This window comes from Schistocerca gregaria, chromosome 1 (assembly GCF_023897955.1).
Source record: "Schistocerca gregaria isolate iqSchGreg1 chromosome 1, iqSchGreg1.2, whole genome shotgun sequence".
Taxonomy (NCBI): domain Eukaryota; kingdom Metazoa; phylum Arthropoda; class Insecta; order Orthoptera; family Acrididae; genus Schistocerca; species Schistocerca gregaria.
In genome coordinates, this window is record NC_064920.1 from 1,182,997,819 (window position 1) to 1,183,141,997 (window position 144,179).

At 42.0% G+C, this 144,179-nt stretch overlaps 1 protein-coding gene across 1 annotated transcript; it reads right to left on the reverse strand.

Annotated features, from left to right (window-relative positions):
* Positions 1-30,405: 30,405 nt before the first annotated feature.
* LOC126316969 (juvenile hormone esterase-like) lies at positions 30,406-113,235 on the reverse strand. The gene is made up of 11 exons (XM_049993037.1): positions 113,153-113,235; positions 93,423-93,560; positions 83,920-84,051; positions 78,541-78,691; positions 69,742-69,927; positions 66,442-66,617; positions 63,141-63,306; positions 59,843-60,018; positions 47,889-48,018; positions 35,506-35,638; positions 30,406-31,254 (listed from the first exon to the last, which is right to left on the reverse strand). The coding sequence occupies exons 1-11, from the start codon at positions 113,198-113,200 to the stop codon at positions 31,092-31,094; spliced, it is 1,599 nt and encodes a 532-aa protein (XP_049848994.1). The 5' UTR covers positions 113,201-113,235; the 3' UTR covers positions 30,406-31,091.
* Between the last annotated feature and the right edge of the window lie 30,944 nt (positions 113,236-144,179).

Sequence of the window (144,179 nt, forward strand, 5' to 3'; positions counted from 1 at the left end):
ATTTGGCACCGACTTCAATGTGAGGTGCCTTTAATAGGTTCCACAACGAAACATTGTCTCGAAATTTGGTAGAAAATCCGAAGAAATTTTGGTCATATGTAAAGTACTGAAGTGGCAAGACGCAGTCAATACCTTCGCTGCGCAGTGCCGATGGTACTGTTACCGACGACTGTGCCGCTAAAGCGGAGTTATTCAACGCAGTTTTCTGAAATTCCTTCACCAGGGAAGACGAATGGAATTTTCCAGAATTTGAAACACGACATCTGCTAGCATGAGTTTCTTAGAAGTAGATACCTTAGGGGTTGCGAAACAACTCAAATAGCTTGATACGGGCAAGTCTTCAGGTCCAGATTGTATACCGATTAGGTTCCTTTCAGATTACGCTGATACTATAGCTGCCTACTTAGCACTCATATACAACCGCTCGCTCACCGATAGATCTGTACCTACAGACTGGAAAATTGCGCAGGTCGCACCAGTGTTCAAGAAGGGTAGTAGGAGTAATCCATTAAACTACAGACCTATATCATTGACGTCAGTTTGCAGTAGGGTTTTAGAGCATATACTGTATTCAAACATTATGAATCACCTCGAAGGGAACGATCTATTGACACGTAATCAGCATGGCTTCAGAAAACATCGCTCTTGTACAATGCAGCTAGCTCTTTATTCGCACGAAGTAACGGCCGCTATCGACAGGGGATCTCAAGTTGATTCCGTATTTCTAGATTTCCGGAAAGCTTTTGACACCGTTCCTCACAAGCGACTTCTAATCAAGCTGCGGACCTATGGGGTATCGTCTCAGTTGTGCGACTGGATTCGTGATTTCCTTTCAGGAAGATCGCAGTTCGTAGTAATAGACGGCAAATCATCGAGTAAAACTGAAGTGATATCAGGTGTTCCCCAGGGAAGCATCCTGGGACCTCTGCTGTTCCTGATCTATATAAATGACCAGGGTGACAACCTGAGCAGTTCTCTTAGATTGTTCGCAGATGATGCTGTAATTTACCGTCTAGTAAGGTCATCCGAAGACCAGTATCAGTTGCAAAGCGATTTAGAAAAGATTGCTGTATGGTGTGGTAGGTGGCAGTTGATGCTAAATAAAGAAAAGTGTGAGATGATCCACATGAGTTCCAAAAGAAATCCGTTGGAATTCGATTACTCGATAAATAGTACAATTCTCAAGGCTCTCAATTCAACTAAGTACCTGGGTGTTAAAATTACGAACAACTTCAGTTGGAAGGACCACATAGATAATATTGTGGGGAAGGTGAGCCAAAGGTTGCGTTTCATTGGCAGGACACTTAGAAGATGCAACAAGTCCACTAAAGAGACAGCTTATACTACACTCGTTCGTCCTCTGTTAGAATATTGCTGCGCGGTGTGGGATCCTTACCAGGTGAGATTGACGGAGGACATCGAAAGGGTGCAAAAAAAAGGGCAGCTCGCTTTGTATTATCACCTAATAGGGGAGAGAGTGTGGCAGATATGATACACGAGTTGGGATGGTAGTCATTACAGCAAAGACGTTTTTCGTCGCGGCGAGACCTTTTTACGAAATTTCAGTCACCAACTTTCTCTTCCGAATGCGAAAATATTTTGTTGAGCCCAACCTACATAGGTAGGAATGATCATCAAAATAAAATAAGAGAAATCAGAGCTCGAACAGAAAGGTTTAGGTGTTCGTTTTTCCCTCACGCTGTTTGGGAGTGGAATAGTAGAGAGATAGTATGATTGTGGTTCGATGAACCCTCTGCCAAGCTCTTAAATGTGAATTGCAGAGTAGTGATGTAGATGATTACTCTGCTATTCACAATAATGTGCCTGGCAGAGGGTTCAATGAACGACCTTCATGCTCTCTACCGTTCCACTCTCGAACGGCACACGGGAAAAACGAGCACTTAATTTTTTCCATGCAAGCCCTGGTTTCTCTTATTTTATTGTGATGATAATTTCTCCCTATGTAAGTGGGTGCCAACAGAATGTTTTCGCAATCGGAGGAGAAAGCTGGTAATTGACATTTCATGAGAAGATCCCATTGCAACGCCTTTGTTTTAATGATTGCCACTCCAATTCACGTATCATGTCTGTGACACTATCTCCCATATTTCGCAATAGTACAAAATGAGCTGCCCTGCTTTGTACTTTTTCGATGTCATGTGTCAGTCCCACCTGATGCGGATCCCACACCGCACAGCAATACTTCGGAATAGGGCGGACAACCGTAGTGTAAGCACTCTCTTTGGTAGACCTGTTGCACCTTCTAAGTCTTCTGCCAATGAATTGCAGTCTTTGGTTTGCTCTACCCACAATATTATCTATGTGAACATTCCAATTTAGGTTATTTTTAATTGTAATCCCTAAGTATTTAGCTGGATTTACAGTCGTCAGATTTGTGTGACTTATCGCGTAATCAAAATTTAGCTGATTTCTTTTAGTAATCATGTGAATAACTTTTACTTTTCTTTATTCAGGGTCAACTGCCACTTTCTGCACCATGCAGATATCTTATCTAAATCCTTTTTGCACGTCATTTTGATCATCTGATGACTTTACAAGAAGGTAAATGAGAGCATCATCTGCAAACAATCTAAGATGGCTACTCAGATTGTCTCCTGTGCCATTAATATAGATCAGGAACAATAGAGGACCTGTAACACTTCCTTGGTGAACACCGGATACTGCTTCTGTTTTACTCGATGACTTTCAGTCTATTACTATGAACTGTGACCTTTCTGACAGGAAATCACAAATCCTGTCGCAGAACTGAGGCGATACTCCATGGGTACACAGTTTGATTAGAAGACGCTTGTGAGGAACGTTGTAAAAAGCCTTCCGAAAATCTAAAAATATGGAATCAATTTGACATCTCCCATCGATAGCACTTATTACTTCATGAGAATAAAGAGCTAGCTGGTTTCACAAGAACGATATTTTCTGAATTCGTGCTGACTATATGTAAATAAATCGTTTTCTTTGAGGTACTTCATAATGTTCGAATACAGTATAAGTTCTAAAACCCTAATGCAAATCGACGTTAGTGACATAGATTGTAAATTTAAACTCTGGGGAGTGTTTTCCAGCGGTATCTGTCTCCAACCTTGTGTTCAAATGGATGTAGCCTGCAGTAGTTATCCAGAACTGAAAACGCTCGCACAGGGCAGGCTAGTGTGGATAGCTGCATCAAACCAGGCTTCACATTGGTGGTGGTGGTGGTGGTGGTGGTGGTGGTGGTGGTGGTGGTGATGATGACGATGATGATGACAATGATGATGGTGGACGGTCAACATAAAATCAATGTTAAACACTTATGTCATTCATCCTACAAATTTTTTTGAACATTTGGAGCAAGGATCTGTAAACTGTGGTTTGAAATGCAACAAATAGATTTAACTGAAAATAACTTTTCATGATACAGGCATTAAATATTTTATTTTTTCAGCAGTAATTAGTAAACTCAGGAAAATGTCACGCATCTAGCAGTTGTGCACTGGAAATTTATTACTATACTCAAAAAAACCACAGCTTCTTTGAAAGTACAGAATTTCTACTAATATTTCTAGATACCTGTAACAAGTGTACTGAAGACAGTGCATGGCAATTCTGCTTTGACCAGTGACGTAATCATCAACTTCTTTTATTTTTATTTATTTATTTGTTTTTGAGAATGTGGAGAGACTGCTCTGTAACATAGCCCTAGGTCTGCATTAAGTTGCAAGTTGGCAAAGGTGATGAAGGGCCACAATAATCTCCTGCCCCCTTCCATTGTTTATTCAGTAGCTATATAGTATAATTTTATTTATATCAAATGAAGACATCTATTACCCTGCTGTGGTCTGATAGTTTCAAGCTTTTAATAACAAGAAAATTCCCTGACACAATCCCTAAAGGCCTGCAGGGCCCTGATAGTTTCATAGTTATAATACCTGTGATGGTACTACATCAAACACCATACTGGTGGATGGCATACTTAGTCAAAGCTGATTGGTTATACTGCATATTTCAATACTTTCATAATTCAGAATTGAAGATTAATAGTGTACAAGTGCCTTAGAACAGCAATAAAAGCTTCCTGTATTTAATTACTGTTGTTAACGTAATTAACACAATCAGTTCATGATAGAATCACACAAATTTTAATCTGTTTACATCTTTGTGGACTCTCCTATCAAGGAATATTCGAAACTTGGTGTTTGAGTGGATGATTTCCTTCTTTCCTACTGGTGTTATACCAGTTCCATTCTAGTCTGCAAAGCTTTCTTTTTGAAGGCCTTCATTACCTCCAGCTAATGCACTCTTGGCCTGCATTGCAGAGAGTTGAAAAAGCTCAAGTGGAAGCTTCTTTGAAATGGCCTTGAAGGAGTTTTTCAACAATAAATGTTTTATAGTATTATGGAATTCCTTTCAGAAGTGTAGAATATCAACAATATTAGCAAGCACGCCTCATGGACACATTACCACTACCATGACCACTATCACCAGCAGTTCCGATATTGGTCAGAGCAGCTGGTGGTTTCGACCATGTGGGCATGAGGTGGGCTTGTAAGAGTTGTGTCTGTCTGTAACTCAACATATCATCTTTATGATGAGTAGCAATTTACCCATCTCCTAATATTATTGACATTCCAACCTGAAGTTTCCAGTACCAACAACCAAGTTATATGATGTTTGTTTACTGTTTGTAGTTGTTCTCACGGATTTATGACAGAAAGTGTAAAGTAAGTTCACAATCCAAAATTAATCCTGTATTTATCTACTAAGAAAAAATAAATAAACAAATTTTTCACCCTCCTTGAGCTGTAAGCTTCCCCAGAGTTACAGTACTCCCTTTTTCAAGAAATATGGTTGATAACCAGTTATTGGAAGAAACAGTTAGTTCTGCATCAATAACCAACAGTTATGAATATACAAATTATAAGAGGTACTCAAAAAGAAATGAGCCAGAGACATAATTACAGAAACCTGTACCTGTATGTTAGAAGTATTGACCCTGGCTGTTGAGACACTTGTCCCACTGTGACACAAGGCGGTGAATGGCTGTCTCATAAAATTCCCGAAGCTGCAATGTGAACCAATTGCGCACGTACAGCCGAACATCGTCAACCACAGGAGTGCAGGAAAGGCTATGCTGATGTTCTTCTTTAACCAAGATGGCCCCCTTCAGATTCACTTCCTGCAGCATGGAACAACAGTGAATGCCCTGTGTTACTCGCAAACCTTGACCACTCTTCGCCAAGCGATCAAATCAAAACGACCAGGCAATCTCACCCATTGGGTCCTTCTGCTCCACGACAATGCAAAGCCTCATAATGGCCAACACAGTCGCAGGACTCATGCAGAAATTCAAATGGGAGGTTCTCGGCCACCCTCCATATAGTCCGGACTTCTCTCCCTGAGATTACGCCATTTTTTGGTCCCGTTAAAAAGGATCTGAGGGGCAAACAATGACCCTTGGACGATGAGATCCAGCTGTATGAGCAGAACTGGTTCACATCGTAGCCCCCGGAATTTCATGAGACAGCCATTCACAGTCTTGTGTCACAGTGGGACAAGTGTCTCAACAGCCAGGTCAATACATCTAACATACAGGTACTCGTATCTGTAATTATGCCTCTGGCTTGTTTCTTTTTGAATGCCCCTTACGTATGGGATAAGAACTGACATAATTTACCGGGATGGAGAAGAAAATATATTTAAAATCAAATAGTGAAAAAGTCATCCTCCTGACTGATATAAGTTTAAGCTGTGAATAGATATTGCTTGTGTCCCTTAAATGCTATACAGAGAGGAGTAACGGTGCATGAGCGTGCACACACACACACACACACACACACACACACACACACACACGTAAACACATTGGGTATCATCATTCTGTTTGTGGCCTATTCTTGGAACAGGACATGTAAACATATTGTGTATAATCGTTCTGTTTGTGGCTTATTCATGGAATAGAAGGGACGACCATACCCCACCAAAAGGGTAGCTGTAAAAATATAGTAACAAAATAGAAAAAAGTATACAATGTAAACAGTTCTACACATGAATGGATAGTTCGATGTAGAAAGAGGGCTCTCATGTCAGATTCTGTGGGCTTCACAACTAATCAAAATATCGAATGCTTTAGTTTTGGAACCTAAAAGAAGAAATAATAATAATAAACATGAAGTGGATTAAAATTTAAGTTTCAGTCTCCCTCACAAAAATAAACTGGAGCTGCCAAGAACATACAATTTGTGTTACAAACCACTGTAAATCAGAATCTTTCACTGCCGTTGACAACGTATTGTAGAATAAGCTTCCTTAATAATTTCAGGTATTAATATTATCAAGTTACAGTTGCACTTAAATTATTATCATTAACCTATAGAATTTATGTACAAATTAACTATCTTATATGAAGCTATTATGTCAATATTGTCTGTATCATAGAGCTCTTTCATATTGTGAAACAGTTTTTTCTCAGCCAGTCATACAATTTTGTATGGAATTTTTTGAATGGCAGGCATTGAACAGTGAGAGGCAGCTTGTTAAAAATTTTGAGGCCATTTGCCTTATGGGAGTTCTCTGTTAGAGCTAGCCTGTGCCTTAGAATGTCAATGTTTGCCTTATTTCTGATATGTCTGTGTATTGTTTCCCTTAAAACACATTTCTTAATGCTTCTCTTGACAAATAATGCAGGCTCACATATGTACAGGTTCACCACTGTTAGTAGCTTAAGCCTGGTAAAAAGAGGACGACAGTGCTCTTTATGACCAGCCTTGCATAATATGCAGACTACTTTTTTTTGGACTTTTGAAATGTTGTTGATACGAGGCGAATGTCCCAATATGAGAAGGCCATATGGGGTGCGTGACTGAAAGAGTAAAAAATACGCTATGCAGAGATAATTATTAATGACCATGCCTCTCAGTTTCCATATGAGCTAGGACGCTCGTGAGATTTTTTCACAAACTCGATTGATATGTTCTTCCCAACTGAGTTTGGCATCAATATGTATTCCTAAATGTTTGACATATTTATATTCTATCTCCTTAGTACCATACGCTCTTGAGTTTTGTCTGGATTACAGACAAGTTTCTGGCTGCAAACCAGTTCAATGCAGTCAAGAATTTCTTGCGAGATCTTATTAATCCTTGCAATGTCATGATGTGAAGATAAACAAACTGACGTAACTACTGTGTAAAATCAACAAACAAAATTCAAAATTTAAGATACTAATTTTCTTGACACTGCTGTATGATGAAAACATCAACGTATTAGCAAGCCAACTTCAAACTATAGCATTTGGTACCGAGCATCAGCTTTGAATTATGACATAACAAAGTTATTGTGTGTAATGTTCCAAAAGTGTGGTGTATTTGAAAGTCAGCATCTGTGAAGATCGCACTGCACTGAAGGTGCATTGATAGATGGGGCACTTTCCTGAGCTAAATTTCGAAGTCTGGTAAGCTTCTGGGTATACAGTTATTTGTAAAATGTATTTTCAAATCATTCTACTGCTTGCAATGTGATCGGCTTGGTTAAATTTAATAGCAGAACACTCTATGAAGAAAAACAGGAGATGTAAGTATAGGAGGCACATAAGGAGACTTGTCATGCTGTGAGTGAAATATAGGAATATGCATTTGGGAAGGTGAAGTATGGGATCAGAAGAGAAGTCTACTTCGTTGCCTGGAGTTGTGGTTTCACGGAAGGGTTTTACTTCATTATTAGAACTAAGTAGGTACTTGACGAGTTAACAGAATATTTTGAGGGGGGGTTCTATCATAGTTTCTGATTCATTCCAACACACAGGAATATGAGGAAAAGAGTTCTAGTAGTTAATCACAAAGTACAGTTTAAAAATTATGGGACAGGGACTTACATTGACAATAAAGCAGGCTGTTAAATCTGTTTTAGGGAAGGGAGGGGAGACAAGCTTCTCCTTACACTATCGTTTGGATGGGAGTTGAGTACTGTTAGTGGAAGCATTTGCCTGAGACACTTAGTTTTCCCCAGTAGTTTATAAAGCTTGGGGTAAAGACGTGTGTGTGTGTGTGTGTGTGTGTGTGTGTGTGTGTGTGTGTGTGTGTGTGTGTGTGTGAATTTTTATTAGGAACACCGTTTCATTTTTCATTAGGAATTTGGGGTGGTGGTTTGTAGTGGCTGAAGGCAGCAGTTTTTGTTAGTGATGGTAGGGAAACAGCAGAAAATTTTTTATTTAAGTATTTTCTGATGGTTAGGCCTGCAAATTATTTAAATATGAGGATTTCTGTATGTTTCCATTGACTTATTTTATACTTTTCTAAAACTATAGTTACTGGATTGAGGGAGGAAAGATGAAATTGGTTTTTAGTGTGTGGGAGGAAGGAAACACGACAGTTAAGGGAGGTTTGTTGGGGGATGGGGTGGAGTAGGTATTTTATTAGATTATATTTATTTTTTGTGTTGTTAGCTATTGAAAGATGTTTACATTTTGTTTTGTTTCCAGAAGTTTTGACCTTTTTTTGGTAATGATGTTTATTCTAGGATTTTTATTGTTTCTGATTGTGATTTATGAATGTATCATTAAATGTTCTGTGGGTATTTGAAGTTCAGTTTAGCTACACAGGTCAAGTGACAGTATCAATACCAGTGTTATTTTGGAACATGTGTACACTGCGTTCGTTGCTAACATTATAATTTCAAGGTTTGTGGGCATCGTGTGGTACGGTCACGATAAACACCAAGTATTGCTGTATTTCGGCATTTTTAGGAGGTCCAGTTTAATTAAATTTATCAGTTTTCCATCAAGATCAGTGAATTTCAGTGGCTCGTTCATACCCAACATCTCTAATTTCTGTAGTGATCCATTAGCTGCATTATATATTTTTTATAATCTATAACAAATAAAATACCTTCCAGATATGGGATCATTTTATGACTTTTTTTCATGATTGATTTCTGGAATTATCTTCAGATACACCCTGCACACAAGAAAAATTTTCCAAAAATTACATCAATGCATATAGAATATAACAGCAATTCTTGTGAAGCATAAATTACAAGATCTGGAGCCTACCGTACATAAGATCAAGTTAAGGTTCTTATACTTAGGTCAGAACACACACAATTATTGTTACTCATAGCCCACATCAAATATTAAGCCAATGACATTTTCTGTATCTTGAATGTTAATACCATTGCATATTTTTTGCAGTCATTTTATAACTGAATTAAAATCGGTTATGGTGGGAGTGTGTATCCACACTACACAATCAATAAACATTTATGGTCATGAGCGAATGAACAAGCGTGACTGGACCCAGAGATATAATGAAAGACTATTTTATGCCTCACAGTCTATACAGCCAAAGCACGAATTCAGGTTAACATTTATCTCTAAGAGTGTCTTATGAAAAAATTCACCCAGGTTCAATATAGAAGTGTGTTGTCAACACCATCAACTAATGTTTATTGTTTCTGGATTGTGGTTACAAACTTCCACTATGACTGGTTTTAATTCAACTGTACAGTGGTTATCAATAATATGTAACAGCATTCACTTTCCAGAGACAGAAAATATCACTGAGTTAATAGCTCATGTGGGCTATGAGTAATTGTGATCCTGCATATATTCTGAGTTGACTATGAGAGCTTACAATCTGATCTTATGTATAGTATGACATCATGTAACATATACTTTATGAAAAATGTTGTTAACTTGTGTGTGCATTCATGTAACTTTTGTTACATGCACAAGTGCATCTGGGGATGGGAATGGAATCCTCAAAGTTGCTCACATAATAAAAGTTATAAAACCATATCACAGCAGGAGGCTGTTTTGTTTATAATTGCTGTTCATGTGTGTATCCACTATGATGGATAGTCAAGATAGTTTTTTGGCTATTTAAAGTATTTTCATGTATAGAAATCTGTGGTACCATACTTGTAAATATCTTATGTTTGCCACTTCTAATTTATGTGAGTTGATTATAACTGCTAATTTGATGATGGTGAATGGCAAATCTGACAACCAGTACTGAGCAATTTGGTACTAATTTGTCATGCTGACTGTAAAAAGACAAATTATTCTCTAATAAACCACCAATACCATGTGTATGATTAAAGATTAGATTAGCTTCAGTTTTAGTTTCCAAAAAATGAGATGATCCGGGTGGGATCGGACAGCTCGGTCGACCCATTTTTACTATTTTGTGGTATGAAATTTGTAGCGAGAAACTGATCAGTTGCATAGCACGTAGTGTTTCTTATATCGAAAGATGATAATTTGGTCATAAGTCAGCAACTAGTATACCAAAATCACAATCATTTTTCATTTCGCCAATTTAAAAGACCCATGGCTGCGAGACACTGATAAGCAGAGATACAAAAACTGCGCTCAACGGTGAGGTTATCAACGCTGCAGTAAAAAGACCTTACAAAGCCGCAGTAAACTTATGACATCTGCGTAATTTATCACACTGCGATGTGCAAATAAACATTTCCGTGAAAGACGTAATTTTTCATTAACTTCCATTTATTGTTCCTGCAGCAAGGCAATCGACTGACAGCAAATGATTGTACAGTGTTGAAAAAAAGGGACGACTACCACAGAATAAGCTTCTACGCAAACAATACTATATGCCTTACTAAGATTCCACAAGCTCAAACATAGCGAAATATGTGTAAACTAGGTCTAGCCTAACAGTCGCTGTTTAAGCGAGTGTAATAATTTGACGAATATGTTTGTAGGCCCAGTATTATGAATATACCATAATACTAGTAGTTTATTATTTCGCACTGTATTTCTTACTATTGTAGTTTTACGTTTAACAACTAAACTATACACAAGACACGCATAGTTAGCTGTCATTATTGCACAACTAACCATTTCCAATGCTTGATGATCCCAGTATCAGTTTTAGATACTTTCTTTCAACATTCAACTTCTCATTAACAATGTTTACTCATAACTCAAAACAACGTCATTACTACAGAGTACTCTGTTCTGTTGTCATGCGCGACTGAAATGTCTAGAGACTTTGGTACCCGCTCCACAAGTGTTACAACGTCTGAGACAATTCAAAGAATCGCAAGCAGCTGGATAATGCAGGTTAAGTGGCATAACAATACAGCTACACTCACTGAAGCATTTTGATGAATATTTTCGTGGTTCACTAGACTGTAAAAATACCCAAAAACGTACTATACAACATTATATCAATTCGACGATACAGTTTACTGGCTTGTTGGTATTGCTACCGATAAAACAATAGACCAGCCATCTAATTAGGGATGGGCTAAACTCGATTTTCCGATGTCAGTGATTTCTGCGAATGCTATTTTTGGGTAATTGCGATCCTTAACTGCGATATGTTGCAGTCAAGAATAGCAGTTAACGAATTCACAACTTGTATCCCTCCACTATTTGTGCGACTTCTGCGATTTTGCTACTTCTGCGATTTTTGCGACTTACGCGATTTCTGTGACTTCTGCTATTTATTCGCTTTACGAGATTTATCACCCTAGATGGTACACTGTCATTAGGCGCAAGTAAGAAATGAACTGTGTCAATGCAACCGAGAAATATGGTCTCCCTGTATAGGTGAGCACCTAATGTATCGATTCAGTAACCCAACTGACAAAAAAAAATACCAAATGATATTATTAATATTTCCAACGATTCTTCTTCAGTTGTTATATGATATACGAAAGATTCGCTTGCTCACAGACAAAATCTCATCTCAACAAAACAGTCAGTACTAAGTATGTTTTTCTTGTGTTCTTCCTTTGGCTTTAATTTTATAGTAATGAAACAAGTGTGAAAATATTAATAGTGTGATGTTGAAAACCGTAACACAGATACCACACAGTACAATAGGAGTTCATGTTTATAACACGGATTCTAACCGCAGTATTACGTTCACGAGTATCTGAACCACATTGTCAGTCACTCGACATAGCAGTAATTCAAAATATGAATGACAGCAGAGCCAGAGATTTTGCCGCAGCGTCTTAACACCGTCTTTGTCACAAGTAATGTTAGTTTCTAAGTTTGTGAATGAAGACAGGGGCATCGGTTACGCAAAGTGTGAAACATCCCACCACTCCAGTGTTTTCATTACCAGAAGTATTAGCTGTTGTATAATGTGAATTATATTGCTAGTAATTAGTAGCTGTATAAATGTTTAATAATTCTCGTGATTTTCCAGACACGGTTCCCGCTTCGATTACTGACTGCTCTATGTACCTATTCTCATGTAGAAGAGATATGTGAATTATATAATGTGAATTATATAATGAATTATATAATGAATTATATAATGTGAATAATGTGAATTATATAATGTGAATTATATTGCTAGTAATTAGTAGCCGTATGAATGTTTAATAATTCTCGTGATTTTGCAGACACAGTTCCCACTTCGATTTCTCACTGCTCTATGTACCTATTCTCATGTAGAAGAGATAATCGTGAAGATGCAAAATGGTACTTGAAGAAATCGAATTGTAAAAGAGCTGTCATTGATGTTGTTGTTGTGGTCTTCAGTCCAGAGACTGGTTTGATGCAGCTCTCCATGCTACTCTATCTCGTGCAAGCTTCTTCATCCCCCAGTACCTACTGCAACCTACATCCTGCTGAATCTGCTTAGTGTAGTCATCTCTTGGTCTCCCTCTACGATTTTTACCCTCCACGCTGCCCTCTGATACTAAATTGGTGATCCCTTGGTGCCTCAGAACATGCCCTACCAACCGATCCTTTCTTCTTGTCAAGTTGTGCCACAAACTTCTCTTCTCCCCAATCCTATTCAATACTTCCTCATTAGTTATGTGATCTAAACATCTAATCTTCAGCATTCTTCTGTAGCACCACATTTCGAAAGCTTCTATTCTCTTCTTGTCCAAACTATTTATTGTCCATGTTTCACTTCCATACATGGCTGCACTCCATACAAATACTTTCAGAAATGACTTCCTGACACTTAAATCTATACTCGATATTAACAAATTTCTCTTCTACAGAAACGCTTTCCTTGCCATTGCCAGTCTACATTTTATATCCTCTCTACTTCGACCATTATCAGTTGATAACATAACTGAAGTGATTATGTGATTTGAAAGTGATGATAAATTAATGTGAACCACACTGTGAGTGAATAATGAAAATTCCATTTTGACCTTGCATCCTGTACCCCGAAATTTTCTTCTGCTAGAGCGTGATACCGATCCGTCCACCCCTCCAACCATGAATGCTGGTTGTAATGGCAGACTGACCTGTAGCGTAGCCCAAAGTCTAGGTTACATTGGAATGTTATGTGTTTTAAGGTTGACGACGTGTAAGTGAAAACAGTGGAAAGCAGTGATATTACAATTACAACTTAGGAATTGTACTAATGCAATATTTGAAAATACAAATAAAAGTTGAACTGCATATTGTACTGCTGGAAGAAAATTACTATTATATATTAAGTCTTCACGGTTGTCAGCCGAGTAGCACCGACGTCTCATAGCAACGTCTGAAGATGATGGAGACGCATTTCATCCAAACGTTGCTACGAGACGATGATGCTACTTGGCTGACAACCTGTGAAGACTTCATATATGAAATTCGCAGATATAGCCTGCACTTGAATATAATTTTAGTATTGTGAATACAGTTAAAAATTTGGTAAAAGTTATGTATTAGACACAAGGATTGCTATTTTAGTAGTTTATGAACAATACATGCTTGTAATAAGTATCAAAATACTCATCGGAGTCTTATCCATTACCTGTCTTTGAAATTACCCTTCAGTTTTATCTTTGATGATGAAGAGTGTATTTAAATACGTCACGAAAATTCCAGGCTACGTCATAGGTAGATCTATTAGCACAACCTTTATTCGGCCTTCACATTCGCCAATTCTCAACTGAGTGTAAAATTTTTCTCAGAGCAAATTAGTTTGTTGGTTCATTTTTTCGACCACAAGCATATAATACGTCCATATCGTGAGACACGAGGTTCTTAGAACGAAGTACGGATGTAGGACAACAGATGGCATACCGCATGTGACGTTATCTGCGCTTTTTTGTTGCTACTTGCGAATTCTTCTTCTCACAGAAGTCGCAGTTAAACATGGCAATGAATGTTAACTGCGCTGTTTAGTTGCTACTTGCCACTAAAATCGCAGCTACAGAACAGGTTCACAGGAAGAAGTACGAAATTCCTCAAACAGGTGGCACATGGCGTTAAACGTTGAAGGCTACTTGCGACACCTAGTTGTGACTGAAATAGCAGCTAGATTCTGAAGAGTCACTGATTTATAACATACGCGATTTATTGCTCAGCCGTACACCTTTTTATTGTTTATAGGCTCCTCACCATTCACCTGGCGCCCCCAAAACCAGATTTCGGAAACCGATTTCCCGTGTTCATGTAAACACTTCAAAATCGATTCTGGAAATCCGCTCCCGGTAGCTGATTTTCCAATTCCGCAATTAATTTTCATTACCAACCGGTTTTGAGGCATGCTCGGGCTTTCAGGTTTCGTCTTGTTTCTACAAATTTTCGGCTAATATGGATGGAGTGGCTTTTGTACAATGAAGTATATTCATTAGACTGAAGCTATTTACATCTCATCTAATAGAAGAGAAATGGCGATTGTGCTGACTAAATCACAAACTGTAACCGTTGTTTTCCAGGCGCCATATTTAACTGGGCTAGCTAATCCGCTTCCGGCCTTAGCATGTAAACGCGACAGCAAAAAATGGCTTCCGTAACTCGTTTTCACCTTCTGGAAGATATGTCGCATGTAAAGCTAGCGAATGAGTAGAAAAATCTCTCGTGTGAGCATTGTGTGCATCTAGTGTTACCCATCGAGTTCATAGAAAACTCCGAGCTCCCACCCACAGGATGAGCTCCCTGCTTTATAGCGAACTTAAGCACCCCAGCACCACGGCCACACACTGAGCCGCGGGTGTCTATGGTATGCATAGCGAAATAGCTCACTGCGACAACGATTTTACCCAGTGGCACCCTCGCCCACTGCAACCTGTTTGGCTCCATTCCTTCGTTTTGGACCAGCCACGACACGGCTGCTCAGGCAAACTTGGCTGCCAACACCAGCCAAACACCACATTACGCTGCTTTACGATGGCCTCGTTAATCTAAAGCCTCTCCACAGTTTTTGTGCTCTGTACTTTGCACTGCTGTACTGGGTGGAGAGGGGTATGAGGGGTGGTGGTTCTTGGGGGCGACTATCGACAGTGAACTGAACAACTTCGACTGCAGAATCGAAGATATTCGGGTTCATTATGGTTTTTAGCTTCATTGTGTTGCTACGCTCATGCTCATTGTAGTGCTTTTGTGAGAAAAATAAATAACTGTGTTACATAGGCTAGTTGAGTTTTGCATCTACCATCACTGAGTTTAGCACAGGAAATCCATACACATATTTGTTGCGTTTTTACGATTTGTTTGTTCATAATAACAATTGTGAATCATTGTTCTTACAGGCACAAAGAGAAATACGTGAAAGGAAAAAAACTGTGTGTTGCACGAGTACTTTCACATATTGTGTTATTTGGTTGCATTTTGAGTAAAAGTATTAAATCTCTTATTACATGTGCAATATGTGCAGGAATGTTAAACAAAGTCTTTGGACATCTGCTGCAGTAATTTCCGATAGCCATTTTCATGTTGGTCTTCACACATCTAAATGCTGACACTGAAGAGCTAAGATAAATCTTTGTAACAGACAGGTGTATTACAAATTCAACTATTTTCTATCCCCCCCTCCCCTCCTCTCTCTCACTTTGTTTGTGTGTGTTCTGTTCCTGGAGAATGAAATATATATATATATATATATATATATATATATATATATATATATATATATATATATATATATTATATGCATAGTAGGCTCTATAATTATTCAGCTCTTTGATGCTTTCCACGTTTTATTATATATAGAATGTTCTGAATGTCTACATCAGAGTGCTAACAGTTGGCGAAACTATGTGCTAGCCTGAAAAAAAGATAAAAAATACACATCAAAATTGAGGAAAGCAAAGAAGATGCAGTATGTATCATCGCCATGTGTGGCAAATTCGATGTTTTTCGAGATACTTTCAAAGGCATAGGCTTACTATGAATTCGTTTTGCAATGGCATCAGAGAAAAATATATTTGAACAGACTAGGTCACATGGTACGCTAATCGTATGAAATTCGGAAATTAGTGAGGCACACCCACAAATCAAACATTATGGACATCTTAACTGTGATGCATGTCGCAAAAAACCGAAATGCCCATTCACTCTGCAGTTCAAAGTTAAGAGCTTAGCTTATTCCAGGTATAAAATGAAAATTTTTTTTGATATCTAGAAAACGCCTATACCAAATCTGTGGCACCTATGAAGGGAATCTGTCCGCAGTTCTGTCCACAATCCACAGACAATGGCATTTTGTGCAGGTCAAATCAAGGACATAGCCGGTCTGGGGGGGGGGGGTGTCCAGACCGTCCTACTACCTAAATGAAATTACACATGACCTGGTTGCCATATAATGAAACTGAAAGATATTTCGATTTTAAACCATATCATGAGAAACCACTACCAAGTCAACAAGATCAACTTAAGCGAAGACCAACTACTGTACATTGTTGACCCTACTTGAATTCAGTTGTTGTTTTACTGATCAGTTCCGTTTTTACTTGCAGTAGAATTTAATTTAAGTGCTGCCATTTATTGCTTATGTATGTTTGCTGTTGTGATAGATAAGAGGAAAACCGATTATCGTAATGGTAAGTTAAAACTATGTATGCACTATTAAATAGCCTTAACACCTATCTATAGCAGTTTAATGACAGCACTGGAGTCGTGATTTCAAGGGTGGTAGAACTTTGGGGTTGCAATATTTCAGTATTTCATTAGGCAGTGGAGATGTGAACATTATTAAAAATAGCATAAATGTAAAATCAATGCATAAAAATACACTTCGATTTAAGGACATGATTTATTATGCTGTGATACCAATATGCTGCTGTACTCGGTCGTTTTTTTTTTTTTTTGCAATAGGCTTATTTCGGCATGATTGCCATAGTAAGGTTATATCAGGTGGTCTTGATGTCCATATGATATCGCTGCCTTAGTTGCTATCACTATCGTATAAGTTTGCTCCTTTGATTTTGGTGGAGCGATATTTGCTAAACTGTAGCTGGAGCAGTTATTTCTTATATTTTACAGTTATGAAACTTTATTTCAGAAGGATGTTACCTGACAGTTGTATTGACACTGCAACACACTTGGATTTGCGTTGATCAACAAAAATATTGCCCAGATGGCTATGGTTGGATTTCTTTAAACTATTTGCTCAAAATTCTCTCATTAGTAGCCCAAATGGCAAAATATTTCCCAATTTGGTCATCTGGGCGGTACTCAGTTACGAAAACTGGTTCCCAAAGGGAACGATGGAGAGCAGTTTGTGGTTAGCAGAAGGGTGTATTTGATTCGTTTGTAAAGGATTTTTTTCAGGGAGTTGTTTGAACTTCTCTCATCCCACTGCGCTCTGTATAATAAAATGACTGAAACTTTTTAAAGTGTTCTGTGATTATCTTCAAACTGTAATGTTTTTAAGTTGTAGAAACTTTTGTAACAGCGCTGCATTTATTCTGATTTGAAGAATAGTTATTTATTTCTAGAGTAGACGGTAGTTAATTCTAATGTTGGTCTGTGTAGGATTTCGACAATATGCGGAGTTCAGGGAAATGTACATTGGCAGGCGGCTAGCGATCGTCATTTTGTATTATGTATCTGTGCATAAAAATTGCTCACTTGTGTAACATAGAATAGAAATATATCTGGAGAGAGCATTGGGTTCTGCACAGGTTCTTGACAATAATCAGGAATTGTCACGTTATCTCAGGATACTGTCGTTTGTTCTAAACTTACAATATTACACATATTTGTTGCGTTTTCACCATTTCTTTATTCATAATAGCAATATGAATTAGTATGTTGCTACAGACACAATGAGAAATGTATGGAAAGAAAAAAGTTTGTGTTATGAATACTTCGACACACAGTGCTGTTCTTCTTACATTTTGTAAAATGTTTTAAATATGTAATTATGCATAAGGCGTGTGTCATTTATTGTCACTGACACACATGAAAAGGCTATTTAAATCTGCAGCTCGAAAAATAGCCTTTTCATTTAACAGTGGTGAACCCCAGAAAAGATGCAGAAGTTAAGGCTTCTATCCCCATTATAAGTTTCTGCTAGCTCACACCAGTGTGTTTTGTGGCCAGTTCATATGTTTTAAACAGAAATATATTTTCCATTTGGTGCTACCAACATGATGAAACAGTTTACCATCTTATTAGAAAGCAAAATTTAAGTGAAATATTCCACTCTTGGTCGAATAGGATATTTTGCAAAATAGAAAAGGAAAAAGGAATGTATGTGTGAATGTGTGTGTGTTTGTGTGTGAGTGTTTGTGTGCAAGAGAGAGAGAGAGAGAGAGAGAGAACTTTTTAGGATATAGAAAGTTGGAACAAGAAGCTAAGTATATGTTAATAGGACTGTGAAATGATGATATGTGAAGTATACAAAAGTTGGAAATTATGGTATGTCGCACTGAGTGAAATTTCAGCATTCATTTTGTGCAAGAGTGTGATACATAACTATTCCTTTGTTTATTTTTGTAACAACATAGGCATCCCCAAACATAGATTGTACATTCTGCTTGGAAGGAAGTCAATAATAAATAAGACTTAGTGTGAATCAAAATAAGGGAACAAAAATCGGACACACACACACACACACACACACACACACACACACACACAGTGTAGCCAAACTACAAAAGCGGTTTCTTTGTTGAATTTTACTTTCAATTTATTATCTTTAGAATTTGATGAACAACATAAAATATTGTTACATGTGTATCTCCCATTCCCATTTCTCTTGATGCTGTTAAATGGTGCATCACTGAAGAGCTAAAGTAAATGTTGCACGAACAACAGGATTATAAGTCCATGCAATATACTGTGTGTGAAAGGTGGGATTTTTTTTGGGGGGGGGGGGGGCAGTGAGAGGAGAGTGTGATGTTGTCATATGTATTTGTAATGTATGGGATGCAAATGGCTTGTAGTGTGTAACCAGCGATAGGAATTTTTATTCACTTCTTACTGAGTCTGCAATGTAGTGGGAAGCAAATGAACTAAATATATACATGAAAGTGTTACCAGTAAACGTGTGCTGGCATGCAAGAAAGAGAAAAGTAAATTCATGGAAACCGGGAAAAATCGATTTTAGTAGGTCTGTACAATCCCTAATAAGAGACATTTGGTGGCTTTTGGACACATTCAAAGGCACTAGCTTTCCATCAAGTAATTTTGCCGTAATATCACAGCAAAAATTTATTACATCTGTGTTGGTAATATGATCAAATGAAATGCAGTACCGAAAAATCATCTATGCCAATCCCACAGCATCTGTAAAGAGATTCTATCTGTACTAGTGATGTAATAAAATTCTAAATATAAATGGCGTTAAACAGGGAACTCTACAGTGTTCTGAGATCGCCTGACCAGGCTGGCAATGTCTTTTGACAACAGAAAATCTGATCTGTGCATCCGAATGCTCACTCCAGGGATATTTCTACTCTGTGTTGTGGAACAGTGACATGTCATGTCTTCAAGGTTTACTACAAGAATGATGCTCTACTCTGAAATGTCTTATTCATAAATTCTTGGAACAGTGAGTCCAACCATCACAGCTCTAAGGTATTTGCAGATAAACGTCATACATATGTGACACATTGTAGAGAAGTTTATTAGCATCAAAGACTGTACAACCATGTTATCACAGATAACTGCTAACTCATTTATGAGGTCGCGTAGATTAGAAGTGTAGTTGTAATCAGTGTTGTGAGTCAGTATCAAGGTTTCAAAATTGTAACTTGCAGTATTTGTATATTATGCTTTATTTTTCATATAAACAGACTGACTCTTACTGGCTGGTCAATGTGACAGACCCTCATGAGGAGGATCCAAGTTCAATTCCCAGTGCTGCCTGGGATTTTTCTGTGGTGGGAGGATTGAACTGCAGTGCACTCAGCCTCTAATTGAGGAGCGATCTCAGTGAGGCATAGCGCCTCCAAGCTCGGAATACCGACTATAGCAGGGAGTGGGGATTCTGACCCCATGCTCCTCTATATGACACACAATGATGCATGACTGAGGATGAACAGACAGTCGGTCAACTATCACAAGGTTTTTAGCGCCTTTTGGTGGGATTCCTTTTCCTTTGTAAATAAATTTGGTTGCCATAGTTTCAAGCTGATTGCTGAAATAATCGCTTAAAAAGAAGTTCTTGATCACCCAAGGAAACTGACGAATTTTAATGAAACATTAGATACTTCAGTAAAATTTGAGACTGATCCAAGGAAGTTGGGATGTTTTTATGTGCTCAGGGAATTCTAACTTGGTTTCTTATCAGTAATAGGAGAAAGACAGCTGTTGTCAAAAGAGACTTAAGCCCATTTAACTTTATAAGTTACTCGACCCAACATTAAGAGTCTTCTGTTCTGCAACAGTGAACCTCTCATTAGAAGACTCAGCTGTAATTTGTTAGCAATGAGGCAATACATTATACTAGCATTTTAATTCGTTTGACAGTAAAGTGAAGTTATCATACTGCCAAATAAAGAAATATTTAATTATGGTCCTGGCAATATATATATATATATATATATATATATATATATATATATATATATATATATATATATATATATATATATATATAATGCAATGGCGGATTTAAAAAGTTTGTGCACTTAGGCACACCATATTATATGCACCCCCCAAAATAAAGCATGTTTTAAATAATCACTTCACAACTGCCATTTTGGGTGGGAGTGCTGTGAGCTGTTTCCATACTCCGCTATACGTTCTTCTGAAGGACGTGTCAGCAGTCTAGTTGTGCTCAATTAAAATCTAATATGGTTCCTGAACTGTACTTGGTGTTTTGCAGTGGATAAAACCAACTTAAAACTGTGTTGTGTTAACACATTCTTCTGTCGAAAGACAACAGAAATGAACACAAGGAAAATAACTTTTCTTTTATGACCTAAAAATTCAGCAGAGCATGTTGTACATTCACTTTTAATATGTTCTTTTACACAAAACCTTTGAAAATTTAAATAAAAAGTTGTCTTCGATCTAAAAATTGAAGCAAATGTGTCATACATTAGAATTTAACACATACTTTTACAGAGATGTGTTCAAAATTAAAATTAAACTGTCATTTTACGATCTAATAACGTCAATGTGCAGTAGATTAAAAAACACATTCAGTATTAATACGTGAGTCTGTAGGAAAGTGTAAGAAATAAAAATGAAAGAGAGATTTTGTTCCATGAATTAATAACTGAATACAGATGAACAAGCACAGAACTGGATTTGCTATAACATAATTTTACAGACTAGTGTGGAAAAATCATTTTTTTATAATCTAATAGTTAACATGTAAAGCATTGTGGTCTGTGTAACTAGATGCTGCATAATAAGTGCACACAATACCTTTAATCCATGTATGGGCAAAAGTTTTGTACTGCAGCTACTGCTCTCCACATAGCTCTTTCTAAGGGCATTAGCAAAGCTTTTAGATATTTATCAGTACAGCTCAACTACATTATTTATTATAACTTTTTCATCTGAGCATACTCTCTGATAACGTATATTTCAGTGATAACTATGCATTTCAACAGATGCCAAGAATACACATCAGTTGTAATTTACTACAGTATCCGTATGATTTGAGTGTACAGCGCCGAGTGATCTGGGTCATTCAGGTATTGTTTAGTACTGTCGAGAGCCTTCAGCCACATGTGCACATGGACGATGTTTAGTTCCGCGTTCTGCCATCGACAATTGTAAAATAAACAGGTGATATGTAGTAAACAACCTCACCACTCACCAAAGTTTTCATCTGTCTTTGATGGCAGAAAACTGGTTGGTCATATCTTCATAGTTCAGACGGTTATCAGTTAGGAGGTTGCCTTTGATGTGAAGAATGGAATAGGCATTCAATCTCTCACCAGACAACATAGAACATAGGTACGATTTCAGTCTTTTAAGAGACAAACACGAGCGTTCTACTGACAAATTTGGAGTGCCATACATAGAAATATTCTAAGAGCAATGTCAACATCCGGAAACACGAACTGTAACCTTTCTTTTCGTAAAAATTTCCTCATTTCGACTAGTGTGTCACTAATCTCAGAAGATTTCAAAAGTTCCGCGAAATGTACGCAATCACCAAGGAAGGAAGGTTCCAAATCTGTCATCTGACTCTTGGATTTTTGCTGCACAATCAGCAACATCGTCAGGTGAACTGTTCTTAAGGTTACTGCAAACTGTGAAGGAATCGAGCAGTGTTCCATAGCTTTCTTTCGTCCTCACTAATTCGGCGCACAAGCCGTCAAGTACTGGGAGATATGTTTCGACTCTAAATTTTTCGCTTCCAGTCAGAAAAATTTCTTCAGAGTCCGCTTCTTTGTCATCATGAAGTTAGAATTTTCGTGATCTTTTATAGGTGCATTCATAGTCTATATCAGTCATTATCTCCATGGATTTATTTTTGTAATGGTCGAACCTGCCACGAATAGGTGTAATAAATCCTACAAGTGATTCATATTATTCATTCGCTATTTTAGTATCAATATTTACACTTTGAAATTTCAGATTTACACTATTAAATCTGTGGGGTATGCCCTTCCAGACTGTAATCATGAATACAGTTTCTAGTCTGCTGAGTTGATTCAATAAAGATGAAGCCTCATTTCTCACATGTGGTTTTTGAAACCCATTATTGGCAATATGTGCGAAGACATTGATAATGCCCTTGCAGTTTTCACATAGACTTAGATACGATTGCTCTCTTGCTGACCACACACCGTCAGGTGGCTTGCGGAATATGGATGTAGATGTAGATGCAGATGTAGACCACCATATTTTTCATGAACTTTTTGCCAATTTGTTTCCTGGTTTCATGAAAGAAAGACGTTTATCCCAGCACTGTGTAGAAGCAGAAAAATAATAATAAGGATTTGCACTACACTGAAAATGAACATGCTTCCTGAAAACAGCTTCAGCACTAGTGCCAACTAAATTCGAAGAATGTGGTGCACAAGGCACATAATGCACTTCCGGATTTTGTTCTTTAATGCATGCCTGAAAACCAGTGTAGGTTCCTGACATATTGCTTGTGTTGTCATATGACTGGCCTCTACAGTCAGTAATATAAGTGGAATTTGTAGACAGGACTTTTATTATGGCCTCAGCTAAGTTTTCGGACTTGTGTCCCAGGTTTAGTAAAAACATAGGGAAATGTTCAACAGGTCCACTATTCTCGTTCACATATCTTAATATAAAAGGTAATTGATCAATATGCGAAATGTCTGCAGTAGAATCTACTTTGTAGAGAAATATTTGGCCTCATTTATTTCACTTATGATAATTCTTTCTATTCGTTCAGAAAGGAGCTCTCTTATTTCACCATAGATTTTTGAAGAAAGGTAACTTGTATGTCCCTGCACTGGATTTCCATATCGTTCAATGGGCTCTGAGAAAAAGGGATCAGACTCGGCTATAAGTTCAAGAGACATCATAAATTGACCATTATGTAATGAAGTCCATGACTTGTTAGCTTCTTCACTACTGCAAACACCCTTTTCAACAAACTGCGCCAGTACATTTTTTCTGTCTCAACATATGACTTTAAATGTTTATCTACTGTTCCAAATGCCTTTTTTCTTATTACAAGTGATAACTCAGCATTTATGTGTTCAAGTGAATTCTCTTTATGAGATAAAATATTAGAAATATTTTTCCAACCTGCAATACCATTCGAAGCAATAGTGGCCTTATGTCCAAACAATTTACATGGTACACAAAAAACAGCATGGATGCTACAGGAGTATACTAGGAAATCACGCAAAGTTGATTCACCATTTAAAGGTTTACGGTAAAATACATTTTTGTTCAAAGGCCTGCTTTGATCCCTTATTGATCTTCTTGAATTAGAAGAGTCACTGTTAAAATTTTGATTAATGCTGCATTGTAAGAGAATGTCGATTGTTGATTCATTGATGCACCATTCTGCAGGATCATCACTAACGAGGTTATTTCTTTTTGTAATGTCTGACTTGACGCTTAGTTGTTCGAGAAACTCGAAATCGGGAAAAATTTGCTTTTCTTCATTTTTAACATTTGTTTCATCTGTACTTACTTCTTTTTACAACAGCTACAGTGCCAGAAATATCATCCATACTACTTGAATCCAAAGTCGAACGAGCAACATTTTATGGAAGAATTGATCTAGTCTGCCAAGCATTTTTAGAGCATTGGCTTTCCTTAGATAATTTTCAAAGTGCTGCCCCAATTAATTTTGCACATTCGCTTTTTCCACTGTTATTCATGTTAAGACACTTACAAAATTGTCAACCAACCGTCAAAACACAAAGAAAAATTGTTAAAAGAAAGAAATAAAGATGGTATCCAGTTCCAATTGTACTACACCGTAACTGAGCACAAAGCTTTTTGCTTTAAACACGGTACACGAGCACAAAGATTTTTCCATTAAACATGGAGCAATGAACTGACCAACTCGGATTATTCAATGTAACTGTTCTATGAAAGAACGACAATGCAGAATAATTTAATTTCAGTGTCACCACTTTTCCTGTTGTCAATGAACAATTAAAGCACACCTGCTGGCTGGAATTCGTCTTGTAAAGAAAGTGAGACAGTCCCTTTTTTGGCTTCTGTTTCCCACGTCGCTGGAATTTTAGCTGGGACACAAATATCTTCTGAATATTCTTGACACTGTATTTGTAATTTCTTGCAGTGAGGTGTGCTGGATCGACTCTTATCTCACTTATTATTTTAGCACTTTAGCAGTTTCTGTGGGCACAGAACACAGACTACAATGTTTAGTAGTCTTCTTGGCAGTTATGTGGTGTATTAAGATGGTATCTAGTCTTTCTGCCCGAAAGAACAGATACGATCGGTGACCATGCCGCTCGTTAGAATGAAATTACAATGAAATGAACACCCTTAGCTGCTTACAGGCGTTGACATACGTCAACGGGGACAGACGAAAATGTGTGCCCCGACCAGGACTCGAACACAGGATCTCCTGCTTACATGGCAGACGCTGTATCCATCTGAGCCACTGAGGACACAGAGGATATCGTAACTGCAGTGATTTATCTCTGGCACGCCTCCCGCGAAACCCACAGCCTCAACGTATTGTCCCGCACTACATTCGTAGTGCCCCCGCCCATTATACTGTACTCGCGGCGCGTTGCCGAATCCCGTAAGAGTCCAGGCACTGTTTGTGCATTCGCACAGAAGAAGAAGATGGTCAAGTGGCCGGTGAGCCTTAACTATACATATATTAAGATGATATCTGTTCTTTTGGACAAGTATATCAACGCCTGTAAGCAGCTAAGGGTGTTCATTTCATTATAAGTTATGTGGTGTGTTGTTATTTGTGTGAACACTGCTGTTATATCTACACTCAAATGCACCTTTTGTGCCAATATAAAAAAATAACCTTTCCTCGAAGAAAAAATGCCTAGTTAAGAAATTTAATATAAAATTTGCAATGCCATGTACTATTTGATTGCACAGAGTGGGAACTTTGATATTGTACAGGGTGCAGCACTGTAAATGAGACAAACGAAAGTTGGTTTCTTCTTTTTTTTCGCCAAAAAAGTAAATAAATAAAATTTTTAAACTGTTGTGAAGCGTATTTCACACATTATTAGATAGTCTGCCTATAGTGTGTTCTTTTCATATAAACTAGTGTTTAAAAATGTAAAACATTACAGTGTCAACATATTTTGTTAAACGGCTGTTATTAAATTGACTTGCTACTTTCTCGTGATTTTTTACAGAAATTTAAACAGAGTCAGGTTTTAATACTGAGGCCCACACATGTTACAGTATGTAAAGAAACTGCTGATTAGTTTATCACAGCTTTTCAGGGGTCCCGGTATTTTCACAGAGAAAATATGGTAGGGTTAAGTAGAAGCCGAGAACTTTCTTGGAGTAATAGTGTGTGTGTGTGTGTGTGTGTGTGTGTGTGTGTGTGTGTGTGTGTGTGTCTGTGTGAGAGAGGGAGAAAGAGAGAGAGAGAGAGAGAGAGAGAGAGAGAGAGAGAGAGAGAGAGAGAGAGAGAAGAGAATTGACAAAACATGTAGTTCTTTTTTCGGTAAGCTTTTCTTGCTTAATTTTCTAGACCAAATGCTATTTGTATCATGGGTGCCCAGAAACAAATTATGCACATAGACTTAAAAATAAATGAATGGGTTTTAAAATAAATGAATAACATATGAAAAATATGAGCCTTTTAAGATCCTCTTTAACAAATCAGACACCTACTTCGATAAAGTCCTAGCTACGTCCATGCACGAGATATGGATAGGGATTGCATTGTTGCCAGTTCCAAGCAATGGTTGCGGTAAGCGTATACACCTGCTCTGCGCTTGATGAAAGCTTTTATACCACAAATAATGTCTCTTGCATGGTTGTGCATAAATTATCGCTTACCACCACCATTAACAGTTACAAGTCACAACAAATGGAATATGTTGTTGTTGTGGTCTTCAATCCTGAGACTGGTTTGATGCAGCTCTGAACTGATAGTTCGGTAATTTTCACACCTGTCAACACCTGCTTTCTTTGGGTTTGGAATTATTCTTCTTGAAGTCTGAGGGTATTTCGCCTGTCTCATACATCTTGCTCACCAGATGGTAGAGTTTTGTCAGGACTGGCTCTCCCAAGGCCGTCAGTAGTTCCAATGGAAGGTTGTCTACTACTTTCGACTCAGATCATTCAGTTCTCTGTCAAACTCTTCACGCAGTATCGTATCTCCCATTTCATCTTCATCTACATCCTCTTCCATTTCCATAATATTGTTCTCAAGTACGTCGCCCTTGTATAGACCCTCTATATACTCCTTCCACCTTTCTCCTTTCCCTTCTTTGCTTAGAACTGGGTTTCCACCTGAGTTCTTGATGTCCAAACAAGTGGTTCTCTTATCTCCAAAGGTCTCTTTAATTTTCCTGTATGCACTATCTACCTTACCCCTAGTGAGATAAGCCTCTACATCCTTACATTTGTCCTCTAGCCATGGCTGCTTAGCCATTTTGCACTTCCTGTCGATCTCATTTTTGAGACGTCTGTATTCCTTTTTGCCTGCTTCTTTACTGCATTTTTATATTTTCTCCTTTCATCAATTAAATTCAATATTTCTTCTGTTACCCAAGATTCCTACTAGCCCTCGTCTTTTTACCTACTTGATCCTCTGCTGCCATCACTACTTCATGCCTCAAAGCTACCCATTCTTCTTCCACCGTATTTCTTTCCCCCATTCCTGTCAATTGCTCCCTTATGCTCTCCCTGAAACTCTGTACAACCTCTGGTTCTTTCAGCTTATCCAGATCCCATGTCCTTAAATTCCCACCTTTTTGCAGTTTCTTCAGTTTTAATCTACAGTTCATAACCAATAGATTGTGGTCAGAGTCCACATCTGTCCCTAGAAATGTTTGACAATTTAAAATTTGATTCCTAAATCTCTGTCTTACCATTATATAATTTATCTGAAACCTGTCAGTATCTCCAGGCTTCTTCCATGTATAGAACCTTCTTTTATGATTCTTGAACCAAGTGTTAGCTACGATTAAGTTGTGCTCTGTGCAAAATTCTACCAGTCGGCTTCCTCTTTCATTTCTTTGCCCCAGTCCATATTCACCTACCACGTTTCCTTCTCTCCCTTTTCCTACTACCGAATTCCAGTCACCCAGTCCATATTCACCTACCACGTTTCCTTCTCTCCCTTTTCCTACTAGCGAATTCCAGTCACCCATGACTGTTAAATTTTCGTCACCCTTCACTATCTGAATAATTTCTTTTATTTCATCATACATTTCTTCAATTTCTTCGTCATCTGCAGAGCTAGTTGGCATATAAACTTGTACTACTGTAGTAGGTGTGGGCTTCGTATCTATCTTGGCCACAATAATGTGTTCACTATGCTGTTTGTAGTAGCTTACCCACATTACTATTTTCCTATTCATTATTAAACCTACTCCTGCATTACCCCTATTTGATTTTGTGTTTATAACCCTGTAGTCACCTGACCAAAAGTCTTGTTCCTCCTGCCACAGAACTTCACTAATTCCCACTATATCTAACTTTAACCTATCTATTTCCCTTTTTAAATTTTCTAACTTACCTGCCCGATTAAGGGATCTGACATTCCACGCTCCGATTCGTAGACCGCCAGTTTTCTTTCTCCTGATAACGACATCGTCTTGAGTAGTTCCCCGCCCGGAGATCCGAATGGGGGACTATTTTACCTCCGGAATATTTTACCCAAGAGGACGACATCATCATTTAAGCATACAGTAAAGCTGCATGCCCTCAGGATAAATTACGGCCGTAGTTTCCCCTTGCTTTCAGCCGTTCGCAGTACCAGCACAGCAAGGGCGTTTTGGTTATTGTTACTAGGCCAGATCAGTCAATCATCCAGACTGTTGCCCCTGCAACTACTGAAAAGTCTGCTGCCCCTCTTCAGGAACCACACGTTTGTCTGGCCTCTCAACAGATACCCCTCCGTTGTCGTTGCACCTACGGTATGGCTATCTGTATCGCTGAGGCACGCAAGCCTCCCCACCAACGGCAAGGTCCATGGTTCATTTGGCGAGGCAAATGGAATAAAAATTCCATAAATAATTCGCTACGATCTCGTTTTATGCTCACATTGGTTACGACATTTACAGCAGAGCGCTGAAAACACTATTGAACGCTCATTGGCTGTCGGAGAATACGTTACGGAGATGCACAAAACAAGTCTAAAGTCGACCGCCATCATTCATGACTCCAACTATAACAACGTAAATGACATTCAGAATCTACAGGACATATTACGGACAAACCTACAGCATCACATGACCAGGCTGGCTGTGTATCTTGACAACCCAAAATCTATTCTTCGCATCTGAATGCTCATTCCAGGGAGATTTCTACTTTATGCTTCCAATCAAAAATTTGCAGTATGCCTGGCACTCGGCTGACATTCCAAAATTCAAAAATTTAGGAATGTGGCGTTAAGCATTTGTCGCAGATAAATGTCTGTGACAAGCAAGACTGAAACTTCCTCGCAGAATAAAACTGTGTGGTGGACTGAGTCTCGAACTTGGTATCTTTGCCTTTCGCAGGCAAGTGCTCTACCAACGAGCTACCCAAACACGGCTCACGTCTCGTCCTCACAGCTTTACTTGCGCCAGTATCTCGTCTCGTACTTTCCAAACTTCACAGAAGCTCTACTGCGAAACTTGCAGAACTAACACTCCTGAAAGAAAGGATGTTGCGGAGACATGGCTTTGCCACAGCCTGGATGCTGTTTCCAAATGAAATTTTCACTCTGCAGCAGAGTGCACGGTGGCACGAAACTTCCTGGCAGAGCAGGAGAGCTCCTGTTGAGTTTGTAAGGTAGGAGCGGTGGTATTGGCGGAAGTAAAGCTGTGAGGATTGGTGATGAGTCGGGTTTGTGCAGCTCAGTTGGTAGAGCACATGCCTGGGATAGGCAAAAGGTCCTGAATTCGAGTCTCGGTCCATCACACAGTTTTAATCTGCCGGGAAGTTTCATATCAGTGCGCACTCTGATGCAGAGTGAAAAATTTCTTTCTGGCGACAAACAACACTATAAATATGATTGGCGCTCGTTTCATTCGCAGCTGTTTTAATCTGTGCTCTTAGGTTCCTACTTAATCACACCCCCAAAAATCGTAACACGTTCCGAATAAACAGGAAAGTACTGGTCGACAAACGAGACTATAAAATAGGATTTCTCCTCGTTTTACTCATAGTAATTTTTAAAGCTGTAGTCTTAGGGGACAGTCTAACCACATTATCGGAAATCGAGATATATTCGAAAATAATCAGCCAAATATTTGTGACAGGCGATGATGTATGTATCATTGCTGCTCATTCTACTCACAACAATTTAAACTGTGCTCTTAGATTTCTGCCTAACCACATAGTGACATATGTGGAAAAAAGGTCAAATACATGTGACAAGCAGGAATATATCATTGCTGATTGTTTCACTCACAGCAATTTCCTCCTACGTTTTTTAATCATAGTGAACTCACAAAATGGAAGGAACTTATTTCTGAACTGGAAGGAACTTATTTATGAAGTGTAAGGAACTTATTACTGATAGATCAAGCTCCTACATATGAACAATATCGAATATTGCAGAACATACCTGTGTTACATGATTGAGAATATGTTATAGTACACAGATGAAAAAAAAAAACGTTCTCCAGCCAAGTTACAAAATTACTTCCTTATGCACTACAACATTACTTTTAACCACATTTAAAAAAATATATATTTATTCAGCAATAGGTATCACAAAGGTTTTGCTCTGGTTTTGAAGTACAACATGTAAATAATGTGTATAAATGGCAAAAACATTTCCACTTGTTGTTCAGGATTTCTTGCTTTTCGTTCTGCAAGTGTTGTTCCAGGTTATATATAGACTCTCCTCCCTCGTTGAAGATGTAGTTTAGAAAGTAATGTATGAACCTTGTGGGTGTTCTTGTCTTGGGTGCTGGAAAAGCTTTAAAGTCCATATACACAATTTTCTCGCTACATATTTTGTCAACAGTGGTTGATAACAAACTTGTTGATTTAAATTTTTTCCATATCTGGAGACTTGCAATTCTGGAGCAACCTACTATTGAATGTATGGCAGTGTCAACCGTTCCACAGTACTGGCAATAAGTATGCTTAGTTCATATAGAAAAAAAGAACAGTTTTCCATACATTGATCATTTCTGAATGAGGAAAAGTTTGAATGAGGATGCAATGGCAGCAAGAATTCGTTATAAGAAGTGTTTAATAAAACATTAAAAGTTTTAAAACTTTCGAGCATTTACTGAGACATCACAATATGTGCTACTGCATATCACAGAAAGATATCTAAAAAGTTTATGAAATGTTGTGTCTGCAGCCAGCGACCGTCCACGATGATGAGATTATATCGTTTGATCATCATGCATCAGTAATATGGTGGGATGACCGAGTGTACGAAGTTCATCCTCTCGGCATTCCTGTTCTGTTCAAGTGTTATGTTGACATCGATGTTTAAGTAATATGCAGTAGATTCATTGAAGCGTGGCCAACCTCCTTCTATGACAGGGTCCTCATCTGGCGTAGGATTCCTGTAACGAAATTTTTCTTTATTGAAGCTGGAGTGAAGTTAGTCTAATGCCAATAAACATTTTTAAAAGTGCTGTACATAGACAAAACAATGATGAGTTATGATACTTATAATGCAATATATCCATCAAATGTTTCCTAATTTTCATCATTCTTCTGTTTAAAAGAAAAAGACTTCTCCTCTTGGTCCATGGTATTTACCAGTCTGACTGGGAAGGAATGTCCTAACGAATCAGTAAACCTCACAGAGACCTTGTGATAACCCCTTTTAATGTAGCGACTACTGGACTAAATTGGCATAACATTAAAGCCTTCATTTGCGTTTGCAGAATTAAGACGCATGGTTTCCCCTAAAATATAGGGTGGTGGTGATTATTCCTAGAGCCATGAAATACAGCAGTCGACTTCGAGAGACTGAAAACATGTGACTAAGCCAAAGGAACACAGTCCTTGTATAGTGCAGGTGGTGGTCTTGGTAGCTTAAGACGTAGTACAAACGGGCCTAGTGAAGAAAAAGGCCCTGTTATACTTGCCGTAATCAGTTCTTAGATGAATAAAGTGTTTTCTTGCAGTATAGATTAGTTGCACCAATGTTTCTGGAAAGGCAATAGATGCGAGCATTTATGGAAATTTCTTTGGTGACCTTCTGCGCTTCCTGTTGCAGCTCATACGAAAAGAAAAATCGATAGTCCAACAGAATAATCTGCTCAATAATAAGAAAGGAAGGACAATATTTGTTGTTGAGAATAATTGAGAAATTCCGAATAACAACAAGATCACGACGATAGTGTGATATTACTTTTCTTCCTCGATGATCTCTGGTAGTGAGATGGTTTCAGCTGAGTCAAAGCAGCATACAGTTGTCGCTACACATAGCAGAAGAAGACCTGGTTATCCCACAAATTTAGTTATATCGCAGCTAATTTCAGAGTATTTCACATATAATGGAGCCACTGTGTTCTTTTACTAGTATTGGTCTCGAGTACGTGCTACACAAGTACTCACAGAAGGAACCTATGAAACATAGATACAGCACTTGCGACTGTCCTCCAGATAAAGGGATGGCAGCAGCACAGCAGTTCATTGGGTATCTACAAGCACGATCAAATGAAATCGACACAGATGAAAAAAAGCAAATTAAATTCAGTGCCTTGATGGAGAAAGTCTGCAGTTGCCTACGGCACCATGATAGTGCCTAGGCGTTCGCCTCATCATCTGAAGCCAATCAATGGCCATAAATGTCTTTCTTCACAGCTCCAAAAATATCTAAATCGCATGGGCAGGGATCGTCACCGTATAAAGCATGTGTAAGGGCTTTCCAACAAAACTCCTGCAGAGTAGACGAAACAACAGGTATGGCAATTCTGGGAAAGTCACGATGACGTTTTTCTTTAACTGTAAGGACTTTTCCCACAGTTTATAAATAATTTCATTGCAATTCCTAGCTCCACACCTTTATTCCCAGAAATCCCATCCTCAAATTAAGGTGTTTATGATATTAGTAGACTTGTTTAAATGGGAAACGATCTTTTTGCTTGGCTAGTCTGGTTCTTACATCCTCCTCCTAGCTTTCTCCATCATGCAGTATTGTATTTACAAGGCAGCAGAATTCCTTCACATCGTGCACTGTGTGGTCCCTAATATTGATTTTAAATTTATCGCTTATCTTACTATCGCTCCTCGCCTTTACCATAATCTTTCTTTGGTTTACTCTCACTCCATGTTTTCATTTCAGTAGATTATTAATAGCATTATTCTGTTAGTCCTAATTATTTCTCACACTCATTGAGGATAGCAAATCCATCAGTGAATTTCATCATTGATGTTCTTTCAACTTGAAGTTTAATCGTATTCTGAAATGGAATGAAATGTCGTGTGGCGAGCTTCTCCCATTGGGTAGACCAGTTGCCTGGTGCATGTCTTTTTTATGTGATGCCACTTTGGCGACCTGCGGGTCGAAATCCTGTTCTTAAACACCTCTTTGATTTCCGTTATTGCTTCTTTGATATACAGGTTGCAGGATAAAAACCTGATGAGAGCCCTGCATCCTTGCCTTACACCCTAAGTTAGTTGCATGTTCCATGGACCAACTGAACGATTCGTTTATTGATATGATGTGGAACGAGTCAGTTTACAGGATAGATATACATAATAAGCGTTAAAATTAACGAACAAATTATCATTTTATTCCTACTCATGCAACTACTCTTAGAAATGAAGATTGTTTTACTGCCTGCCAGTTTTTAAGTAAAAATTCGACAATGGATCCGAAGACGCTTCCAAGAGAAATGATTTTAAATTTGATTTAAAAATTCCTTCGCTAACTGTCAAACATTTTATGTTTTTGGGCAAATGATAAGGAATAGGAGGGGACCTAATATTGAACCCTGTGGGTCTCATTTTGTGATTTTTATCTCAGTTTCTAAAATTTACTGCTTTTGTGACATTTCTGTATTATTTATCAAAACCTGTTATATTCCATTTGTCAAGTATGATTCAAACCAGCTGTGTGTAAAGCCATCAGTACCGCAAACCAGTATGCATGGTTTCCTCTTAGAGGGTTTTACTGTTCCTCATAAGTGATGCCCTAGGGCCCTCTCCTGCCACAATAGTTGATAATGTTGTGTCTGATTCAATGCTATTGATGACACATCTTATAAGAGATGTGATGCAGCATTGTACACAATGATTCTGTATTCGAATCAAGAGCTTACTTACAGAAAGTCAAATGGCAATAGGCGGTGGGCATCAAGGTAGTATCTGGAGACCTATCTCTGCTGACGACGATCACAGCATTCAATGGTTGCAACAGTGCTCTGTTATTTGTCTGAGACAGGGTCGTTTCAGGAAGTAGGAAATCATGAAACACGTATCCAGAATGTTCAGACACCAGACATGGAGGAAAATGTGGTTAACACTGTGTTAGGCGACCGCCATGTCGGTACCAGGCAGTTAGCCAAACAGTACAGGGTAAACCAGTAGACCATGTGGAACATTCTCCATGACAATTGTTACTACCTTTATTACTTATAGCTTGTGCAGGGCTTACTAGCGACAGACTTTCCACACCATGAGCAATTTTGTTACTGGTTTCTTCACCAGGTAACCACGATTCTAGGATTTGTGTCGCCCACCCTATGAGGCCACCTTTACACGGAGTGATATCTTCAACTTCCATAATACTCGTCCGTGGGATAGCATGTAGAACCCATATGATACAGTGACAGCGAACCATCAGCATTGGTACAGGCAGAATGTGTGGACGTGGATAATTGGCCTCCGTATTTTGGGATCAGTCTTCGTTCCATGTCGCCTAAGAGGCCGGAGCTAGGGACGTTTCTTGCTGGGTGACTTTGCCTCTCCTGTTGAAGAAAGCGCCACTAATGATTCGAAGGGTTATGTGGCTGCTACATGATGGTGTTCCAGCCCACTTCGCCATTAACATCTGGACACATCTTAACCGTGTCTTCGCTTGTCGATGAATCAGACAAGAGGGTCCAGTTGCACGTCCTTCTCATTCACCGATCTCAACCAGTGCGATTTCTGGTTATAGGGCCATCTCAAAAGTATCGTATATGCAGAGCTCATTCCAGAGGTGGAGGCACTGGAGCAGCATATTCACACCCCCTTTGACACTTTTCGGATGCAGCCTGGCCGATGTGAAGGTGTGAGACAGAAAATGCTAAGGCGCGTACACACATGCATTGAGGCACATGGAAACATTATCAACACATTCTATAACTATGGCTACATTGTACATTACGTATTAGATCGCAGTTTTTGTTACATGTACGACTGAGTAAATGGTCTGTAGCATGGAAACGATGCGTTTTCGGAAATAAGTTCATTGGACCTTTTTTGTTCCGTATCCTTTCATCGATCTGTTGATGCTGTTGCAGCTTGACATAGCTGACCTGATGGCCATCAGGGTGGAATATGGAATATATGGAAAGTGCTCAGACAAGCACCAGTGTTACTAATTGTAATACTACTTCGCGCCTATGTGGCCTTATCAACCTTTTTTTCTTTGACATAACGAGTGATGAAGGTAAACGGCTTTAATGAACTGTTTTTTTTTCCTTGTTAGGCGCTGGCTTGGTAATTCTGAACACTGTTAGCACCTTATTTTCTTTGAGGAATACAAACCAGTCTCTGATTCATGTAGATAACTGTTGTTCAATTCACGCGAGCTGGAGAAATTGTGCCTGTCACATCTCAGGAACGTAAAGCAGAGGATTGGAGGAAATACTTACATATACTTGGCGAAGTTGGTCCAGAGCTTGACCATTGCAGAGCGCACTTTCTGCTCATCCGAAGCAGGGTCGAGATTCTGTCCCGAGCCGGGAACGCTGAACAGTGAGTCCAGGTCTGCCATGTGTGGTGCTCCTATGACATAAAACATAAACTCTTCAGCTGAGGAACGAATTGTCAACAGTTATATCTTATAAACGACACCAGCCAGATGGCATACGACCCACCACCAGAACAAGCCTGACTAGGTGAGAATGTACGACGAAGCTAAAAACAGATGTCATCGATGCAGATAAATCGTCTGGTGAAGAATGACAAATAATTATTATTTCAGCGAATTTGACAAAGTACACATTGTGATGATTCTGCGGCGTAGCACAATTATCATAACAGAACTACTCGTGGTCTGTTCAACGTTTATCATTGGCATCCGCCTAAAGTGGTCAAATGACACTGGTACCGTTAGCACACGAAAACGCCTTAGATGTGCACGCATTCATAACCGTCGGAAATTTGCCTACTGGTTGTAACAGCCTCTGACAAAGTGACTGGAAGGCACTACAATTTCTCATCACGCTGTTACATGAATTAAGCTAAAAAGGAATCTCCGAAGCAGACAACAAACATTTGTTGACTCAGCAGCAGCATGTGTTATATTTTATTTGTTGCGTATTTAGCCTGACCAGATTAAGGCCTCACGGTCCCGTCTTACATGTGACCAGCAGCAAATGTATTACAAACATTCACAATAATAGTAATAATAATATAAATAAATGATAATAAAATAATGTGATAAAAATTACTTTGACAATGATGTTGATTAGTCCATCATATTCGAAGCCGTATTTAGTATTGTCAAAAGTGCAAGTTGCAGTGATTGTGAAATATAGCGAGAGTGACAGCTACATATTTCATGGTGCTGGAGAAAGTGATTATCTGGATTCCCTGTGCACATGCCTAATGTAAATAATGAATATGGAATGTTCGTCCCTGGTTTTGGAAGAGTCAGGACGAATGATCAGAACTGAAGAAGAAATATCAACGATGGCAGAGAGTATTACGAAGATATTAGATTTTCTGAGAACAGTTTCATGGCGAATGAAATACTACATTCCTTAGTATTACTATTATTGTCTTTCTTCTACAAATTACAAGTAGATCATTTAAAAGTAGAATATATTTTTTCATGTTAGCAAAATCTAATAATAATTATGGAATCTAATTACGAGTAAGAATTATAAGGTACTTGCCAAAGAATGGGAATGGGCTTCCCACTTCTTATGTATTGTTGTTCATCATCATCATCATCATCATTTAAGACTGATTATGCCCTTCAGCGTTCAGTCTGGAGCATAGTCCCCCTTATAAAATTCCTCCATGATCCCCTATTCAGTGCTAACATTGGTGCCTCTTCTGATGTTAAGCTTATTACTTCAAAATCGTTCTTAACCGAATCCAGGCACCTTCTCCTTGGTCTACCCCGACTCCTCCTACCCTCTACTGCTGAACCCATGAGTCTCTTGCATAACCTTGCTTCTCCCATGCGTGTAACATGACCCCACCATCTAAGCCTGTTCGCCCTGACTGCTACATCTATAGAGTTCATTGCCGGTTTTTCTTTGATTTCCTCATTGTGCACACCCTCCTGCCATTGTTCCCATCTACTAGTACCTGCAATCATCATAGCTACTTTCATATCCGTAACCTCAACCTTATTGATAAGGTAACCTGAATCCACCCAGCTTTCGCTCCCATACAACAAAATTGGTCGAAAGATTGAACGGTGCACAGATAACTTAGTCTTGGTACTGACTTCCTTCTTGCAGAAGAGAGTAGATCGTAGCTGAGCGCTCACTGCATTAGCTTTGCTACACCTCGCTTCCAGTTCTTTCACTATGTTGCCATCCTGTGAGAATATGCATCCTAAGTACGTGAAACCGTCCACCTGTTCTAACTTTGTTCCTCCTATTTGGCACTCAATCCGTTTATATCTCTTTCCCACTGACATTACTTTTGTTTTGGAGATGCTAATCTTCATACCATAGTCCTTAAATTTCTGAGCTAGCTCTGAAATATTACTTTGCAAACTTTCAATCGAATCTGCCATCGCAACTAAGTCATCCGCGTATGCGAGACTGTTTATTTTGTGTTCACCTATCTTAATCTCACCTAGCCAGTCTATTGTTTTCAACATATGAGCCATAAATAATATGAACAACAGTGGAGACAGGTTGCAGCCTTGTCTTACCCCTGAAACTACTCTGAACCATGAACTCAATTTACCGTCAACTCTAACTGCTGCCTGACTATCTATGTAAAGGCCTTTAATTGCTTGCAAAAGTTTGCCTCCTATTCCATAATCTCGTAGAATAGACAATAACTTCCTCCTAGGAACCCAGTCATATGCCTTTTCTAGATCTACAAAACACAGATACAATTCCCTGTTCCACTCATAACTCTTCTCCATTATTTGCTGTAAGCTAAAGATCTGGTCCTAACAACCTCTAAGAGGCCTAAACCCACACTGATTTTCATCCAATTGGTCTTCAACTAATACCCGCACTTTCCTTTCAACAGTACCTGAGAAGATTTTACCCACAACGCTGATTAATGAGATATCTCTGTAGTTGTTACAATCTTTTCTGTTTCCATGTTTAAAGATTGGTGTGATTACTGCTTTCGTCCAGTCTGATGGAACCTGTCCCGACTCCCACGCCACTTCAATTATCTTGTGTAGCCATTTAAGACCTGACATTCCACTGTATTTGATGAGTTCCGACTTAATTTCATCCACCCCAGCCGCTTTATTGCACTGCAGTCTACTGACCATTTTCTCCATTTCCTCAAATGTTATCCTATTTCCATCGTCATTCCTGCCCCATTGTACATCGAAATCTGAAACATTACTGATCGTATTTTCACCTACATTGAGCGACTCTTCAAAATATTCCCTCCATCTGCTCAAGGCATCACAACAGGATACACCAGCAGTTTTCCTGACCTGTCCAAAATACTTGTCATTTCCTTCTTACCTCCCTTTCGAAGACTGCTAATTACACTCCAGGACGGTTTTCCAGCAGCTTTTCCCAAGGTCTCCAACCTGTTTCCAAAGTCTTCCCAAGACTTCTTCTTGGATGCTGTGATTATCTGTTTGGCTTTGTTTCTTTCTTCAACATAACTTTCTCTGTCTACCTGAGTTCTAGTATGTAGCAATTTTTGATATGCCTGTTTTTCCTTTTACAGGCTGCCTTGACTGTGCCATTCCACCAAGCTGTTTGCTTCATCCTACCTTTATAAACTACTGTTCCAAGATATTCTTTGGCCACTTCTAGTACTGTATCCTTGTACCTTGTCCATTCCTTTTCCAGTGACTGCAATTGACTACATTCAACTAACTGGTACCTTTCCGATATTACTGTTATGTACTTGTGTCTGATTTCCTTATCCTGAAGTTTCTCCACTGTTACCCTCCTACACATGGGCCTGACCTCCTGCACTTTCGGCCTCACAATACCAATTTCACTGCAGATTAAATAGTGATCAGTGTCATCAAAGAATCCCCTGAATACACGTGTGTCCCTCACAGCCTTCCTGAATTCCTGATCTGTTATTATATAGTCAATGACAGATCTGGTTCTCCTGCCTTCCCAAGTATACTGGTGAATGTTCTTATGTTTAAAAAAGAAGCTTGTGATTACTAAGCCCATACTGGCACAGAAATCCAAGAGCTGTTTCCCGTTCCTGTTGGCCTCCATATCCTCTCCAAATTTACCAATAAGCTTTTCATACCCTTCTGTTGGATTTCCAATCCTGGCATTAAAATCACCCACGAGCAGAACACTGTCCTTGTCCTTTACTCTAACAACTACATCACTGAGTGCGTCATAAAAACTATCCGTCTTATCTTGATCTGTCCCTTCACAATGAGAATATACTGAAACAATCCTAATTTTCTTGCTAGATACTGTCAAATCTATCCGCATCAGTCGTTCGTTTACGTACCTTATTGCAACTACACTGGGTTCCATTTATTTCCTGATGAAAAGCCCTACACCCCATTGTGCTATTCCTGCTTTGACGCCTGACAGGTTGACCTTGTATTCTCCCATTTCCTCTTCTTTCTCACCCCTTACCCGAATGTCACTAACAGCTAAAACGCCCAACCCCGTCTTACTTACAGCCTCTGCCAGCTCTACCTTCTTCCCAGAGTAGCCCCCATTGATATTAATAGCTACCCATCTCGTTACCATTCGTTTGCCGAGTCGTATCTTAGGACTCCCTGGTTTGTCAATTAGAGGTGGGACTCCGTCACCTCCAAAGGTCCGAGGCATTTTTCTCTGATTGTTGCCAGCATCATATTTATAGTACTAGGGAAGCAGTTTGCTAACCTTACTTGCCCCGGGTCCCATTGAGTTTTACCTCTAACGGTTGAGGGACTAACCGGTGGATTTGGTAGTCTTTGCCATCTGTGCACAAACGTGGCCACGACTCGGAATATGTCCGAGATGCCCAGCCTTATTCCAAAGTAACTGGTATCCCGACTGTCAGTACCACTGACTTGGCCACTCATACGTTGCCCGTGGTTCATGAACTAGGACATGATACCAAGAACCCACAGCATGAACACTGTTGTTTCGATATAATATTGTCTCGACACAAAACTGGAGCCATCACATTATTAAGAAACTGTTTGTCTTGGTGTATTAGTATAAGACTGTTTTCCGACCTTGAACTACATGGCACATTTAAGAAAAATCATAGCAACCAATACAGTTTTAGTTACAAGTTCATTAATTAGATTTTGAAGTTACAGTACCTCACTAGAATTGAAACCTGGGCCAAGGACTTCTCGTAATATCGCCCCACGCTCTTAGGTCCCACAAATAGGACTACAGAGTACATATTGCAAAAAATAGATTACAACGAGAAAGTACGATGTGATTCTCTGAGAAACAGTGATGATGTGAGCATTAATAAGCCAAAATGATGACTTAGACAAAAGAAAAACAATTATGTGTGCATACCTCTTTGTGATCAACTGTACTGTACTGTCTGAACGTGTGTATAGGCATATTACTTGTAGTGGTAGAGAGTTTCTTATGTCTCAGTAGTCTGTTATTTAGCAGTTATACTAAGCAGCTTTGAGAGTTCTCGTAAATATGTAGTATTTTTGCTTCTTTATCTACGTATGTAATGTGTGTACTGATTTTGTATGACAATGATACTAAATTTTTGAGTAAATTTGCGTTGGCACAATACATATTTGTGCAACTGAGAAGACTACTTTATCTTACACAAGTATTATTTCTTTGTGGCATTTATGTGAGTTTTTTTTCGACTAATATTGACCAAATCTACATAATTATTGGAGTTTGATGGTAAGAAAGGAGATAACATCAACAAACCCGATAGGATTTGATCCAGAGAACCTTCTTATAAGTTTTGTCGTAATTTGTAATCACGTGAATGCCAAACAAAACATAAAAAAGTATTTGGCTGAGTACAAGACATAAAATAAAGACCAATCAAATCAAAGCCTTAAATAAATGAAAAATAAAAAAATTAAAAAATAGGGGACAGTGAAATAGAAATCAAAGTTGAAAAGAAACCTGTGTTAGACAGGTCTCGACATATATGGAGAATGAAAGGAAGTGAACTCGTAATTTGAAGATATCGAAGCGAAGTAGCTTACATTTCGGTACAGTAATGCCAGATTTCCTGTAGTCATTGTCTTGGGAAACCACTGCAGCAGTAAGGGGCAAGGGGAGAAGGTGAGATATAGTGATAATAGTTCTGGACTCACATGTTTAAGAGATTTGCTATCAGAAAGAAACTCGAATTTCGTAGCAGCTGATATTCAGTAGGCTGAGTGAGGGTTGAGAAAGTTGGCTAGCTGTAAGCGGCCAGAGGAGGAAGTGAGACAGGGTTGTAGTCTACCTCTGCTGTTATTCAATCTGTACATTGAGCAAGCAGTGAGGGAAACCAAAGAAAAATGTGGAGTATCAATTAAGATTCAGGGAGAATAAATAAAAAATTTGAGGTTTGTTGATGACGTAATTCTGTGAGAGACAGCAAAGAACTTGGAAGAGCACTTGAACGGATTGGACAGTGTCTTAGAAGAAGGATATAAGATTAATATCAACAAAAGCAAAACAAGGATAATGGAACGTAGTTGAATTAAATCAGATGATGCTGAGGGAATGAGGCACTGAAAATACACTCCTGGAAATTGAAATAAGAACACCGTGAATTCATTGTCCCAGGAAGGGGAAACTTTATTGACACATTCCTGGGGTCAGATACATCACTTGATCACACTGACAGAACCACAGGCACATAGACACAGGCAACAGAGCATGCACAATGTCGGCACTAGTACAGTGTATATCCACCTTTCGCAGCAATGCAGGCTGCTATTCTCCCATGAAGACGATCGTAGAGATGCTGGATGTAGTCCCGTGGAACGGCTTGCCATGCCATTCCCACCTGCCGCCTCAGTTGGACCAGCGTTCGTGCTGGACGTGCAGACCGCGTGAGACGACGCTTCATCCAGTCCCAAACATGCTCAATGGGGGACAGATCCAGAGATACTGCTGGCCAGGGTAGTTGACTTACACCTTCTAGAGCATGTTGAGTGGCACGGGATACATGCGGACGTGCATTGTCCTGTTGGAACAGCAAGTTCCCTTGCCGGTATAGGAATGGTAGAACGATGGGTTTGATGACGGTTTGGATGTACCGTGCACTATTCAGTGTATCCTCAACGACCACCAGAGGTGTACGGCCAGTGTAGGAGATCGCTCCCGACACCATGATGCCGGGTGTTGGCCCTGTGTGCCTCGGTCGTATGCAGTCGTGATTGTGGCGCTCACCTGCACGGTGCCAAACACGCATACGACCATCATTGGCACCAAGGCAGAAGTGACTCTCATCGCTGAAGACGACACGTCTCTATTCGTCCCTCCATTCACGCCTGTCGCGACACCACTGCAGGCGGGCTGCACGATGTTGGGGCGTGAGCGGAAGATGGCCTAACGGTGTGCGGGACCATAGCCCAGCTTCATGGAGACGGTTGCGAATGGTCCTCGCCGATACCCCAGGAGCAACAGTGTCCCTAATTTGCTGGGAAGTGGCGGTGCAGTCCCCTACGGCACTGCGTAGGATCCTACGGTCTTGGCGTGCATCCATGCATCGCTGCGGTCCGGTCCCAGGTCGACGGGCACGTGCACCTTCCGCCGACCACTGGCGACAACATCGATGTACTGTGGAGACCTCACGCCCCACGTGTTGAGCAATTCGGCGGTACGTCCACCCGGCCTCCCGCATGCCCACTATACGCCCTCGCTCAAAGTCCGTCAACTGCACATACGGTTCACGTCCACGCTGTCGCGGCATGCTACTAGTGATGAAGACTGCGATGGAGCTCCGTATGCCACGGCAAACTGGCTGACACTGACGGCGGCGGTGCACAGTTGCTGCGCAGCTAGCGCCATTCGACGGCCAACACCGCGGTTCGTGGTGTGTCCGCTGTGCCGTGCGTGTGATCATTGCTTGTACAGCACTCTCGCAGCGTCCGGAGCAAGTATGGTGGGTCTGACACACCGGTGTCAATGTGTTCTCTTTTCCGTTTCCAGGAGTGTAGTTGAAGAGTTTTGCTATTTGTTCAGCAAAATGACTGACGATGGTAAAAGTAGAGATTATATAAAATTTACACTGGCAACAGTAATAAAAGCGTTCCTGAAGAAGAGAAATTTGTTGACATCGAATATAGAAATATATATTTAAGTCTTAGGAAGTCTTTTCTGAAGGTATTTCTCTGGAGTGTAGCCATGTACGGAAGTGAAACATGTTCGATAAACAGTTTAGACATGAAGAGAACAGAAAATTTTGAAATGTGGCGCTCCAGAATAACTTTGTAGATTAGATGGATAGATCACGTAACTAATGAGGAGGCGCTGAATTGAAATGGGGAGACAAGAAACTTGTGGTACGACTTAACTAAAAGAAGGAATCGGTTGGCTGGACACATTCTGAGACATGAAGGGATCACCAATTTAGTTCAGATGTGTGTGAATTCGTAAGGGGCCAAACTGCTAAGGTCGTCGGTCCCTAGACTCACACATTACTTAAGCTAACTTATGCTAAGAACAACACACACATGCCCGAGGGAGGACTCGGACCTCCGGCGGGAGAGGCCGCGAAATCCGTGACATGGCGCCCCAAACCACGCGGCCACTACGCGTGGCACGAATTTAGTATTGGAGGGAAGTGTGGGGAGGTAATAATCGTAGAGGGAGACCAAGAGATGAACACAGGAAGCATATTCAGAAGCATGTAGATTGCAGTAGTTATTTGGAGATGAAGAGGCTTCGACAGGACGGATTAGCGTGGAGAGCTGCAACAAAAGTGTTTTTCGACTGAAGGCCACAACAACAACAACAACAACAACAACAACACGGCCAACAAGTGGCAGTCACTCTCGCCAATAGCGTGGGATTTTGTCCTGGGACGCCACATTCCTGGCGCCTGCAATCGGTTCAGTATAAAAAGCATTTCCAATTGGTGAGGTGAATGGTAGCTGACTCAAAATGTAGAAAAATGTAAGTTAATGCGGCTGAGTAGGGTAACGATACCCATAATGTTGGGATACAGCATTAGTAGTGTACTGCTTGATACAGTCAAGTCGTTTAAATATCTGTGTGTAACGTTGCAAAGCGATATGAAATGAAACGAGCACGTGAGACTTTGGTACGGAAGGCGAAAGGTCGATTTCGGTTTATTTACAGAGTTTTAGGAAAGATATGGTTCATCCGTAAAGGAGACCTCATATAGGAAGCTAGTGCGACCCATTTTTCAGTACTGTTTGAGCGCCTGGGATCTGCGTCACTTCGGATTGAAGGAAGACCCGATGCAATTCATAGGCACGCTGCTAGGTTTGTTACCGGCTCGAACAACACACAAGTGTTACGGAAATGGTTCAGGAACTCAAATGGGATTCCTTGGAGGGACGGCGACGTTTTTTTTTTTCGATGAAAACTATTGAGAAAATTTCGATAACCGGCATTTGAAACAAAAATGTTGAAATCTGTGTGAAATCTTATGGAACTTAACTGCTAAGGTCATTAGTTCCTAAGCTTACACACTACTTAACCTAAGTTATCCTAAGGAGAAACACACACACCCCTGCCCGAGGGAGGACTCGAACCTCCGCGAAGACTAGCTGCACAGTCCGGCATTTGAACCTGATTGCTGAACGGTCCCACTGCCACTAGGATTCACTTCGCGTAACGACTACGAAGATAAGATACGAGAAATTAGGGCTCATACGGGGGAATGTAGATAGTAGTTCTGCCTCGCTGTGTCTGATAGTGGAGCAGGGAAGGAAACGACCAGTGGCGGTACGTATGTAAATGTAGATCTAGTATAAAACGGAGGACGCCTTGTTACAGTTCTCCATCGGAATGGATGGTCAGGTTTCAAGAAGCCATTTGAGAAGCGCGAACGGATCTCCAGTTTTATGCAAGAGCCCAAGAAACAAATATTCGCTTGACTGTTACTCATGCAAGTAAGTAAAAACGATATTTATTTTTGATTATAGGCCCTGACGTGCAAGAACAGGATGTCGGTTGCTATCGACATACTGTTCATTCATAAGTATAAATGTTTTTTTTAAGACTAGAAATGAAATCATTTCAATATTTATTCGATATGAATAATACAAATACTAGTCTCATTTTTCGAATTGTAGTTTTCAAGCCTTATACTAAATAAATACAACGGTCGTTTACTTCAGTGTACCTAAATTTAAAAAATTTTGACAAAGTGTTTTCATGAGACAGTTCCGAGACAAAGTACCAAAGTTTTTCAGACAACAATAATTACATATTTGATTCAGAAGCCTCCACTGCATGTCCAAAAGATATCGTTACTGTCATCAGGTCATGATATAGAAGATGTGTTCTAGATGCTAGACCAGACCTAGGTTAAAGAAAGGCAACTACTCGAAATGGATAATAATGATCGCAGGAGCTGAGTTGTGGGCAGTGTAACAGAGAATACAGAAGTGCCTGCAAATTGAATAGTCAGTTTGTGAATTTTGGACCACTGCATGAGGATGAGTGTCGATGTTATCAAGATGAAGAATGACAACATTTCAGAGAAGACAAGTATGGGAGGAATGAATGAAGGCAGGAACGAGACACATCGATCTCTCAAAAGAATGAAGATGATTGCGTCAGGGCTAGTTGAAAATTTAAAGCGGATTTAAGTATATTGTGAGGTTTGATCTCAAACTTCTATGGAAAATGTGTGGCACACAAGAAAAATGATTAACATTTTTAATTTTTAAAACAAATATCAGACAAAAAATGGAGTTATTTCAAGAAGTAAAGAAGATTGCCACCTATACATTAATACTGATAACAGTCACACAAGTTTGTGACGTGGAGATCAATGCAGTATTGGAAGGCGCCAATGAGACCAACTCTATTGTCACAACATTAAATGAGTGTCGCACAGGCTTGGAGATTGTGTCAAGGCTGGGGAAGCAAATAGGCCGTGCCATTTCAAAGGAATCATCTCGGTATTTGCCTGGGGCGATTTTAGGGACATTACGGGAAACTTAAATCTCGATGATCGGATTCGGGTTTGAACCATCGTGATCCCAAATGCGAGTCCAGTGTACTAACCAGTGCGCTACCTCGCTCAGTATGAGCAGTTGAGTGAAATTACGAAGTTACCAGTATTCCCTGTGAACAGTATCCAATTTCGAGTTCGAGTGACAACAGAAGCATATCAACTGGCCGACTGATCCATTTACAATTTTAACTTCAAGACAGAGAATATATAACATAGTCCTCTCTGTTTTACACATCAGCTGACTTTCAGAATAACAAGAAATATTTACTTTCGAAGAAAATAGTTTGTGTTCTGGCAATAGATGAGCTCGAAGATTATGTAAACTGTAGTGAAGATGTCGATACAAATAAACACACTCATGTGGTTTGCGGCCTGGTTAAACCATTTGAAGCTGATGACCCCAAAATAGTTTGCTTGTGCAGTGTATTAAGTGTAATTGTCTCGTGTAAATAACTGTAATTACTGTTTTTATAGTGTAGTGTCATTACTCAGTCATTGTCTGATGCTGTCCGCCCCAAAAGTTGTGGTCAGCGCGGCGATCTGACACGCCAAGGGGCCCGGGTTCGATTTCCGTCTGTGTCGGAGATTTTTCTCCACTCAGGGACTAGGTGTTGTGTTGTCCTCATTATCATTTCATCATCAGTGGAAGGCAACGGGAAACCACCACTGGAATCACTTCCCTAGATGCTCATGCGGTGGACCTCTGTGACGAGGCTTCCCCCATGACAAGACCTGCCGTATAGCAGAACACATAGTTTTTTTTTTGTCTGATGGTTATGAGAGAAGCGCCAGCACATAGCATACTCCTCTACAGTATCTGCAAGGGGCTCTGTGATTAACATCGCTTGTGACAGACAAGCCACTGTCAAGTATATCACAAGCTTTTACTCCAGAAGTCATTGAGAGGAAATTTGGAATTTAACCCAGAACTTTAACACAGAGCCTAGTAATCATAAACTGTTCAACATCACATTTCTTCCGCTTGCTAGTACTGACTACGTAAATGTTTTCACCAACAGGATTCGAACTGGCTACCTCTGTTTTCACCAGTACCATTTAAGATCGCTGTTCATAAGACATCAAATGAAATTTTAAAATGAGACATTTATTTAAAACATCATAAAAGTACAACAGTCCTAAAAGAACACAGCAAAAGCATCAAAGCGCAACCAATACCCCATTCTGATAATACAGCTTCACTAAAAGGGCCTTTTCTGGCAACGTCAACATGCTGCGACTGCTGGCGCATCTGATTCTCTCTCTATCGTTACAGCTCCTTTTATACACTATTTTTATGCTCACTCGCTGACGTTTTGCTGTCCAGCGCCATCTGTCGAACATTTTGTGAACTATGTTTTTTTTTGGTTTTAATAAAACCCCATGTCATTCCAAGCATGTGTGTCAAACTTTTACCTCTCTGTCTACATTATTCCGTGGTTTCTTAAGTTTTACGATTTATACTGACTTTTTGATCACCTGGTATATGAAGTAGGATAAAGTATCGCTGTAAATATGAGTTTATGATTACTATGCATGGAGAAAGAAGATAAGATAATTTATATAAAGGTCAAGTTGATGATAGTGAAACGGTGCTGCAGGCAAAAGTGTGATTGAGGTATTAAAAGGGAACACTAGTTCAGTTAAAGGATGAGTTTGTGCACCGTCTGGTCCAGACAACGTCTATACTACCACAGAGTCACAGTGCAGTGGAGGCCGACACGAAAAGTATGATAACAGAACAACTCACCTGGTACGACGGAGGGGTCGCTGCGACCGGTGTAGGCATACTGGTAGTAAAAGACGGGCTGTTCCATAGTAGTGCTCAGGATGTGCACCGTCGTGTCGCAGGGCTCACCGTTGTTCAGGTCCGTAGTCATCTGTGCCAGCATACGACTTGCATGTAGTCCGGCTTTAAATGCTATGTAATCCAGTTTATTTACAGCTACTATGCCAATAATAAGGCGTTTATTACAAAAGTTATAGTCTATAACTGTAAATAGCCTCCATTTTAATTCATTTTGGTTTCTTCTTACTATACAGGGTGGTCCATTGATAGTGACCGGGCCAAATATCTCACGAAATAAGCATCAAACGAAAAAACTACAAAGAACGAAACTCGTCTAGCTTGAAGGGGGAAATCAGATGGCGCTATGTTTGGCAGGCTAGGTGGCGTTGCCATAGGTCAAATGGATATAAACTGCGTTTTATTAAACAGGAACCCCATTTTTATTTCATATTCGTGTAGTACGTAAAGAAATATGAATGTTTTAGTTGGTCCACTTTTTTAGCTTTGTGAAAGATGGCGCTGTAATAGCCACAAACGTATAAGTACGTGGTATCACGTAACATTCCGCCAGTGCAGACGGTATTTGCTTCGTGATACGTTACCCGTGTTAAAATGGCCTGATTACCAATTGCAGAAAAGGTCGATATCGTATTGATGTATGACTATTGTGATCAAAATGCCCAACGGGCGTGTGCTATCTATGCTGCTCGGTATCCCGGACGACATCATCCAAGTGTTCGGACCGTTCGCCGGATAGTTACGTTATTTAAGGAAATAGGAAGTGTTCAGCCACATGTGAAACGTCAACCACGACCTGCAACAAATGATGATGCCCAAATAGGTGTTTTAGCTACTGTCGTAGCTAATCCGCACACCAGTAGCAGACAAATTGCGCGAGAATATGGAATCTCAAAAACGTCGGTGTTGAGAACGCTACATCAACATCGATTGCACCCGCACCATATTTCTATGCACCAGGAATTGCATGGTGACGACTTTGAACGTCGGGTACAGTTGTGCCACTGGGCACAAGAGAAATTATGGGACGATGACAGATTTTTTGCATGCTTTCTATTTAGCGGTGAAGCATCATCCACCAATGGCGGTAACGTAAACCGGCATAATATGCACTATTGGGCAACGGAACATCCACGATGGCTGCGACAAGTGGAACATCTGCGACCTTGGCGGGTATGGTGCGGCGTTATGGGAGGAAGGATAATTGGCCCCCATTTTATCGATGGCAGTCTAAATGGTGCATTGTATGCTGACTTCCTACGTTATGTTCTACCGATGTTACTACAAGATGTTTCACTGCATGACAGAATGGCAATGTACTTCCAACATGATGGATGTCCGGCACATAGCTCGCGTGCGGTTGAAGCGGTATTGAATAGCATATTTCATGACAGGTAGATTGGTCGTCGAAGCACCATACCATGGCCCGCACGTTCACTGGATCTGACGTCCCCTGATTTCTTTCTATGGGGAAAGTCGAAGGATATTTGGTATCGTGATCCACCGACAACGCCTGACAACATGCGTCAGCGCATTGTTATTGCATGTGCGAACATTACGAAAGGCGAATTACTCACTGTTGAGGGGAATGTCGTTATACGTATTGCCAAATGCATTGAGGTTGACGGACATCATTTTGAGCACTTATTGCATTAATGTGGTATTTACAGGTAATCACGCTATAACAGCATGCGTTCTCAGAAATGATAAGTTCACAAAGGTACAAGTATCACTTTGGAACAACCGAAATAAAATGTTCATACCTACGTACGTTCTGTATTTTAATTTTAAAAAAAACCTACCTGTTACCAACTTTTCTTCTAAAATTGTGAGCGATATGTTTGTGACTATTACAGTGTCATCTATCACAAAATGAAAAAAGTGGTCCAACTAAAACATTCATACTTTGCGTACTACACGAATTAGTAATAAAAAATCGGGGATCCTACTTAAAAACAAAAACAAAACCGCAGTTGATATCTGACCTATGGCAGCGCCATCTAGCGGGCTAACCATTGCGCTAACTGGTTTCCCCCTTCAAGCTAGACAAGTTTCGTTCTTTATAGTTTTTTCGTTTGACACTTATTTCGTGAGATATTTGGCCCGGTGACGAACAATGTACCACCATGTATTGTGCATCAAACGTGATTCCGTAAGTAATGTACAGTTAGTGTTATAGTATGTTATATGAATTTATTAACAACTTTCCAGTGGTTAAGTTTGTCGGTACACTATAGAGCAGCGAAATAATTCCTTGGCCTGTATAAAACTAATAAGATCAAAAAAGAGTTTATAAATTTATGTACTCGTGTAGTCCGTTGCCCCGTGCTAGCTTTCCTAGTTTATACACATCTAGTTTATACGCATCTTGCGTGTCAGATCTCTTGACTGTAATTGGCATGGTACAGTTGACACTGATAAACGCGTGCACAGTGTACTGCAGTGTTTGTTGTTATTGGTTATGAAGCTAGGAGGTAGACGGCACAACATAGTGCCAGCACATAATGTAATCCCCTCCAATAGCATTAGTAGTTCTGTCAGTCCTAACGAACGTATGTGATGGACGAATAATGGCAAACAGCATCAACCACCATCTTCACCTACATTTGTACTCCGATAGTCACTAAACGGTGAGCGGCAGAGGAAGGGTACACGTTAGGCCAGAATCATCCCCCAGCGGCAGAAGGAAGGCCAGAATCACCCCCCCCCCCCCACCATTACATTCAGTTCACGGATGGTGCACGAGAAGAAATATGATCTGTACCCCACTGTATTCGCCCGAATTTGTCTGCTTTTGCCTTCGTGGGCATTACGGGAGTTACAACTTGGTGAAAGCGATATGCATCTGGGCTCCTTTGAAAACATGGGTCTTCGAATTTTGAGGGCAAAGCTTAACTCAGCCCGAAAAGGGGCATGAAGGCCCAATGGTACCGACCGGAGGCCACAGGCGTCACTGGATGCGGAGATGGAGGGGCTTGTGTCCAGTACATCGATCTCCCGGCCGTATGTCAGATTACGGGATCGGGGCCGCTACTTCTCAGTCAAGTAGCTCCTCAGTTTGCCTCACAAGGGTTGCGTGCATCCCGCTCGCCAACAGCGCTCAGCAGACCGGATGGTCACCCATCCAAGTGCTATCCCAGCCCGACAGCGCTTAACTTCTGTGGACTGGCTCGAACCGGGACTACCACTGCGCAAGGGCGTTGGCATTTTGAGAGTAAGGATCCATATAATCATTAGTCACATTGATTCTAGTGAAGCATGCCGTTATTCTTGTAATGTATCAGACTGGAGTTCGAGGAGCAACTCGACGCTCTTGATTTCAATAAACAATCTGCTCACGAAGCAAGCAGCTCTTCATTGAACTTTCTGCTTCGATAATCTAACCTCTTACGGGACCCATAAAGACAAGCAGAACTCGACACTTTGTCCAATGAAGGTTTTGTAAACTATCGCCTCTGTCGGTGAAGTACAATCTACAAACGACGTCTTCCGTGCAAAAGTTACACTTCTTCAGAATTCTTACGATAAATCCTGGTCTTATTCATGTTGGATTTCATAAGTTCCCGTTGTGAACAGACCGTTTCAGGAAGAAGGAACAGCGATCAATCGTGAAGAATCTGAATGTTATTGAAGATCTACTTCAACTATAGAATAGTCATCATCAGTGCATAAAGCACATAGTGTGGACACATTGACATAAAGTTCAGGAGCAGGTAGACCACAATTTGAATACAGAAATACATATAGCAGTCATAACAAAAGACAGAACTAATGGAACCAAAGTTGTCGAAATCTAATAGCCGGCCGGAGTGGCCGCGCGGTTCTAGGCGCTCCAGTCTGGAACCGCGACCACTGCGGTCGCAGGTTCGAATCCTGCCTCGGGTATGGACGTGTGTGATGTCCTTAGGTAAGTTATGTTTAAGTAGTTCTAAGTTCTAGGGGACTGATGACCTCCAATGTTAAGTCCCATAGTGCTCAGAGCCATTTGAACAATTTTTTTGAAATCTAATATAAAACGTTTGTATTAGACTCCGTCCACTGTTTTATGTTACGATATCGACCACTTTGGTCCCAATAGCTGTATATTTTGTAATGATTGCAATGTGTGTTTATGTATTCAAACTGTGGTTTACACGCGCCTGAGCATTACGTCGGTGTGACCACATTAGGTGTTTTATGCACTGATGATGACTATTTTACGGCTGAAATCGATCTGCAATAAAATTCAGATTCTTCATGAGTGATCGCTGCCCTTCCTTCCTGGAGATCTCAGTCCAACATCTGCCTTTCTCAGATTTGTTTGAGTGTTCCAGCTTGACAGATATTCCTAGATATCTGGTGTTTGTGGAAGATTCCAGTGATCGACTGCCGATCGTATAGCCAAGCAGTATGGGACCTTTTCGTCTCTTTGCACGCATTACGTTACAGGTATGTATACCGGAGGTCGGATGCCAGTCCTTACATCAAAATCCCTCACTGAATATGGCACACTGGAGTGGTCTGCAAATTAATCATAGGCACTGCTCCAAAGAACGTTGAAAGGAATTTTACGTCAAAACCTCTGCTCTCCTTGCTAGCTAAATACTGATGATGAAGATGTTGTCACCACTCGGTTTCAAGCTGGCTAAGTCATTGTCAAGCACAAGAGCATATACAGTCTCAATAACGGGAAAAATGATTGTTTACAATTTATTTAGTCAGTATTATTGCCTTCTCTTTCCCTTAGTTTCACTCTGAGTGGTAGCTGGGTTTCAATTACGAAGCTGAAAACTCAATCAAGCGCTCTCTATTTACCGAAAACGTCCATTAGTTGTTAGGTGTTGTTCTGGTCTTCAGTACAAAGACTGTTTTGATGTAGTTGTCCACGCTAGTCTACTCTGAGCAAGCTTCTTCATCTCTGCGTCACAAATGCAAGTAACATCCTGTTGAACCTCCTTACTACACTACTGTTTGGAAAAAATGAAACGTCAAAACTGAGAGACGTTATCGCAATGAAATTAATTCCACCGATCAGGGACACGACTCTACACAAATGATTGGCATTACACACCTGTATATTCACTGGGACTGTGGAAATTCAGTACTGGGTAGCGCCAGCACGTGCCCCAATCAGAGCCACTAGACATCATGGCCTCCCTGCACGTCAGCAGGGGACTGTTCAAGATGGTGGAGGCTCTGTAATGGTGTGGGGCGTGTGCAGTTGGAGGGATATGGCACCCCTGATACGTCTAGATACGACTCGGACAGGTGACACGTACGCAAGCATCTTGTCTGATCACTTGCATCCATTCATGTCTATTGTGCACTCCGACGGACTTGGGCAATTCCAGCAGGTCAATGTGACACCCCACACGTCCAGAATTGCTACAGAGTGGCTCCAGGAACACTCTACTGAGTTTAAACACTTCCGTCCGCCACCAAACTCCCCAGACATGAATATTATTCAGCATATCTTGGACGCCGTGCAAGGTGCTGTTCAGAAGAGATCTCCACTCAGTCGTAATCTTAACGGATTTATGGACAGCCCTGCAGGATTCATAGTGTCCGTTCCTCCATCACTACTTTAGACATTAGTCGAGTCCATGCCACGTCGTGTTGCTGCACTTCTGCATGCTCGCGTGGCCCATACACGATATTATCCGTTTCTTTGGCTTTTCATTGCAGTTAAGAAAATGGTCACACGGAGGCAGCTCGGGACTATAAGGCGGAAGGGTACGATAAAGATGCGGGATGCGTTTTTATGTCAGGAGCTCTATAACAGCGTTACTAACATGAAACCTGTAACTGTCGTGATGAAGCTTCCATCACCCTATGAGGTTCCTTCATGTTTTAGAAATGCGATCGTTCAGCAGACACTTCGGGACGTTCTTACAGTAATCTGCAGTGACTGCTTGACCATAGCCTTATTGGCCGACTTCTGCACTCGTGCTCTTTGCGGTGGGGGTAGACATGTTGCACCCATTCTGTGGTTATCTGCTTCATCTTTGGGTCGTAACAGTACAAACACGTTTCATCAACAGTGATGATGAAACTTCCTGGCACATTAAAACTGTGTGCCGGACCGAGACTCGAACTCTGGACCTTTTCCTTTCGCGGGCAAGTGCTCTACCAACTGAGCTACAAGCACGACTCACTCCCCGTTCTCAAAACCTTACTTCTGCCAGTACCTCGTCTCCTACCTTCCAAACTTTACAGAAGCTCTCCTGCGAAACTTGCAGAACTAGCAACCCCGAAAGAAAGGATATTGCGGAGACATGGCTTAGCCACAGACTGGAGGTTGTTTCCAGAATGAGATTTTTACTCTGCAGCGGAGTGTGCGCTGATATGAAACTCCCTGGCACACAGTTTTAATCTGCCAGGAAGTTTCATATCAGCGCACACTCCGCTGCAGAGTGAAAATCTCATTCTCGAAACATCCCCCAGGCTGTGGCTAAGCCATGTCTCCGCAGTATCCTTTCTTTAAGGAGTGCTAGTTCTGCATGGTTCGCAGGAGAGCTTCTGTAAAGTTTGGAAGGTAGGAGCCGAGGTACTGGCAAAAGTATAGCTGTGAGGACCGACCGTGAGCCGTGCTTCAGTATCTCAGATGGTAGAGCACTTGCCCGCGAAAGGCAAAGGTCCCGAGTTCGAGCCTCGGTCGGGCACACAGTTTTGATCTGCCAGGAAGTTTCATATCAGCGCACTCTCCTCTGCAGAGTGAAAATCTCATTCTGGAAGAGTGATGATGTTTTGCCACCAAGCACCATCCTCTTCCTTATCACATTGCTTCCAATATAGGCAAAGATAGACGCGAGTCTGCGTCTGTTGTGGAGTAACTAATCGCAGTACCCATCGTGTGCACACACTAGAGACATTTGCATATGTTCTTTTAAAACTGAGTGAGTGCTCCCATCTGATATCCATGAATGTGTGCAAGCTGTATCACAGTGAGTCTTCAGTCATCATAAATAACGTCATCTGTTGTGTTGATTGTTGTTTCTGTTGTGGCAAAAACAAGTGCACCCCACCTCTCCCCGCCTTTTTTTTTTTTTGAAAACATGATGGCAACAGAAACATGCTAGATGAGATACTGCAGAGTCCCCACAAGCATTCTTCAGATCGTCGTAGCATTTTTATTCAAGCGAACACAAAGCTTTATTGCATAGCACTGTTCACTTAAATCAGCCATGCAGATGTTTAGATCATATCATAGAATACATCCACTCTCATAGGGTGCCAACACTCAACTTTCGACTGACAGAGCTATCGCTGTGAAATTTGCAGTGCCTAGCAATTCAATGGCGCACGGACAGATGGCGGAAGTAGGCACTCAAGGAAAGGAAAACGGTTCAGTGACAGTGCTTACTGAAGATCCCTCGAATGCACTTTTACGTATCTTTTGGGGTATGTATGGACTTAGGTCCGTATTGGATTTTGTTAGATAGTTTTACGAATTTAAACGTTGTATTTGGTTGAGATGCGAGTATCCAGGCTTCGACCAACCAAAATAAAGCAGGTTAATCCCTATTTTTGTGAAGTGCAACCACATGGGTAAATATAAATTTTACACTTGCCTAATGACAGGATATTATGCTTACGCAGGGTCAATTTAAGGCCCAAGAGACGTAAGTTACTGCTTTGGACGCCAAGCGCAGAGGAACCCCAGAGGAGCCATAACTGGAAGACTTCTGTACAGGACGTATCACAGTTTGTAAAGGGCGCTTAGGTGGCCGCGCGGAGAGGGCGCCAGAGGAACCACAACTGTAAACATTTCTATACAGGGCACATTACAATTTGTAGTGGGCACTTGGTGTGCCAGTTCGAGAGGGGCGCCATAGTGCAACACTCGTATATAGTCTGAGTCACAACTAGCAGTGAAAACTGACACGGCTGAAAGCTTCTGAGGGAAAGAAGAGGTATGGGTGCGCCAAATGATAAGTCGCTTGTGTGAAAAAATGGTCTCGAACCCGCCTTGTGTTTATGTTCTGGAACTGGTCATACTAGAGCATTCTCAAAGAAATGAATGACCTATATTACAATCTGTTTGATTATTATTATTACACTCCTGGAAATTGAAATAAGAACATCGTGAATTCATTGTCCCAGGAAGGGGAAACTTTATTGACACATTCCTGGGGTCAGATACATCACATGATCACACTGACAGAACCACAGGCACATAGACACAGGCAACAGAGCATGCACAATGTCGGCACTAGTACAGTGTATATCCACCTTTCGCAGCAATGCAGGCTGCTATTCTCCCATGGAGACGATCGTAGAGATGCTGGATGTAGTCCTGTGGAACGGCTTGCCATGCCATTTCCACCATGCGCCTCAGTTGGACCAGCGTTCGTGCTGGACGTGCAGACCGCGTGAGACGACGCTTCATCCAGTCCCCAAACATGCTCAATGGGGGACAGATCCGGAGATCTTGCTGGCCAGGGTAGTTGACTTACACCTTCTAGAGCACGTTGGGTGGCACGGGATACATGCGGACGTGCATTGTCCTATTGGAACAGCAAGTTCCCTTGTCGGTCTAGGAATGGTAGAACGATGGGTTCGATGACGGTTTGGATGTACCATGCACTATTCAGTGTCCCCTCGACGATCACCAGGGGTGTACGGCCAGTGTAGGAGATCGCTCCCCACACCGTGATGCCGGGTGTTGGCCCTGTGTACCTCGGTCGTATGCAGTCCTGATTGTGGCGCTCACCTGCACGGCGCCAAACACGCATACGACCATCATTGGCACCAAGGCAGAAGCGACTCTCGTCGCTGAAGACGACACGTCTCCATTCGTCCCTCCATTCAAGCCTGTCGCGACACCACTGGAGGCGGGCTGCACGATGTTGGGGCGTGAGCGGAAGACGGCCTAACGGTGTGCGGGACCGTAGCCCAGCTTCATGGAGACGGTTGCGAATGGTCCTCGCCGATACCCCAGGAGCAACAGTGTCCCTAATTTGCTGGGAAGTGGCGGTGCTGTCCCCTACGGCACTGCGTAGGATCCTACGGTTTTGGGGTGCATCCGTGCGTCGCTGCGGTCCGGTCCCAGGTCGACGGGCACGTGCACCTTCCGCCGACCACTGCCGACAACATCGATGTACTGTGGAGACCTCACGCCCCACGTGTTGAGCAATTCGGCGGTACGTCCACCCGGCCTCCCGCATGCCCACTATACGCCCACGCTCAAAGTCCGTCAACTGCACATACGGTTCACGTCCACGCTGTCGCGGCATGCTACCAGTGTTAAAGACTACGATGGAGCTCCGTATGCCACGGCAAACTGGCTGACACTGACGGCGGCGGTGCACAAATGCTGCGCAGCTAGCGCCATTCGACGGCCAACACCGCGGTTCCTGGTGTGTCCGCTGTGCCGTGCGTGTGATCATTGCTTGTACAGCCCTCTCGCAGTGTCCGGAGCAAGTATGGTGGGTCTGACACACCGGTGTCAATGTGTTCTTTTTTCCATTTCCAGGAGTGTATTATCGTATGCATCAATTACAGTAGTACACATTTAGCAAAACGAAGAAATATAAATAAAAATGGACATGTGAAGTTATATATAGTACACAAGTTTTAAAACGGCTCAGACTGCACTCGGATGTTGATGGTCTCGATCCAGCGGAGTGCCTCGTGGGATGCTTGATGGAGCTTCTCAATGCCACCAGGGAAACGTCTCACTGGACAGTCATTCACAATGTGGCTAATTGTTTGTGTGTCACCACAGTCACACACACTGTCACTTGAAAAGCCCCACTTGTGCATGTTGTATTTGCACCTACCCTCTCCAGTTTAACTGCACCCACACCTCCCTCGGTTGGTGGAAGCCTGGAACTGGGACTGTTGGATTGTCTACAAGTTCGTGGCTTCGAGTTCTTGTAGCTTGCCACTCACGTTTCCACTCTGCGTCCTGCTCGAATCCTGTGGATAGCATTTGGACTGCCATTTCATATGCTGGTGTTCCAGATTTGAGGCGTTTCCTGGACAGTGATAGCAAATCATCATGAAGAGGGATCGAGTTGTTTTCAGAAACTTGGTGACAGAGGTTGTAAAGAGTAGCCACTCGACGGAGGTCTGGTAGACAGATGTTTGAAAGCACTGGTAGCGAGCAAGTAAGAGTAGACCGGACTGTGCCACTAACTACTCAAATAACTGAGTTCAGTTGGACGTCTACTTTCATTACGTGGGCGCTTCGGAACCAAACTGGTGCACAGTATTCTGCTGCAGAGTATACCAGTGCAAGGGTTGCTCCTCGGAGGACTGATGTGGTTGCTCCCCACGTACTGACTGCCAGCTTTATCACAAGGTTCACTCGTGTTTGTATCTTCTTGGCCAAGTTGGAAAGGTGTCTTTGTATGTTAAAGTTCTGTCCAGAGTGACTCCCAAGTATTTTTGGCTTTCTTTGTATCTGACTGTGCCAAGAGGGCCGAACTGTGGACTGATCTTTGTTGATGAAAGGCTATTAGAGAGGTGGAACAGGCTTACTTCGCTTTTAGAAACATTTGGTCTCAGTCGCCATGTCTATTTCATCACTCACAATTAAGTTTTCACTCTGCACTGGAGTGTGCCCTGAGATGAAACTTCCTGGGAGTTTAAAATTGTGTGCCGGACAGAGACGCGAACTCGGGTCCTTTGCCCTTCGCAGGCAAATGCTTTAAAAGCTGAGTTACCCAAACACTAATCACAAAACCGCCAAACAATTTCACTTCCACCAGTACCCCATCTCCTACCTTCAAATTTCACAGAACTTCTCCTGCAAAACTTGGTGACTGACCACTCCAGGAAAAAAAGGATATTGGGGAGACATGGCTTAGGTACAGAGTGGGGGCATTTCCAGAACTATAAGCTCCCGAGTTCGAGTTTCGGTCTGGAACACAGTTTTAATCTGCTAGGAAGTTCCGTATCAGCGCACACTCCGCTGCAGAGTAAAAGTTTCATTCTGGGAACATCCCCCTGGCTGTGGCTGAGCCATGTCTCCTCAATATCGTTTCTTCCAGGAGTGCTAGTCCAGCGAGTTTCTCGGGAGACTTTCTGTGAAGTTTGAACAATAGGAGAAGAGGCACTGGTGGGAATGAAACTGGGAGGAGGGATCGTGATTCGTACTGAGGTATCTGAACTAGTAGAGCACTTGCCCGCGAAAGGCGGGAATTTGAGTTTCGATCCGGCGCACAGTTTCAATCTGCCACGAAGTTTCTTGTTCGACCATTTTTTCGAAGGTATTCACGGGACTTGTGCAATTTATATAATTTTTAGGTTTCGTTTTCTAAATCAGAACGTGACCTTTACAGTAACTTTCGCAGTAAAACGAGTTCTTCCGAGTCTAAAAGCATCAAATTTTACTACATTACATTTCTGAGTTCAATATTTAGGAAAATTCCCAGTCAAGATTCGATATTTAAATATTTTCAGAACCGGATTCGTTACACCTTCCCTTTTTTCACTCGCCTGTTAACAACACTTAACGCCACCACTCTCTCTACTCATTCATTCCGCTAATTACAAAAAGACAGGTACAGACCTGACACACGTTCAGGATGACAGTGTCAGAATAACAGAATCTCACCTGAACGTATTTAGACAAACAATGGTAAGTATAAATGAGAATAACTGGATGGGGTTTGAATCTTCTTCCCCAAATGTGAGTCTACTTCCTTAATCACTGTGTCACCATGCTAGGTCAGACGGCGGAAGTCTTGTCCAAAACGACTGAGCAAACACATCATACGTCATGTATGGGCACAAACATAAATGAGGGGCATTAGAGGGCATAATAGATGTTTCCAGAGGCAAAGAGGGAAACATGAAATTTTGTTGAGCCCAGAAGGTCATAACGAGTTTGAGACATTATAAATGAGACGAGGAGGCTTTAGCCCCACAAGGCGAGGACCGCGTGCGACAGGTCGTGCGTAGCGACTCACTTCAGAGTAGGGTATGGCTGCGTCCGCGCTGATCGTGGTCACGTTGCCGAAGTAGAACAGTCTGACGGCGTCCGCCACGGCGAGCTTCTCGTCCATGTCCCCCAGACGAAGAATGTTGTCGATGGCACCTTCGAAGTCTGAGTTCAACTCCGCCAGTGTACTATCGGGAATGTAACCTGCAACGGTTAAAAAATGGCTCTAAGCACTATGGGACTTGACATCCGAGGTCATCACTCCCCTAGACTTAGAACTACTTAAACCTCAAAAGTATTTTTTGCTCCTCATACAAAAATTTTATAAGTCAAAGTTCTTTACTCTTTGGAGACCTTTTTTAACAACATATTGTATAAAGAGGTCTAGAAACTGTAAATTTCTTTTGGCACTCTCTACAGAAACCCATATATTGTATTTTTCACTTTTTTATCTTTTTAGTTTATTTAGGCTTATTTTCTTGAGTAATACTCTTTACGGTAGTAAAAGTCATTACAGAGTTATTGAAGAACACTTCATCATTATTCAAAAATATTACAGATATTTTAGATTAACTACAGCAGTTAACATTGCGCAGTTTCTGAGATCACTTATTCATCGCTTTCTTCGGAAACGTCTTCACTCTTGGAACATATAACAGTTTTCTTGGCGACTGCTACGGTCGCAGGTTCGAATCCTGCCTCGGGCATAGATGTGTGTGATGTCCTTAGGTTAGTTAGGTTTAAGTCGTTCTACGTTCTAGGGGACTGATGACCACATCAGTTGAGTCCCATAGTGCTCAGAGCCATTTGAACCATTTGAACCAGTTTTCTTGCTGTGTTTACTGGATGTGTATCTCTTACAACTGTTGCAGATCATTCTTCTTTTCTTCACTTTATTATACTTCACTATTTTTGATTGGCTTTCACGAGAACACAAATGACATCTTCCCCTTCCTCCTTCCAGCTTCCTTTGCAGCGAACTTCTGCTTGATGTTCCGAGAATACCTCCCATGGCAGAAACCACACACTTATGGAGTTATCTAATATTCGTAGCCCTTTCTCCAATGCACAATTCCCTGAACTGTAGACCCAATTCTTGAAGAAAGACATCACTTATCACATTTTGCCTTATTCCACTGTGGGAGTTTGAGCAGAAACAATGCATAACCACTTAACGTTGCTATGTACACAAGAGTGTAGAAAACAGCAGCCACCTTCTCGTAGCACTCTTATTTGGAAACTTCCTCACCATTTGATCGATTGTGTCAACGCCGCGTCTCGTCTCATTATAATGTAAATGTATGACTGTTTTCTTCTTAGTATAAAAAAAAATTGTTCAAATGGCTCTGAGCACTATGGGCCTTAACATTTCAGGTCATCAGTCCCCTAGAACTTAGAACTACTTAAATCTAACTAACCTAAGGACATCACACACATCCATGCCCGAGGCAGGATTCGAACCTGCGACCGTAGCGGTCGCGCGATTCCAGACTGAATTGCCTAGAACCGCTCGGCCACCAGCGGCCGGCAAAGTCTTAGTATCAGTAGGTATACCAGTTTCAACGTCATAATGTTGAGTTGATAGAAACAGAAGATTTTTTCTGTTTTTCACCCGGGATGTACAAAATAATTGTGACTGGGATGTTTTCAGTACTAGAATCATTGAAAGCAAATTTCTCGAATGTAATTCTCTTCTTGAGATTTCTTTCAGTTCTTGGGGTATATGCTTCCTATTAGCTTCTAATGTTTCCAGGAGAGAATCATCCTCCATAAATCTCTGGCCAAATCAACTGAAGTGTAATACCAGTCTGTGGTGATATTTCGCCCTGAATTAGAAATAGGAACACCAGGTGTTTCACTGCAGTTGCAGCTGGATTTGATTGTTGTCGACTATCATTTTTCTTCCCTGGATACGGCACCATATCTGGTGTTAAGAGTCTGTGAGCATTCGTTCACATGTACCGTACTTCCCAGGTTTTTTCTTCATGAAGATCTTGAAGGTACCCCTGCACGGAACAAAGACATAGTTTCATCAATAACAGTGTGCATCCCAGCAGAATAATATGTTGGCAGTAATTTATTCATTTCATCAAATACCGGTACTTCTCGTATTGCAGCAAACTTGTCGTGATCCCCGCGCTCATTTCGCGTCTCTCTGTCATCAAATCTTACTACTTTAGTAAGCTGACGGAATCTACTCATACTAGCAGCATAAACGCACCTACCTGAAGTGTTAGACCATAAATCGGAAATAGGTGACTTACTGTCGTCATCCTTCCCCATAACAATAAGTAACCCTATATATGCCATGAATTCAAGTCTGTCAGTTTTGTGTAAATTCTGCCTCAATGCAACGTCTCAAAACACGCCAAATTGTTGTTGTATGCAGTTGTAGCTTCAAGTGGCTTTGAGCACTATGCGACTTAATTTCTGAGGTCGTCAGTCGCCTAGGACTTGGAACTAATTAAACCTAACTAACCTAAGGACATCACACACATCTATGCCAGAGGCAGGATTCTAACCTGCGAGCGTAGCGGTCACGCGGTTCAAGACTGAAGCGCCTAGAACCGCACGGCCACACCGGCCGACTGCAGTTGTAACTCCCGACTGGCACGACGAGTTGATTTTGAAGGACTACGTTGGAAAGCAGTTTGAATTCGTGCAACATTTTCTTCAGGAACACGAGGGCGGCCCGGACTCCTCCCTTTACATACGTATCCTGTGTCTAGGAACTATCGATACCATCTGCGAATGTTCCACCCATTCGGAGCATCAATTTGGTACCTCAACCTGAAACATCTTCGCAGTGTAATCACGGAATTTCACTTCGCAAACCCGAGACACAAAATGATTTCTGCTGCGGAGTAGCCATTTTAAACATATGACGGTTACCAAGCAAAACAGAAGACAGCTGACATCTAGCGGCTATTAATAAAAAATAGACAATGCATTCGTTTCTCCAATAGCCAAGCCGAGGTGCAGGGATCGATATTTTGGACGAAATAATACTTTGTAATACATATATTCTTTTTGAAACTCCCTGTACTCTCATGTTGAAGCGAAGTTGTACCTGAACCAAATCACAGAAGACAGCTGACATCTAGCGGCTATTAATATAAACTAGACAATGCATTCGTTACTCCAATAGCCAAGCCGAGGTGCAGGGATCGATATTTTGGACGAATTAATACTTTGTAATACATATATTCTTTTTGGAACACCCTGTACTCTCATGTTGAAGCGATGTTGTACCTGACCCAAATCAGTTCCCCCTCCCCCCCTCCTGTCATTAATTATTTCTGTTTTGCCTAAGTGGCTACACGTACCTTCCGAGACGCCCAGTTTCCCCTCTCCGGTGGTGACGCCTGTGAGGAGCGGCAGGTGTGTGAAGTTGCCGGCGATCGCCCACGCTCCCAACCGGCTGTGATCCGCCGTCATGAAGGCACCCTCCACATCTGGCTCAGCTGTTATCTGGAACTCCGTGCCGCAGCTCTGCAACACAGCACGTTCTGCTAGTGGAATGACCGCAGTCTCATTGTTATTGGAAATACTCCACTGGAACTCTGTGCCGCAGCTCTGCAACACAGCACGTTCTGCTCGTGGAATGAGCACAGTCTCATTGTTATTGGAAATACTCCACTGGAACTCTGTGCCGCAGCCCTGCAACACAGCACGTTCTGCTCGTAGAATGACCGCAGTCTCATTGTTATTGGAAATACTCCACTGGAACTCTGTGCCGCAGCTCTGCAACACAACATGTTATGCTTGTGGAATGAATGCAGTCTCATTGCTATTGGAAATACTCCACTGGAACTCTGTGCCGCAGCTCTGCAACACAGCACGTTCTGCTCGTGGAATGAATGCAGTCTCATTGTTATTGGAAATACTCCACTGGAACTCTGTGCCGCAGCCCTGCAACACAGCACGTTCTGCTCGTAGAATGACCGCAGTCTCATTGTTATTGGAAATACTCCACTGGAACTCTGTGCCGCAGCTCTGCAACACAACATGTTATGCTTGTGGAATGAATGCAGTCTCATTGCTATTGGAAATACTCCACTGGAACTCTGTGCCGCAGCTCTGCAACACAGCACGTTCTGCTCGTGGAATGACCGCAGTCTCATTGTTATTGGAAATACTCCACTGGAACTCCGTGCCGCAGCTCTGCAACACAGCACGTTCTGCTCGTGGAATGACCGCAGTCTCATTGTTATTGGAAATACTCCACTGGCGGGCTGCAGGCTGCTCATTCTGTCAGTAATAATGGTTGCAAGACAAACAGGCTCTCTCTCTCTCTCTCTCTCTCTCTCTCGCTCTCTCTCTCTCACACACACACACACACACGCTCACACATACACAAAGGAAGAAGTCCTTGGAAACTGATATCATCATTAACATATTCGATTTGATATGTTTTATATTCCTAATACTCGAGTAGTTATTTTCAGAGAGTGAAATCAATCACATTCTATTATTAACATCGCTACGAAAGGAAAGCAGTTCTGATTATGAAAGACTGTTAAGATACGCAATGAAACTGCACCTTGTTAAAAACAGTGAGGTTAGACTCAGATAGCCGGCCATTGTGGCCGAGCTTTTCTAGGCGCTTCAGTCCGGAACCGCGCTGCTGCTACGGTCGCAGGCTCGAATCCTGCCTCGGGCATGGATGTATGTGATGTCCTTAGGTTAGTTAGGTTTAAGTAGTTCTAAGTATAGGGGCCTGATGACGTCCGAAGTTAAGTCCCATAGTGCTCAGAGCTATTTGAACCATCTAGACTCAGATTTCTGGCGAAACTATATGTCAAATGTACAGACGTGATACGAAATAATCAGTCATATCATTCATTACTGGTCTTTCCAGCGGCAATGATAAATATGATAAGTCGAATTCATATTTTCTTGTAATTGTGACTTACGATCTTATGTTATGTAATTTATATTGTTCGCTTGCAACCAGAAAAGATGTTTCATGTTGTTTTTTAAGCGGTGCAGCAAGATATTGGAACCTACGACAGTCTCCACATCCGACAGAGCAATTAACACCACCGGACATATTTGCCTTCAGTTCGTCCGCCAGAGGGATGAAGAAGACGCCAAGAGCGTCAAGTTATTACTCTGCCTGTTTTTGTTAATAATGTAAAAAGAGAGAAAGATTAAATTACACTGAAAAATTTTTCAGTCTGTCTTGATATTTTGATGTGTCAAGAGCTGTAATCTGATCTTCTTGTTAATGACACTGTACGTATCGTATACCGATAAAACTTTTGTGAAGTTGTGATAATTAAGTTGAAATTGCCGGTGATCTGATTTATCTTGAAAATTTTGTTGCTGTTGGTACTGGAAAAAGTATTAACAGTTTACGAAAACACACAATTAAAGACGAAATTCAATTTGGCGCTGCTAAAAAGATAAAAGTTATCTTTGACTTCTAAGAACTTCCGCAAGTGGGCCATTAGATTTTGTTAATCGGGTTGATGATAGCAAATCGGCCTAAAATGATAACTGATACAGAAGTATTGTTTAGTTACAAATTTGTAAATAGTTCAGTGAAGCGAATGTTTAAATTTGAAATATAATATGCATTTAATTTCGAAGGACGATATTTCGTGTCAGAGACTATATCGTTCAACTGCGTAGAAGTAATGATGATAGTAAATAAGTTATAAAGAACTGCAACCTGTCACTTTTTTTGAATAATAATGCTTTATTCCATGAACCGCTTTTCGAACCTTTTCAGGTTCATCTTCAGATGGTTTCGGGAGGATCCGAGAAGTTACATCACTACTGGTAGTAGCATAATGGTGGGTGCTGGTTTGCGACAGCATAGGCGCCCAGCACCCAGCATTATGCTACTACCAGTAACTTCTCGGATCCTCCAGAAACCATCTGAAGATGAAGCTGAAAAGGTTCGAAAACCGGTTCATGGAATAAAGCATTATTATTAAAAAAAGTGACTGGTTTTTAGTTCTTTATAACTGATTTACATTCAATATACAGTCACGGTTCTAAAATATCCGTAATGGATAAGCATAATAAAGTAATGATGATCGTTGGTGAAGACAAATTACACGGATCATAAATAAAAAGTGCAAAGAATTGAAATTTCGTGGCATTATAGGCCCATCTGTTTCCGATAACTGAAGAATATTTCGAATCCAAGAGCCAATGTTTATAAAGGAACTGATGATATGCTAGTTAACTGTTTTCTTAGAGCAGTTGTGACTTGGCGAGATGATGGATTCTAAAGAATGCTGCAGTTAATTTTCACCCGGATCGATTTCTGTGGCTGGTATCATGATTTTTGCGCTCCTTAAAATGTGCGATCCAGTTGGTAATATTTCCTTGTTAGGACTGAACACCAAAGAAACAACAGCAGATGGTTCGTGGCGACTGAGGAACATGAATAAAATTATTGTTTTTAGTTTTTTGTGAAATTAAGCTGTCTTAATATCTTCTCGTAGTAGAACCTGAGTCTCTAGTTTCAATAGCTGATAGTAAATAAGTTATTTGAATAAAATATCATGAAGTGTAGGGTAGTACCTAATGATGAGGATACGGCGGAGATTCGGGGAGGGGATGGAATGTATTTAGCTGTGTATTTTGAGCGGAGAGCTAGCAGTGCCTCACCGTTTGGTAGAGAGCCTCCGCATCCGCTGTCTGCAGGAACGCCAGCAGCTCCTCAGCGTCCTCTGTCTGGAAGCCCAGCTCGTTGCCGATGCAGAACGCCATCTCGCGGTTGGTATCCACGATGTGGTCGCCTCCTAGGGCTGAGCCGCTCTGCGATATAACGGCTCTGAACAGCCCTGAAACACAATGCATTTCTGAGCTGCCCACTGCTATTACTGTATACCAAAACCTTGCCACCATTGCTTTAATCCTCGATATCGGTTGTCGATTGTTTTCTGGAATGTAGATCGTAAGTGTACCAAGTTCATCCAAAAAGTTCCGAGGTTGGGTTAATAACAAAAATGAAAATGTTGCGATGGTGGTTTTAATGTTACACGTGTCCCATATAATCTCCCCTCCCCCCACACTTGAGTAAAACGCACAGAACGTTCCTACAAACATGTAAAACTGTCAGGAAGCTCCCTCTTTGGTATGCTGTTCAGCTCGTCTGACGCATTGGCTTGGATGTCGGTTACGTCGACAAAACTTCGATCCTTCATGAGAATTTATGCACTTTTTCCTTTTTCGATAGCTTCATGTTTCATGAATTTAGGCACTTTTTTTCTTTTTCGATAGAGGATGAACTCTGCCAGAAAACGCCGAACCTGAGGGTCGCTGCTTCGATTCCGGGACGGAGCACGCCGCGTCACGCCGTAGCCGCTTGTTAATAACGCAGCGAGCGAATTCACAAGGAGAAGGCCGAACATGTTTCACTGAAGCAGTCCGTTCACATGTTACTAATGTTTGTTGCCCAAGTGCTAGATGTATTCATGGAAGTACATGTCCTTTAGTGTGCAATAAATACGAACTATGGTACTCATCATGAAATTCAACAAAAGGAATTTCCGTCACAGACGGTAATTTCTCCCGGGAAAGAATTGTCCGCGATTTGCCTTACGGTCGAGTCACGGCAGGTGCCCACGGTCGTTGCTTTTGCTCAGAAGTCAAGGTGAGCGGGAAAAACTTTGCACACACTTTTCTCTTTGTAGCGGGTCGGGGTTTAGTGACTCTAGATATTGAGCGTTAGTCGCAGAGGGTAGCAAAGGTTGTCAGGGATGGAGGGAAGGAGGCGACACTTTGTGGGCGGTGGAGTTGGCTCTTTCCTTGGCTCAGTGGGTGAGGTGCGAGTGAAACATTGGTGGTTACGCTAACAGTGCATTGAGACATTAAGACCCTTTAAGCAAACGGGCTAATACACTGTGTTTTAACTCGCCCAATTCCTCGCGGCGGCGAAGCGACGGACTCGTAGCGTGCAGGTTCCGGTGACAGCTGATGCGGCGACGGCTTGTGTTGAGCGGCACGCCGACGGCGTATTCTTCCATTTAGTATACCTGTAGTGCCCGTGACTTCATGCGGCGGCGGCGCGAACTTCTCCTTGTGAATTCGCTCGCTGCGTCATTAACAAGCGGCTACGGCGTGACGCGGAGTGCTCCGTCCCGGAATCGAACCAGTTGTAAGCTCCCTTCGTCTTTGGAGATTATATGGGTTAATTAATGATTATTATGTTACAATCCTCTTGTTGTAGTTGACCCTGTATATCGAGACTTCGTTCATTGTTAAATGCAATGGTGTGGTACTAGCTGATGGAGACGCATTAAGAACTGGTAAGATTTAATTTATTTCCTTTATCACACTGCACAAACATAAACACACTATTATTCAAACTGTGTGTCACTACTATTAAACATAGAGATAAATCGTTCGCTACGCAACCGCCTTTGCCTCACGCAGCGTACACCTTCCACAGCCTCTCAACAACTGCCCTGCTTGCGACTTTCTGCTCCACTGGGCATTGTCGCCCTCCAAACAACAACCACTTACAGGTACTACACAAGAGTACCCTCACACAGTGAACCTCAGGTTCGGCGTCTTCTGGTGGAGTTCATCAGCCTCTAAGATCACAGGCGACCCACTTGATTAGGCAGCAGTCTCTTCGTCGTCACCAGCCACCTGGGAAAGTACCACACACACTTCCTTCTGATAACATCTGGGATGGCATCTTCTGCGTTGACCTATTGGCTCGGTGTCGACATATTCTCCTGTCGAACAGCGTAGCAGGTAAGTCGTTGTGCCGAAGTAAGACGTCCGCTAACAGACCATCGGTCCGCCCGTCCAAGTGACATTTTTTCGTCTCTCCCTTCTCCCGTAGAATCACCTCATAGGACCTCCACAAAGGACCCCCTCACACCCGTTTGTCGGAGGTATTTATTCGGTGTTTTTAGCCATTATTTCTACGTTTCTAGAGCGGCGACTGACTTTTCGGTCGTTGATCTATGCTTCTCTCGCTGGATAGAAACGTGACCAATATCGCACAATTGGCAGCTTTCCTTGTGTGACTGCTGCCGCTTCCAAATACTGTGGCTTAACGTGTCAAAGTCTCTAAAGTGATCATTTAACCTATAGTACATAACTGTTATACACCTTACATCTTCTTCGAAATATTCTGGGGAATGTGCTGCACACATGAGTTAGAGACGTTTCTCCTCTGTGATTTGTAACACAACAACTTTGACACACTACGCACATCCACAACTTAACACTGCCTGCTAACAACTGACTGATCGGGAGCACACCTGTTGTTGACAGTTGTTAACGTGAAGGTGTCGCTTGTACGCCAGGAATATAACCAGTCTCCGAACATTTTGGACGGACATTGTATGTAAATCTGAGTGCCTTCGTCCAGCAAAATTTACATTACGTTCAGTTACAACTAGCAGTCTCGTCGTATTTAGTTCTCACAGATGTTCATCAAAAATGTACATTTGATTAGGCATACTTAATTATCTAAATTAATTTTTTAGTTCGTTGGTTTGTGGCATGCTATTTCGTAGCTGGTTTGTTAAACAGCAATCAAGACAAAACAGCGCTTAATCAGCTTTACATTGCTTACAGCACTGATTAGCAGCTTCCTCATATTACATATTTCCCGTACAATAATAAACGACATCTTCTATTTTTTAATGTCATACATCAGTAAATGAACCGGTTTATATTTATTCAGAAGATGAGTATTGAATATTAGGTTCAAATGACAAGTATTTTTCTTGTTGTTCCGGTCTTCCTACAAAGCAAAACACTTGTCAAAATTCCAATCCTGTTTTTATTATGTTCAACCAAAGTGTATGGTTTTCACTTACACTGGCGCTTTGCCTCGTACTGCCACACTTCAGTTCTGAGAAAGTAAAGCTCATTATGTATCCTTAAGAGTCATTTTACGATTTAGGCGGTAGAGCCGCTGGCTTATCGTTTACGGGTGCTCACCTCTGGCTAGTGGAGAGTACATGAGCATTTCGCAGCTGATGCCTCCAGCGCTCTGGCCAAAGATGGTGACTTTCTCTGGATCTCCTCCGAACGCTCTGACGTTGTCCTGGACCCACTGCAGCGCCGCCACCATGTCCTTGAACGCGTTGTTACCCATGGCGATGCTGTCGTTCAGGCTCAGCAGTCCTGAGACAACAAGAAAGAATTACAGTTCATGTGGACCCTATGATTCATTCCTTGTAATGGCACACACACCAACAGGTTAGCTACTTTCCATCGTTTATAACATTATTGTTTATGGTCTATTTAAATTTTTCTAATTTTTTTGCTTTAAAATTTTCGCATATTGGTACTATATTTTCTGTAGATGTAAAGTAAAGTGTGGTATACTGAAGACTGATGTTCTTTGCATTGTATGTGAGTAATGTATGTAAAATACTATGTAAATTGTTTATTACGTTAAATAATTTTCTGATGACATTTTGTATTTAAAAATATTTGTGTGTATAAATTGTTCATGTTGAAGTAAATTTGACAATTTAAGAAATGGTCACGCTTAGGAGCAAAGTGGCTCTTGGGAGTGGAAAAGGTGGCGAGGGTGAATTGGCGCGCTACCTAGAGCAAGCGCGGGAAGTAAGTCACACAGTCTGTTGGCAGCAGTGATTGAGGCAACACCTTCGTGGAGCAGGAGAAGCTTTGCTTGCAAATTCGCGCAAAAATACCTCGGATGAAGACTGCTAACGGCTTACGGCATTCTCGCGAGTTGTTGGGCTACTGTATGTTAAACTGAACGATGCCAAGAAGAGAAACTGAGCCCATACAGCAAGTTACTTGCAGACCGTACTACCCACAGCACTGTGGGTAGTGTAGCCGTCATAATTGTTCGCCACACCCAAGCCTACCCTGACCAGGTAAATTTTTTTTTATTTTTACTTTTGTACAGCGTGAACCACTAATTTAAACTGTGTTTTAATAACCATTCTTGAATTTAATCTGTTATTTCATCCTAATCATAAACCTATATAGGGTTCGTTCCTGGTGTTTGACTAACCCGAGTATCCTGTTTTACAGGCTTATGAAGTGCCAAGATAATATAAAGAGGCACTATTTAAATTGTTTTTGTGTTTTCTTAACTATTGCGAAGTTTTATAGTAAAAGGTTGCTTAAGTAATATTCAATCTGAATGTAGCCAAGTTACTAGAATCTGTCAAATGACTATACAGAGTTAGTGCAAAGAATAACAGCTTTTGAAAGTAAATTCCAGTAAGAAAGAGGTTTCCTTGAAGTGAAATGTTCAGTATAAAAAGTGTGTCCTTTAGTATCTAAGTATTTTAGTATTTAAGTTTGTTGATTATAGAAAATGCTTTTCTTCGGGTCCCCCCCCCCCCCCCCCCGGCCAAAATTTTTTTAGCATCCTTGAAGTTATCTGCTAGTCTTTTTCTCTTAAAAACGTCACGTATAAGGGTGTAGTCCAACATTGTTTACGTGGAGTAATATTTATTTGAAGAAGCAAATTAAACAGTAGCAAGAAAGTATACAAAATTCATACTTCTGCTGTTCCAATACTTCACTGTTTCATTGCCTGGATAGGTTGGCGACCGTTAGTATATGTTTTAAACCACTAAATGAACTTGGAACTGAGTTGTCCTATCATCAATATATTACTATTCGAACTGCGTTTCTTTCTAACCGCTGGGTTAGAGCTTAGGAAAAGAATTGAATTGTCTGATTTACTCATCCATTAGACACAACATACGGACAAATCCAGTAAAAAGGGCAATTCTAATGATTAGCCTTTCCTATTAACAGGACTATCTTCCCATAGCGTACTTTATCTGGAAACTATACTAAATTATAGTAGAGGGTTATACGTGGCAAAATTGAGAAGTTCTTTTATTTAGGTAAAAACATACTAAATTACAACATTAGGGATAGGGTTATACATTTACTCTTATTTCACGATTTTTTAAATTGAGTACACGAATAACTAGGAGCTTCTAAAAATGTTATTATTTTCGATATACAGGGTATTTGGAAATTCCCGTTACAAACGTAAGGGAATGTAGTTATATAAACGGAGCAGAAGTGAATCGGGAATCATCCTGGCGATGATACGGGCTGCAAATGTGGAACTCCATTGACATAATCGATTTTGACAAAGGGCAAATTCTTACGGCACGATGGCTGTGAACGAGCAACTCAGAAACGACGAAGCTGGCGTGCTGTACAAGTGCTGCTGTTGAGAGCTGCCACGGAAAGTGGCTGAAGGACGGTTGCAGCAGGAGTAGATGACAAAATGTTGGTCGTTCACGACTCAACACATAACGTGGAGATTGGCGGCGTGCCCGCTCTGAAAAGCAGGATAGGCGGTGTTTTCTGAGAGGTATGACGACAGAGTGCAGTGGTGGGACAGGCATAAGTGTTTCTGAGCCTGCCTTTCAGCGCCTTCTGTTGAACATGGGGCTCTGCAGCAGACGCCAGACTGGTCCTTTTGAAGGAGCACAGCCTATTTCCTTCCCCATTCTTGAAACAATCCGAGCTTGTGCTCTGTCTCTAACGGCCTCGTTGTTGCCGGGACGTTAAACACTAATCTTTCTTCCTTGTTTCCGCAGCAAACGACACTCAACGTGTTCCCGTGTTGATCCAACAACATCGTCAACTACGACTGTAGTAGGAACGACATCATCGTGATTGGACTTTGGATCATCGGAGACATGTCGCGTGCTAGGACGAATCGCATTTCTTGTGACACCAGGTCACGTGCGGATAAACTGTGCTCTAGGAGTTGTTACGGTCTTCAGTCTGCAGGCTTTCAAATAAAAAATGTGGCCCTCAACAACGAACCCTCAGAGTCAGAGTTGAAATATTAATAGTTCTGGCTGGTTTCGTTGTCTGGGGGGCTGAGATACGTAGTTGCCGCATTACAAGCCAAATACTGCTGAGTCTACAGTATACAGCATGAATATACACATGGATCGAATGGTCGAAGTTTCCTATCACTCGGCAGTTGCGAATTTTGAATGTGACATAAAAATTTGTCAATGGTAGATTGCAATTAAATAAAATCTGCAGGTCCTATTCCAACGACTTTACAAGATGAGTAGGATAGCAGAAGTACTTTTAAGAATGCGGTTTATTTCTGCAAAACACTTATTGGTGTCGATGGTCCAACAGTTAAGTGAAATATAAGTTGAGTAACAGGGAAACAATAGATTCCTACTTCACGTAATTAGTTATGAACAACAACATAGCTCGCGAGATATTCACTTTTACACGCATACTATGTCTTCACTGCAGAAGCCATGGAAATATCACATGTGCACAAGTCGGCACTATGAAATACTTCTATATCCTGCGACCACGCGCAAACTTCTCAACACTCTCCCAGTATTTCCTGCAACCCTCCATCGCGCCTTCCCGTCCAGCAATCCCTGTGTTATGTGCGCACCCAATGCTCCTCTCCCACTTTCATACAGTCTCTCCATTGACTTCCGTAGTCGCCTATCGTAGTAACGAGCGCTGTGGTTGGTTAGAGCGCTCCCGCCTTGTCTCCAACCATTCACAGAAGTTACCCGTGGAGGCCAATCACGTGCTGATAGTGCCTGCACACGCTGTACACGGTACGGAAAGAACTGGTTCTCCCGTAGCTCTCTCCATACAGTGACGTGGTCAATTACCTTGTACAGCAGCAACTTCTCTCACGCTGACATTAGGGTTATCGTCAAGTGCAAGAAGAATTGCGTCGTCCATTCCAGGTGGCCTCGTCGTTCTAGGTCTTCCCCAGTCGCGAGTCATAGGCTGGAATGTTCCGTGCTCCCAAAGACGCCGATCAATTGCTTCGAACATCTTCCTGTCGGGACACATTCGTTCTGGAAATCTGTCTCGATACAAACGTGCCGCAGCACGGCTATTGCCCCGTGCTAATTCATACATCAAATGGGCATCTGCCAACTCCGCATTTGTAAACATAGCAGTGACTGCAAAACCACGTTCGTGATGAATACTAACCTGTTGATGCTACGTACTGATAAGTCGCATGTCAACACAAGCTCCGAAGTCAACATTACCTTCCTTCAATTGGGCCAACTGGCGGTGAATCGAGGAAGTACAGTACATACTGACGAAACTAAAATAAAGTCTAACATGGAAATTAAGCGTTTCCGGACACATGTCCACATAACATCTTTTCTTTATTTGTGTGTGAGGAACGTTTCCTGAAAATTTGGCCGTACCTTTTTGTAACACCCTGTATATCAAACGAATAGAAGCAAAAGTAGGCCAGTAGTCTAATGTCTCTGTACTTTCTAAAACACATAAAATATTTGACCAATTTCTTCATGACTAGTATATATTGGATATAAACAAAGACATAGACGAATAAATATATATTTATAAGCATGCTGCTACCGCTTTATCGTGTAACTGTGGAGTACTTATGGCCTGACGCCATCGATAGTAATCGGCCACTTTGACCTCCAATAGCTCATGTACTATTCTAGTTACATGCCTGCAATTCATACCAAGTTAGGTTTACACTAATAGCTTTCTAAAGACATATCGATCGACAAAATCGGATGAACCGTTTAGACTTTGGAAATTCGTTTCTGGGTGTTACTTGTATAATTTACAGTCAGACACTAAACTTTAAACTAATGAGGATATTGAAAAACTGAGTACACCATCAGAATCGTCATGCAAATAATGGTAACGTACATGTTTATTTTTAAGGTATCATGATTCATCTGGCTACTATTAATTTCTGTATCAACTGCGAAATGTCTGCCATTATGGTTTCACAAAGTCCGCCGTCTTTGTCACTCCCGGCATTCAAATCACCTTCATCGACACAAAGCACAGTCCTTGACACAGCGTCAACATGGCATTCCCAGCCACGTGGTCGGCCTGGACCACGTCCTGGGGCTACCCCTCTTGCTACGACTAATGTGCGGCACCACGTGGTTGCTGACGAGCCCAAGTTTGCCGATCGTCAACTCCGAACTTAGAATATTTTCAGGACGCCACAACTCGGCCGTTACCTCACAAGTCGAAAGACTGGTTTGATGCAGCTTTCCATGCTACTCTGTCCTGTGCGAGCCTTTTCGTCTCCGAGTAACTACTGCAACCTACATCCTTCTGAATCTGCTTAATGTATTCATCTTTTGGTCTCCCTCTGTGATTTTTACCTTCCACGCTTCCCTCCAGTAAAATTGGTGACCCATAGATGCCTCAGAATGTGCCCTACCAACCGATCCCTCCGTCTAGTCAAGTTGAGCCACAAACTTCTCTTCTCCCCAATTCTATTCAGTACCTCCTCATTAGTTATGTGAGCTACCCATCTAATCTTCAGCATTCTTCTGTAGCACCACATTTCGAAAGCTTCTACTCTCTTCTTGTCCCAACTGTTAATCGTCCATATTTCACATCCATACGAGTATGGGTGTTGAACACATGGACCGCACCACAGCACACAGGCCGGTGGAAGCAGTATTGCGCTATGGGGAAGATTCTGTTGGGTTTGCACAGGATCTGCGGGTGTAATCGAAGTCACTATGATAGCTGTGGATTCCTGAACGCTATTGCAGATCACATGGATCCATTATTGTTTGATGTTTTCTCCGGCAGTGATGGCATCTTCCATCAGGACCACTCTCTGTGATCACGCTACAGTGGTTTGCGCAGCATGACAGTGGATTCACGTTGATCTCTAGGCCACCAAATTTGCCTGATCCGATCTCGGTGGAACACATATGAGGCTCTCTCTGACGCCAGCTCCGTGGCCACAAATTGCCAGTTCTTTATTTTCGGACCCTACGAGTAGAGATTTGGTGCCATTCAGTGCTGGAGACGATCAAGGACTTACAGAATTACTGCCACTAAGAATCTCTGCGATTACGCACTCCAAAGGTGTGTCAAAACGCTATTATGCGGGTGGTAGTATGTTTCGGCTCATCAGTCTGTGTCAACCATAGGGAGAAGACGATTGGGATGGTTATCAACAATCTCGGCTGGTGGAATGGAACAGGAAAGACAGCGTATGCTGCAGTGAAAATGACGAAGGTGTACTGAGAGTAGCTGTTTCCGCTCTCATTCCTTAAGTACTTGGACTTATATCTTTTATGTTACTTTTCACTTGTCCGTAGATTAAAACTAAAGAAACTGCAAAACGGTGGGAATTTAAGAAGATGGGACCTGGATAAACTTAAACTAAAAGAACCAGAGGTTGTACAGAGTTTCAGGGAGAGCATAAGGGAGCAATTGACAGAAATGGGGGAAAGAAATACGGTAGTAGAAGAATGGGTAGCTTTGAGGGATGAAGTAGTGAAGGCATCAGAGGATCAAATACGTAAAAATATGAAGGCTAGTAGAAATCCTTGGGTAACAGAAGAAATATTGAATTTAATTGATGAAAGGAGAAAATATAAAAATGCAGTAAATGAAGCAGGCAAAAAGGAATACTGACGTCTCAAAGATAAGATCGACAGGAAGTGCAAAAAGGCTAAGCAGGGATGGCTAGAGGACAAATGTAAGGATGTAGAGGCTTATCTCACTAGGGGTAAGATAGATACTGCCTACAGGAAAATTAAAGAGACCTTTGGAGAAAAGAGAACCACTTGTTTGAATATCAAGAGCGCAGATGGAAACCCAGTTCTAAGCAAAGAAGGGAAAGCAGAAAGGTGAAAGGAGTATATAGAGGGTCTATACAAGGGCGATGTTCTTGAGGACAATATTATGGAAATGGAAGAGAATGTAGATGAAGATGAAATGGGAGATAAGATACTGCGTGAAGAGTTTGACAGAGCACTGAAAGACCTGAGTCGAAACAAGGCCCCCGGAGTAGACAACATTCCATTGGAACTACTGACGGCCTTGGGAGAGCCAGTCCTGACAAAACTCTACCATCTGGTGAGCAAGATGTATGAGACTGGCGAAATACCCTCAGACTTCAAGAAGAATATAATAATTCCAATACCAAAGAAAGCAGGTGTTAACAGATGTGAAAATTACCGAACTATCAGTTTAATAAGTGATAGCTGCAAAATACTAACGCGAATTCTTTTCAGACGAATGGAAAAACTAGTAGAAGCCGACCTCGGGGAAGATCAGTTTGGATTCCGTAGAAATGTTGGAACACGTGAGGCAATACTGTCGCTACGACTTATCTTAGAAGCTAGATTAAGGAAGGGCAAACCTACGTTTGTAGCATTTGTAGACTTAGAGAAAGCTTTTGACAATGTTGATTGGAATACTCTCTTTCAAATTCTGAAGGTAGCAGGCGTAAAATACAGGGAGCGAAAGGCTATTTACAATTTGTACAGAAACCAAATGGCAGTTATAAGAGTCGAGGGACATGGAAGGGAGGCAGTGGTTGGGAAGGGAGTGAGACAGGGTTGCAGTCTCTCTCCGATGTTATTCAATCTGTATATTGAGCAAGCAGTGAAGGAAACAAAAGAAAAATTCGGAGTAGGTATTAAAGTCCATGGAGAAGAAATAAAAATGTTGAGGTTCGCCGATGACATTGTTATTCTGTCAGGACAGCAAAGGACTTGGAAGAGCAGTTGAACGGAATGGATAGTGTCTTGAAAAGAGGATACAAGATGAACATCAACAAAAGCAAAACGAGGATAATGGAATGTAGTCGAATAAAGTCGGGTGAGGCTGAGGGAATTAGATTAGGAAATGAGACAATTAAAGTAGTAAAGGAATTTTGCTATTTGGGGAGCAAAATAACTGATGATGGTCGAAGTAGAGAGGATATAAAATGTAGACTGGCAATGGCAAGGAAAGCGTTTCTGAAGAAGAGAAATTTGTTAACATCGAGTATAGATTTAAGTGTCAGGAAGTCATTTCTGAAAGTATTTGTATGGAGTGTAGCCATGTATGGAAGTGAAACATGGACGATAACTAGTTTGGACAAGAAGAGAATAGAAGCTTTCGAAATGTGGTGCTACAGAAGAATGCTGAAGATTAGATGGGTAGATCACATAACTAATGAGGAAGTATTGTATAAGATTGGGGAGAAGAGAAGTTTGTGGCACAACTTGACAAGAAGAAGGGATCGGTTGGTAGGGCATGTTCTGAGGCACCAAGGGATCACCAATTTAGTATTAGAGGGCAGCGTGGAGGGTAAAAATCGTAGAGGGAGACCAAGAGATGACTACACTAAGCAGATTCAGAAGGATGTAGGTTGCAGTAGGTACTGGGGGATGAAGAAGCTTGCACAAGATAGAGTAGCATGGAGAGCTGCATCAAACCAGTCTCAGGACTGAAGACCACAACAACAATTCACTTGTCCGCCTGCATAGCTTAGTGGTCAATGCGGCTCACCGCGATGTGAGAGGCCCGGATTCGGTAAGTGGCTCTGCCGGCATTTTCCCTCGATGGGATGGATAGAGCGGGGTACACTCAGCCTTTTGAGACCAACTGAGGAGCTACTTCACGGTGCAGAGGCGATTCCAACTTGAAGAAACCCGCAAGGAAAGGGAGAGCGGTGTGATGACCACATGATCTTCGGCGCCCCATCCAATGACAGAGGATTACATGGCTGTCGGTCGACCCCGATTGGCCTATGTAGGACCACAACGTGGGACTTTACCTTTACTGCACTTTTCACTTCATAGAAGTTGGTAATAAAATACTGGTCATTCCTTTCCGAGCCTAAGATCTACCGAATTAAGTGTGCCTTAGAGGCTCGACCACGATAACGTAACCACGCGTTCTATTCAGGACTCGCTAAATGCTTTCTTGCACATTCAGCCGCACATGCACGTAGCCACGAACAGCACCGCTACGGCGCCTCACCCATGACTCCCAGGCGGTAATTGAGAGCGACGACGATGACTCCCTGGTCGAGCAGGAAGTCCGGGCCATACTCGCGCGCTGAGCTGCTGCCTGCCCAGAAGTGGCCGCCGAAGATCCACACCATGACCGGCAGGAGCGCCTCCTCGGACAGCTGGAAAGAGATACAAACAAAACTAATGACTCGGAATGACAGTGATAAATTAGTTTCACATACACTCACAAGTTACTGAAATACACTACTGGCCATTAAAATTGCTACACCAAGAAGAAATGCAGATGATAAACGGGTATTTATTGGACAAATATATCATACTAGAACTGACATGTGATTACATTTTCACGCAATTTGGGTGCATAGATACTGAGAAATCAGTACCCAGAACAACCACCTCTGACCGTAATAACGGCCTTCATGCGCCTGGGATTGAGTCAAGCAGAGCTTGGATGGCGTGTACAGGTACAGCTGCCCATGCAGCTTCAACACGATACCACATTTCAACAAGAGTAATGACTGGCGTATTGTGACGAGATAGTTGCTCGGCCACCATTGACCAGACGTTTTCAATTGGTGAGAGATCTGGAGAATGTGCTGGCCAGGGCAGCAGTCGAACAGTTTCTGTATCCAGAAATGCCCGTACAGGACCTGCAACATGCGGTGCTGCACTATCCTGCTGAAAGTAGGGTTTCGCAGGGATCGAATGAAGGGTAGAGCCACGGGTCGTAACACACCTGAAATGTAATGTCCACTGTTCAAAGTTCCGTCAATGCGAACAAGAGGTCACGTGTAACCAATCGCACCCCATACGTTCACGCCGGGTGATACGCCAGTACGGCGATGACAAATACATGCTTCCAATGTGCGTTCACCGCGGTGACGCCAAACATGGATGCGACCATCATGATGCTGTAAACACATGACGTTTTGCCATTCGTGCACACAGGTTCGTCGTTGAGTACACTATCGCAGGCGCTCCTGTCTGTGATGCAGCGTCAGTGGTAACCGCAGCCATGGTCTCCGAGCTGACAGACCATGTTGCTGGTAACGTCGTCGAACTGTTCGTGCAGATTGTTGTTGTCTTGCAAAGGTCCCCATCTGTTGACTCAGGGATCGAGACGTGGCTGCACGATCCGTTACAGCCACACGAATAAGATGCCTGTCATCTCGACTGCTATTGATACGAGGCCGTTGGGATCCAGCACGGCGTTTCGTAATACCCTCCTGAACCCACCGATTCCATATTCTGCTAACAGACATTGGATCTCGACCATCGCGTGCAACAATGCCGCGATACGGTAAACCGCAATCGCGATAGGCTACAATCCGACCTTTATCAAAGTCGGAAACGTGATGGTACGCATTTCTCCTCCTTACACGAGGCATCACAACAACGTTTCACCAGGCAACACAAGCCAACTGCTGTTTGTGTATGAGAAATCGGTTGGAAACAGTCCTCCTGACAGCTCATTGAAGGTGTCGCCACTGGCGCCAGCCTTGTGTGAATGATCCGAAAAGCTAATCATTTGCTTATCACAGCATCGTCTTCCTGTCGGTTAAAATTCGCATCTATAGCACGTCACCATCGTGGTGCAGTAATTTGAATGGCCAGTTGTGTAGAATCAACAACGCGAGAGCGTAAAGCAAGGCCACCCGCAATTACCTGTCTGCACACGTTGAAAGATATGCGTTTGTTTCGCACCCGTTTCACATTTTCACCATTTTTATTCTTACGATGGCATGCACTTGTAGCCCTTAAATTTCTATGTCAAAGTCACACAACTACCTGTGGGAGGATGGGCGCAAGGTATTTTGTTTTATTTTCCGTTGAATTCAGCAGACTCTTTCCTGCAGCCATAATGATTTCCTTTCTCGCCTTGACCGTCTAGAATGAAAGCGTGGGTTAGAGGTTTGAATGTCATGTAGAGGCCAAAGAAGCCTCTTTTACTTATTGTCCCAAGTACTAGCACCAACCATTGGAATCTTGCTTTCCCGTATGTTTTCGTGCCGCCAAGAGGTCTCCCTGAAACGGCGACTAGTTTTGGATGCTTTTCCGCCATCCCACTGGATTTTGGAACGGGGTCCACCTCCCTCTCCTAAAAAATTTCTCTGTGAACAGGGGAGAGAAGTTCACTTTGGCAGGGAGAGTTTTCTACCCTTTGGTTAGTAAGCGTATCTGTTCCTAGCGTACACGAAATTAGATAATGTCATTATGTGTGTAGTCAGCTAGGAAGTCAGTAAACTCAAAAGTACCAGCGCCTTCTTGTTCCTTAGTCGGAGAAAGTATGAAGCAGTCCTTATTCGTGTCAAAATTACAACAGATTTCTACTCGTAAAGAAGTCAGAACTAATAATTTTGGTTCCGTCTGCAACAAGTTCTTTCTTAATTTTTTTTTTTACTGCAGTCTGCCAGTTTACACCGCTGGGTCAAATGCTCTTGTTTTCCCTCTTAAAGAAATATAAACAGTTATCTTTTTATCTAGACTGTAGGAGTTCTTGGTCCTACTTTCCACAAACATGCGTGACTCCTACACATTTCAGTAAACTCAACAATGAACTTCCTAAAGCGCTCGCGCGTATCAACCATTTCAGAACTCACTGTGCACACGAAGACGAGACGCACTAGAATGAACAAACAGCTAACTCAGACACGTTTCGCGTGCCGCGTCTGATGCAATCTCCTGTCAAGACCCTACGATTTTTCTGCGCAGAGATGATGTGCGCTGTCATTTGTGCATACAGACCGTTGCGTATTTCTATTTGTATTTATCTTCAATCTATTAGTAAAATGAAAGATCTAGGTTTGTGAACAGCTGATGTCATTTAGTTGTAAACAAAGGTACTCGGGAAAACAGAGATATCACACTATTTTCACATATCTTTGAAACATGTTGCTGGATTACCTCATTTCGATTTTGTAACGATCTGTCATTTTCCGATTACGGTCGAAACGAGATTGTCACTAGTATATCCCATATATATCTACAAAATACATTCACCAATAAGAGCAACAAGATGAGATGTGCGGAGTATTAGTTTGTCACATGACTGCGTCATGGGTAACAGCAAACTAAAACTAGGAGAAATGGAATCTAATTTAATCAGAGTGCTAAAAGTATTAAAGCTGTCATCACCTCGAAAGTTCGTTTGAATACCGGTGTGCTTTAATATGTATGGTCCTACTGGGTGTGCCTTGCTCCTACCTTTGGACTGACGTACGAATCCAGCTATAGAGGAACCTATAGTTTAAGTGCACTGAAAGCAACAGTGAAACTTGTTATTTTTCAGGCCAATATTCAGAGAGGTGAAGGAAAGGGTGACAGATAAACATTCTGAGACTGACGGGGACTCTAACGCCAGTACCTTCGACCGTAGTACCACTTAGTCAAGGCTAAATACACTTTAAAAAAATCCGAAGAGGGTTAGGGAGCTCTGTCCATATTGCTCTAAACGTTTCCAGTATGTCAGCTGGAGAGAGATTCGGTGACCTTGATCGCCAAGGAGGGGTTTGTTAAGTGCGAAGACAAACTGTAGAAACTCTCGCCATGTGGTGCGAGCGGTCGTTATCTTGTTGAAATGTAAGCCCAATTCATCTTGTCATGAAGGGCTACTAAGCGGAGAGTAGAAAATCGTTGCATTACCGCTGTGCTGTAAAGGTACTACATGTAGGAAAGAACAGACGCCACATGTGTAAGCATGTGTAAGATTATTAGTGACCTGACGAGTTTCAACAACAATCTTGTGATAAATAACTATAAATTATTAACTCTACTTCCCTTAATGGCTAAATTCAGTTGACGAAGTGTTATTATCGTAAATTGCGAAGGCTCTAAGTGGCTGCCTCCAGGTTAAACACCAGCGAAGGAAAGTGTGTTAGTGTCCACAGTCGCGGGAACTGTCATAGACAGTATTGTTTCCTGGAAATTCTCACAAAATCTGAAACGTCGAAGATTATTGAATGAATTTAGGAAAATCGTGTTCGGAATAAACTTTAAACTATTTGTACTGCTACCATAGCATGATTGGTGTAAGGAGCATAAGGAAGAGGAAGAGGAAGAGAAAATTTTGGCGCTCACAGAAGCAGAGTGATAGAGAATTTTCTCTTGCTAAAATACAACAAGCACATGAGTGGCTAAAAGTAGCACAAATGTATGTGCTAGTTCAACGGAAAAAAATTAAAAATAAAAAGTTAATTAATTATTAATGAAAGCAAGGGTAAAACCATAAAGTAATTTACTGTACCACATTATAAAGTACGAATGCAGTGACTTAGTATTGGGTTCCAACGACTTACAGGTGGAAAGACTATATGTCAGAAATTGTATTCCATTCCAATATGAGATTCATGCTTTATGTGTTTGGACTGTGCGGCTGGTCCCGGCGGAGATTCGAGTCCTCCCTCAGCCATGGGTGTGTGTGTGTTTGTCCTTAGGATAATTAAGGTTAAGTAGTGTGTAAGCTTAGGGACTGCTGACCTTAGCAGTTAAGTCCCATAAGATTTCACACACATTTGAACATCTTTATGTATTCTTTTTATAAAATTCAGTGTTCCTCTTGGTAAAACTGGCTGTTCGTCGAGAACAATGCAGCAAGGTACTTTCTCAGTTTTTTCAATCAGAATATTTTAATCCGTGAAGCAATCAGCAAGTGCTTGTCGTACTAACCAAGGTACAGGCATGAAGCAAGAATTCTGCAGATCCTATTATTGTTTCGTGCCGGAATCTAGAAATAACTACAGTTCTCATTTAAACCAGAGTATAACTAAGTCACTGTACCCGTACTTTACAAGAGGCCTTGTTTCCTAGACTTTTTTGCTTCGGATGGAAAAAAGGCTAGGAAAGAAGGGCTAGAACATTCATGCACTATGAGTACTTCATCATCTTCGATACTATGGAATAGATCTTATCCACGGCAAGGCACTTTCCATAGTTTGACAGATGGTAGTATGGACCACAACAAGAAAAAATGTCCAATAAACATTCGATCTAAGGCACATAAGTGCATACCCTAAGAGCCATGAGCTCTTGTGCATTTTCGCTACTCTGAAACACACTTCTTCCACTGAAAAAGTTCTCAAAGCTCTTAAGGTATTCATTTTCTCTAGTTTCAGTCCATACCAAGTCATCCCAAAATATGGTAAGCAGAGCACTTGAAGCAGAAGAGATTTGTTTCACAGTATCGAAGATGATGAAGTGCTCATAGCTCTTAAGGCAAGCATTTTAGAGTCCACACCTTTTTTGCTTCCAATGTTCGTATCTGAATATTGACAGTTCCTCCTGGGATACTGTGTGTGTAAAATTCACTATAAACAAAATAGAGATTATTTTGATGACTGAATTGGTCTCGCGGAGGTGAGGTGACCTATGTGCACCTCGGGCGACTCACCGACGGCGTGTAGAGGTTGAGGTAGAGGCAGTCCTCAGAGCCGGACATCTGCGGGCCCATCGCCTGCAGACAGTCTTCCGCCTCCTCCAAGGCGTCACGCACGCCCTCCCACTGTGCCACCGGCTGCGGCGGCTGCCAACACCAAAGACACGAGTCAACTTTCATCTGGCACGCTATTCTCAAACTAACACCATTTTTATCTTTCCAGTTTTGTTTAAACTGGTATCGCCTTCTACATCTACATGCAAAGAGACTTTGATGAAATAAAAAGGTTTATATTGGCGCACATAATTTAATTTGTTGCACTCCTTCTCTTTTATAGTGTACCGTGTATTGGCAATTCATGGCACTGTCGTATTCCTGTCTCACTTGACTATTGGTTCTAGCGCTGCAGCTGAATGTGTCTCTAACTTTCGAGTTGGTGTGATGTATGGCAGCTAGCTCTAAGTGTGGAAAATTGTAAGATAATGCAGACGAGTAGGAAGAACAATCCTTTAATGATCGGGTACAGTATTGCTAGTGCCCTGCTTGACACAATCAAGGCCGGCCTGGGTGGTCGAGCGGTTCTAGACTCTACAGTCTGGAACCGCGCGACCGCTACGGTGGCGGGTTCGAATCCTGCCTCAGGCATGGATGTGTGTGATGTCCTTAGGTTAGATAAGTTTAAGTAGTTCTAAGTTCTAGGGGACTGATGACCTCAGAAGTTAAGTCCCATAGTGCTCAGAGCCATTTTTGACACAATCAAGTCGTTTAAATGTCTGGGCACAACGTTGCAGAACGATATGAAATGGAACGAGCGTGTGAAAAGTGTGGTAGGGAGCCCGCCCAGTTAGCCGTGCGGTCTAACACACTGCTTTCCGGGCGGATTAGGGACGTGGTCCAGTGTGCCGGCCAGTCTGTGGATGGTTTTCAAGACGGTTTTCCATCTGCCTCGGCAAATATGGTCTGGTTCCCCTTATTCCGCCTCAGTTACACTGTGTCGGCGATTGCTGCGCAAACACTGTCTCCACGTACGCGTACACCACAATTACCCTACCACGCAAACACTGGGGTTACACTCGTCTGGTGTGAGACGTTCCCGGGGGATCCACTGGGGGCTGAACCGCACAATAACCCTGGGTTCGATGTGGGGCGGTCATGGGGTGAGTGGACTGCTGTAGCCTGTTGTGGGATTGTGAACCACTGAGTTTCTAGGTCCCCAGTTCCATACAAAACTATACAATACTGTGGCCGGAAAGGTGAGTGGTCGACTTTGGTTTATTGTTGTTGGTGAAGTCCCATGCATCGTGACAGAGCAGAGTGGAACGATGCGGGAGACCTGCACTGCCACTAGGCAAGATCTTAGTGGAGGTGGTTTGTCATTGCCTTCTTACGACCGTAATGGGAATGAATGATGATGATGATAAAGATGACACAACAACACCCAGTCATCTTGAGGCAAGGAAAATCCCTGACCCCGCCGGGAATCGAACCCGGGACCCCGCGCTTGGGAAGCGAGTACGCTACCGCGAGACCACGATCAGCGGACTTGGTTTATTGGAAGAACTTTTGTAAAGGGTGGTTCACCTGTAAAGGAGATATGATATAGCACCCTAGCGCGACCTAATCTCGAATACTGCTCGAGTGTTTGGGATCCGTACCAGGTCAGACCGAAGGGAGACATCAGTTCAGAGGCGGGCTGCCACATTTGTTACCGGTAGCTTAGAACAGCACGTAAGTGTAACTGAGATGCTTCGGGAGTTCAAATGGCAATCCCTGGAGGGAAGGCGACGTTCTTTTAGAGAAACACTACTGAGAAAATTTAGAGAACCGGCATTTAAAGCTGACTGCCACGCGATTCTACTGCCGCTAACACACATTGAGCGTAAGGACCACTAAGATAAGATACGAGAAATTAGGGCACATACGTAGACATACAGACAGTCGCTTTTCCCTCGTTCTATTTTCAAATCGAACAGGAAAGGAAATGACTGCTAGTAGTACAAGGTACCCTCTGCCACGCGCCGTACGGTGGCTTGCGAAGGATCTATGTAGATGTCAATGTAGAACAACAAAAGTTTTGCTCACAGCACCACAGCGAGGAGTGGAGCGGCATGCTATCACGGCGAGGAGTCTGGCGTAGAAGAGAGTTACACCGGAGATAGGCCACTAGAACATGCTGCCTGGTCTTCTTTATGTCTGGAGTGGCGGGTTGAGGATGCTGTCCAGCAAATTGTGGCACCTTGGAGAACGGGGTGGCCGGTCTCGTACGGAAGACCAGAAGCTAATGAAGACAGTACGGGCAATGTAACGGATGATGATAAACAGAAGGCCGACATTCTAAACCTAGCTTTCAAAACCTCGTTTACAGTAGAGGACTCCAGCACCATTCCCCCTTTGGATGATCGAACAAACGTAAGGATGGCTGACATAGTGTTTAGTGTATCTGGGATTGTAAAACAGTTAAGATCCTTAGACGCCAGGAAGGCATCTGGCCTAGACGGTATCCCCGTAAAATTTTATGCTGACTATGGTACAAATATAGCACCATTCTTATCCATCATCTATCAGAGATCATTGGAACGGCAGAAAGTTGCACGGGATTGTAAGAAGGCCCATGTTATAGCAATCTATAAAAAGGGCAGAAAAACGGATTCACATAATTACCGGCCAATTTCACTGACATCAGTTTGTTGTAGAATCATGGAATAAAGTTTGTGTTCAGACATGATGACCTTCCTAGACTCTGAGAAGCTCATCTGCAGAAACCAGCACGGTTTTGCGGTCATGCGAGACACATCTGGCCTTCTTTGCGTATGATCTACAACAAGCTCTAGATACCGGCTCTCAGGTTGATGTCATATTCCTCGACTTTCGGAGGGCGTTCGACTCAGTTCCGCGCTTTCGCTTGCTCCGGAAAGTGCGCGCTTACGGTCTATCCGATGACATATGCGGTTGGATAGAAAGTTTTCTAACAGACAGCGAGCAGTGTATCGTCCTTAATGGGGAGAGTTCAACAGAAACAAGTGTAACATCAGGTGTGCTCCAGGGCAGCGTAATAGGTTCGCTGCTTTTTAGGAGTTACATAAACGATCCGGTTGATGGTATTGAAAGCGGCATTAGACTGTTTGCTGATGATGCTGTAGCCTACAGGAAAGTACTATCACACGAAAGTTGTGAACAAATCAATGAGGGTCTGCAGAAAATAAATGCGTGGTGTAATGACTGGCAGTTGTCTCTCAATATTAGTAAGTGTAACCTACTGCGTATAACAAGGCGAAAATCCCCATTAATGTACGAGTAAAAAATAAATGCCCAGTCTTTGGAAGCGGTAACATCCGTCAAGAATTTGGGTGTGACTATTCGAAATGGTCTCAAATGAAACGATCAGATTACACGAGTAACGGGCAAGGCGATCTCTATATTGCGGTTTACAGGTAGCATCCTGAAGCGATGCAGTCGTTCAACAAAGGAAATTTGCTTACAATATTTTAGTTTATCCAGTCTTAGAGTATTGTTCGCCTGTATGGGACCATTACCAGTTGGATCTGATTCGAGAGACTGAGAACGTCCAATGAAGAGCGGCAAGATTCGTGACTGGTACATTTAGCCATCACAAGAGCGTTACAAATCTCATAGAAAGTTTGAAGTGGGACACACTTGTAGATAGGAAGGGGCTACTCACTAAATTCAAAAATCCGATTTTTCGCCGAGGATGTAGAGCAGATATTATTACCACCAATTTTCATTCAAAGATAAGGGAAATTAGAGCTCGTACTGAGGCGTCCAGACAGTCGTTTTTCTCTCGTGCTATCCGCGAGTGGAACGGAAGGGGAGGAATATGACTTTGGCGCGAATAATGCCCTCCGCCACACACCGCTCGCTGGCTAGAGGAGTATGTATGTAGATATGTAGAAGACAGGAGCTGCAGCTGAGTTAAGGGAATGCCATCGACTTGGTGATAGCACTGGTGGACCGTGGACATCGGTGAACACGTCTTGGCATCTGGCTCTAGGCCAAGCACAGCACTCCGGCCGAGCTTGTTTGATCCTGGTATGGCTGGCCAAGGGAGTTTGTCGTGATAGTGGAGCTGCGTAGATGAAGGACGGGGCGGGTGCGGTCGAAATCTGAGGGAGCCCTGGGGGAGAAGCCGTATCAAGAAGGGCAGCTAGAATGCTACCCAGCTAGCAGCCTCCGAAGGCAGTCTCGCAGACTTGCACTCGGGATCGACGGATGGCTTTCTGTCAACACGGCGTCCTGGTGGCCTGGAGCAGTGAACGGTGCTTGAATTCGTGGATGACCGTGCGGCCAACAGTCTGGTGATGTTAGCTGCAGTGTGCTTTCGGCTTCAACCGTTAAAGGAAATTGTATTATTATTTTTGGCGTAATATTTCTTGCTCCCTTTATTGAGAGGTAGGTGAAATTGTGTCAGGTATAGAGTTTTGCGTTTTGGTAAATTGAGTACTGAATACTTTACTTGTGTCATCTCGTGTGTGAGCTTGCATTTGTTGAAATGGGTTAATAAATGTATTTAGATATTGTTAAGGATTTACGCCCACACAACCATTAGTCGCTTTCCACTCCCATCGTTACCTGCGACACATTATGAATGATACGAAACGATACTCTTGTTGGTGAACAATTTTTTTTTGTGATCTTGTGTCTGCTACTTGGATATCCTCTAGTTATAGCAAATAAAGAGTCTCCCACAAAACTGTTTTTGTGTGTCTTTATTTTCTTTTAGCATAATGGAAAAATCTGATGCATATCTATCAGCGAAATATCATTTTAATCCTCACCATGCCCTTTTTAAGCCTCATCTATATCAATTCACATCTGTTGGAACCCAAAGTTTTGCAGTTTTGATTTAAACAGCTTGTTAAGCTCTTCTGCAAATTATTTGTAGCTTCTCGAGAAAGACTTGTAACAACTATAGCTTCTGTACTCGACATGGCATCAGACAAAGATAGTGACATGATCTGCAAAATTTTATTGGTGACATAACTGACCGCCATTATCGATATTAGGAAGAGAGTCGATCTCTCTCGTAGAGGAATAAAGGCGTGGGCAGTGAGGGAGTCACTTTTTATTCACAAATGCTGTCTCCAGTCTTTCCATTGGATCAGTTCGTTTACAAATGGTGTGGCCCTGTGAGTTGTTGGTCGCTTCTGATGCGTTCGCCGTATTAGCGAGTGCTGCTGTACGTGGAATGGCATTCTGTTGCTGGTCGATGGCTACCTACAGACTGTATTCTACGAGGCCGTCAGTGACTCTGTAACAGATACGATACTGATCTTCTAAAACCTGTTAGTGATTCTGGTACGGAAATTGCTCACCTAATCCTGTTCGGGCTTCGTTTGTTTACATCATATTTCGCCCAGCTTGTTTTGCTTAGTAATCTTTCCATCTTACGTGTCACAACGTGAACGATGCTGCTAACCAGTACCTCGGCTCTGTTCTTCCTGTCTCCGGAAAGAACCATGAATACTTTCACATCTCAGGCGATCGTCACTAGTTTCGAAATTACATAATTCACCTTTAACAGCTAACACGCTTTTACGTTCAAAACATACAATACCTTGTTTTATATGCGTTTTGCTCTAGGACAGAGAGAAATTAACAGTTTGTAACGTGCAACAATGAAGGAGGAAATAGATTTTATGTTACAACTTTGGTGATATAAGTGCTTGTAACATTCGTCTCCAACGCACTTCGAAAGTGAATAACATTCACTTTGTTTTATACAGTCTCTCACACTTGTTCTCACTATTAACCACGTTTGTTGCACGAAATCATTACATAAATATCACAACACTCCATGTGTTTTAACTAACATACATTGAATGAAAACGAAAACAAAGTATCCCAGGGTATATAAGCGTGAGAATTGCTATGATACATAGGTACGGCACTAAATTGTTGTTGTTGTTGTCTTCAGTAATGAGACTGGTTTGATGCAGCTCTCCATGCTACTCTATCCTGTGCAAGCTGCTTCATCTCCCAGTACCTACTGCAACCTACATCCTTCTGAATCTGCTTAGTGTACTCATCTCTCGGTCTCCCTCTACGATTTTTACCCTCCACACTGCCCTCCAATGCTAAATTTGTGATCCCTTGATGCCTCAAAACATGTCCTACCAACCGATCCCTTCTTCTAGTCAAGTTGTGCCACAAACTTCTCTTCTCCCCAATCCTATTCAATACCTCCTCATTAGTTACGTGCTCTATCCACCTTATCTTCAGTATTCTTCTGTAGCACCACATTTCGAAAGCTTCTATTCTCTTCTTGTCCAAACTAGTTATCGTCCATGTTTCACTTCCATACATGGCTACACTCCAAACAAATACTTTCAGAAACGACTTCCTGATATATAAATCTATATTCGATGTTAACAAATTTCTCTTCTTCAGAAACGCTTTCCTTGCCATTGCCAGTCTACATTTTATATCCTCTCTACTTCGACCATCATCAGTTATTTTACTTCCTAAATTGCAAAACTCCTTTACTACTTTAAGTGTCTCATTTCCTAATCTAAATCCCTCAGCATCACACGATTTAATTTGTCTACATTCCATTATCCTCGTTTTGCTTTTGTTAATGTTCATCTTATATCCTCCTTTCAAGACACTGTCCATTCCGTTCAACTGCTCTTCCAAGTCCTTTGCCGTCTCTGACAGAATTACAATGTCATCGGCGAACCTCAAAGTTTTTACTTCGTCTCCATGAATTTTAATACCTACTCCAAATTTTTCTTTTGTTTCCTTTACTGCTTGCTCAATATACAGATTGAATAACATCGGGGAGAGGCTACAACCCTGTCTCACTACTTTCCCAACCACTGCTTCCCTTTCATGCCCCTCGACTCTTATTACTGCCATCTGGTTTCTGTACAAATTATAAATAGCCTTTCGCTCCCTGTATTTTACCCCTGCCACCTTTAGAATTTGAAAAAGAGTATTCCAGTCAACATTGTCAAAAGCTTTCTCTAAGTCTACAAATGCTAGAAACGTAGGTTTGCCTTTTCTTAATCTTTCTTCTAAGATAAGTCGTAAGGTCAGTATTGCCTCACGTGTTCCAACATTTCGACGGAATCCAAACTGATCTTCCCCGAGGTCTGCATCTACCAGTTTTTCCATTCGTCTGTAAAGAATTCGCGTTAGTATTTTGCAGCCGTGGCTTATTAAACTGATAGTTCGGTAATTTTCACATCTGTCAGCACCTGCTTTCTTTGGGATTGGAATTATTATATTCTTCTTGAAGTCTAAATTATGACATGTCGAAAAAAGGAGGCATATGTCACTGCTAGCTTCAACTCAAACGAAAAATTTTAGAGTAAACAACAGGAGTTCTGGAGTAAAAGAATAGTATTTACTGACATACTTCGCTGCGAAATTGAGTTACAAATTGAAGTAGCAATAATTATGTTTTCAGAAATCAAGTAAAACACATCAGGATTTGGCTGTCCATTAATCGCTGTATTTTATTACTTCAGACTTACTAGCTCCGGGCAGTTCTGCCCTTTTTCAGATCTACTGAAAAATAAAAAAGGAATTACAATTGGTTCTTGAACTTTGTTTACAATACTAAAAAGGCGCAAACAGGTCAGTTTGAAATTTAAAAAAAAACAGTGATCGACAAACAGAAAACAAATCTATTTAGTACATTACTGACCATTAAAATTGCTACACCTTGAAGATGTCGTGCTACAAACGCGAAATTTAACCGACAGGAAGAAGATGCCGTGATAAGCAAATGATTAGCTTTTCAGAGCATTCACACAAGGTTGGCGCCGATGCCGACACCTACAAGGTGCTGACATGACGAGAGTTTCCAACCGATTTCTCATACACAAACAGCAGTTGACGGGCGTTGCCTAGTGAAACGTTATTGTGATGCCTCGTGTAAGGAGGAGAAATGCGTACCATCACGTTTCCGACTTTGATAAAGGTCGGATTGTAGCCTATCGCGATTGCGCTTTATCGTATCGTGACATTGCTGCTCGCGTTGGTCGGGATCCAATGACTGTTAGCAGAATATGGAATCGATGGGTTCAGGAGGGTAATACGGAACGCTGTGCTGGATCCCATCGGCCTCGTATCACTAGCAGTCGAGATGACAGTCATCTTATCCGCATGGCTGTAACGGATCGTGCAGCCACGTCTCGATCCCTGAGTCAACAGATGGGGACGTTTTCAAGACAACAACCATCTGCACGAACAGTTCGACGACGTTCGCAGTAGCATGGACTGTCAGCTCGGAGACCATGGCTGCGGTTACCCCTGGCGCTGCATCACACACAGGAGCGCCTGCGATGGTGTACTCAACGACGAACCTGGGTGCACGAATGGCAAAACACCATTTTTTCGGATGAAACCAGGTTCTGTTTACAGCGTCATGATGGTCACATCCATGTTTGGCGATACCGAGGCGAACGCACATTGGAAGCGTATATTCGTCATCGTCGTACTGGCGTATCACCCGGCGTGATGGTACGGGGTGCCATTGGTTACACGTCTCGTGCAGCGCTTGTTCGCATTGACGGCACTTTGAACAGTGGACGTTAAATTTCAGATGTGTTACGACTTGTGGCTCTACCCTTCATTCGATCCCTGCGAAACCCTACATTTCAGCAGGATCATGCACGACCGCATGTTGTAAGTCCTGTACGGGCCTTTCTGGATACAGAATATGTTCGACTGCTGCCCTGGCCAGCACATTCTCCAGTTTTCTCACCAACTGAAAGTGTCTGGTCAATGGTGGTCGAGCAACTGGCTCGTCACAATACGCCAGTCACTACTCTTGATGAACTGTGGTACCGTGTTGAAGCTGCATGGGCAGCTGTACCTGTACACGCCATCGAAGCTGTGTTTGACTCAATGCCCAGGCGTATCAAGGCCATTATTACGGCCAGAAGTAGTTGTTCTGGGTACTGATTTCTCAGTATCTATGAACCCAAATTGCGTGAAAATGTAATCACAAGTCAGTTGTGGTATAATATATTTGTCCAATGAATCCACATCTATCATCTGCATTTCTTCTTGGTGTAGCAATTTTAATGGCCAGTAGTGTAAATTGTGCAGGAGTCTCACCATAATCGCAACTACGAATCCATTTCTTGTATTTCATACAACTGTCGAACGCAACCGTGCCTGTTCCTTCAGACATGCACACATACAAGTCTGATGGACATTGTATAGCACATCGTAAAAACATAGGCACCACAGTACAGTATTCACGCACCTCACTGAAAGAGTCCCCTACAGAGATGAAACCATCATAAGGGAGAAGGGTGAATGCAACCGGACACTTTGGTCAGATCATGTAACATATTTCCATTCCTTAGATATTGAACTGGACTACAGTGGCTCACAGAGGTGTGACTCACAGCTATTGAATCATTATACTAGCAAGACCAGACGCAGAAATGAGAAATTTGGGTCTTCCATAGAGGAACCCAACACCCCGCTTTCCTTCAACAGTGTAGTAGTGATAACAGAAGTTGTCCGAGACGGCGGTGGCTTACCTTGAAACGCAGTTCTCCGACGGGTGGCGCAGCGAAAGGCACCCCCGAGAATCGGTAGTAGGCTGTCCCGTTGATGGTGGTGGTGCTCACCCCTCGCAACAGACCTGCCGTCGTCTGCACAGTCACGTTCTGCGCCGTCTGCAACACACAGGGCGAACCATCAGGCACTCTACCTCTTACGACCAACCACTCCCATTTCGTACGGTTCCATTACGCTCTGCCGAACCTCCTCTCCGTGCTTACACCATTCTACTGTCCCGAGTGACCGGCCGGGGTGGCCTAGCGGTTCTAGGCTCTACAGTCTGGAACCGCGCGACCCCTACGGTCGCAGATTCGAATCCTGCCTCGGGCATGGATGTGTGTGACGTCCTTAAGTTAGTTAGGTTTAAGTAGTTCTAAGTTCTAGGGGACTGATGACCTCAGAAGTTAAGTCCCATAGTGCTCAGAGCCATTTGAACCATTTGTCCCGTGTGATTCAACAGATGCAGCAGAAGTACAAGCCATCACAGCTCTTCATTTTTTCTCTCTTACTGTTAGGCTATTGAACAATGTGCTGTCAAGTTGGCACAGTAAATTCGTGTTAAGAAATAGAACTTGTACCATCGACCACTTCCCAGAGATTCGACGTTAATCTTACCACCCAATTCCGTGTCACTAACCACAGTTTCTTATGATGGATCTCAGTGTTGACACTGATTAGGTTACACAATGACTTGTAGAACGGTTAAAACAGCTGTTCACCACGAGTACGCTTGCAAGCGTATTTTGAACAGAACTTGCCTACCTGTCTTACTTACGTCTCTCTAAGCTGCGTTTAACACATCTGTGAAGACTTTGGCGCAACACTTGTAAATTGTAAGTCACGACCACAGATCAAAACCTGTCATATTTGATATTTAAGCAAACAGGATGGCTCTCGCTTTGCAATAGAACATCGTCACAGTGAGACAAACAGAATTGGAATACAGGGGTTATATTTGTTTTTAGAGGGTCGTCTGATCAGAATCAGTTGTAGGACAATATTTTGGTTCTGAAATTCAAATCAAGGCTGTGTTTAATAAGTTACTTACTTGCTCTAAAATCTCGACACATACCACATTAGAAAGACAAAGAAGTAGGTTCCGACGAAATGAGCGAAAAGTCACGTAATGTTGGCTGAGAAATTGATCCAACACAACAAGCACAAAGTCACCTAAAATATTGAAACACAAAGTCATCTACAAGCTCGATTTAATTTTCTTAATTTGTGCAATTCGTAAATGCAAAGAAAATGAGTCCAAGACCAACGAAACGATACAATTTACGAGGCAAACCAGGTTGCGTAGCAAATCCTATAAACTGTGAGCTGCTCAGAAAATTGACAGTGCAAAAACAGCAAACATGCTCCCCACTCGTCACCAGGATAAGAAATGTCTCTTCCTCTGTGGCAGGACTGCAAGTCTCTCTCAAATGGCTCTGAGCACTATGGGACTTAATATCTGATGTCATCAGTCCCCTAGAACCTAACCATAACTAACCTAAAGACATCACCACATGCCATCGTAGCGGTGGCGCGGTTTCAGACTGAAGCGCCTAGAACCGCTCGGCCACACCAAGAAGTCTCTCTCCCTCTGCGTCAGAACCACAAGTCTCTCTCCCTCCACAGCAGGAAGGCAAGGGCCAAAATTATCCTCTTCTAAACCTCACGCTCAACTCTTTTGAAAAACTCAACTTAGAGGGGAGACACTCAGCGAGACTTCAAATTTATTTACGTGAATGCAGAGGAAACCTGCAGGAATTTCCCATTTTTCGATTACAGAGCGCAATTTAACACGCGTGAGGCTGGTATCAGCTGCTGGCCGTGTTCCACTAATCGGTCGAGCTGCTCTAGCTTAAATACCATGGCGGGCAAGACTCATTTGATTGAATAACTAGATCTTGAGGGGAAGACAACGAATTTTCTCACAATGGCCGAGCAGTGCCGTGGTGGCCGGTTCTTACATAGTGTAGGTGAATTCGTCACGCACAGTTATTATGTAGTGACTTATAGTGACTTGGCGGCAGACTGCTTTCAAAGGAGAAAATAGCATTTCCCCCCAAGTGTGTAGCGAGGGCTAAACGCAGCCGTTTCTACAAATTGTTGTGCCTTGGGGACCCACGTCTCTTCTCTAGACCCTCTGTGACTGACCTCTTATGGTCAAGCCAGACCACGGGACGAACAAGATAATTAGAAGCCTTCTTCCTGAGTAAGTAAACCTTGTGATCTCCTCCAAAATATTTAAGAAATTATCAGAATAATAATCAAATATCACTCAACAATATGTGACTGTTCGTCAGATTAGCTTCTCACAGATGTGTTAAAGGTAGGTTAGCGTGGTGTAAGTAAAGTAGGAGGGGAGGTTCTGTTAAACTTCTCCATTTTAAAGTTTACAAAGATGGTAGACTAAACTAATTAAACCGTTTTATTTACAACTGCTTGATTGTTTAATTATTACTCATGATACCTTAAGATGGCGGTTCGCCATAGTTCATCAGTATGACTCGTTTAGCCGACGAGATGATGATATTATCTAAAGGAAGTGTTCAGTAAACTAATGGCACACTGCAACTTATTGGCACCCATGTCTTCGTTTTTCAAGATAACGTGGTTGTTTTTTTTTTGTTTCACGCAACCAACCACTGTGTACAATACGGAGACCTACAAATTTCATCTGACTTTTTCTTTGACGTCAGTGTTGTATTCTTACCCTGATCCACAATTAACCGATTTTCTTTCTCTCGTTGTTACTTTCAGAGTTCATTTACAATTTATTGTATGTGGAAATGCATCTGCCGGTCGAAGTGGCCGAGCGGTTCTAGCCGCTACAGTCTGGAAACGCGCGACCGTTACGGTCGCACGTTCGAATCCTGCCTCGGGCATGGATGTGTGTGATGTCCTTAGGTTAGTTAGGTTTAAATAGTTCTATGTTATAGGGGACTGATGACCTCAGATGTTGAGTCACACAGTGCTCAGAGCCATTTGAACCATTTTTGAAATGCGTCTCTTGTAAAACTGGTTGATGTAAAGTAATATGTAGCAATGCCAAAGACACACGTGAAAGAAGACATATTTCTGAGTAGACGATTAGCTTGTCTCGTTCACAGATTGCTATACACTATACAGAAGGAGGCATCAAGGACAACGAAAGTATTATTTGATGTCGGAGGAATCTTAAGTTTATTTTGGACTGCAGATACTGGTAGTGCACAATGGAAGAGCCAAAAACATAATTTTTAAAAATTTAGAGTTCTGTCCAGGAACCATAAACGGTAAAAAAACATAAGTCTTGAGAGACACAGGAATAGGTAGCAGCTAATTACATGTTGTACTAGAATTCTTTTAAGGGGTCAATTTTTTCTTGTTGTTGTGGTCTTCATCCTGAGACTGGTTTGATGCAGCTTTCCATGCTACTCTATCCTGTGCAAGCTTCTTCATCTCCCAGTACCTACTGCAACCTACATCCTTCTGAATCTGTTGGGTGTATTCTCATCTCTTGGTCTCCCTCTACGATTTTTACCCTCCATGCTGCCGTCCAATGCTAAATTGGTGATCCCTTGATGCCTCAGAACATGTCCTACCAACTGATCACTTCTACTAGTCAAGTTGTGCCACAAACTTCTCTTCTCCCCTATTCCTCCTCATTACTTATGTGATCTACCCATCTAATCTTCAGCATTCTTCTATAGAACCACAGTTCGAAAGCTTCTATTATCTTCTTGTCCAAACTATTTATCGTCCATGTTTCACTTCCATACATGGCTAGACTCCATACAAATACTTTCAGAAATGACTTCCTGACACTTAAATCTATACTCGATGTTAACAAATTTCTCTTCTTCAGAAACGCTTTCCTTGTCATTGCCAGTCTACATTTTATATCCTCTCTACTTCGACCATTATCAGTTATTTTGCTCCCAAAATAGCAAAACTCCTTTACTATTTTAAGTGTCTCATTTCCTAATCTAATACCCTCAGCATCTCCCGACTTAATTCGACTACATTCCATTATCCTCGTTTTGCTTTTGTTGATGTTCATCTTATATCCTCCTTTCAAGACGCTATCCATTCCGTTCAACTGTTCTTCCAAATCCTTTGCTGTCTCTGACAGAATTACAATGTCATCGGCGAACCTCAAAGTTTTTATTTCTTCTCCATGGGTTTTTATACCTACTCCGAACTTTTCTTTTGTTTCCTTCACTGCTTGCTCAATATACATATTGAATAACATCGGGGAGTGGCTACAACCCTGTCTCACTCCCTTCTCAACCACTGCTTCCCTTTCATGCCCCTCAACTCTTATAACTGCCATTTGGTTTCTGTATAAATTGTAAATAGCCTTTCGTTCCGGGTATTTTACCCCTGCCACCTTCAGAATTTGAAAGAGAGTATTCCAGTCAACATTGTCAAAAGCTTTCTCTAAGTCTACAAATACTAGAAACGTAGGTTTGCCTTTCCTTAGTCTACCTTCCAAGATAAGTCGTAGGGTCAGCATTGCCTCACGTGTTCCAATATTTCTACGGAATCCGAACTGATCTTCCCCGATGTCGGCTTCTACTAGTTTTTCCATTCGTCTCCCTGCCGCCGTTGGATAAGCAGCTGCAGCAGCAAGTCGCATAACCCTAGCTTATTTGTTTGTTAGATAGTTTAATTAATTTCTTTGCGTGTTTTTGGGTGCTTGCATTGTTTAATTCATATATTTCGGGCGTATTATAGTATTTGAGGGTTGTAGCATCGCGCCTTAAAACCTGAATAGTGTAAATTTGCGTAGTCGTCTGTCTTTTGTTTTTGTTTTGAACAGCCAGTCTCGGTTGGTTACAGCCATTGTGCTCCCTGCCGCCGTTGGATAAGCAGCTGCAGCAGCAAGTCGTATAACCCTAGCTTACTTATTTGTTAGATAGTTTAATTAATTTCCTTGCGTGTTTTTGGGTACTTGCAGTGTTTAATTCATATATTTCGGGCGTATTATAGTATTTGACAGTTGTAGCATCGCGCTTTAGTGTTTACTTCGTAGATTCTTATTAAAATTGCGTGTGAGTTTCGTATAGGAGGTGCAATTTCGAGTTTTAGTTACTGTAATCGTAAATTCAGCAGATTGTAGCGCAGTCGTTAGGCATTTGTACAGGTTAGTTGATACAATCTTTGCGTGTTTCGCTTGCGTTATCTAGGCACGGACTCGTGTTTCAGTAACTGTTGTTCAACATCGATTAGAATGGACAGGGACTGCGATTGCTGTGTTCGGATGAGGGCTGACTTGGCATCCCTTCGCTCACAGCTGGAATCGGCGCTGACTTCGGTCGCGCAGCTTGAGGCTGTAGCCAATGGGCACCACTTTGGGGAGCCGGACTCGGGTATCACGGGGATGTCAACCTCATCCCGTCTGTCCCCAGATCGGTCTGCCGCTGTGGTTGCCCCGGTTGCTGCCCGCAGTGGGGCTGAGCCCTCGCCTGTGGTTGATTCGGAGGTCGTGCCAAGGCGTGGCAGGCAGCGAAAGGCGTCCCCGGAGGCTGATCAGAAAGCCTCCCCGGTGCGTCTGACAAACCGGTTTCAGGCACTGTCTCTGGCTGAGCCAGATGCCGCTGCCTGCCCTGTTTCAGAGGATCATTCTCAGCCTTCAAGGTCCGGGCAATCGCAGAGGGTGGGCTTACTGGTAGTTGGGAGCTTCAATGTTAGGCGCGTAATGGGGCCCCTTAGGGATACGGCGGCTAAGGAGGGGAAGAAATCCAGTGTGCACTCCGTGTGCATTCCGGGAGGAGTCATTCCTGATGTGGAAAGGGTCTTTCTGGATGCCATGAAGAGCACAGGGTGTAGCCAGCTGCAGGTGGTGGCACATGTCGGCACTAAGTCGCTTTGGATCTGAGGAAATTCTCTCTGGATTCCAGCGGCTATCTGATTTGGTGAAGGCTGCCGGTCTTGCTTACGAGATGAAGGCAGAGCTCACCATCTGCAGCATCGTTGACGGAACCGACTGCGGACCTTTGGTGCAGAGCCGGGTGGAGAGTCTGAATCAGAGGCTCCGACGGTTTTGCGACCGTATTGGCTGCAGATTCCTTGACTTGCGCCATAGGATGGTGGGGTTTCGGGTTCCGCTGAATAGGTCAGGAGTTCACTACACTCAGCTGGCGGCTACACGGGTAGCGGAGGCTGTGTGGCGTGGACTGGGCGGTTTTTTAGGTTAGAAGGCCTCGGGAAAGTGCGGGATGGGCTGCAATGTCAAAGGGTGCTTGGCAATTACAGGACGTGCTTGGATCAAGGAACAGTCGGAATTATAGTTGTAAATTGTTGTAGTTGCGCTGGAAAAGTCCCTGAGCTTCAAGCGCTAATAGAAAGCACAGAAGCTGATATCGTTATAGGTACAGAAAGCTGGCTAAAGCCTGAAATAAGTTGTTCAGAAATTTTTACGAAGTCTCAGACGGTGTTCAGGAAAGATAGATTAGGCAGAATTGGTGGTTGAGTGTTTGTGTCTGTCAGTAGTGGTTTATCTTGTAGTGAAGTCGAAGTAGATACTCCGTGCGAATTGGTGTGGGTGGAGGTTATACTTAACAGCCGAATTAAGTTAATAATTGGCTCCTTCTACCGACCCCCAGACTCCGATGATACAGTTGCGGAACAGTTAAGAGAAAGTTTGAGTCTCGTAACAAATAAATACACCATTCATACGGTTATAGTTGGTGGGGACTTTAACCTACCCTCGGTATGTTGGCAAAAATACTTGTTCAAAACCGGTGGTAGGCAGAAAACGTCTTCCGAGTTTGTCCTAAATGCTTTCTCCGAAAATTATTTCGAGCAGTTAGTCCACGAAGCCACGCGAATTGTAAATGGTTGCGAAAACACACTTGACCTCTTAGCGACAAACAATCCAGAGCTGATAGAGAGCATCATGACTGATACAGGGATTAGTGATCACAAGGTCATTGTAGCTAGGCTCAATACCATTTCTTCCAAATCCATCAGAAACAAACGCAAATAATTTTATTTAAAAAAGCGGATAAAGTGCCACTAGAAGCCTTCCTAAAAGACAATTTCCATTCCTTCCGAACTGACTATGCGAATGTAGACTAGACGTGGCTCAAATTCAAATGTATAGTAGCAACAGCAATTGAGATATTCATACCTCATAAATTGGTAACAGATGGATCGGATCCCCCGTGGTACACAAAAAAGATCCGAACGCTGTTGCAGAGGCAGCGGAAAAAGCATGCGAAGTTCAGAAGAACGCGAAATCCCGAAGATGGGCTGAAATTTACAGACGCGCGAAATTTGGCACGTACTTCGATGCGAGGTGCCTTTAATAGGTTCCACAACGAAACATTATCTCGAAATTTGGTAGAAAATCCGAAGAAATTCTGGTCGTATGTAAAGTACACAAGCGGCAAGACGCAGTCAGTACCTTCGCTGCGCAGTGCCGATGGTACTGTTATCGACTACTGTGCCGCTAAAGCGGAGTTATTGAACGCAGTTTTGCGAAATTCCTTCACCAGGGAAGACAAATGGAATATTCCAGAATTTGAAACACGAACATCTGCTAGCATGAGTCTCTTAGAAGTAGATACCTTAGGGTTTGCGAAGCAACTCAAATCGCTTGATACGGGCAAGTGTTCAGGTCCAGATTGTATACCGATTAGGTTCCTTTCAGATTACGCTGATACTATAGCTCCCTACTTAGCACTCATATACAACCGCTCGCTCACCGATAGATCTGTACCTACAGATTGGAAAATTGCGCAGGTCGCACCAGTGTTCAAGAAGGGTAGTAGGAGTAATCCATTTAACTACAGACCTATACCATTGACGTCGGTTTGCAGTAGGGTTTTGGAGCATATACTGTACTCAAACATTATGAATCACCTCGAAGGGAACGATCTATTGACACGTAATCAGCATGGCTTCAGAAAACATCGCTTTTGTGCAACGCAGCTAGCTCTTTATTCGCATGAAGTAATGGCCGCTATCGACAGGGGATCTCAAGTTGATTCCGTATTTCTAGATTTCCGGAAAGCTTTTGACACCGTTCCTCACAAGCGACTTCTAATCAAGCTGCGGAGCTATGGGGTATCGTCTCAGTTGTGCGACTGGATTCGTGATTTCCTGTCAGGAAGGTCGCAGTTCGTAGTAATAGACGGCAAATCATCGAGTAAAACTGAAGTGATATCAGGTGTTCCCCAGGGAAGCGTCCTGGGACCTCTGCTGTTCCTGATCTATATAAATGACCTGGGTGACAATCTGAGCAGTTCTCTTAGACTGTTCGCAGATGATGCTGTAATTTACCGTCTAGTAAGGTCATCCGAAGACCAGTATCAGTTGCAAAGCGATTTAGAAAAGATTGCTGTATGGTGTGTCAGATGGCAGTTGACGCTAAATCACGAAAAGTGTGAGATGATCCACATGAGTTCCAAAAGAAATCCGTTGGAATTCGATTACTCGATAAATAGTACAATTCTCAAGGCTGTCAATTCAACTAAGTACCTGGTGTTAAAATTACGAACAACTTCAGTTGGAAGGACCACATAGATAATATTGTCGGGAAGGCGAGCCAGAGGTTGCGTTTCATTGGCAGGACACTTAGAAGATGCAACAAGTCCACTAAAGAGACAGCTTACACTACACTCGTTCGTCCTCTGTTAGAATATTGCTGCGCGCTGTGGGATCCTTAAAAGGTGGGATTGACGGAGGACATCGAAAGGGTGCAAAAAAGGGCAGCTCGTTTTGTATTATCGCGTTATAGGGGAGAGAGTGTGGCAGATATGATACACGAGTTGGGATGGAAGTCATTACAGCATAGACGTTTTTCGTCGCGGCGAGACCTTTTTACGAAATTTCAGTCACCAACTTTCTCTTCCGAATGCGAAAATATTTTGTTGAGCCCAGCCTACATAGGTAGGAATGATCATCAAAATAAAATAAGAGAAATCAGAGCTCGAACAGAAAGGTTTAGGTGTTCGTTTTTCCCGCTCGCTGTTCGGGAGTGGAATAGTAGAGAGATAGTATGATTGTGGTTCGATGAACCCTCTGCCAAGCACTTAAATGTGAATTGCAGAGTAGTCATGTAGATGTAGATGTAAAGAATTCGCGTTAGTATTTTGCAGCCGTGACTTATTAAACTGATTGTTCGGTAATTTTCACATCTGTCACCACCTGCTTTCTTTGGGATCGAAATTATTATATTCTTCTTGAAGTCTGAGGGTATTTCGCCTGTCTCATACATCTTGCTCACCAGATGGTAGAGTTTTGTCAGGACTGGCTCTCGCAAGGCTGTCAGTAGTTCTACTGGAATGTTGTGCCGGGTTCGAACTCAGGCCTACTGCTTACTAGGAAGGTGCGCTGACTACTACGCCATCCGAGGTCTGACGAGAGGCACGCTAGGGTACACAGCGCAGTCGTGGTGACCGGTGAGTCTGGATGGCGTAATGATCAGCGCATCTACCTACTAAGCAGAAGACACAGGTTCGAATTCCGGTCTGGCACAACTTTCAACTTGCCCCCTGATATAAAACAATACCCGCTGGCAGCCAATGTCTTTGATTCCCTTGTGTCTTGACCACAGATTTTAGTTTTAATTAACGCTACATAAGGGAAACAGCATTGGCAAAATACATAATTCTTTCCAACAGTAACAATTGTACAGCATCTTCATTACATTCTTACTTTATGCTAATCAAATCCATTGATTTTTAATTCCAGTACTTTAATAAGTCGCTTTGATTGCAAGTTGTTGAACTTAAATTAAACTTTTGTAATTAACAAATGTATCTAACAGAAATCAGCAACCAATCTGCTGTCCATTACAGATCCATTACCGGACAAATGCTTTGAGGAGAGAGTGCAGAGAAAACGACAAAACATTCACGAGTTTAGAGCTAAAAGCAGTCAGGACGTCTATTCTATTTGATCGTTGGGCATTAGTTAAAGTTTTACTTCTAATAATGATACATAAGCATTAGTACAACCTATTGTCGTGGAGAAACTGCGCAAAACATAAAGAAATGTTGAACGTCAGTAAAGAATGTCACTTGTGTGCACGATTTAGCCGGGCATCCACCACGAAATTCAAAGCATGGCAGTTACGAAGTTCAGGAATTTATTCTTAATTTTTTTCCCCTGCGAATACGTTCGTTTTCCTTCATGTGTTCCCTCCATAGCATCCTTATAAATGTTTATCTCCAATTGGCAAGTAGATGAAATGTAATACAGTGAAGGAACCAAGAGAAGGTTATAATCTAATCTCGATTCTATTTAATCTATTCACTAAGTAAAGGAGAGCAAGGATACATTTGAAAAGGGAACTTAACTTGGAAAGAAGAAATAAAAACCTTGAAGTCTGCTGATTGCATTGTAACACTGTCAGAAATGCTGAAGTTCTTGGAAGAGCAGTTGAACGGAATGGATAGTACAATGAAAAGAGGTTATACGATGAATATCAACAAAAGTAAAACGAGGATAACTGAGCGAAATCTAACAAAACCAGCCGATGCTGAGGAAATGAGGTTAACAAACAAGACAATAAAAGTAGTAGATGAGTTTTGCTTCTTGGGCATCATAATAACCGAAAATGGCCTAAATAGAGAGGGTATAAAGTGCTGACTGGCCGTAGGAAAAGAAAAGTTTCTGAAACAGAGAAAAATCTTAACGTATAATATAAATTTAAGTTTTGGTAAGTCTACTCTGGAAATATTTCTCGGAAGCGTAGCCTTATACGAAAGAGAAACGTGGACGACAAGAATTAAAAACAAGAAGAAAACAGAAGCTTTGGAATATGATGCTACAGAACAACGCTGAAGGTTAGATGGATAGATTGGTAAATCAAGGAAGAGGTATTGAATCCAAACTAGGAGAAAATTATTTAATGGCACAGCTTTACTAAAGAAACTGACTGGTTGTTAGGACACGTCCTGAGGCATCAAGGTATCGTCAGTCTGGTGATGGACGGAAGTGTAGGTGTTAAAAACTGGAGAGAGAGACCGACGTCTTACCAGAATAAGCAGGTTACAATTGGTATACACCGATGACTTAAACTTTTTAAACACGTGCTCGATAGCGCTTTGGTTGAATAAAGCCTGGAATTAATTCGGCAAGTCTTTGGAACGTTTCTGAAAGTACGTGGCAACAGAAGTCTACGCACATGTCGAGAAATTCACGAAAATTATGGGCTGGAGGATTGTGGGAGCACACGTTGTCCTGAATAGCGCTCTAGATCTGTTCAGGCCGGCCACGGTGGCCAAGCGCTTCTAGGCGCTGCAGTCCGGAACCGCGGGACTGCAACGGTCGCAGGTTCGAATCCTGCCTCGGGCATGGATGTGTGTGAAGTCCTTAGGTTAGTTAGGTTTAAGTAGTTCTAAGTTCTAGGGGACTGATGACCTCAGATGTTAAGTCCCATAGTGCTCAGAGCCAACCACATGTGTACAATCGGTTTCAGATTAGCCGAATTTGACGGCCAAGACATCAACGTGAGCTCCTAAAACCACTGCTGCTGAATTCTGGCTTTGTGGCACGGACCGTTGTCTTGCTGGAATATTCAATCGCTTTCAATAATGCGTTCTAAACGGTGTGCTCCGAAAGACTTGTTCCTGTACAAGCAAGACAGTCATTAGATCTGCGGCAGATATCAGCTCATCCTCCTTTACAGAGCATGCAAGTTTCCGATCTCCGTGTTCTATTACGAGGAGTGTGCATCTAGCACATTATCACCTACTCGACGTTTCATCGTCCTTGAACCATGTTCCAAAGACGCTCACGACAGTAGCATGTGAGCAGCAGCTTAGCATCTCCGTTCCTGAGATGCTCGTTCCCAGATGCCCAGATGCCCTTTGTCGAGGTTGCTTATGTCCTTGGATTTTCCCATAGTCGGCCCGATCCTTGTTAGAATGATTCCATATTCGTCTCTGCTCCTCTCACATACCTTCCGCACCGCGGCACGTGTTCACAATTTCACCAGGCAGCATTATTTCTCGTGGTGGGCAGTGGTCATGACGATGCATATATGCAAGGCGACGAATGAAAATTTGTTCCAATGCTGGGATTCGAACCAGGGTCCCTGCTGACCCAGCAGATGCGCTAGCCATTACGCCACCCTGCCACCCTCCAACTAAAAGATTCACATTTCTTTACGTACTACGCGAATATGTAATAAAAATGGGGGGTGTCTCTATTAAAAAAAAAAAAAAAAAAAAAAAAAAAAGATACCCGTTTGAACTATGGCAGCGCCATCTAGCGGGCCAACCATTGCGCCATCTGGTTTCCCCCTTCAAGCTGGACGAGTTTCGTTCTTTGTAGTTTTTTCCTTTGATGCTTATTTCGTGAGTTATTTGGCCCAGTCACGATCAGGGTGCTATAAAAAGGCAGGGCCAAACTTTCAGGAAACATTCCTCTCACAAAAAGAAAGAAAATATGTTATGTGGACATGTGTCCGGAAACGCTTACTTTCCATGTTAGAGCTCATTTTATTACTTCTCTTCAAATCACATTACTCATGGAATGGAAACATACAGCAACAGAACGTACCAGCGTGACTTCAAACACTTTGTTACAGGAAATGTTCAAAATGTCCTCCGTTAGCGAGGATACATGCATCCACTCTCCGTCGCATGGAATCCCTGATGCGCTGATGCAGCCCTGGAGAATGGCGTATTGTATCACAGCCGTCCACAATATGAGCACGGAGGGTCTCTACATTTGGTACCGGGGTTGCGTAGACAAGAGCTTTCAAATGCCCCCATAAATGAAAGTCAAGAGTGTTGAGGTCAGGAGAGCGTGGAGGCCATGGAAGTGGTCCGACTCAACCAATCCATCGGTCACCGAATCTGTTGTTGAGAAGCGTACGAACACTTCGACTGAAATGTGCAGGAGCTCCATCGGGCATGAACCACATGTTGTGTCGTACTTGTAAAGGCACATGTTCTAGCAGTACAGGTAGAGTATCCCGTATGAAATCATGATAACGTGCTCCATTGAGCGTATGTGGAAGAACATGGGGCCCAATCAAGACATCACCAATAACGCCTGCCGAAACGTTCAGACAAAATCTGTGTTGATGACGTGATTGCACAATTTCGTGCGGATTCTCGTCAGCCCACACATGTTGATTGTGAAAATTTACAATTTAATCACATAAAGAGAATATTTGCACTGAAATGTTGGATGAACCATTCGCAGAAGTGTACCCATGGAGGCCAATCAGCTGCTGATAGTGCCTGCACACGCTGTAAATGGTACGCAAACAACTGGTTCTCTCGTAGCACTCACCATCAGTGACGTGGTCAACGTTACCTTGTACAGCAGCAACTTCTCTGACGCTGACATTAGGGTTATCGTTAACTGCACGAAGAATTGCCCCGTCCATTGCAGGTGTCCTCGTCGTTCTAGGTCTTCCCCAGTCGCGAGTCATAGGCTGGAATGTTCCGTGCTCCCTAAGACGCCGATCAATTGCTTCGAACGTCTTCCTGTCGGGACACCTTCGTTCTGGAAATCGGTCTCGATACAAACGTACGCCGCCACGGCTATTGCCCCGTGTTAATCCATACATCAAATGGGCATATGCCAACACCGTATTTGTAAACATTGCACTGACTGCAAAACCACGTTCGTGATGAACACTAACCTGTTGATGCCACGTACTGATGAGCTTGATGGTAGTAGTGTAGAGCAATGAGTCGCATGTCAACACAAGCATCGAAGTTAACATTACCTTCCTTCAATTGGGCCAACTGGCGGTGAATCGAGGAAGTACAGTACATACTGACGAAACTAAAATGAGCTCTATCATGGAAATTAAGCGTTTCCGGACACATGTCCACATAAGATCTATTCTTTATTTGTGTGTGAGGAATGTTTCCTGCAAGTTTGGCCGTACCTTTTTGTAACAACCTGTATACATTATGCATATATGCATGAAGCAGGACCTCTTCTCATTGGATGCAGAAGTGCTATTTCAGTAAAGCTGGAGAGCCTCTGCAACGCTGTTTGAGCTTAGCGAGAATAGCGAGTGGCCTGAGGCGTGGTAAGCGCATCTGCTTAGTGAGCAGGAGACCCAGCTTTGAATCCCGGCCTTGGTGCAATTTTTTTTTTCATTTTTCACATCAGTCTGATGTTTGAGACTTGAAAAGTTCTCTGGAATCACACAGTTTCTTTTGAGGGATCATAATGCTTTGATATATCAGCGTGTGTTGAGGTAGTTATGTAGAAATGAAGAGCTTTGTTCAAGATAAAATACCGTGGAGAAGTCTGTGAGACCAGCTTTTAGGCTGAAGACCACAACAGCAACGGAGGCTTTCCTGCAATGGTTCTTTGCATGCGCTATTTGCACATGGGAAGGAGGAAAATTACATAATATCACCCAAAGTGCCCTCTGCCACAAACCATAAGGCGGTTTGGCTAATATAGATTTAGATGTAGTCCAAACTTTGGTGTCATCATCGAACGACTGTGCACATCATGACTTCCTACATGTTAGTTGGTCTGGCTACGCATTGTGGTTTGGGACTTTCTTGCAGCGTCTATTGGACGGACTGCAATCGCCGATGAACTTTATCTTTCAAGGTTACACTCATACCGAATATGAGCCGTGACAGACCTGGACACTGTGATAAGTAATCAGTAGCTTGCGATATGTCCCATCTTCAAGGAAAGAGTCATTCATACGTGCTTTGATATCTCTATGATAACATTTCAGCGAGGGATAAAATAGGTCGCAGTAAAGATTCTACAAAAAAGCAAAACTACTGATGGATTATGAATGAAAACACGCAACACTGGTGTAATATTCTTATAGAATATTACACCAGTGTTGTGTATGTTTTCATTCATACTGTATAAAATTTACTACCTAGAACCGATTGAGCAGTTAACCGATCCAATATGTGATGGAGTCCAGCCGTTGTAGCGAACATCATCTTGTGTATTCAACTGAAAAGGAAGTGTGTTGAGGAAGGAATTGGAACCAAGTAAAGATATCAAAAGGTCTTAATCACTGCTACATTTAAAATTTGGCCATCTGGTATTGAACTGTAGAAAACAAACTGATATGGATGAGGAGTTACATAATCATCTAGTGATTACGAGTAAGCTGCAATAAAAAAGAATAAGGAAAAGGATGAATCGTACGAGGGTGTAGAAGACAGACAAACAGCAAACAAGGAGACAATGTAGAAGTTTCCTGAGGTTGTGACAACTACGTATGTAAACAATATAAGGGTAGTTTATAAGTGCGAAGGCTGGAGAGAACCTTTTACATAACACAAATTACTACAGAAACGACCTATCCACAAATGAAATAAGTACTATCTGTTATCTTTGTAAGAAGGAAATGGAAGAATGAAATAGATGAGACAAGAAACTAATTTCATAGATTGATAAGATAGAAAATTAACGGGAGTACAAAAACGTAAAATCTGAGTAGATGAGTAAGATATATGCACGAGAATAAATAGAAAAAGTCGTTGAAAAGTACATCCAGGAACATTAAACGTAATTACTGGGAAGCAAAGACTTAAAGTGACAGCTTAAGAAGGAAGATTACTCGAGAATATCCAAACAGAGAAAGTATTAGAAGCATCCTAGTGCAGGTGATAAAAATCTTTCTTCAACCAACGGACTCTCCTGTCATTAAAAGTTATTGACATGGAATTCAGAAAGGACAAAGTGTGTGGTGCTCAGCGTATCTGTAAGTAGGATATGAACTACTAGAAAACCAAAGAAGAAATTAAAGTATTTGATAAATGTACTAATCGACTGGACAGAAAAGGTATAAAGGAAGCGTGAAAAAGAAATCGAGAGAAAACTCTTACCAGAATAAAGACTCCGGATATGCTACGGCGTCAAGGAATAATTAACTACTGGAAATAACTATAGATGAAATAAATGCTATGATGAGAGTAGGTCGCATGAAGTGCTTAAACAGAAGTAATAAAATTAGAAGAAGCAAGGGAAAAACTGAAGAAGGTATCGCACTAATCGAAAGATCGATTACTGAAAATAACATAAACTAATGTGAACGAATATCACAATTCACATATGATGATCGCTTTTACCAGTAGCAGGTGGCCGATAGTCTCCAAATAAGAGCAGTCCGGCATGTTATAAAGATGAAGGCAGGACCCTACTTCATCACGAATGTATTCAGTTATCACAACGGCAGATCAAAAGGTACATGGATTGCGTTAACCTTCCGTACAATGCATCATTATCGATGCGTTTGTTCATGGGAAACATGACCAGTTAAACTTGCGCAATTCTATAAAACAAGAGTCGTAGCAGATTTGGATAGAGGCAGTCTGGCAACAGTATTGGCGAGGGGTATTTGGTGTTTCAGTTATCACTGACATAAAGAAGCTCTTATCGCATTTTGTGTTATCTACACAAAACTGTCGTCTTTCGCCAACTGTAAATCGAGTGCAGTTCTGATAATCTAATCAATGAAAATGCGGCAGACGCCTGAGTATGTGCTCCGTGCCTCATATGACGCAAGGTACACAAATATGGATGAGGACGGATAACTGGCGGCAGAAATACAACAGTCATTCAGCTCGTTTCGGCAGTTGCTTTACTGTAAGTTGTGCGAGGCAGACAAAGATGCATTAGATCTTCGCATAAAGAAATACGCAGTGTTTGCTTCTAAATTAGTATATTATGCCGATTTATTGAGGTCTAAGTGGGAGTCGAGTGTTTCCTTTATATAAGACCACAGCTCCAGCTGTTTGTAAATTTATGTGTGATGAATGACAAAGAAACTTACTATTTACGTATTCCATTTAAAAGATAAATTCAAAGAATTTTGTATGGGTACAGTTCAGCAGTTATTGAAAGAGAGAAAGGTTAATTGGTTAATACGCCTATGCTAATTTTCAAGCACAGTTAATCCGTCAGTATTTTTGTTTCAATCTAAACGATAAGTTCTTCGCTCGAGAAGCTTGACACAGATACATTAAAACTTTTCCCAGCAATAACTGAGCGGTCGTGCTGTTGTCATATGTGAAAATCAGAACATTCCATTTGCCAGTAAATCTCTAAGCACTAAAAAACCATAAAGCTGTTGTGTGGCTCTCTCGGAAGACAACATTAAGCTTAGAAAGTGTAATAAATTGTGAAAAAGGTCCAAGCTACGAAGCTTAAATAAACATTTAAGCCTCGTTTGATTCATAGATTCTACACACATCAAAAAAGTTTTGCATCACCTCGGTTCCCGTAACTCTTAACGATAGACGTAGACTGTGGATACTATATCACAGACAGTCCTTTAGGACTGTCCAGAGACGTCAATAAACCCATCCAAAGATGTAAACAACCATCCATGAGCAGAACCTATTAGAGGGAGCGGCTCCGAGAGGCGATCAGTTTCAGTCATTCCACCAGGGAGGAGGTACACGGCTGGTGTTGTCTGTAGTTCAACCATGACTACTCGGTCAATACCGCAGTTCGATCGCTTCTGCCTTGTCACTTTGTGCCAGTAAGGGCTCTCAACAAGGGAAGTGTCCAGGCGTCTCGGATTAACCAAAGCGATGTTGTTCGGACATGAAGGAGACACAGGGCTACAACTGCAGTGATGACCGCTACCTACGGATCATGGCTCGGAGGAACCCTGACAGCAACGCCATCATGTTGAATAATGCTTTTCCTGCAGTCACAGGACGTCGTGTTACGACTCAAACTGTGCGCAATAGGCTGCATGATGCTCAACTTCACTCTCGATGTCCATGACGAGGTCCATCTTTACAACCAAGGCACCATGCAGCGCGGTACAGAAGGTCCCAACAACATGCCGAATGGACCGCTCAGGATTGGCATCACGTGCGGGATTAGCCGAGCGGCCTCAGGCGCTGCAGTCATCGACTGTGCGGCTGGTCCCAGCAGAGGTTCGAGTCCTCCCTCGGGCATGTGTGTGTGTGTGTGTGTGTGTGTGTGTGTGTGTGTGTGTGTGTGTGTGTGTGTGTGTGTGTGTTTGTCCTTAGGATAATTTAGGTTAAATAGTGTGTAAGCTTAGGGACTGATGACCTTAGCAGTTAATTCCCATAAGATTTCACACACATCTGAACGTTTGATTTTTGATTGGCATCACGTACTCTTCACCGATGAGTGTCGCATATGGCTTCAACCAGACAATCGTCGAAAACGTGTTTGGAGCCAATCCGGTCATGCTGAACGCCTTAGACACACTGCCCAGCGAGTGCAGAAAGGTGGAGGTTCCATGCTGTTTCGGGGTGGCATTATGTTGGGCAGACGTACGCCGCTAGTGATCATGGAAGGCGGCGTAACTTCTGTACGATACGTGAATGCCATCCTCCGACTGATAGTGCAACCATATCGGCAGCATACTGGAGAGGTATTCCTCTTCATGGACGACAATTCGCGCCCCTATCGTGCACGTCTTGTGAACGACTTCCTTCAGGATAACGACATCGCTCGAGTAGAGTGGCCAGCATGTTCTCCAGACACGAACCCTGTCGAACATGCCTGAGGTAGCCTGAAAAGGACAGTTTATGGACGACGTGACGCACCAACAATTCTTAGGGATCTACACCGAATCGCCGTTGAGGAGGGGGACAATCTGGACCAACAGTGCCTTGATGAACATGTGGATAGCATGCCAAGACGAATAAAGGCATGCGTCAATGCAAGAGGACGTGGGCACTAGAGGTACCGGTGTGTACAGCAATCTGGACCAGCACCTGTGAAGGTCCCGCTGTATGGTGGTACAACATGCAATGTGTGGTTTTCATGAGCGGTAACAAGGGCGGAAATGAGGTTTATGTTGATCTCAAATGGTTCAAATGGCTCTAAGCACGATGGGTCTTAACATCTGAGGTCATCAGTCCCCTAGACTTAGAAATACGTAAACCTAACTAACCCAAGGACAACACACACATCCATGCCCGAGACAGGATTCGAACCTGCGACCGTGTCAGCAGCGAGGTTCCGGACTTATGCGCCTAGAACCGCTCTGTCACAGTGGCCGGCTATGTTGATCTCCATTCCAATTTTCTGCACAGGTTCCGGAACTCTCGGAACGGAGGTGATGCAAACCTCTTTTTGATGTGCGTATTTCGCAGCACGCTACAAGCTGTCAGGTCAGTATTCAGGTAACTTTTCCTGAAACTGTGAACAATGTTCCTCGTTAGCGCTGTTTCGCTAATTTAGGTGTCAGGCAGGTTAAAAGTAACGGTTATGGTACTAGGTGTCTGCAGTCAGTGGGTACTGAGTGTAGTGTGTCGATATTGTTACTGGTGATGGTGAAATGCAGTCTACATCTTTCGAATAGCATCAAGGGGCCGACGAACTAACTGTCCTCGTCCAGCAGGCAAATCATCGGCAATGTCACGTGGCCTCGGTCCACGAGACAATAAAGTGACTGTTGGAACTTACCAAGAATTTTGATTACAGTCTTTCAGCTACTACCTGTTCTTATCAATCTCTCACCCCTTGCCTGTCAAATACTACCGATCAAACTTTCTTCTTCCACCACAGTTAGAGCCGAGTACTTCGGTGTCGAACGTCACGACACAGGCGTGAATCAACTCCCTGAATGCGGAGGTTGACTATTTAGTAAACAAATTAAATCAACAAATTCCTTTCAGACGTTCCTAACTTAGTGATTTGCGATAAATATTTGGTCAGTTTGTCTCACACGTCCTCTAGATGACAGAGCCCACATCAGACGCATTACATAATGAACGTTACTACTGCAGGCCTAGCAGCGGTGCAGACTTAACGCAAGTGAAGTGCTTACCACGCAGGCGACCACGGCGGCTACCAGCAGTGTTGGGAAGGCGATCATGGCGGACGAGTGAGGGCTCACAGCTGACGGTTGGCGACAACGATTCTCGCTCCGCCTTTTATACTGCGTTGTTCTGCGATTCGAGAGGCTCCCACGGATTCACCTTGTCACTCTTCTTGTTGTAGAGGACAAACGGTATGTCCTATTCGTCATTATGGGTAGGTTATCTCGAGAAAAACCAGTAATATTATCTTTAAGAGACACTTATCATCCTGTTGATCATCTGCTTACCACTTCGGTACACTATCTGAGCTCTACATAAACAATCAGTTTATTGTGGGAAAGTTTCCTCTTTAGTGCCCCTTCAGTGCTGATTGATGGAATGCTATTCACTGGTATTTATCAAGCAGTAATCTTCCATTCACCTCTAACGAGCGTTCCGTCACAAACAATAGTTTCTTGTATTGCATTACACTACTTCTGTACCTGATATTTTTCACGTTCGCTACTGCAGTGGCGTTCTATCTAAGGCAGCCTGCTCAAATACTGACAGTGGAACAAATTGGCGTCATTAGAATAATGGACGGTAAAAGGATGGGAGGTGATGGCACATCCATTGAACCCCAATCTCTTGGAAGTATCTTGTGGAATAAGGATATATTGTTACAACACCGTTAATGAACACTTCATAAGCAGTGACGTTGACGACTGATGCCTATGAGCTATTCATAAGAAATAGGCACACTGCTAGAGCCTGGTTTTATCCCCCGCTTCTTTCAACTACGCGTTCATAAGATCAGAAGCACAACACTGTACCACACAAAACAAGTATCACAGTCATCGTTTCTTTTCACTTCATATACATAAGATTACACGTACAGATACTTATCGCAGTCATTCGAACGATACAAATACCTCCTCTATACTTAATTTCTGGGTTGTGGAAAGGGCCAGGAAACCACCCCATTAGAAATTGTTAAGAAAAGAGTGGAACCCTCCAGACCTGCCTCCGAAATTCAGCATTAAGGATGGAGACCAATTGTGAATACTTATTCATCACTAAAGTAACGAATTAGTGACTTAGTAACAGATTCCCAATAGGAAAACTAATCTGTTCCTCTTCGACAGCTGGTAACCACAAACATGGTGCAGTCACATTAATAACACCACGCCTTTTTTCGACATTGCAAACGGCCCTGCCGCAGTGGCAACACTGGTCCCTGTCAGATCACCGAAGTTAAGTGCTGTCGGGCTGGGCTAGCACTTGGATGGGTGACCATCCGGTCTGCCGAGCGCTGTTGGCAAGCGGGGTGCGCTCAGCCTGTGTGAGGCAAACTGAGGAGCTACTTGATTGAGAGAGTTGTAGGCACTTGTGAGAAGCGACACTTGTGAGAAACTGGAATGTGGCGACACTTGTGAGAAATCCGGGATGCTGAGGAACCGGCACAGCGTGTGTCGCAAATGGCTGCGCCACTACCTGCTCGGCCACTACCTGCTGCCGCTTGGTGTGACTGAGCGCTCGGCTTGTGCCGGCCCGGGCAGCTACCGAAGGACATTCACACTCCTCCAGTGCGGCCACGTTACATTATTTCAGAATTTTTTTTTGCCGCGAAGAGTGGCCTTAGTCAAATTAGAAATAGAAGCTGATTTCGCCCACAATATATCATGTCAACCATTAGTTGCAGCACAGTTATGCTTACGACATTTTTCATTTAAATTTTTCCGCTCAACCTCATACTTAACGATGTATTTTAGAGAAACTATGGAAACCGAAAATGTTTTCCATCTTTCAACCCCTCACGCAAAATTTGATATGATAGGAGTGCCAACCTTTTACCATATATTAAGAGGAACCAACTAAAGAATTTGGTTCTCGGTAGAAACTTTTTTTCTTTAATTATTTCGAAATAAACCTCAATTTTCCCGCACCACCCAGGGAAGTGTACTGAGGTCTAATGTGAGCCCTGCTAGCAATTAGCGCTAAGGAATGCAATTTATGTATTGAAACAAGATGTAATCATCGTATACTCAAACAGACATTGTTTCTAAAATTATCTTCACAAAAATGCTGATTGCGATTGTTAGAAAAGCTATGACTTTTTGGACTTCATTAGTGAATCTTTTACAATTTGCAAGAGACTTTCAGCTGACTTTATGTCGTTTCCAGGGAACACGACGAGGAAGTAGTCTCTCTTCGTCTCTCGTTATATTTATTTGCAATATTTACAGGATGATTATTTATTTACAATCTATACAATGGGGCGATCAAGTGTTGCTGTAGCTTCAGCCATTTCCTTTTCATTGTAATTTCTGTGCATAGGCCACGCAAGTAAAAAATGATTTTATATTGCTTGGAGTCTTCTAAGGGCCTTAGAAACTACCTCATCTATCTTCATTGCGGACTTCTTTCTTCTTTTCCCATCTAGATTTAAAACTATTCAAATTTGTACCCATGATATTCTCGCCCTCTCTGAGAATTTTTACTCCTTAGTAGGGAGTAAAAATTTGAATGCACCTTCGAAATTAATGTATTTATCCTCTTATTTCATCCCCCTGAAACATTGTTGGTGAGGTGACGCCTACCTGTGCAGTTCCATATATCCCTTAACATGTCTTCATCATCCAGCCATTGTTCAACAAAATAGACGAAAAATCCTGTAGTATTTCATTATCTGGCGTGCTCTCCTGAATGCATATCCACCCATCATCTAACAAGCCCAGGGGAATGTGAGCCAAAGCGGAAAACAATCTTATGGGAAAACGAATTTCTTCGTTTTCCTTGTAGGCAGCAACAAGGCCGAAATTCTGCACTTGCTTCCACAAGCACTGATTGAAATGGTAGTTGCAGCCATTAATCTTTGCATCAGGAAACAAATGTGTTACTGATTGGATGATCGCAGCTTCAAAATACATCATGATAGCTGTAGGATTCCATCCAGGTACGTTGCTCTTCCCCCCATGAACCATGGACCTTGCCGTTGGTGGGGAGGCTTGTGTTGCCTCAGCGATTCAGACAGCCGTACCATAGGTACAACCACAACGGAGGGGTATCTGTTGAGAGGCCAGACAAACCTGTGGTTCCTGAAGAGGGGCAGCAACCTTTTCAGTAGTTGCAAGGGCAACAGTCTGGATGATTGACTGATCTGTCCTTGTAACAATAACCAAAACGGCCTTGCTGTGATGCTACTGCGAATGGCTGAAAGCAAAGGGAAACTACGGCCGTAATTTTTCCCGAGGGCATGCAGCTTTACTGTATGATTAAATGAAGATGGCGTCCTCTTGCATAAAATATTCCGGAGGTAAAACAGTCCCCCATTCGGATCTCCGAGAGGGGACTACTCAAGAGGATGTCGTTATCAGCAGAAAGAAAACTGGCGTTCTACGGATCGGAGCGTGGAATGTCAGATCCCTTAATCGGGCAGGTAGATTAGAAAATTTAAAAAGGGTGGCAGGAGGAACAAGACTTTTGGTCAGGTGAATACAGGGTTATAAACACAAAATCAAATAGGGGTAATGCAGGAGTAGGTTTAATAATGAATAGGAAAATAGGAATGCGGGTAAACTACTACAAACAGCATAGTGAACGCATTATTGTGGCCAAGATAGATACGAAGCCCACACCTACTACAGTAGTACAAGTTTATATGCCAACTAGCTCTACAGATGACGAAGAAATTGAAGAAATGTATGATGAAATAAAAGAAATTATTCAGATAGTGAAGGGTGACGAAAATTTAATAGTCATGGGCGACTGGAATTCGAGTGTAGGGAAAGACAGAGAAGGAAACGTAGTAGGTGAATATGGATTGAGGCTAAGAAATGAAAGAGGAAGCCGCCTCGTAGAATTTTGCACAGCGCACAACTTAGTCATAGCTAACACTTGGTTTAAGAACCATGAAAGAAGGTTGTATACATGGAAGAAACCTGTAGATACTAAAAGGTATCAGATAGATTATATAATGGTAAGAAAGAGATTTAGGAACCAGGTTTTAAATTGTAGGACATTTCCAGGGGCAGATGTGGGCTCTGACCACAATCTATTGGTTATGACCTGTAGATTAAAACTGAAGAAACTGCAAAAAGTTGGCAATTTAAGGAGATGGGACCTGGATAAACTGAAAGAACCAGTGGTTGTACAGAGTTTCAGGGAGAGCATAAGGGAACAATTGACATGAATGGGGGAAAGAAATACAGTAGAAGAAGAATGGGTAGCTCTGAGGGATGAAGTAGTGAAGGCAGCAGAGGATCAAGTAGGTAAAAAGACGAGACCTGGTAGAAATCCTTGGGTAACAGAAGAAATATTGAATTTAATTGATGAAAGGAGAAAATATAAAAATGCAGTAAATGAAGCAGGCAAAAAGGAATACAAACGTCTCAAAAATGAGATCGACAGGAAATGCAAAATGGCTAAGCAGGGATGTCTAGAGGACAAATGTAAGGATGTAGAGGTTTATCTCACTAGGGGTAAGATAGATACTGCCTACAGGAAAATTAAAGAGACCTTTGGAGATAAGAGAACCACTTGTATGAACATCAAGAGCTCAGATGGAAACCCAGTTCTAAGCAAAGAAGGGAAAGCAGAAAGGTGGAAGGAGTATATAGAGGGTCTATACAAAGGTGATGTACTTGAGAACAATATTATGGAAATGGAAGAGAATGTAGATGAAGATGAAATGGGAGATACGATATTGCGTGAAGAGTTTGCCAGAGCACTGAAAGACCTAAGTCGAAACAAGGCCCCGGGAGTAGACATTCCATTAGAACTACTGACAGCCTTCTGAGAGCCACTCCTGACAAAACTCTACCATCTGGTGAGCAAGATGTATGAGACAGGCGAAATACCCTCAGACTTCAAGAAGAATATAATAATTCCAATCCCAAAGAAAGCAGGTGTTGACAGATGTGAAAATTACCGAACTATCAGTTTAATAAGTCACAGCTGCAAAATACTAACACGAATTCTTTACAGACGAATGGAAAAACTAGTAGAAGCCGACGTCGGGGAATATCAATTTGGATTCCGTAGAAATACTGGAACACGTGAGGCAATACTGACCTTACGACTTATCTTAGAGGAAAGATTAAGGAAAGGCAAACCTACGTTCCTAGCATTTGTAGACCTAGAGAAAGCTTTTGATAATGTTGACTGGAATACTCTCTTTCAAATTATAAAGGTGGCAGGGGTAAAATACAGGGAGCGAAAAGCTATTTACAATTTGTACAGAAACCAGATGGTAGTTATAAGAGTCGAGGGACATGAAAGGGAAGCAGTGGTTGGGAAGGGAGTGAGACAGTGTTGTAGCCTCTCCCCGATGTTATTCAATCTGTATATTGAGCAAGCGGTAAAGGAAACAAAAGAAAAGTTCGCAGTAGGTATTAAAATCCATGGAGAAGAAAGAAAAACTTTGAGGTTCGCCGATGACATTGTAATTCTGTCAGAGACAGCAAAGGACTTGGAAGAGCAGTTGAATGGAATGGACAGTGTCCTGAAAGGAGGATATAACATGAACATCAACAAAAGCAAAACGAGGATAATGGAATGTAGTCGAATTAAGTCGGGTGATGCTGAGGGAATTAGGTTAGGAAATGAGACACTTAAAGTAGTAAAGGAGTTTTGCTATTTGGGGAGCAAAATAACTGATGATGGTCGAAGTAGAGAGGATATAAAATGTAGACTGGCAATGGCAAGGAAAGCGTTTCTGAAGAAGAGAAATTTGTTAACATCGAGTACAGATTTAAGTGTCAGGAAGCCATTTCTGAAAGTATTTGTATGGAGTGTAGCCATGTATGGAAGTGAAACGTGGACGATAAATAGTTTGGACAAGAAGATATTAGAAGCTTTCGAAATGTGGTGCTACAAAAGAATGCTAAAGATTAGATGGGTAGATCACATAACTAATGAGGAAGTGTTGAATAGGGTTGGGGAAAAGAGAAGTTTGTGGCACAACTTTACCAGAAGAAGGGATCGGTTGGTAGGACATGTTCTGAGGCCAATTTAGTATTGGAGGGCAGTGTGGAGGGTAAAAATGTACAGGGAGACCAAGAGATGAATACACTAAGCAGATTCAGAAGGATGTAGGTTGCAGTAGGTACTGGGAGATGAAGAAACTTGCACAGAATAGAGTAGCATAGAGAGCTGCATCAAACCAGTCTCAGGACTGAAGACAACAACAACAACAACAACGTTGCTCTTAACAGCTGTGAAAAAGCGATCGTACGTTTGTCGCTTTTTATTGGGTAGCAAGGCATACACGGTTGGAACTGTGTATGTTTCCTCCTCAGAACTAGGAATATCGGCATGAGCTATAAAGAACTGTCCAAACTGCTGGCTGGATCTTTTGAACCTTCCATCGACAAAGAACGAATTGCAGTCTATTAAAAAGGATTTTCCCCTTTCACTCTATCAGTTGGTCCTCTGTCGCCATCTGCAAGTAAAAATTTGCTCCCATCATTCATTAGCAAATAATGTTCTTGCAGAAATATTGCTGCATCATCAGTTGGATCTTGTTTAGATCCCATGCTTTTTCGCCTGATGCGTTGCGGCGATCGTTTTGCACTCCTGTGTGACGGCAGTGATGTGACGATGTCGTATCGTTGATTGAACAGCGGCTGTGCTTCTTCCGCGTAAAGAGAGGAAACTGAAGTGACAGTTTCTTTTGCTCGCCTTTTGGCGTTTGCCACGTGTTTTCGCACTTCATTAGCCGCGACACCCAGAATATCTGTATGGCTGCCTTCGCCTGAGACTATGTTGTTTCTGATGGATAGTTTTCCTTTACACTTCTTGTTTACGTTTACGCACCGCCAATAACTTATACCTTCATTGTTAGTGTATTCCACTATATACTGGTAACCGTTATAAATCGCTAGAGGCTTGCCTTCCGTCGTCGTGGTGAATTCCATCTTTACAACAGCAGAACTGAACTGCGGTGCACTACCTGTTTGGTGTCCCTGTAGACCGCCCGCTGCCTGTTCGGCCGGGTCTCCTCACAAATGTCGCTCCTCACAACTTGAGAAGTAGCGGCTCCAGTCTCGGAAAGTGACATACGGCCTGGAGAGCGGTGTCCTGACCACATGCTCCTCAACATCCGCATCCAGTCACGCCTATGGTCTGAGGATGACACGGTGGTCAGTCGGTTCCGTTGGACCTTCATGGCCTGTTCGGGAGTAGTTTGTTCGACGTCAGAGTGCAATAACCACTTACAGATGGAGGGTGGCATCATTAGCAGTGGAGGATATATAAAACGTGTCGGAGAAAGGGGGTGAGGGGCGGAAAACAGCACAGTCGCTGTCGTAATGCGGAAACGGAACTGTTTACCTGACGTCCTGAAGGGCATGCTCTCTGACTTTCGGGTGAAGAGTGGAAGCATTTCCGAAACGGCTAAGTTCGCACATTTTCGCTTGCCACCGTGCTTAAAGTGTACCGTGGATTACAAAACGACGGTATCCAAAACTGGCCCCCAGGCAACTGTGATGCACCACAGGCGAGAGATAACAGGGGTGAACGACGGCTGAGGAGATCTTTACAGGGCAATAGACGTGCAACTGAAGGCTACCAGTTGTACGCCAGTACTGGAACTAAACATCCACTGAATAGTGACAGGTCGCCTTTCCAGATGAATCACGTTTTATGCTCCATCAGACAGACGGCCGTTGAACGTGGTGTTAAACGTCTAGAATTAAACACTGTGCAACCAGGAGGGAGAGTTACGATCTGGAAAATGTTTTCGTTGCATTTCCTGGATAGTTGCAAGCCAACTACTTTCTTTTAGACTCTGGACTTTAATAAAAGTGGCAAGTTACTGTTAATCAGAAAACTGGGGTAAGTTGTGATCTACAGGGTGTTTAAAAAATGACCGGTATATTTGAAACGGCAATACAAACTGAACGAGCAGCGATAGAAATACACCGTTTGTTGCAATATGCTTGGGACAACAGTACATTTTCAGGCAGACAAACTTTCGAAATTACAGTAGTTACAATTGTCAACAACAGATGGCGCTGCGGTCTGGGAAACTCTATAGTACGATATTTTCCACATATCCACCATGCGTAGCAATAATATGGCGTAGTCTCTGAATGAAATTACCCGAAACCTTTGACAACGTGTCTGGCGGTATGGATTCACATGCAGATGAGATTTACTGCTTCAGCTGTTCAATTGTTTCTGGATTCTGGCGGTACATCTGGTCTTTCAAGTGTCCCCACAGAAAGAAGTCACAGGGGTTCATGTCTGGCGAATAGGGAGGCCAATCCAAGCCGCCTCCTGTATGTTTTGGATAGCCCAAAGCAATGACACGATCATCGAAATATTCATTCAGGAAATTAAAGACGTCGGCCGTGCGATGTCGTGCAGTGTCGTCTAGGGCAGTTTGTACCGCAACAAATTCACGAGGAATGTCCAGATAACGTGATGCAGTAATCGTTTCTGATCTGAAAAATGGGCCAATGATTCCTTTGGAAGAAATGGCGGCCCAGACCACTACTTTTTGAGGATGCAGGGACGATGGGACTGTAACATGGGGTTTTTCGGTTCCCCCTATGCGCCAGTTCTGTTTATTGACAAAGCCGTCCAGGTAAAAAAAAGCTTCGTCAGTAAACCAAATGCTGCCCACATGCATATCGCCGTCATCAATCCTGTGCACTATATCGTTAGCGAATGTCTCTCGTGCAGCAATAGTAGCGACGCTGAGGGGTGGCCGCATTTGAATTTTGTATGGATAGAGGTGTAAACTCTGGCGCATGAGACAGTACGTGGACGTTGGCATCATTTGGACCGCAGCTGCAACACGGCGAACGGAAACCCGAGGCCGCTGTCGGATCACCTGCTGCACTAGCTGCGCGTTGCTCTCTGTGGTTGCCGTACGCGGTCGCCCTACCTTTCCAGCACGTTCATCCGTCACGTTCGCAGTCCGTTGAAATTTTTCAAACAGATCCTTTATTGTATCGCTTTTCGGTCCTTTGGTTACATTAAACCTCCATTGAAAACTTCGTCTTGTTGCAACAACACTGTGTTCCAGGCGGTGGAATTCCAACACCAGAAAAATCCTCTGTTCTAAGGAATAAACCATATTGTCCACAGCACACTTGCACGTTGTGAACAGCACACGCTTACAGCAGAAAGACGACGTACGGAATGGCGCACCCACAGACTGCGTTGTCTTCTATATCTTTCACATCATTTGCAGCGCCATCTGTTGTTGAAAATTGTAACTACTGTAATATCGAAAGTTTGTCCGCCTGAAAATGTACTGTCGTCCCAAGCATATTGCAACAAACGGTGTATTTCTATCGCTGCTCGTTTAGTTTTTATTGCCGTTTCAAATATACCGGTCATTTTTGAAACTCCCTGTAAATGACAATAGATTTATTCATTCTTAACACCACAAGACAAAAAAAATGAGTGAAGAACCGTCAAACAAACATTTTCATCTGATAAACGCTTCCACTAACATTGGGTCTATGGTGGACAAAGTGATCAGCCGGGCATCGACACACGACACTAACCTGACCACTAATCACTTTGTCTGACTTCATACACGTGAATAGTGGTTGCGGCACTAAAACTACGCCACCATCAAGCATCTATACTCTACTATTCCAAAGAAAAAGAAAAGTATGGTTAGAAAGAACAGAGTGCTGAGAAACATATATTGGAGCCCTACGGTGTAGCAGCGAATATTTTACCCTCCTGCTGGTCAGGGCGACGTACCAAGATGCGTTGGCGACTGAAGTCATGGCCGCCCGCAGTCTGTTATTAATGGCGCGCGCCCGAAAAATGCAAGTACGCGGTCTTACATTCGGTTAATTCGGAACGCAGGTACTTCCCTATGCACCTCTGAAACTCCTGGTGGATTCCAGTATGCAGGTGGACTCGTTTGCTGGTCTGCCAAACCAGTGTGACTCCGTGCCGCAACTACGCGTGACGGAATATGTCAAATGTTTAGATGGCCGACTCGAGACAAATAAGTACACCACGCGTCACTCATTGTGTGTGTGATGCTAGAAGCAGTACCTCTGGCGGTTCAGAAGGTGACTGGCACAGGCTCTAAGTGGCGCAATAGCAAAGGACACACGTCTCACCGTTTAGGTAGAGAGCTGCAGTTCTTTACTAGTGAAGCATCAGTACAAGAGAGATCTCTTCTGTTTTTGTCCACTTCCTCCTCAACTCGGTAACAAAGCACATTTACATCTTATACTTCCCGCACTTTTGCACAAGCCAATCATGAGATGGAGCGTGGCATTCGAAGCTGCTCTGCATACACCAATTTGACCAATCAGAGACTTTCAAGTTAATTGGGAGAAAAGGAAAAAAGATTCAGCTTCGCGGCCTCTTTCCCACTCGTTTACGCCGTGTCTTTTGGTAACAACATGACCAGGAAGGAGCCACAGCCCTCTATAAAAAGCTTGTTATCTTTCCTGCTGCGTCCATTTCGAAGTTTCCAAATAATGGCCATAAACTCGCTAAAAGCCTCGTACTTTCACAAATAGGCTTTGTAACAGAGTCTGGACATCTGGGCGCCAATGACGTGTCCCACGAACATTTTCAGAACGCAGACAGATGTCCTGTCAGCTTCCTCCGTAACAAGGCCCCATACTCTCCTTTGTTGCCGGTCTACAATGCGCTGGCCATTGCAGCGGCGACTTCTCGGCGCTAGTCAGTCTACCTGGACGCGGATGCCGACCAACTGCCGCCAACCAACGTGTCTGCACAATGAGACCACAGAACTCGGCTGTCTGGAAATGTTTCCGCCCACGTTCCGCAGAAAAAAAGGGCTTCCCTCGGCCCACCGTTGCCGTGCTTTTACTGCAGTCGTTTAAATCGGCACCCTACTCCTTTGAACACAGGTAAAGCTTACTGTTATTTCTTCCCTAGAGCGTTAACTACTGCACACCATTTCATCACGATGTATGAAGTTGAAACGTCCCCTTAGAAAAATTGTACACGACTGTGCTTAAACTGACACACAATAGTTTTTAGCGCAACGCAATATGACTTTCAATAATCCCTACAGAAGAATGGCCCTGACTAACATTAACCTATACCTTTCACAAATCACTTACCTCACAAAAAATCTTTCGTTACTCGAACTACTGCAATACAGCGAGCACCACTACTGCCAGCTAAATAAAAGATTCAAACTACGGAAGGCACTAACTACTGATAGGTATAGTTAGCAAATGAAAGATTTTAATAGAGAACAAACAATGTATTTACCTCACTAGTCATAATATATATAGCAGTTCATGACACCAATTCTTACAAATTTCAAAACTCCGCCATCTCTCTCCCCACGTCCACCACTGCTGGCGGCTCACCTCCAACTGCGCAACGCTACGTGCTGTTAGCATCCAGCTGCCGCTGCCCAACACTACAATGGCAGACAACAATGCAGACTAAACACAGACTGCACATGGCACAGCCAGTGATTTTTTCATACCGAGCGCTATGTGGCGTTACCAATAAGAAAACCTAAACAGCCTACTTACATTACACTACACTACATTACACTATCTTACTGTGATGAATGATCAGGACTGTCTATATGGACTGTGAGAAAATTTTAGCTTTTGACCAACATTGTATCACTAAGTGTGTGCATTTGATATCTTTGTTATAGTAATTATGAAAAATTTTATCAAATCATTATTGGCCACTGCCCAAAACAATTTGTAAAAATTTTTTGTGGGGAGCATGGGGGCTATGTAAGTAGGCTGTTTAGGTTTTCTTGTTGGTAACGCCACATAGCGCTCGGTATGAAAAAATCACTGGCTGTGCCGTGTGCAGTCTGTGTTTAGTCTGCATTGTTGTCTGCCATTGTAGTGCTGGGCAGTGGCAGCTGGATGCTAACAGCGCGTAGCGTTGCGCAGTTGGAGGTGAGCCGCCAGCAGTGGTGGACGTGGGGAGAGAGATGGCGGAGTTTTGAAATTTGTAAGAATTGGTGTCATGAACTGCTATATATATTATGACTAGTGAGGTAAATACATTGTTTGTTCTCTATTAAAATCTTTCATTTGCTAACTATACCTATCAGTAGTTAGTGCCTTCAGTAGTTAGAATCTTTTATTTAGCTGGCAGTAGTGGCGCTCGCTGTATTGCAGTAGCTTGAGTAACGAAGATTTTTGTGAGGTAAGTGATTTGTGAAACGTATAGGTTAATGTTAGCCAGGGCCATCCTTTTGTAGGGAGTTTTGAAAGTCAGATTGCGTTGCGCTAAAAAATATTGTGTTTCAGTTTAAGCACAGTCTTGTGTAAAATTGTTCTAAGGGGACGTTTCAAAGTCAAATTGCAATAAAGATCATATTCCCTAAGAACACAAGGCGGCATAACACCGAATCAGAAGTGGCAGTACCCTGCCATCTCTCACATCTCATCCTTCTAGAAGGCACTCTGGATCAACACAAGTATGCATCTATTCTTGGGGACCATGTCGACCCCTGCATGCAGTTTGTTTGTCCGCAACGTGATGGTATCTACCAGCAGGACAATGCAACATGGGACCACCACGATCGGGCTGTTCGCAACACGGGTCCTAACCGAGGAACCCAGCGCTGCTACCCACGGCACTTGTGTCGGTATGGCTCCTCTTCCCTGTCGGTCTCTTCCAGAACCTCACTGAATCACCCTGCACGTCTCGATCTGCAAAAGGTGGTTATTCAGGCTGTTGATAGTCGGTCACATTAGTGCGACTAGACAGTGTACTCGTACATTTATTGTCTTTTGATTGTGTATATTATCAAAAGACAGAACGTATGAGATCGCTCTGTATATTAGCCTGCTTTTTGCTGAAATTTTCGTTCTTCCGAATTTAAAACATGTATTCTCTAAAGCGTTCCCCGCCTTTCCTAACTGCATGAGTTAGGGAACAGTATCACTGAGGACCAGATCATTACCTGGCAGAATCAAATCCGACAGTCATTTATGTAAGCCTAGATTCTATCGCATTTACAAGTGGTAATTGTTGCACAATTTTACTCGAACGATCAAATTTGAGCCTCATGTATGCAAGAAAGGAACAGAAAAATGCAGCACACAGTTCATATTACTATGATTAAAATTAAAACTAGCATGAATGGTGTGTATCGTGTGAGGGGAAATTGGTGGATGTGCACTAATATTCCCGAAAATTGCAATATGATAATACAAGTGTCTGAAATGATTTGTTTACTACATATTGTGAACATAACAAAAAAATCTGTTATCAGTATTACAGAATTCTAAGGTAATCTCTGAAAAATAAATATGGACTCATAGCTCTTAAGATATCTACTTTAAGGCCCACGTTTACTGGACATTTTTCCTTGTTTTGGTCCATACTAAGGCCTCCTAAAATATGGAAAGGAAAGAGCTTGCTGTAGAAGAGACTTGTTTCACAGTATCGAAGATGAAGTGCTCATTGCTCTTAAGAAATGCTTTTAGAGCCCGTGTTTACTAGAACTTTTTCGCTTTGAATGCTCGTTTCTGTCATCAACCTGAAAACTGACCATTCCTGCTGGGACACTTTGTATATCCCCCTGAGCTTCCTGTTCTTCCGTTTTCGTCATTTTGTTCCCTCACAGATGGGTCGAAATATCTTTCGCGGGATTTTATTTTCAAAAAGCTTTAGGGTACTCGGCTGTTCCTCAGATTACGATTACGACTGAGACGCTCCGTATGCCTGTCTCAAAAGCAGTACCGCGCACTACCGGTAAATCTCATTTTCAAGAACGTTGACTGGGCGTCGGTAGCTCTGCAGAAGTTCCAGGCACTCACGGATATGAAAAATGGTGTTGGTCTGATGTCTACCAAGGATCTGGTGAGAAGGATTAAGAAATTAGAAAAATGGGTTGTTTTGAAGTGCAGTGTGGCACAGCGAGGATCTGGCGCCAGTGAAAGTTGTGATCACAGCACTGCAGGAGGGGTCGAGCGATTGTGTACAAACTCGGAGTGCACGGTGAATTGCCCGGACTTTGGATGTGCCTATAAACACAGTGTATATAATTCTACGAAACATCTTGCCTTGCTTTCCATATGTTGTTGTTGTGGTCTGCAGTCCTGAGACTGGTTTGATGCAGCTTTCCATGCTACTGTATCCTGTGCAACCTTCGTCTCCCAATACCTACTGCAACCTACATCTTTCTGAATCTGTTTAGTGTATTCATCTCTTGGTCTCCCTCTACGATTTTTACCCTCCACGCTGCCCTCCAATACCAAATTGGTGATCCCTTGATGCCTCAGAATATGTCCTACCAACCGATCTCTTATTCTAGTCAAGTTGTGCCACAAATTTCTCTTCTCCTCAATTCTATTCAATACCTCATTATTAGTTATGTGATCTACCCATATAATCTTCAGCATTCTTCTGTAGCACCACATTTCGAAAGCTTCTATTCTCTTCTTGTCTAAACTATTTATCGTCCACGTTTCACTTCCATACATGGCTACACTCCATACAAATACTTCCAGAAACGACTTCCTGACACTTAAATCTATACTCAATGTTAACAAAGTCCTCTTCTTCAGAAACGCTTTCCTTGTCATTCACAGTCTACATTTTATATGCTCTCTACTTCGACCATTATGAGTTATTTCGCTCCCCAAATAGCAAAACCCATTTACTATTTTAAGCGTCTCATTTGCTAATCTAATTTCCTCAACTTTACCCGAATTAATACGACTACATTCCATTATCCTCGTTTTACTTTTGTTTATGTTCATCTTACATCCTCCTTTCAAGTCACTGTCCATTCCGTTCAGCTGGTCTTCCAGGTCCTTTGCTGTCTCTGACAGAATTACAATGTCATCGGCAAACCTTAAAGTTTTTATATCTTCTACGTGGATTTTAATTCCTACTCCAAATTTCTCTTTTGTTTCCTTTACTGCTTGCTCAATGTACAGATTGAATAACATCGGGGATAGACTACAACCCTGTCTCACTCCCTTCCCAACCACTGCTTCCTTTTCAAGCCCTCGGCTCTTATAACTGCCATCTGGTTTCTGTACAAATTGTAAATAGCCTTTCGTTCCCTCTATTTTACCCCTGCCGCCTTCAGAATTTGAAAGAGAGTATTCCAGTGAACATTGTCAAAAGCTTTCTGTAAGTCGGCTTCTACCATTTTTTCATTGGTCTGTAAAGAATTGCCGGCCGCGGTGGTCTGGCGGTTCTAGGCCCGCAGTCCGGAACCGTGCGACTGCTACGGTCGCAGGTTCGAATCCTGCCTCGGGCATGGATGTGTGTGATGTCCTTAGGTTACTTAGGTTTAAGTAGTTGTAAGTTCTAGGGGACTGATGAACACAGCAGTTGAGTCCCATAGTGCTCAGAGCCATTTTTTTGTAATGAATTCGTGCTAGTATTTTGCATCCGTGGCTTATTAAACTGATAGTTCGGTAATTTTCACATCTGTCAATACCTGCTTTCTTTGGGACTGGAATTGGTTTCCGTATAAAATTACACATTTTCAGGAATTTTTACATACTGACCTGCCAGTAAGACAAACGTTTGGCCTTGAATTTCTTACTCGCACGGAAATTGACAATGAATGTCCATGGAACATCCTGTGGACAGACGAAGCCCATTCACATCTCCAAGGACATTCCAATACACAGAGCTGCGGAATATGGACAATGGAATATCCGCACACACATCGACCGGTACCGTTTCATTCTGCAAAGGTAACTGTGTGGTGCTGTTTAACTGCATCGTTCATTGTAGAGCGATATTTTTCGAGGTGATGGGTCTTGCAGGTCCCGTTTCTTGTACCTCCACTGGCGACCGCTATGAGAGTCTTGTGAACACCAACATCATTCCAACCCTTCAACAACATGAACATGTTGGTAGGACCTTTTTTATGCAAGATGGCGCTCCTCTCCACGTTGCACAGCCAATGAAGCAGCTGCTGCAAGGGAATTTTGGAAATGTTAGAATCATCAGCTGTCATTTTCTTACAATCTGGCGCCCAGATCACCTGATCTTAATCCGATTGACTTCTGACTGTAGGGTTATCTCAAAGATACGTGTTCAGCTCTCCGAGTACAAACTTAGCTTAAGTGAATGTAAGCATACCGCAACGCTTTCTGGACACGGTCCTAGAACACTCCGATCTGTTGTGGAACATGCTTACTCTCAGTTTCAGCTTCTGGCCGGAAACAGTGGATAGCATATTGACCATATCTTGTCTCATGACAGTTAAAAACCGATTTCATTCGTGCTTTTTGTGCTGATTTTGGCCAGGGCAGTTAGAATTCTATTTAGTTGTGGCGTTTTATGCGGTTTTTGGTCTCAGGACGAATAAAAACGAATATCATTGTTAGTTTTAGTGCGATTATTGGCCTCAGGACAGTTGAAAACCGATGTCATTGTTGCTTTTTGTGCGGTATTTGGCCTCAGGGCAATTTAAAGACGCTTTTTCCCGCTCAATGTGGTTCGACCTTGCCATGGTGAATGGGCTTACATAACTTAACAATACCACAACTGTTGACTGTCGACCGCTACAATCGCAGGTTCGAATCCTGCCTCGGGAATGGATGTATGTGATGTCCTTAGGTTAGTTAGGTTTAAGTAGTTTTACGTCTAAGGGACTGATGACCTCAGATGTTAAGTTCCATAGTGCTCAGAGCCATTTGAACCATTTGTTGACTGTCAAACTTGTGCGGTAACACACTGCACATTATGGCTGGTTTAATGTGCAGCCTACACCATAACCATCACATTGTGTTTCATCTGTCATTTGTAGCCGAACCAGATTCCTTTATGACGCTTACAGCACTATCTAGTGGGAAAAATGTCGTTATTTTTTTTTTCTTCCATAATGGTTCCCTCTTCTTCGATAATGTTTCGTTCAGATTTGCCATCCTCCTCACCAGTGCTTCGGTTCTTACTTTAACTATAATCACCCTGTATACAGATTGGACATCATCATCATCATTCTAATGTCAGAGATAATAAGGAGCCTGCAGAGCAAAATCTGGTGAAGTGCATGCTGGCAATGACTGAAGCACAGGATGGCAAAGAAGCACACAGGGAAAGATAAAGAAAATAAAAAACTATCATTAAAACCAGAAGACCAGCAAATATAAAAGAGTGTACTTACAAGTAAATAGTGAGTAGTATTAGAGAGTTACTGATATGTCTTACATAACATAGTTAGCTTACCTTTTTATTTCTCCTTTAACCCCAGCCATAACCCTTGCTGTAGGAAGATATTTTATTTTTGTTGGTTGGTTGGTTTGTGGGGGTCGAAGGGACCAGACTTCTAATCGTTGTTATTGCAGGATCAGGTAGTGGGTATTTTGGTATACATCACTGATGGATGTCTACATCCTGGCAAGCAATATACAGGCAAGGAGAAGGAAAAGAAGAAACTGTGTAATATTAGACAGTTAGCTTGCTTTCTGCAATTTTGTGATTTGATGACATGGCTGGAGACCGTGGCTGTTATTTGAACACAAATATTGATGGTGTGAGACAGTTTTTTTACGTGTGCAACGATAATAATGTGGCGGAAATGTATTCAGCGACAAATGTAAAGTGCTTAATGATGCAAATTTATGTGTGCAGCAATATGAATGTGGCGAAAACTACGAACATCATTTGTAGGACGAAAACTATGAAAACAAATACTTCATACCGACATCCCAATGCAAATCTGTAACGCAACCATCTGTGTGGCGTGCTTTTAACTATGCATTATTTATATTTTATGACAACTAATCAATAAGAAACGCACCACATGTTCTAATGAAAGCATGAAAGCCGTCTGACGATGAATTGTGATGATAAATTTGTTGCTGATTGCTGTCTCAACACCATCAACAGCAGCTTGCATTCGTTTCTTGTCCTCTCCTTTCCAAGCAATAATTTGTAATTGGTTTTACCGCAAAGTCACACTGCACCCATTTTATTACAACAGTCAGTTGACTGGCGGGCCGTTTGTTAAGATGCAGCACTTCACTCAAAGTCATGTTAATTTCCTTGGTGGCCATATTCAGCTGATGAACCTATACAATACCTGGAGATGGTACCAAGTTGTAATTGTCGTCCCAGTATTGAGAAAACTGTGTCATGCATTACTGACTACCAAGCTCCTGTACAACAAAGAAATGGAGTGCAGTGTGCAAGTATGCTCAAAAATTTGTATCCCTTCAGGCAAACTTTAACATTTTACTTGTACTACAGAAATAGATCAAAATATCCAAATATGCCCGTTAAAGTAATATGTGATTATGATGCCATGTGATGGACAATAGAGAAGGCAAATGACAGTTCTCACTCCAGTGGGAAAAATAATGGAAGCTGCATTTAATTTGTAGAGAATTACTACTTGTAACATATTAGCGTGGACCTTCCTTAAGGATTCACATACGTTTGTAAGTAAAAGCGCAGTCTGGGAAAGAGCATAAATGGGAGCCGCACAAGTCGTTACGGCTTTCTTCTTCATTAACACGAAAGTTTTACGCACTTGTTGAATACTCTCCTGTGGTTTATATCAAGAAAGGAGACTCACATACTGTGAAGAATTAATTTCGAAAATCCTTGGTCTATGTCATTAGAAGATAAAAAGAAAATGTACTACAACCAAAATATGGAAGAAATCAGAGTAATATCAGAATATTAAAATGCAGTGGTATTACAATCTGAGGTCAGCATTATTTCTTGTTATTCAAGGTTCTCAACAGCTAAGTCATTGGCTCGAATGACGTACCACGTGGATCTCTGTCAACTACATACCGATCAGGATATTGGCTAGTCAAGGTGGGAGCCGTTTCTCAGTAACGTGATTATTTCCTCCATTTGAGAAGCTGCTGATAGATCATCATTCAAAGACAGAATTATTAAGATCATCTGCTAGTGTCTTCTGATTTGATACGTCATTACTAAAGAGTAAGGGTCTGTATATTAAATAAAGTAAGACTTCAATTCACTTCTTGGAATTGTGTATAATAGTGCTCTCCGCCTCCAAACGAGAAAAAATCATACCTATTCAGAGAACACAATGTAGGGTCTCCTGTCGGGGAGGCCAGTCGCCTGGTGCAACTCTTTTGAGTTGACGTCACTTCGCCGACTTTCGTGTCGACGGGGATGAGATGAGGACGATTAGGACAACACAACACCCAATCACTGAACGGAGAAAATCTCCGACACAGCCGGGAATCGAAACCGGGCTATTTGGCATGTCAGTCCGTCGAGCTGACCACTCAGCTATCGGGGCGGACAACAATGTAGATGAGAGCGAAGAAATTATCGTTATCACACTCTGACCATGGTTTTACCAGGCAGATGGTAAACACAGCACGAACACTTCAATATTTCAAGTGCCGAGTAATCAGGGAAGATGACCAAGCAGTCATATAAAAACTGAATACATCTTCTGGCTGCTTATGTGTTGCCGCTACCGTGGTTTTACCACGGCAGAAACGTGATTACAGCGTGGGCAATCAAGTATTCTGATAAAATGAAGTGCTTAGATACCTGATTAGATTAGATTAGATTAGATAAATACTTGTTCCATAGATCATGAATACGACACTTCGTAATGATGTGGAACGTGTCAGGTTAATAAAAGATGTCTGTACAAGAAATTACATTACACAAAATATTGCATGACACTAATGATTAAGTTTTTTTTTTTTTTACTTACTTTATATCTAAAAATTCAGCCAATGAGTAGAAGGAGTTGTCATCTAGAAATTCTTTTAATTTATTTTTAAATGTTAGTTGGCTATCTGTCAGTCTTTTGATGCTGTTTGGTAGGTGCCCAAAGACTTTTGTGGCAGCATAATTTACCCCTTTCTGTGCCAAAGTCAGATTTAACCCTGCATAGTGAAGATCATCCTTTCTCCTGGTGTTATAGGTATGCACACTGCTATTACTTTTGAATTGGGTTGGATTATTATCAACAAATTTCATAAGGGAATATATATACTGTGAGGTTACTGTGAGGATCCCTAGATCCTTAAATAGATGTCTGCAGGATGACCGTGGGTGGGCTCCAGCAATTATTCTGATTACACGTTTTTGTGCAATGAATACTTTTCTACTCAACGATGAATTACCCCAGAATATGATGCCATACGAAAGCAGTGAATGAAAGTAGGCATAGTAAGCTAATTTACTGAGATTCTTATCACCAAAATTTGCAATAACCCTAATAGCATACGTAGCTGAACTCAGACGTTTCAGCAGACCATCAATGTGTTGCTTCCAGTTTAACCTCTCATCAATGGACACACCTAAAAATTTTGAAAATTCTACCTTAGCTACAGACTTCTGTTCAAATTCTATATTTATTACTGGAGTTGTGCCATTTACTGTACGGAACTGTATATACTGTGTTTTATCAAAATTTAAAGAGAGTCCGTTTGCTGAGAACCACTTAATAATTTTGTGAAAAACATCATTTACAATTACATCACTTAGTTCTTGGTTTTTGGATGTTATTACTATACTTGTATCATCAGCAAAAAGAACTAACTTTGCATCTTCATCAATGTGGAATGGTAAGTCATTAATGTATATCAAGAACAGTAAAGGACCTAAGACCGAACCCTGTGGGACCCCGTGCTTGATAGCACCCCAGTTTGAGGAATCAGCTGTTTTAACATTACACGAACCACTTATTTCAACTTTCTGCATTCTTCCAGTTAAGTATGAATTAAACCATTTGTGCACTGCCCCACTCAAACCATAATGATTTAGCTTATCTAAAAGAATTCCATGATTTACACAATCAAAGGCCTTTGAGAGATCACAAAAAATACCAATGGGTGATGTCCGGTTATTCAGAGCATTTAATATTTGATCAGTGAAAGCATATATAGCATTTTCTGTTGAAAAGCCTTTCTGAAAACCAAACTGACATTTTGTTAGTACTTTATTTTTACAAATATGGGAGGCTACTCTTGAATACATTACTTTCTCAAAAATTTTTGATAGAGCTGTCAGAAAAGAGATTGGGCGGTAGTTGTTGACATCCGACATATCCCCCTTTTTATGCAATGGTTTTACAATGGCATATTTTAGTCTATCAGGGAAAACACCCTGCTCCAAAGAGCTATTACATACGTGGCTGAGAATTCTACTTATCTGTGGGGAACAAGCTTTAAGTACTTTGCTGGAAATGCCATCAATTCCGTAAGAGCTTTTACTTTTCAGTGAGTTTATTATTTTACTGATTTCAGAGGGAGAGGTTGGTGGAATTACAGCTGTTTCAAACTGTGCAGGTATGGCCTCTTCTATTAATAGCCTTGCCTCTTCTAGTGAAGATCTAGATCCTATTTTCTCCACAACATTTAAAAAATGATTATTCAAAATATTTTCAATTTCTGATTGTTTGTTAGTGCACTTGTCATTCAGTTTTATTGCACTAAAGTCTTCCTGTGCTCTTGGTTGCCCTGTTTCCCTTTCAATAATATTCCAAATTGCTTTAATTTTATTATCAGAGTTACTGATCTCAGACATGATACACATGCTTCTGGACTTTTTAATAACTTTTCTTAGTACCGCACAATAGTTTTTATAATATTGAACAATTTCGGGGTCAGTACTCCATCTTGCTGTTAGATACAGTTCTCTTTTGCGGTTGCAAGATATTCTTATTCCTTTAGTTAGCCAAGGTTTTTTATATGTTTTCTTGGAATTATGTTTAACTATTTTCTTGGGAAAACAATTTTCAAATACCCTTAAAAATGTATTGTGAAATAAGTTATATTTCAAGTTTGCATCGGGTTCCTTATACACTTCATCCCAGTCTAGCTGCTGTAGGCTTTCCCTAAAGTTTGCAATATTTATATTGTTAATTGAACGCACTGCTTTGAAAGTCTGATTTATTATACTGCATGGAGCTATGTCATGTACTGTAACAAGCTGTGCACTATGATCTGAAAGACCATTCTCAACAGGATAAGCATTTATGTCCTTAAACTTATCTTTAAGGATAAGTTTAAGGACATAAATGCTTATCCTGTTGAGAATGGTCTTTCAGATCATAGTGCACAGCTTGTTACAGTACATGACATAGCTCCATGCAGTATAATAAATCAGACTTTCAAAGCAGTGCGTTCAATTAACAATATACGTTAATAAATGTTACGAAGTTGTCAGAAAACAAGATAGAATATACTGGGTTAGTCACTTGAAGAGCATGATTTAATGAAATACCGTGACCATTTTCGTCGTTACCGCCTTATACTATATGCAGTTCAAAAATTTGCCCACTATAAGTACAGACGACAAACCATTTTTTCAAATTGCTCGTACCTTTAGAGAATAGTTTCTCGGTTACGGTGTCAATCAAGACGACTTATGTCTCGTGGGTTCTTAACATCACACCAAATAAACACCAGGATAAACTACTAATAAAAGAAGGGGCTGATCCTATCTGAGCATTTTTTGAGACCCAGTAACGTTTCGCCTCCGAAGACGTCCCTCTGAAGAAAGCTTACATAAAGATTAATGGAGGGGAAGCAACGGTGACTTGCGTGAGCCATCCGCTGCTACTCAAGTGTTACTTAACGTGATTCACATAAAAACTGGTTGCCGACACTGTTATAGATTATTAAGAAAACATACAATTTAAGACACAAAAAAGGATGACACACCACGAACAAATTATCCGAATGGGATGGAAATCGGTAGCTGCCACGTAGATGTACAGAGAAACAAATAATTACAATTTCAGAAAAAGTGGATGATTTATTCAAGAGAAAGAGCTTCACAAATTGAGTAAGTCAGTAACACGTTGGTCCAGCTGGCCCTTATGCAAACACTTATTCAGCTTGGCATTAACAGAGTTACTGGATGTCCTCCTGAGCTCATCTTGCCAAATTTTTTACAACTGGCGCTTTACACCGTCAAAATCCCGAGCTGGTTGGAGGAAGTTACTGTCATTTTCCAAACGTCCTCAACTCTGGAAAGATCCAGTGACCTCGCTGGCTAAGGTAGGATTTCGTAAGCGTGAAGACAAGCAGTAGAAGGCTCGCCGTGTACAGGCGGGCATTATCTTGCTGAAATGTAAGCCCAGGATGACGTGCCATTAAGGGCAACAAAACGGAGCGTAGAAAATCGTCGACACACTGCTGTACTGTAAGGATGCAGCGGATGACAACCAAAGGAGTCCTACTTTTAAAACAAATGGTACCCCAGAACATTACTCGTGGCTGCCTAGCCATACTATTGGCGACAATCAATTTGGCATCCCCGAAACACGCCATCGCTTGTTATGGGCTCAGTACTCCAGTTCAAAAAATGGTTCAAATGGCTTTGAGCACTAAGGGACTTAACTTCTAAGGTCATCAGTCCTCCAGAACTTAGAACTACTTAAACCTAACTAACCTAAGGACATCACACACATTCATGCCCGAGACAGAATACGAACCTGCGACTGCAGGGGTCGCGCGGTTCCAGACTGTAGCGCCTACAACCGCACGGCCAGTCTGGCCGGCTCAGAACTCCAGTCAATTAGATTCCAGGCCGAAGACGCTGATGGGATGCCAAACTGACTGTCGCACGCCTTACGGCTCAACAAGCAGGAGTTATGGTTTCGGGTGCCACTTCTTTTCTTAGCAGGATCCCTTTAGTTGTCATCTACAGCACCCTTACAGCCCAGTGGTATGTCGATGATATTCTGTGTAGCGTTTGGTTGCCCTTTGTGGCAAGCCATCCTGTCTTACATTTCAGAAAAAATTAATACCTGCCCCCACACAGTGATAGTTTCTACTGCATGTTCATGTGCTTGTCAATAAAGCCGATGATGGCCAGAAATGTCGCTGGATCTCTCCCCAACAGAGAATGTTTGGAGCGTTATGTGCAAAGAGCCCTCCAACCAGCTCGGTATTTTAAAGATCTAAGGCGCTAATCGGACAGAATTTGGCATGATATGTTTCAGGAGGACATCCAATAACTCTATCAATAAATTCCAAGCCGAATAACTGTTTACATAACGGCGAGAGGTGGACCAAAGTGCAATTCACTTACTCAATTTGTAAAGCTCTTTCTCTTGAATGACTCATCCAGTGTTTCTGAAACTGTGGTGGTGGTAGTTAGTGTTTAACGTCCCGTCGACAACGAGGTCATTAGAGACAGAGCGCAAGCTCGGGTTAGGGAAGGATTGGGAAGGAAATCGGCCGTGCCCTCTCGAAGGAACCATCCTGGCATTTGTCTGAAACGATTTAGGGAAATCACAGAAAACCTAAATGAGGATGGCTGGAGACGGGATTGAACCGTCGTCCTCCTGAATGCGAGTCCAGTTTGCTAACCACTGCACCACCTCGCTCGGTTTCTGAAACTGTAATCACTTGTTTGTATGTACATGTACTTCACATCTACCGATTTCCGTCCCAATCGGATAATTCTTTCATGGTACACCATTTTTTTTTGTCTTAGAGGATATAAAATGTAGACTGGCAATGGCAAGGAAAACGTTTCTGAAGAAGAGAAATTTGTTAACATCGAATATAGATTTAAATGTCAGGAAGTCGTTTCTGATAGTATTTGTATGGAGTGTAGCCATGTATGGAAGTGAAACGTGGACGATAAATAGTCTAGACAAAAAGAGAATAGAAGCTTTTGAAATGTGGTGCTACAGAAGAATGCTGAAAATTAGGTGGGTAGATCACATAACTAATGAGGAGGTATTGAATAGAATTGGGGAGAAGAGGAGCTTGTGGCACAACTTGACTAGAAGAAGGGATCAGTTGGTAGGACATGTTCTGAGACATCAAGGGATCACCAATTTAGTATTGGAGGGCAGTGTAGAGGGTAAAAATCGTAGAGGGAGACCAAGAGATGAATACACTAAGCAGATTAAGAAGGCTGTACACTGTAGTAGGTACTGGGAGATGAAGAAGCTTGCACAGGATAGAGTAGCATGAATAGCTGCATCAAACCAGTCTCAGGACTGAAGACCACCGCAACAACAACAACATCGATTGTATATGCTTCATTTTCTATTTACTGGATCTATGAGTTTGCCAAATATAATGTACTTTAAGAGGGATATTAAAAATTTCCGACGGAACAGCTGACTTTGAAAACAAGAATGCTGCTGACTATGTAATTACGGTGATTGAATATTCATTGCTGGCAACTTAAATTGCAACATCAAATTACAAAATTATGCTTCTTGAAAATACACAGTGTGGTAGGAAGAATCTGTCTCTCACTGTTAATCCGAACAGGCCTCGGAAGGTGCAACAATATCGGCCGATCGCCGTGAGGAGCCACTGGATGTGAATATGGAGGTGTATGTGGTCAGCACACTCCTCTCCAAGCCGTTGGCAGTTTTTGTGACTGGAGTCGCTATTTCCAGTCAGGTTTATTTATTTATTTATTTATTGTTCCGTGGGACCAAATTAAGGAGAAGTCTCCATGGTCATGGAACAAGTCAATACATGAAATTATAACACGATATTAGAAACAGATAAAATGAAATATTAAAAACATGTTCAGGTGACAAGAAAGTTTAAATAAAGAAAATCAACAATGTAACTCAGGAATTTGCTTAATTTTTTAGATCTTCCAGGAGCTCCTCGACAGAATAGAAGGAGTGAGCCATGAGGAAACCCTTCAGTTTAGACTTAAAAGAGTTTGGGCTACTGCTAAGATTTTTGAGTTCTTGTGGTAGCTTATTGAAAATGGATGCAGCAGAATACTGCACTCCTTTCTGCACAAGAGTCAAGGAAGTGCATTCTACATGCAGATTGGATTTCTGCCTAGTATTAACTGAGTGAAAGTTGCAAACTCTTGGGAATAGGCTAATATTGCAAACAACAAATGACATTAAAGAAAATATATACTGTGAGGGCAATGTCAAAAAAATGGTTCAAATGGCTCTGAGCACTATGGGACTCAACTGCTGTGGTCATAAGTCCCCTAGAACTTAGAACTACTTAAACCTAACTAACCTATGGACAACACACACATCCATGCCCGAGGCAGGATTCGAACCTGCGACCGTAGCGGACACACGGTTCCAGACTGTAGCACCAGAACTGCTCGGCCACCAGCGGCCGGCTGGGCAATGTCAGAATTCCCTGACTATTGAATAGGGGCCGACAAGAGGTTCTTGAACTTACACCACATATAGCTCGAACAGCTCGTTTTTGAGCGAAAAATACCCTTTTTGAATCAGAAGAATTATCCCAAAAAATAATACCATACGACATAAGCGTATGAAAATATGCAAAGTAGACTACTTTTCGTGTTGAAGTGTCACTTATTTCAGATACTGTTCTAATGGTAAATAAAGCAGCATTTAGTTTCTGAACAAGATCCTGGACAGGTAGCTCATCAATTGGCCTCACAAGGTCTGAGTGCAGCCTGCTTGTCGACAGCTCTTGGAAGATCTGGACATTGACTCATCCAAGTGCTAGCCAAACCTGACAGCACTTAACTTCGGTGATTTGACAGGAACAGGTTTTACCACTAAGGTAAGTCTGTTGGCTATAGTAGGAAGAATACATTAGTAAATTTATAGTGACTTGGAGCGGTACAAGCTGGAAATTTCCTACACAAAGCTACCACTTCTGGTATCCATGACAGATTTAAAACTCCGGTTATTTCGTAGAACCGAGCTTGGGCAACAGATACAATTACTTCATTCCACACTGCTTCAGCTCTGTGCCAGAGTTCATCACCAGTAGTGGCTGGTGAGTGGTGGTGTGCCAGTCTCTTGGCAACCCCTTACCAGGTGCTATGGCAACAGTCAAACATCGCCTGCATCGTAATAGGATGGCACTGACAATATGTGGCCTTGTGTTATCTTGCTGAAAGATAACACCAAGGAGACATTTATGATTGGGCATAGCCACCGGCCTTAACATGACAGTAATGTAATGCCTCCTGGCTATGTGAACTGGAGCTGATCATGTTGTGTAGCCAATGACATCCCATACCATCACACTGGGTCAGGACATGTATCTTGATAATGAATGTAATCTTGTAATAGTCATTCTTCTCAAAATTTTCACTCATGGATACAGTTGCGGTGCTGTAAGCACAACCAGAATTTGTCTGAGATTATAAAGTGGTGCCATTTCTATAACGAATTTAAAATGGTGGGAAATTAAAAAAATCATTAGTTTTCCCAGTTATCATTACAAGTTTTAAAACAGTGTAGCCCACCAGTGAGCATGCATGAATATTTAAATAATTTCCCCTGACCCTCTGACAGAATAGTTCACTGACACAGCTCTTATGTTAAACAATTGCCACCTAAGTTTGGAGCCCAAGAGTTGACTTGCCCTAAGTTTAAAACTGGGCACAGTTTAAACATTTATGGTAGTATGATAGGAACAATTTGTCTTTAATTAAACATTTTCCAAGTTGCACTGGAGAGAGCCATGTGTCCACATTGCTTTGCCCACTCTAGTCACAGAATTCGCTGACAGTAAGGCTCAGCACTGTACTCTGCCAGCCCCGTAACACCTCCACTCCTCCCCCTCCCACAAATTTCAGGCATGAAGTCCCATGTTAAGAACCCAAGAGCCCTAGGTAAAAATTTGTGGTAAATTAAAAAATCCTAGATAGTAGTAGCAATTTCTGCCACTGGTATGTTATTCGTGATGGCACTGTAGCCACAACCCATAATCCTTCTGACATCACATCTGACATGACCTAAGAGAAAATGGGGAGGAGTGGGGGGGGGGGGGACAGTTATTGGCTTAAGGTAGTCATCTCAAGGTATGTAAGCGACTTGCCTGTAGGTAAATAAATGTTACAGATGGTGATCACTGGAAATGATTGTACTCCCATTGTTATTACTTCCATTGTGGTATGAAGGGGAACATGCTCAATATACAGAACCCTCTAAATGCTCTCTTGGAGCCAGCATGCTTTTAACAGAATGTATGGTAATCTCTATGAGTTTGGAAATAGTCATCAGTGAAGTGTATTTCTTGGAAAGCAACATAGATTGCAGAGCAAGAGGAAATTAATTTTTGTAGTTCTGGCAGGTGACAGTCATATTCATTGCATTCCACTGAATCACGACACTGAGGGTGTCCTGATTGGGTGTGGAGTTATCAGTAGGACACATCATGACCCAAGATCACTGTTTATCACCAGTGGTGGTGGAACAACATCAATGGACATTGATTTGGAGTCTGATGGTGTGGAGGAGGAGACTGCAATCACTGGAGTGGCCTTTTCCCAAGATTTTTCTTCTTCTTCATCATCATTTCTTTCCCAACTTTTGATGATTAAGTTTCTTATGAGGGCTTATCTCCCTGTGGGTGTAAACCTGGAAGAAGAATGGACAGCCCAGTGACCTAAAGCCTGTAGCTCCATCAGCCACTGGCTGCTATTAGGCCTCCAATCTGATGATGTCTGGTGAGAGGGTTCCTGAGATGTAGCTTTTTTACCAGTACACAAGAGGAGGATGCTGCCTCTTTGGCTGTAAGCAGAGAATGGTTACTGCCTCAAGAACCATAAGGGGAATGCCCTATCACTCCCATGGTTGAGTAACTACCAGCTGTTGATGTCAAGCGTATAAATACATGAGGTACTGCTGACTACCTACCAACAGTAGTGGCAAAGGTCAATATTACTGAGACTGGCTACAAATCATCACAATTTTTCCAAGCCTCAAAGTATGAGAACTCATTTGTGACCTTCAGTTTCTGGATTTTCCATTCCTGGGCTAGGTTAGCACACTTCAGGGATCAGGAACAGAGGTAGTTCCTACAACTGGCACAGACATTTGGTAGCACACACAGTGAAATTTTGCAATGTGTTTGGCCACAGTCCCCATTTACACTGGAAACCAATATGGTCAAAGTTTTGCTATTTAAAACACTGCATTGTGAGGGTGGGGAATGTGGCTTCATATTGCAGCAGTAACAGAGAATTTTGACTTTTTCTGGCTGCAATCCCCATTGAAAGTGATGATTAATGCACCAGTATGTATTTTATTGCCTGGTAGACCTCGATGCAAATGTTGTATGAAGTGGATCCCTTGCCTCTTCAAGCATTTATGTATTTTGTCAGCCATCTGCATTGTTGGCTCCTGGTGAAAAATTAATCTCCATACCATGTTAAGTTTCTTACGGGGTGTGACAGTAACAGGTACATCATCAAGCTGTTTAAACGAGAGTAATGCCTAGGTTACATTAGGGTTTGCTGTCTTCACTAAGATGGAACCACTTCACAATTTGCTAAGAGAAGAATCTGTACCAAATATTATTTTTGTTTTCATCACAAAAGTCATTGGTTTAATAGAGAGAAAGAATCCTCCAACTGTTCAGGTGCAAACCCAGAATTAAGGTGAATAATTGTCTGTGAATCACTTGGCTGTATTTTCCTCTTCATGCCGTAGCCAAGGAGAGGAAGTCCCTAGGGTCACAACCATAGATGTTAAATTGCAGTCTACTTGAAGAGAGTGCCAGAAACTCGTGACCGCCATTTGATAACTTTGTTCATTTCATGATACCTGTGATGCTGCCTATTCTGAACAGAGGCTATCCCAACAGATACCAGCCAGACAGTGCCCCCAAACAGTCACACACCTACTTGGTCCCCAACAGTTCAATTGCTGCTTGGTATGGGTACCTGATGACCCACAACATGGCCCACACAATCTGTAAAACGTTTTGAACAGGTGGTCACACCCTGATGAGGGCACCAAATTTATGGTATAAAATAAGGGAACAAAGTGGGACAAACCAGATCAACATCCTACAATTAAGTTTGGTTGTCAGCACTGATCTGTCCCAGAGAACATGCCAGAGAAAATATTACCCCAGAGTAAAATTGCAACACAGCAAAGGAACAAGTACTGCAAAAGCTTGCTCACCACACATGTATTCATAACAAGTTGTGAATCTGCTGGGTTTACAAGAAACTTTAAGCCAGGTGCTCATTCAAAATGGTCCAAAATTCGATTTTTTAAATTGTATTTTTTGAAAGGTACATGCATCTAGAATGTTGGGACAAAAAGGATGTTTAATTTGTGTGTTACAAAAGTTTCTACACCCTACTGTTCAAAGCACTCTCACAATCACCATGGGACACTCTCAGCCAGAGATGCCTGATTCAGGTAGAAAGCTTGTCGTGTCATGACACACATTCACAAGAGATTTATACTGCAGTATGTATACAAACATATTTGCTGAAACAACTGATGAACAACGTGTGCAGCCTGTGAACACAGCATATTCAGCTCAGCCAGGTTGGCTTTTCTCATCCACAAGGTCAAGGGAACTGTGCTCAGGAGGAATTCAAGTTAAGAAAGGGTTGGTATAGTGTCCTAGAATTGCAGACTTATCATAAGTTATGAAAACACTATTTTTTGGTCAAAATTGTTCAAGACATTATTTTTGGTCCATCATATTAGGATACCCATTTTGAATTTTGAATATCTAACTTCAGATTTGCATTCAGTGACATCAAAAATACAGAATAATGTATAGTTTTTATGTAAATCGAACTAATAACATACATAAAACTTTTCCTTGGACTTTAAACAGATTTTTCTTGAGAAATGATTTTTTAAAACAACAGGCATAAAAAAAAGTGATTGCTTCAACCTATTAACATCTACCTTCGATCCCAAGAAAGTAAACACATTTCTTGGGAGCTTGTACCTATAATATATGAAAGTTTTTAATATTAACTATTTCTCATAAGGCCATAAAGATTGAATAAAATCTCCAAAAATCAAACTCAAAGTTCAAGTTAACACAATATTGTTAAATTTAAGGTTACTTAATTGTCATTGCCAATGGCCCTGCCACTGTGTGGAACACCAGTTCCCATCAGATCAGTGAAGTTAAGCACTGTCAGGCTTGGCTAGCACTTGGATGGATGACTGTGCAGTGCACTCAGCACTTGTGAGGCCAATTGAGGAGCTACTTGACTGAAAAGTTGTGGCTCTGGTAACAAAACTGATGATGGCCTGGAGTATGGTGTGTTGACCACATACCCCTCCATGTCTGCATCCAGTGATGCCTGTGGGCTGAGGACACAGTAGCCAATTGGTACCCTTGGGCTATCAAGACCTGTTTGGATGCAGTTTTAATTCATTGTGGTTCTGTATAAGCTTGCTTAAATTTAATGTAGTATCGACTGATG

Excerpts from the sequence above, each read along its gene's own strand:
- LOC126316969 (XM_049993037.1), bottom strand. The coding sequence starts at position 113,200 with ATGATCGCCTTCCCAACACTGCTGGTAGCCGCCGTGGTCGCCTGCGTG. Across the intron at positions 93,561-113,152 it reads CCGCCGTGGTCGCCTGCGTG|ACGGCGCAGAACGTGACTGT; the intron begins GTAAGCACTTCA and ends TGTGTGTTGCAG. Across the intron at positions 63,307-66,441 it reads CGGAGGCTCTCTACCAAACG|AGCTGCGGCACGGAGTTCCA; the intron begins GTGAGGCACTGC and ends GCTGTGTTGCAG.